Raw genomic sequence first — 122,276 nt, forward strand, 5'->3', positions numbered from 1 at the left:
GGACCAGCATCATTATGAGTTTGCCATGGGATTAATGTCGTTATGGGTTTGTCATGGGATCTACAGCATTATGGGTTTGCTATGGGGTTCAACGTCATTATGGGTTTGTCATGGGATCAGCATCATTATGAGTTTGCCATGGGATCAGTGTCATTATGAGTTTGTCATGGGATCTACAGCATTAGGGGTTTACCATGGGGTTCAACATTGTTATGAGTTTGCCATGGGGTTCAACATCCTTATGGGTTTTTCATGGGATCAGCATCATTATGGGTTCACCACAGGATCAGCATCGTTATGGGTTTGTCATGGGATCTACAGCACTATGGGTTTGCCATGGGGCTCAACATCATTATGGGTTTGCCATGGGATCAGCAACGTTATGGGTCTGCCATGGGGTTCAACATCATTATGGGTGTGCCATGGGGTTCAAACATCGTTATGGGTCTGCCATGGGGTCAGCATCATTACGGTTCGGCTTTGCCCACCAGCACAGCCATCGCTCCACCATCCCATCAGCACAGCAAGAGTTTTTTGCTCAGTGTAGTTTGCAAAAATAACCCCAAAACTCCCCCAGCTGCCCACCTCGCAGTTTCACACCATCATCATCCACCCTCCTGGTCACTAATTAGCTCCAAGCAAAGCCCAAAGCCAAGGAGAGACAGAGGTGGAATGCGAAGCCAGCGACATACAGAACCAGTTCCTCCAAACCAGCGTGGAGAACACAAATCTGGCTGTAATTAAGCTCATTATCCAGGAAAAAGAGCGAGACACGGAGCGGTTGCGTGGCTTGAAAGCCTTGTCAGAAACGGGAGGACGAGGGGGATAAGCCTTTGTGAGAGTTTAAGCTCGGACAGCCACCGGCCTTAAAGCTGGTTTCAAGGGAGATCAGAGCGACAGGGAAATAAAGACGGGAAGAAACCAGCCCGGAGGAAGCAAATTTAATAACATCTTATTCCACGGCCTTTTTGCTTAAGGCACAAGGCAAAAATAGCCCAAAAAGGCCAAACCAGTCAGAATCCACTGACCAATGCCTCTGAAAACCATTATAAACCAGTTAAAACAGCCGTGGGGCAGCAGATGTGTCCACCTGCTGTAGGCTTTGATGTGCATTAAGATCCCCAGAAAATACTCTTTTTTTGGGGGGGAAAAAGGAGAAAATTCCGCCTCCCCACACCAGCAGTCGGGGGAGAAAAAACATCCCCAAAAGTTGCAGATGGTGATTTTGTGCCATTTCCGAGATTGTCCATTGTCTGCAGAAGAGGAGATTATAGCCTGTCAGGCAACCTGAAAGCGAGCCAGGCGGGATGTTTGCAGCCTGAAACCCCTGCAAACGAGATTAAAATTAAAAAACAGTTACCAAAAAAACATTAAAAATGGTACTTTTTTCCCTCCCCAGCTGCAGAGAAGTAGGAGACACAGCCCCAAACCCTCTGCTGCCTCCCCCAGCCCCATGCTGGGCAATTAACACCAACCTTGATGAATTTTTTCTTCCTGTTGCATTAGCATCTTCATTTGCTCCTCCGGCTTTAATTGCAGAGGGCTGGACGGAGGCGAAGCCACGATGCTGAGCCCTGGGTTCAAGCTCCCATTAACCTCTGGCCTGAACATGGATTAATGGGAAGCAGAAGGAAATATCAGGGGGACAGCCCAGCCACGCTTTGACCCCAAATGCGAGCAGAGCATCGCCGTTAGCAAAGGACCTGGCTGCTCTTAAATGAGCTTTTTTTCCATTTTTGAGCAAAATTCGACCTTCTCATGGCTTCAAATCCCTCCTGAGGTGGTAAAATACCTGCCCTGCTGCATCCCAGCTCAGTCTGGGGACATCATCACCCCCGGTTCTCCATCATCTCCTGGGGATTGATTTTTGTCACGTCCCCACATGCTTTTAAATCCTCTTTCCCCAGACAAAATTCCCACCGCGCGGCACGACCCGGCGTCGCCGGCAGCATCACGCTTCGGGCTTCGGATCAAACCAGCTTTGTCGAGGCGGATGGGAAAGGACGTGTCCACTTGACAGATTGGGGTTTGTCAGAAAGCGGGGCGGGGGACACGGGGGGTGTTTTTTGGCTAACAACCTGAAAAATGTCATTTTTTGACAAGGACTTCAAAAAAAAAAGCTGTGACACAAAGAGCCGTTTAAGCTTTGCTTCTGCGAGAGGCTCCTGCGAGAGCACTTTTCCCCCTCACCGCTCGCAATCCTATTAGGACGGTTTTACATCCCTGAGCCAGGAATGAGGCCATAGAGACCCCCATATCCGCACCGGAGGGGGGTTATAACCCCCTTTTTTCCTTTGCAAGGCATCATGGTCCCTACCGGGAGCATCCCCGCAAACCCCCAAAGCTCTGCAGCCCTTTGCATCAGCACCACGATGCAGAAGCAAAAGCCACCAGTGAACCTGGGGGACATCTACGTCCCACCCAACAAGGAACGGCAACCAATTGACTCTTATTAATTGTCCAATAATCTCTGGGAGATCGCGGCTTTGATAAGCGCTCCGCTGCACAGCTGGGGTCAAACGCATTAGGAAAATTTAATTAGGCTAATAAATTATTGAGTTATTTTTTCGCTCCTTGCTGGGGTACCGGGAGCTCACCAAGCCTTGTTAGGCGGGGACCATCTGGGTCCTCAGCTTGGGTGGATTTGTGCACTCAAATACAGAATTTTGGGTGTTACAAGGTCAGCAAATAGGGAGTTATCACCAGCCCAGTTCTCCAGCCTTACTGGGCCCAGTTCCAACCAGCGCAACGACGCACATGGGGTTAAAGCACAGGAGCTGGTCCTGCATAGGATGCAACCAGCCCTGCTGCACATCAAACTTCTCTCTTTTCTTTTTCTTTCTTCCTTTCCTTCCATCCTAACCCCCCGCAATAGCCCAGCTCACCCAGACCCACGCTGAAGGCAAAGGGTTGGCTTTTCCCTCCCCATTTCCCAACAGGTCTGGAACAAACCTCCCCAAAAGCGGCAGCGACTTCTCCGCTCACCCAACTTCTCTTGGCACCCTTGGCTGGCAGAGCCCCCGGCACCAGGAATAGCAACGCGTGCGGAGGTCCAGCTCTTGCAAACAATGACGCCTGATTAAGGCAGCTGCTTCATATCCTACCCTGGGAAGGGGAGACTTTTCCCAGCAGCTCCATCTCCTTTTGAAACAAGACATGAAGCACCTCAGGTCCAGCTTTCCCACCTCCACAAGCCCACCAGCGTGGTGGATGGTGACAGAAAGGTGTTTTCATGGCGAGTGCATCCTCCGAAAGAGCAGCACAGCCCTTACGCTAAGCTCAGCATCCCTGTATTGCTGCTAAAACCAAGCCCAGGATGAGACCACATGAGCTGCAAACGCTTCGTCTATCGCGGATCCTCCAGCCCCCTCTTTGCACAGAAGGTACCGAAGCAACTCGTTCATAGAGACATCATGAATCAGCCTTTAATATAGCGTACGTTGCATTATTTTTAGCCGGGGAACGCTATTGTATCGCGCTTGTGCGCGGGAATCAGACCATGAAATTGGCTGGATGCAGACTCGTCGTGTTTGTCAGCGCGAGCGGGCAAACAAGCAGCTGAGCAGCGCCAGGGTGAAATGTTAAAAGCCTTTAAGTGCCATTTAATGGCACCTGATATTGGCAAGCTGGGCATTCCAAAAAGCCGCGTGGTTATTAAACGACATCCTCGGCGGCCCACCCCAGTCGAGTCAGGAGTGAGGGTTGCCCTAAAATTAACCTGCCAACCCAAATTCGGAGCCTGGCAGGGCGCCTATAGCGACTCCACATTATATAGTGGTTATAAGAAAGGCGAATTACAGCCAGCTACAAGTGCTCAGCCCTGAGCTCAGCAAACTGGGGTGTTGTAAGCAAGCATGGGTGGAGAAAACCTATTTTTTAGGATAATTTAAGCCTCTAGGGCTGGATCACCCCCGCAATGGGGTTGCAATTGCTTCAACACAATTAATAGTTGCTAGATCCCAATGAAGCTGCAAGAGGCATCCCCCAGCCAGGGACAATGCTAAAACAGGGTGAAATATCCCCAATGAGCATCTGAGATGGTCACAGAGGCTTCGGCATCTATATTTTTTGGCTAAAGAGGGAAGAAGTCGGGGTCCTTTCCCCCCACACCCTCCCCAGTTGCAGAAGAAGAGTCAGAAACTGCAAATCCTGCTCGGAGGGCGTGGAGCCAGGAGGAAAAACAAACCCATCCAAGATATCTGAAGAGGGCAATCACGGCTCTTCTCGCAGCCCAAATTGTTAGTTTAGCAAATTACTTTTGAACAGCCCGTGTTTTGACATCTCTCAAGTGTTTTGCTTCCCTTCCGCCCAACTCAAGGTGACTGTTCCCAGCCTCCAACACTCGGCCAAAAGCAAAACAAGAGCATCTGAGCTTGGTGTTCCTTTGCTTTGAGAAGCAGATCCCCCAAAATTATGGGAATGGGGATAATCCCATGACACCCCCCCATGTCCATCCCTCCCTTGGGGCCACTTATAGGGATGCAAAATCTACATTACCTGGAGCGGGAGGAGCAAACCATAGGTATGCAGGACAATAATTTATTTCTACCTCCACTCTCCACCCATTACTGCACTTAAATTCAAACCAGCTGAAGCCACAACAGCTGGGGAGGGGTTATTATGGGCGGTCAGGTGTCTCTAAAAAGAAATTAATGGTGGTAAAACCAGACCTGTCAGCTGAGGTTGTGCTGAAGATGCTTCTTCGATGCTTTATTTGTGGCAGGAGCCAACAGGGAGCAGAGGTCGTGTCTGTCCCGCTGCTCCAGCATCACTCACTTCATTAAGGTTCAAGTACAAGTGTTGCACTGCAAAGGCAATTAGCGGATTGTATTTATTTTGCCCACAGCAGAGGATGCTCTGCTACAGAGCACCTAGCTGAAAAAAGGGGAGATAAACCCCTAGAATTCAGTGTCCGGAGCACATATTTCTCCATTTGTGATGCATTTGCGGTGAATCCGTACGGCAGCTTTGCTAAGCCTGAACCCAAACTTGGTTCCAAGCTTCACAAGAGTTTATTTCCTCTGCTCTGCTGCTATATTTGATGTCTCTCACTTGCCAGCTCCCCAGGGACAGAGCCTAGAGCAAAGCTTGCGAATGAACATGAATTTCTGGAGGTTTTGGGTTTTTATATCATCACTCCCAGGATGGAGCCGGCTGCTCTCTGTGCCGGAGCCGCGTAGCTGGGCTTTGATACAAAAAGCTGCAGCCCGGCGGGTCGCTACATCCCCTGCCTGCTTTATAAACCAGAGACAACGATACCACGGGGGATATTTCGCATTGCAAATTCACCAGCAGTGGCTGCCGGCGCTGCCTGCGGCTGGCCTGGCGGTACCGGCAGCGGGAGGACGCGCTCACCTGCGCTTGGCTTCGCTTTAACCCCAACGGGTGACAAAAGGCAGCGAAAAGCGGCAAGAAGTGTCGAGCAAAAGTGTCATCCCCCCGCAAACGGGTTTTGTACAATCACAGAATCATTTTGGTTGGAAGAGACCCTTAAGATCGAGTCCAATCATAACCTAAACCTAGCACTAAATCGTGTCCCTAAGAGCTTCACCTATATGTATTTTATACACCTCCACCACAGCTTGTTCCACTAAAACATTATTCAAATTCTAAACATTACTAGATTTACATCTACATCCCATAAATCTCTTTTGGAGGTGTACTTACAAAAATAAGTTAATCAAAAGCAAGTAATCACCCTCACAGTTAATACTAACAAATCCTTGAAGAAAACCATACATCAGTAATGTTTCCTTTAGAAAGCAAGCCCGTTAACACAAATATATCAAAAAGGTTTTTATTCCCGGCATTTTAATTTTTATTTTACCTCATCAACAGCTGGCAACTAAAATGCTTTCATATCCAGCAGATCGCATTCAACTCTCCAATAAAATTAATAACTAATGGCTTCTTATGAAACAAAGCAAACATCAGAAAATTCACAGCAGAAAAATGCAAAAGGAGCTGGCTGTGCTGTTAAGAGGAAAATAAAAAGAAGTGAAAAGGTTTTACACTAAGGCCACTTTTAGCAAAACCCCTTCCCTTCAGCCCTGTGAAAGAGTCTGACCCCATTTTTGTTTACAGGCCCCTCTTAAGTGCGGAAAGGCCGCAACGAGGCCTCAGAAGAAATGCTCGCTTGCCCTGTGCTCTCTGGAGGATATTTCCAGAATAAAATCACTCACCAAGGAGAACATGAGGGTTTAGTCCTGGGAAGTCTCCTCAGAAAGTCCCTGATTTCTTGGGGGCTGTTGTTCACAGTCGCTGCCCCCACAACACCAACTCCAACACGGTTCAGTGCAGGCGCCATTTTACAGCCTGGTCGCATCTTCTGTGGCCGTTTCACGATCCAGAAGCTTCTCTGACCCTTGTCTGAGGACCCTGATTTATTGCCCAGGGGATCCCACCGCTCCTGCCCACCCTGGGCAAGGAAACCCCCCTTTAATGGGCTGGAGACACAACCAACCCCGGCTTGTTAAACAGCGTCCAACACGGGATTATCACCTGCTGTTCTTTTGGCTTTAATCCTTCCAAATTGCTGAGGAAAAAAACCCCACAACCCTCCCGTGGAGGAATTAAAAGGATACTAATATTGCCTGTTATCTGCAGGGGGTGTCCCCCCCCAGCTTGATTTTACTGAAGTTCTTTTATTCTTCATACAAACACATTTTTACAACCAGGGCCCGGCTCAGCGTTTGCCACACGTGCGAGGGAAAAATAAACCAGAAATGCAGCTGCATTTGGAAATATCCCTCTTTTTTAAATTACTTCTGTTGCTGCAGGGCAGCACATCCCTCTGCAACACAGCTGGGTTCAGCACCCACCTGCACCAGGCCCTGCACCTTGGCACCCATCCTGCTGCAAGCAATCCTTCCCTTTCCTTTAAAAAACTCTTTCCTTTAAAAAATCCTTTCCTTTTTTTTTTTAAAAAAAAAAGCTTTACGGGAGCATCTATATCTTTTTATTTGATATATTTTGCTCCCAGCACACTTAGAGCAAGAAAAGGCTGGAAAAAACAGCTCTGCATCCCATCTTTGTCTAAGCAGGCAGCAGTTGTTAACCCTCCGCTTTTGCACGGATTTGCACGTCCAAACCCGCCGGCTTCAGTCGCATTCAGATCAGCACAAAGGGATGAGCGAAGGACACCGGCTCCTTGAGTTGTGCAAGAGCAGATTTAGGGGGTGAAGTGATGCTCGTGGGCACCGTTTCCCCAAAAGGCCCCAGCATCCCAGCACCCAAATTCTCCACCAACAAGCCAGAGCGATTAATTCCTGACATTTTTCCAGCCCAGCTGACCTGGGAAAGCAGAATTTTCCCCAGGATTTAGGAGATACCCCTTGCAGCCCGTCCCAAATTGGATTTTTTCAGGCTGATAAGGAAGCTCGTAACCTTATTTAAAAGTCACTTTTGCTTGTAATGGAGGCACTTACCCCTCAGATACATCATTCGCCTCGAGTGGGTTTTATTACCGGTAATAACTCCCGGAAAGTCCTCAACAGATGGGAATTTTATTTGGTTAATCATTGCTGTTTGAGTTACGGCAGGAAAGGCAGCGCTGGGGTGAATGGCACTGGGGGCCAGGGCTGGGACCCCCAAACCAACCAGACAGGGGCATAAATTAGAGATTCAACAACTTTCCTGTCCGGTTTTTATGAAATTGAGGACGATGCAGAGGAGAGAAAATGCCATTTTTTCCTACCCAACAGAGCTCCCATTGCAGGGAAAATAAGAAAAAAGGGAATTTCTTTTTGTCTTTTTATTTATTTTTGTTTTCCCCCCGTTACGCTCGTCTCTCTGAACTCATCTGCCCAGGAATGACAATTACCAGCCTATTCATTTGCGTGTTATGGCCAGGGGATATATATCTATATATTTATATATGCACAGGGGGAGGTAGTGCTGCATAAGCCTTTCTCTTGCTGCTTTACATGTGTAACCACTCCTCAGATATGGTTTTTTTTGATAAAAAATCCAGCCGATTCCCATGTAAACCCGCGGGGAATACGTGCATGACGATGTCCTCACCACCGCTAGGGAATGAGCTATTAGAGAGTAGTGTGGGGAAAGGGACCTGGGGGTCCTGGGGACAGCAGGGTGACCATGAGCCAGCACTGGGCCCTTGTGGCCAGGAAGCCAATGGTACCTGGGGTGGGTTAGAAGGGGGTGGTCAGTAGGTCAGAGAGGTTCTCCTGCCCCTCTGCTCTGCCCTGGGGAGACCACACCTGGAATATTGTGTCCAGTTGTGGCCCCTCAGTTCCAGAAGGACAGGGAACTGCTGCAGAGAGTCCAGCGCAGCCACCAAGATGCTGAAGGGAGTGGAGCATCTCCCGTGTGAGGAAAGGCTGAGGGAGCTGGGGCTCTGGAGCTGGACAAGAGGAGACTGAGGGGGGACTCATTCCTGGGGATCAATATGGAAAGGGGCAGTGTCAGGAGGATGGAGCCAGGCTCTTCTGGGTGACAACCAGTGACAGGACAAGGGGCAATGGGTGCAAACTGGAACACAGGAGGTTCCACTTAAATATGAAAAGAAACTTGTTCCTGGTGAGGGTGGCAGAGCCTGGCCCAGGCTGCCCAGGGAGGCTGTGGAGTCTCCTTCTCTGCAGACATTCAAACCCGCCTGGACCCCTTCCTGTGGAACCTCAGCTGGGTGTTCCTGCTCCATGGGGGGATTGCACTGGATGAGCTTTCCAGGGCCCTTCAACCCCTGACATTCTGGGATTCTGTGTGCTGCAAAAAGCAGGTCAGAGCCTCTGCCAATGCAAAGCCAGGCCCAAGAGGGGCTTAAGGGCCAGATCCTGAAGAATTTGCACTAAATCGGGTGAATTTTTGAGGAATATATCCCAAATTGAGGCTTTTCATAAATATCTATATAATTATAGATGTGTATATATCAGCTCTGGGCTTCTTGCCCCAAGCAGGATGGGGGATGGACGGGATGAAAGTCCAACCCAAGATGAATTTATTGCTGTAATTAAGGTCTAATTAGTGCGAAGCGACTCTTGGAAATGAAGAGATGGGGTTGTACCCCCCAAAAAAGCACAGGGATAAGTGGGAGCCTTTTCTGCCCTGGAACCTGGAGGGAAAAAGCAAAAATTAAAAAAGAAATGTAACCAGAAAGGATTTGAATATCTCAATTCCTCCCATGCCCAGCAAGGGGGAAATACCCCCGGTCAGGGAGAAAATATTAAACCCAAAGGGCTTCACCACTGGCTGCAGCAAGAAGAACGTTGGCGGCCGGGTCTGGTTTCTCGGGTGGTTATTTCTAAGCAGAGCTCAGCAGCCACTTGTTGTGTCTGATGGAATAATTTCCACCCTTTGGCCACCGCGATTCCTCAGGACTTAATAACCAAACACCTTCCGAAGGACATTAACTTCAGCCCCTGGAAATATTATTCTCCTTCCCTGCTGCATATATATATATATTTACATATATATGTATAAATATAAAATATATAATGAATATATACATGTTATTTGAGTACAGAGCGAGGAGCATCACCAGGGATGCAGCACCCAATGCAACCCCCCAGCCCTCCCCATCCTCTCCAGCTCCTTCACCCCGCTTTCCCCACAGCAATTTAATTACTTTCCTCTTTTAATTGCTCCTTTCAAGGTAGGTTTCTCCTCCCAAACCTCAAGCGAGCCCATCTTCAGAGCGGTCCTGCATTTGCAGCTCAAAGCAATTTCTCCTTTGCTCCTTTTCCACCCCCAGGCTCCCACGCTGCTTGTTATGTTGATGATTATTATTCTCAATTTATTTGTATTTCTTTTTTTCTTCCTACTCGCGGCTTGCAAGGAGTCGGAAAAACCCAGGAGGGATCCAACCAGCTTGATGAAAGGTGATGGAGAGGGATGATGGGCAGAGAGGAAGGGAACTTTGCTTGTGCCCCCCAGGGAACAGACAGGAGGAAAAGCTGATTTCCCTTTGCCACTCTATGGCTGGAACACAAACATCTCCTTGAAACCTCTCGGATTTGTTTTCCACACCAAAATATTGGTGGAAAAAGAGAATTTCTCCTCCTGTGGCTGCAGACAGTTCAGACATCTCATAACCCACATTATAACCCACATATATTAATGGGATGAAGTTCAACAAGGCCAAGTGCCGGGTCCTGCCCTTTGGCCACAAGAACCCCCTGCAGCGCTCCAGGCTGGCACAGAGTGGCTGGAGAGCAGTCAGGCAGAAAGGGACCTGGGGGCGCTAATGGACAGGAAGCTCAACAGGAACCAACAGTGTGCCCAGGTGGCCAAGAAGGCAATGGTGTCCTGTCCTGTATCCAAACCAGCGTGGTCAGCAGGACAAGGGCAGTGATCCTGCCCCTGTGCTCTGCATTGGGGAGGCCACACCTGGAGTGTTGTGTTCAGTTCTGGGCCCTCAGCTCAGGAAAGAGATTGAAGTGCTGGAGCGGGTCCAGAGAAGAGCAACAAGACTGGGGAAGGGACTTGAACACAAGCCCTATGGGGAGAGGCTGAGGGAGCTGGGCTTGTTCAGTCTGGAGCAGAGGAGGCTTAGAGCTGAGCTCAGCACTCTCTAGAACGACCTGAAGGGCAGTTCTAGCCAGGGGGGATTGGGCTCTTCTCCCAGGCACTCAGCAATAGGACAAGGGGGCATGGGCTTCAACTCTGCCAGGGGAAATTGAGGCTGGAGATTCGAAAGCAATTCTGTGCAGAGAGAGTGGTCAGCATTGGAATGGCTGCCCAGGGAGGTGCTGGACTCACCGGCCCTGGAGGTGTTTAAACTGAGATTGGCCATGGCACTTAGTGCCGTGATCTGGTCAATGGACTGGAGTTGGACCAAGGCTTGGACTGGATGAGCTCTGAGGGCTTTTCCAACCCAGTCCATTCTGGGATTCCCCGCACAGGCACCATCTCCTTGAAGGACGCGGCTACTCTGGCCACGCTGCTTCTCTTTGCCAAGTGATGCTCAGTTGACTGAACAGGTTCTTTAAGACGAGGGAAAAAAGGTGCAGAGATCCCACGGATCACAGCCCCACAGCTCCATCCTCCCCGGCCCACGGTGACAGAGCAAACGTCCCTTCCCGTCCTCCCCGCCCCATTGCCACAGCAGCTGTGAGGATGCTCGGTGTGTGATGCATCCACCGGTGTGAGGTGCACGGGCCTGTTTCTCCTTAATCACATCTGAAACAAAATTAAAAACACCCCCCCACCACCATTTATAGCCCTTAAAAGCAGCAAAAATCTCTCTTTGAGTCCAAAACCCCCTCCATTTTAAGTCCAAAAACCCCTCTGCAAGCTCTCTGAAGCCCCAGGCCCCTCCCAGCCCCTCACAACAGCATCTTTCAGAGAATAAGTAAAAAAAACATAAAATAATCTTTCCTAAACCGGAGCGATGGGGTTTGATATACTCATTTCTCAGTCGTTAAAGGGAGATTTCTGCTTAATAGCAGTTGCTGGGAGTTTGCAAACAGCTCCTGCAATGAGCTCACCAGCTGCCCTGGGACGTCGGAGATCCCGGAGCTGGAGAAAGGGGTCGATATGGGGAATATCAAAAAGAAAATTGGGGAGATAATAAATAAAAATAGAATTGTAATAGTGATAAGCTTGGGAAGATGGAGCTTGGTGCAGGACACCCGTTGCTCGGATGAGGGGGAGCGAGCTCAAGCTTTGCAAAAAGCACCTTGTAAAAGGTACCAGCGTAGAAATATTTGCATTTGAGGTCTTCAGTTTAATTGTGAGGCTTAATTATTTTAAAATCTTTTAAATTCAATTGGTGGTCCATACATAGGAGAAGGCAGGGACCCTGCAGGGCTGTCCCCAGGTGGAGTGAGACCACGCTCGGGTTAATAAGCGGCTCATTAAGGTGGCAGCAACAAACCCCATTGGTTTTGCCAGTTCCCTTCTCCTTTGGGGAGCACAATCCTCACCAGGCAGCACCAGAAACATCCTCGTTAGCTGAAACACATTAATTTGGGGTGAGGAAAAAATAATCCAAGGCAGTGGAGCAGCCCTGTGAATGGGGGAACCATCTGCAGCAGCATCTCCTCCAGGTGGGACGTTGCATCCTCATTTGGGGGTATTTTAAATGAAATTGGAGTTCAGGTGGCTGCTGAGCCCATAGAGATGGTGTGTGGGGTGCCACAAATTAGTTTTATAATGTCCCATTGCTAAATAAAGTGCAAACTCCACGTTTATCATCACATGCAGCATCGCAATAAATATATAGATATATTTAATGATGTGGTTGCAATCGCATGGCATAGGAACACTCTGCCACGCCATGGGGTGATAGCTATCGAGAAGCAGCCGCTTTCCCACACGCCAACCCCAAAAGCAGCAAAATCTCAAAGGAAATAGGAAAAAACAGGTGGAAAAAGCCATGAGTTCCTCAACATCCTTCCCATGGGCATCACGGATGCTCACGGGGATGCTCATGGTCCTTGGGATGCTGCACAGCTGGTCCGAAAACTCCACAACCCCAGTGTTGTGCAGCTGAGACGGGGAGAAAACTTAATCAGCAAAGACTTTAAGGGCAAAGAAAGAAAAAACCCAGCAAAGTACATTTGATGGGTAATTAGGAAAATACTGGGCAAGCGGTGCAAGGCGGATAATCTCGGCTCCCCGGCAGCAGGGGCCGCGCCGTCCCATTTCAAGGTTGAGCGGCCGGGAATATCAATCTGATGATTGTAATGCTACAAATGAAAATCAAATTGAAGGCAGTTAGAGGATCGCATTATAAATTGATTTAGTCCTCGGACAAGTTTCCACCTCCCTGGCTCCGGGTTTCTCTTCGGGGATGGAGGAGCTTTGGGTACCAGGGATGCAGGGGATGGGCTGCATCCTTCTGGCCATTTTTCCATCCATCCCACACCATTTTTGGGTGGGAAAAAGAGCATTTTGGGGCTTCATATTGATTTTTGAGGATTCATATTAACCCCTTAGGATGCAGTTGCTGAATCAAGGGAGAGAAAAACATTGACACGAGCCAAACCCAGTTACAAAATACTGCAAGGAAACACGCTGATTCCTACAGGATTTATTTCCATGCTCCCAAAATTTATTTCCCTCTGGAAACCACGTGTACTCAGCTCCCAAAACCAGGGGATTTTGGTACCAAATATCCTCGATTCAAAGTCAAAAAAAGGGCTATTTCAGCAAAACCCCCATTTCAGCGCAGCCGGCACCCGCTGAGCGCTCCCAACCGCTATTCCTGCATCTCTGAGTTGCCCCAATATATACAGATTCCTTCTTTATACAGGTAATAATATACATCATATTTATATATATATATTTTATATATATATATTCACACGCAGACACACAGACGCCTTGGGTTGAAGAGCCAGCACCTCCAAAGCCCGCAGGGAGGTCACCGCTCTCACCGCTAAAAAATCCCCTCTCCCCATGCACAAAGTTGGTTTTGGGGGGAAAAAAAACACCCCATAATTCAGTTTTTTCCTCCTTAAAAGAAACCAAGGGTGATGTACCCAGGGCAGGACCACCCCCGGCAGCTTTCGGGTGGTTTTCTGAGGTAGGTGCCAGGTGGGTGGGGGGGTCCTGGGGTGCTATAGCATCAAGGGGAGCTGCCAGATGAGCAAAGTGCTGTCGGCATCTCCCCCCCGGCGCGGCGATTCGGGGCTGAAGTTACGGTACCCCCGACCCCCCGAAATGATGGCGACCGAGGAAATCTCCTTGCGGGGGGTGTCACGGGCGCAGGGTCGGCTCCGCACCCAGATATCAGGGTCATCGGCCATCTCGTAGATGGAACCGTCCTCCTCGGTGTGCGCCGGCGCGACGCCCGCGGGCGCTTCCCGCACCGACAGCAGCTGCCCAGGGAGGTGCGAGGTGGATCGGAGGCGATATTGTAATAAAATCCCTTTTTTCCTCATTTCTCGAGGCGGGGGGCCGTCCAGCTCGGGGGGTTTATCATCTTCGCCTTCCTCTTCCTCCTCTTGATCGCCTTTTAGCACGTCGGGCGCCAGGGTGCTCAATGCCACCGCCAAGAACTCCACGGGGCCACCGTGGCCGTTGAGGGACACCATCCCTTTTCCTGGCCAAAAGAAGAAGAGTTCTGTTAAAACCAAGCCCCAAAAGAAGGTTGAATCCACGTAGGGAGGGATTTTTGGGGTGCTCACCGGTGATTTTGGGGATGCCCTCCAAGCGGGGCACGGGCAGCAGCACGATGATGCCCTGGTCGGTGCCCACCCAAAGCGAGCCCTGGCAGATGAGGAGGCTGGTGACACGGACGTGTTTTTGACCTGTGACAAAAAGGAGAAGGACGAGGGATGATTTTGCACCAACATCTTCCCATAGAACCAATAACCAGCGGGTTTATCATGAAGAACACACTCCAAAGTCCCCGCAAAACCAAGCGGCGTCTTTACACGGAGGTCTCCACGCCAAGGAGAGCACTGCAAATATAACTAAATAAAAAAAGGAGGAGGGGAAAGAAAAATAAGAGGGAAAAAGTGAGACTTCTAATGGCAAATGAATATTTGATCGCCGGGACTTAGCGCTGCGTGGCGTCGGACTCGGCGAAGCAATATATCTGCAACTCCGGTTTCTCCGGGAGGGCTTTATTAATGACCTGTCGAGTTAAAAAGGATGAGGGAGCGCGAGTTCAAAAACGCATTAATACCCAACGCTCGCTCGCCCGGGAAGAAAAGGAAGTGATAAATATTTTAACATGCCCTTAAAAAAAGAGGGGAAAAAAAAAGAGCGACTTACATGAGTATCGCACTTATAACTAATTACGCAATTATGTCGCTCGGTAGCTGGAACAAGGCGGGAGACAACCTGGCGAGCACGGGGTGGGTGAGAGCAGGATGGGTGGACGTGGATGGGAAATGGTGCTGGATGGGGGAAAATGGGGTGCACAGGACAGTGGCCATGGGGTGCACACATGGGTGAGAGGATGGGGTGAAAGGATGTGTGCAAGGAGGTGAAAACGGGGTGCAAGGACGGGGTGCAAGGACGGGGTGCAAGGACGGGGTGCAAGGACGGGGTGCAAGGACGGGGTGCAAGGACGGGGTGCAAGGACGGGGTGCATGGGAATGAAGAGGTGGATGCACACAAGGATGCACAGAAGTGCGAAAAACGGGGCGCGTGGATGCATGGGTGCAAAGGTGGAGTGCGAGGATGCAGGCGCGTGTGCAAGCGCGGGGTGCAGAGGGGCAAGAAAAGGATACGTGGCTGCAAGCACACGTGCAGATATGGGGTGCGCAGATGCAAAGGTGGGATGCACGGATGCACACGCGGGTGCAGAGATGGTGCAAGGATGGATATGTGCAAAAGTGGGGTGAACAGATAAAGTGTAGGAGCAGAGGTGCAAAGATGGGGTGCATGGGTGCATCTCCCTGTGAGGACAGGCTGGGGTGCTCAGCCTGGAGAAGAGAAGCTCTGGGGAGATCTTATTGTGGTCTTTCTGTACTTAAAAGGCGCCGATGAGAAAGATGGGGACGGACTCTTCAGCAGGGGCTGTTGCAATAGGACAAGGGGTGATGGTTTTAAACTAAAGGAGGGAGATTCAGGATGGATATAATGAAATTGTTGGCCCTGAGGGTGGTGAGAGCCTGGCCCAGGTTGGGCAGAGAGGTGGTGGATGAACCATTCCTGGAGACATCCCAGGCCAGGCTGGACGGGGCTCTGAGCAACATGAGCTGGTGAAGATGTCCCTGCTCATGGGCTGGGTGACATTTGAAGGTCCTTTCAACCCAAACTATTCCATGATCTGATGATTCTGTGATGCACACACAGCTGTGGAGATGCCACCAGCTCCATCCCCACCATCAACAAGCAGAGACCCCAGATGTCCGAGCTCAAACCTTTACACAATAAATTCCTCACACAGTTTCTCTGCAAATCACAACCACAAACCCAAGCAACACATCCAGGGGGTGATGCCCCAACTCGCCCGTTCGTTGCAATGAAAAGCGAGGGAAAGCAGAACTCACCGGGCAGGACGAAGGTGGTCTTGGTGGCGATGTTGATCTCCTGCAGGTGCTCCAGCGTCTCGGTGTGGAAGAGGCGGATGGAGGACCCTGAGGAAAAGGCCATCCAGACGCCGCTGCCCGCCTTGACCATGTGCGTGATGCTGGCGCCCGCGTCCGGGTGGGCCTCGAAGGTTTGCTGCCAAAATTGGGGATTTCAAAAAGAAAAGAAGAAAGAAATCAAAGGGTCTATCCCTAAAATTGCTGCTCTCACCAGGAGCTGCAAAGCTGCACAGGGAGGGGATCAGAGTGACCAAAACCACATCCAAAGCCCAAGGTGGGACAAGACCTTCCTGCTTTGCTCCAACCCCTAAAACCAGCGATAAAAGGCTCAGCCCCCCCTGCAAGAGCCATTTGGGGATCAAAAATGGGCCCATCTGCTTCCAGTTTCCCCACTGGAACGTTTCCCCATCAGACACGGGATGCAAACTGCAGGAAAAAGACGCCTTTTTGCATCAGAAATTGCGCTTGCTGCAGTTTCCCCCAATAAAACCTCACATTAACACAGAAGGATTAAATCACTGAGGGAGAAACCTTCACGCAGTAGCGTCGCCTGCGTTTCTCCTATAGCTTTGTAACATTTTTTTTACCTTAAAATTTGCTTTGTGTATTAAAAGAAAGAGGAGTGGCTATTTACCCCCTTCCTGAAATGACCTGCAAAGCGCATCTCCCCAAAAAACTCACACAAAATTGGGGCAGATAGAGACTTTTAGGCAATTTCCCCCTTTTTCCCCACCCCATGTGGGGTTTATTCCCTGATGGTTCATTCCAGGCAGATCCCACTACACCAAATACCATTTACACCAATCCTCCTGTATCCCTGGATATTTTTTCCTCCTCCATCACTTTTCTTCTGCAAAAATTCCCACCCGGCCTCTGTCATAAATAAAAATCAGAGCCTGAAAACGAATCCAGTCCCCGATGCATTATTCATCTCCGGCATCGCCGTTAGGCTGGATTTACGACAGCTAATACATGCAAAGTAAGTTTGGGCACTAAATGTGAAAATTAAAGGTGGGAGAAAGGTTTTTTTTATTAAAAATAAAATAAAATAAGGGACTTGTCAACATTTTCTGTTTGGAGAGGGAGATGGTTCAGCATCCTCCCCCTATGAGGGAAGGGACCTGAAAGCGATGAAAAGCAGCAAAGCAGCAGCAATAAAGGTCTTTGCACAGGCAGGGCTGTGTGTTATGGGGTTCAAAGCACTGTGACCCCCCCAAAAACCCACGGTGGATGCGGCACGGGGGTCCCGGCGCTGCTCCCTACCTGTGCGCGGAGGCTGGTGGCATCGAGGACGGTGACCTGGTTGTCACAGCTGGCCCACAGTGTCTCGTCCAGCGTCAGGAGGACGCGCACGGGGCCGGTCCCCACGGCCAGGCGGGCGGGCTGCTCCCCCACATCCCACAGCCCCCCTGCAATGCAAGCAGGGGCAAGAAGATGCTCAGAAAGGGAAATGTTTTAAGGTAAAAAGCATTTTTTGAATGATGAATCACAGAATCCCAGAATGTGAGGGGTTGGAAGGGACCTGGAAAGCTCATGCAGTGCAATCCCCCCATGGAGCAGGAACACCCAGCTGAGGTTCCACAGGAAGGGGTCCAGGCGGGTTTGAATGTCTGCAGAGAAGGAGACTCCACAACCTCCCTGGGCAGCCTGGGCCAGGCTCCGACACCCTCACCAGGAACAAGTTTCTTCTCATATTTAAGTGGAACCTTTTGTGTTCCAGTTTGCACCCATTGCCCCTTGTCCTGTCACTGGTTGTCACCCAGAAGAGCCTGGCTCCATCCTCCTGACACTGCCCCTTTCCATATTGATCCCCAGGAATGAGTCCCCCCTCAGTCTCCTCTTGTCCAGCTCCAGAGCCCCAGCTCCCTCAGCCTTTCCTCACACGGGAGATGCTCCACTCCCTTCAGCATCTTGGTGGCTGCGCTGGGCTCTCTCCAGCAGTTCCCTGTCCTTCTGGAACTGAGGGGCCACAACTGGACACAATATTCCACCCTAAGTAACTGAGAACCCCTGGTGTCCCCACTGTCACCTCCGAGCATCTTAATGCCACAAGCGAAAGGATGCACGGAGCTCGCACCCCCTGTTCCAACCCCCCAAAACACTTTGCCCCCGCACAAGCAGCTTTTTAGCAGCACCACCTGCAACACTCGGGCATGTTCCTTGTCTCAAAAGCCAATAATTCACCCTTTTCTGTTTTACAATTTATTTGCTGTTAAATTGAAGCTCCAGAGCTGACCTAGTGTCTCTATGAACAGCATCCAGGCTGGATTTGGATAAATTCAGCACCAGCAGTGGCTGAGCAGCTTCAAGATATAATTGTTCTCCTTTTCTTATTCCAAATGCCAGTTTTGTTAAATAAAACCGCAAGATCCGAGGGCTAAAAGAGCCTTTTGGGCGCTGGGACCTCTGCTCCCATCAGCAGGAGTTTACAGCCCAGCCGCCTTGCAGCAAATCCTCATTTTCACCTAAAAATCGAGCTATTTCGGGAAGGCTTTTGCATTCCAAAAAGATGGGGATAAGATTAAAACCCTCACCTCGCAGCCCTGCCAGCAGCTCGTTATTTTCTCTGTGTATTTATGCAATCGAGATTAAATTAAAAACACTTCATTAATTGGATTGTACGGTTGCTATAGGGTGAGAAAGGGGATGCGCAGCACCCCAAAATTCAATTTAAATGGCTTTGCCGACTCTGGTGTGGCCTGAGTGCTGCTCGCTGCGGGGTTTCTCAGAGTAAATGAGAGGTTTTTGTCCAAAAATAGGCCAATACGGCACATTATTTGAGGCTCTTTCCTACCCTCTAGTGATGAAGCAAAGGTATTAACAGCCCAGGCGAGCAGTCAAGCTCCAGCCTTGGGTTGAGCCGAAACCGGGGAAAACCAACCCAAAAATGAAGCTAACAAAGGAGAAAGGTCTTGCATGAGTAGGGTTTTTGCTTTATAGCAGCAATAGGGTGATTATTTTTAAGCTAAAAGCCCCGAGTCCTTGTGCATTGAGGTATCGGACCCTTCCCTGGGTGCAACCACCCCCTGAACAAACCCTTTGCTATGTATCACCCCCTTTGCCAGGACCTTTTTCTACATATTTTCCCCCAAAACCTCTTGCATTCACCCTAGCAATGCAAAAGAACATTTTTAAAATAAGATAGCACTTTTTAAAATGCAAAATAGCGTTTTTAAACCCACCCTGGGCTACAAGAATGTTGTGGATTAGAAGGTACCTCAAAAGATCATCTAGTCCAAATAAAGTGAGAAACGGTGCTTTTATCACCATTTTGGCAGCCAGCACATCTCGCCGGCTCATAGAACTTCCAATCCCTATTTTTTTTATAGTGTCCCACCCAAAATCTTGTCCAAAAAGGCACAAGGGGATGTCCTTACCGTTATTCCTGGGGTAGGCGGCCACGGTCCCATCCTGCAACCCGGCGAACAGGAACTCTGGGCTGTGCTTCAAGCAGAGGACGGGTTGCATGCCCGGGCTTTTGCAGGTCAATAAACATTGCGTCCCTGTGTCCACGCTGCCGTAGACCGCGATGCTGGGGGGACAACATGATGGGGACAAGATGCAGGAGATGCTGGTGGTCCCCAAGGTCCCGGTACCCGAGGATGGATGGATGGATGGATGGGATGGATGGACGGATGGATAGAATGGATAGATGGAGAAGATAGACTCATCTGTTGTCCCACAAGCGCAAACAGATGGTGGGGACAACAGGGGACAACACGCAGGAGATGCTGGAGGTCCCCAAGGTGCCGGCACCCAAGGATGGATGGATGGATGGATGGAGAAGACATGGACTCACCTGCCGTCCCACAAGCCCAAGCAGATGGTGGGGACAACAGGGGACAACATGGTGGGACAAGATGCAGGAGATGATGGTGGTCCCCAAGGTGCCAGTACCCAAGGATGGATAGAGGGAGAAGACACAGACTCACCTGCTGTCCCACAGGCACAAGCAGATGGTGGGGACAACAGTGGGGACAAGATGCAGGAGATGCTGGTGGTCCCCAAGGTGCCAGCACCCGAGGATGGGTGGATGAATGGATGGATGGAGAAGACACAGACTCACCTGCTGTCCCACAAGCGCAAGCAGATAGTGAGGACAACAGGGGGGGACAAGATGCAGGAGATGCTGGTGGTCCCCAAGGTGCCGGTACCCAAGGATGGATGGATGGAGAAGACACAGACTCACCTGCCATCCCGCAAGCCCAAGCAGACGGTGGGATGTGGGGACGCGGCGGGTTGCTCGGTGGTGGGTCGGGGTTCCCGGGTGTCCCCATCGTCCCCCACCTCGGGGATGTACTCCATGCACAGCACCGGCGATGCCACCGGGAAGGATTTCACCGTCCGCGGCACGGCACGGTTCAGGGAGAAGATCTCCACCTGCCCCCCTGCGCCTTCCTGGCCGCCCCCAACCTGTGCAAAGCAGACAATGGGTGTTATCCCCAGCCAGGATGACCCAAACTTTGGGTTTTTAGCCCCGTTTTGGGGTTGTTTTGCTCACCCAGAGGTAGCCCTGTGGCAGCGAGGTGCTGACGGCGGAGAAGCCCAGCAGAGAGGATTGCACGGGGTTGTGCACCGCAGCGCCGAGCTGGGGGAGAAACCAGGGTACACGAGGGGTGCAGCACCCCCAAATTAACCCAACACACGCCGGGTATCAGCACACACCCCAAAAATCAAGATCCAGCCAAAGCCCAGCTTGTATTTTTAATTTTCCAGGCTGGATTGTGTGAATTTCTATCCTTGCAACCAGCTTGGTGACCCCACTGTGGGATTTCTGCCTTTTTCCCCAAAAAAAGATGGATGTAAAGGGGCAGGAGGTGCCAGGGGATGTTGGAGAAGAGGTTGGATGTGGTTCTTACCTGCAGATCAAGGGCTTTGGAGAAGGCGGGCATGTGGCAGGAGAGGATGGGGCACCAGAACGGAGCTTTGCTCTTCTTATCTTCATCGGGACAGAGCCAGCCCGGCTGGTTCTCCTCCCCTGCAGCCAGCGGAGAGGTCAGATTGGGCCAAACCACCCCCCAGCATCCTTCCCTTTCCCAGTGGGACCCCAAAATCAGTAATTTGGGGTGCAGGGTTTTCATCTCCAACCCCAAAGTATCATCTGCAGACTTGGGGAACATCTCACCCCCTTTCTCCAAATTATTGTGCGGTGCCCAGCCAAGCAAATGCCTGAAGTAGCAGCAAAAACAGCCCCAAACCCAAATAATATATATGTAAAAAGGGGGAAAAAAACACACCCTAATGTGTTTCTTCACATTAGGCTTTAATGTGTTTTCATTTCTAACTCGTGGATACAGGATTATCCCCCAGGCATCCCAGATTTAAAAGAAAAAAAACAAACCAAACAAATACATAAACTGTTAAAAACAAGAGAATCAAAAATAGTTGCAGCCCAGGGGGATCTGAGCACTCAAATAGGATTTCAAATGATTTGGTTTTTTCTTTCTTCCATTAAACTTTGTGTTGCTGTTGTTTCTGCAGCAGCTGGTGGATTTACACAGGGATGGGGTGGGGAAGCGGCAGGAGGGTCGGCTCCTCCTTCGCTTATTCATCCTGTTCTATAGAAAGCTGTTCAGCCCCGTCAGTGAGAGCAGCAAAAGGCAGAATTACCAGTTCCCAGTATTTTCCAGCATATAAACCCCAAAAGTGTCCTCCAGCCCCTTGCTCTGAATATTTTCCCCTGCTCTGTTTTGTCAGGCTGCTCAGAGCAATACGAGCCATAGAATAATAGAATATTTTGGGTGGAAGGGACCTTCCCAGCTCATCCAGCCCATGAGCAGGGACATCTTCACCAGCTCAGGTTGCTCAGAGCCCCGTCCAGCCTGGCCTGGGATGTCTCCAGGGATGGTTCATCCACCACCTCTCTGAACAAACCTCCTCCTAACTCCCGAATTTGGCTTTTCAAAGCCAGGGTGACGGTGAGCGACGCGCTACTCACGCAGTCCTATCTTGGCCAAGTGCAGGCGGTTGACCCAGGAGATCTTGCTCAAGGGGTTGGGGGTGATGAACACAACCATGACACTGATGGGGCGGCCGGACCTGCGTAGGGAGAGCATCACCAGGTTGATTTTCGGCCTCTCCCTCCTCCTCCCCAGGGAGGGAACAGCCCACCCGTGATTTATAAACTCACTTATCTGGCTTCCCAGGCAGCAGGAGACGGAGGCGGCACTTGTTGGCGGAGTGGATCTCCTCCTCCTTCACCTTCATCATCCTCTGCAAGGCCAAGCACCAGTCCTGGGCCACTGTCATGTTCAGGTTCTGGAGGAAAAACTCAAATTATGAAAGAACCTCCAAAACAAGCCTGATTCATCCCTGAATTTCACCCCTGGGGCTCAGGAGGATGAGGATGGTGGTCCCTGAGGAACCACATGGTTATTGCAAAGCCCCCAGGGTTGGTTGTACCCGAATCATGAGCTTGCCCATACAGAGGTACCTGGTAGGTGCCATGCAAGGTGCTGATGAGAAGGGTGATCTGCTCCACCACCGCCAGGTCCTTCTGCAGGTCCTGCAGCTCCTGGAAGAGCCGCGGTGGCCCCAGGTACACTTTATCTTGGGTGGAGAAATAAAGACATGAGGACCATGGAGAAATTCTCCATCCCTTTCCACTGCAACCAGCGCAAGGTTTGGGTGCTCACTGTGTGAAGCCTGCCCGGCCGGCGCGTGTTTCTTGGCCCCGGCGTTGTGGATGACGACGTTGTCCTTGTCATAGGCGCCGCTCTCCTGTCCCACCTCCACCACCTGGACCTGCGGGAGGGCCGTGCTCCACTTCACCACGTATTTGGGACCCAGGGGCACCAAGCTGCTGATTTCCAGCTGGCCTCTGCCGAGGGAGGACGCAAAACAAGTCTGTCAATGTATCAGCAAGTGTTGCGGTTTGCTCTGCGAGCTCTTGGAAAGCGCATTTTGCAACCCCACGCCATGCGCCACTGCACGCCTGCACCCCCAAACGTGGGGCACGCAACCACCGCAGACCATGCACAGCACCTACCCTGGGTTCACCGGCCTGCAAGAGGGGAAAAATCATTAATCAAGTGGTATTATAGGGAGCTGAAGGAGGGGTTTGCATCATCAACCTCCACTAAGCCCAGAGGTCCTGGACCCCACGCTGGCTCAGGGACCCAACAGCACCAGGGGATGGAGGTTTTACCAAAAGTGGGGTGCAAAGCAACCCCATATCAGTTGGGTTCCCTCTCCAAAACAAGCTGGGATGGTTTTAAAAGCCCTTGGGGTCTAACAAACCCCAGTGAGCCCAAAATCAAGGTGGGGAAGGGAGATGCTCGCTACGTCGCCACTTTGCAAAGTGATTTTTGGGGGTGTGGGGGCCACCAGCACGTACTTGAAGTTGATGTTGGCGCAGACCAGCATGTCGTTGAGGAGGAAAACCTTCCGCTCCTTGGACTTGATGAGCTGCCCGCGGTCTCCGTACACCGTCTCCGTCAGCGTCTCGCAGAGCAGGAGCTGCCGCTGCCCCGAACTCAGCAGCTGCGGAGGGGATGGAGAAGATGATGGGGCTCAGCCTGGGGGCTTTTCTGAGCCTCCTGCCCCAGAATTTGGGTTGCTTTTCCCTTATTATGCCCTTATTGTGAGGATTTTCCTCCAGCCAGGAGCACACACGGCCCTGAGCTCTGCAGAGACGGATGTGCGACACGCTCTGATGCAAAAGCCCTCTGCACCCTGTATGTCCAACCATGGAGACAGCAGAGCCCTAGGGGACCAACACGATCCTTTTTCAGTCCTTTTTTGGATCTCTCTTCATTCCCTGACCCTAAATACCGATCACAGGGCTGAGTTGGCGGGTGTCCCGCTGCGGTTTTTGTCCCCAGCCCAGGATGTGTTGCAAGAGCTTCATTTAAGATTTGGTTTTGTTTTACTTTCCACCAACAATTGCAAAATCAGGCGGGTGAGACAACATCTCATCCTCACTTTTCCCTGGAGGGGAATTTCCCTGTGCCAGCCTCCAGGTTTGCTTTTACTCAACATCCTTTCGGCGCAAACGGGGATCCCGAAACAAAGAGGAAGCTCGAGGCTGCAAAGCTCAACACCCCACGGCGAGGAGGAGGGTGTGAGGCTGAAGGACCCACCTTGTTGAGGCTGCTGCGGTCGCTGATGCTCTTGCAGAGTTGCTGGATTTCGGCAACTTGGTCGGCCAAACGCTTTTGCTCATTGAGCTTCTCCGCCAACGTCTCCAGCTCGGTGAGGGCCAGCTGGAGGGACAGGCGGTCCGCGTGGCCCTTGGGGGTGTTTTTCAGCATGTCCTGGGGTGGGGGACAAAAGACACCCCAAAAAAACCCACATGAGACCCGTTGGAGATGCTACAATTGGAAGCGCTTGCAGCACCTCCAAAATCAAAGCTTGGAGGGTGATCCTTGGGATGGTCCCAAGATGCCAACCCAAAAATGTGCCCCTTGCTAAAATGTTTGCCAAAGCACCCATGCTGCAAAAAATAGGGTGCAAAGGGAGGTGGGTGCAGGAAACCCCCGCCCATACCTGCAGGAGCAGGATGAATTGAGGGAACCTCTGGATGGGCTTCACCATCAGCCCGTAGAGTGTGACGCGGTCGGCACTGGCCATCTGCCTCTTCTACAGGGGGGAAAGAAAGGCAAAAAAGAGAAGTTTTCACCCATAACAGCGACTGGTGGCACCACGCGCTCGTGTTTGGGTGCCGCTGACCTTGAGGAAGTCGAGGAAGGCGGGTTTGGTGAGACAAGCCTTCTTGATGAGGGACATGGCGGTGGTGAAGTTGTTGACGTAGTCGCTGTAGACGTCCAGCACCATCGACTTGGAGAACTGGGGAGAGGGCAGGAGGAGAACCACGATGACACCCCAAAAAAAGGGGGTGGTTCAGCAAAGCGTGGGGGTGCTGCTGTGTTTTTGGAGCGATGCTGAGGATGCTGGTGGTACCCCAAGTCGGGGACGCATCGCTTTAATCCTCCACACCCCTCTCTGCGATCATTGAGAGGGATCCAGGGGGTGGTTTGAGGGGTTCCCCTGATTTTTCTCCTACCGAGGCCACGAAGAGGTCCCCGATCTTCTCTGCTGTATCCCACTCGGCCACGCGGGAGGCGAGGGCGATCTGGAACATGGAGTGGCACTGCAGGATCTCCTTCAGCCGAAAAAACACCACCTGGCACTTGCGAGCGCTCAGCACCTTTGGCTCCATCTCCAGCAGCGGGTTCCTGTAATCCTGCAGGAGATACTGGGGCATCAGCATCCCCTGCATCCCTGTGCACCCCCCCAAAAAAAAACCTTTAAAAAAGGGGGTTCCCCACCTGCAGGATGCGTTTTAGGGAGTCCACGTAGCTGCGCTCGCTCTGCACGATGGAGCCGAGGATGTGCCGCCGAACCACCTGTGATGAAACTGGGGTTCGGTTGTTGTCCCCCCCACCCAAAAAGTGAGGGTTTGGGGGGGGCGGGCGGTGAGGCAGGCACAGGGCGCTGCAGAAGTGCTGATGTGGCAGCATCACTTTCTGCTGACTCGCCTTTTCCCCGGTTGCTCAATCACGGGGACAAGGGGAAGCTGTGACTCCCCCGAAACCCCCAAAGTCACCAACACCCACCTGCTGTGGGCTCAGCCCCTCAGGCATGGGGCCCAGCTCCGGGGGTGGGTGCTTCATGTCGGAGACGGTGACCTCCAGGAACCCCGTGTCCTCCTCCTCCGAGTCCCCTGCAGGGAAAAAGAACTTAATAAAATGCCAAATAATAACAGTTTTAGAGGTTTTTTGGTCTAAAGGAAAGCCCACAGCCCCCCAGCTGCTTCACTGGGATGATGCAGGGGGTGGATTTGGGTCTGGAGCTGCAAGCTGAGATGAAGCCTCCCAGCATCGCATGTTTGTCCCCAAGCTCCAGCCACTGTCACCGGACACCAGCATGAGTCAGGCTGAGTGGGGACCGAGCCAGGTCCCCGTGGGGAGGGGACAAAAAGGGCCCCTGTCCCCAGAAACACTCTGGTTGGGGGAAAATCCCCCTGATCCTCACTCCAAGGGTGGGTGCAAGGGAAAAAGAGGGGAAAAGAGCAGCAAACAAAGCAGCACACAGAAGAAAAAGGGGAAGGCGAGAGGCAGCACCCGCCGGGCGGCACGGTGAGCCCTTACCCGAGGCCGAAGCAGCGGAGGAGGAGGATGGCGAGCGAGCCAAGGCGGCGGCATCACCATAGCCATACGGGGACGGCCACTTCTTCCACATGGCCGCAACGCCCCGTCACGGCCACCCCAGCCCCATCCCCGTCACCCTATAAATAGCGGGTACCGGGGAGGACCGGCCGGGCGGGAGGGGAGGGCGCTGGCAGCCGGGTGACCTTTTTCCTTCCCTAATTTTGGCCGGGAGGATTCGCCACCCTTGGCCGCCGCCTCCGTCATCTCCTCCTCCCCATCCCCACGCTGCACGGACGGGATGCTCTGCAGGACCATGGGATGAGATGCTCTCCAGCATCCCGCTCTCAAAACCCAAAAAGGGTTTAAGCCACCACCCCAACGAGGCTAAAACAGCACTGGGGACATGCAGCAAAGGCTGGGGACACACACGACGGATCCCCCGGGCAGCCCCGGCCGAGCCGTGATGCTGCCCGCCGGGATCCTACCTCCCCCGTGATGCTCCAGGGACACCCTCGAGCTGCGGCGGGCGAGCGGCTGCTTTTCCGCCTCCACCACCCTCCTCCTCCTCTGCTCCCCATCCCCTACATGATAGCAAGGGGATTAGGAAAACACCCCCAAAATAATAAACATTTTCGGGGCAGATGCTGCTCTGCGTCCAAGGAGGGCACCCATGGGTGCTGGAGCTGGGCTGCACCCTAAAGGACATGGGTGCTTGGAGTGAGCTGAACCAACCGAGCTTGCACGGGAATGCCAAGATGGGGAGAAAATAATAACAATAAAATTTAAAAAAAGCTTAAAATGCAGAAAATTAATCAGCAAAAGGAAATGTTGAAAGCCATAAGGATTCACAATGGAATTTAAAAAATACTCTCAAAAAGGCTTCTATTTGGCTCTCAAAAGGACGGTGGGGCCATTCCCCGCTTACCCGGGGTTTCTTTGCGGTGCAGGAACGTCACCTTCCTCATCACAGCGATCTTGGTCTTCTCCAACCCGTCCTTGGTGCCGCTTTTGGCTGCTTTCATCAGCTGAGTCATCTGGGCAGGGGGACGAGAGGGACCGGGATGCTCAGGACAGCACCAGGACCCCATTTCAGGTCTGGATGCAGCAGCGCCGTCCCCTTGGGGACATCCCTTCCAAAATTCATCCCCGGTTTCCCACCCGGCACAATGAGGAGGAGGAGGATGAAGGCGGCCGAGGAAGGAGGATGCTCCAGCATCTCTCCTGCCTCTGTGGGGACGCAGCAGCAGGCGCAGGCAAAGCAGGAACGTGCAGTGAAAGCGAAGAGGAGGGAGGGGACAGGGGCACCAGCGCGTCCGTCCCCTCCTCACAGACAAGGTTTTATGTGCCAGAAAGCAAAAAGCGGGGCGGTGTTGGGGTTTCACACCTCAAATCGCAGCGTTTTTAGCCCAAGATGACATCAGCATCGCTTTCCCAGCCTAAACCGACCATAAATGGCCAAACTGGACGGTCTGGGGCTGGGAAAGGCTTTGCGCTATGTTTCTACACCTCCCAAAAATCTCCTTCCCCACCTGATTTCCACCCCGTATCGGGGGGAAAAAACCTTCTCAGATCCATCTATCCTGCGGGTAACCTCGCTTCGTCCAAACGGCCTTAAAAAAGAAAACATACCCCAAAAAAACAAATGTTTTGAGCAGCTGGAGGATGGGGACACCAAGACAGATGGACATGAGAGGCAGCTTTGTGGTGCTTAACTCGTTTTTTGTTTCTTCTGGGGGATAAAATGGGATGAATTCAGGCTGGATAAACTCCGGGAGGGTTGTTTTGGGGGGACAAGGGACAGAGGAGGGACAGTACCTTCCAATCGTACTTCTGCTTCAGCTCCTGCATGTCTCTCCCCCCAACTCTTAAAGCCAGGATGTCCCTCTTAGTCCTGGCGTATCTCTCCTTTAGTCTATTCAGGTCTGGAGAAAGCTGAGCCCAAAGCAAACCAGGCGGGAAGAGAAGGCAGAGGAGGCAGAGAAGAGATCCAGGTAAGCAGCCAAAAAGATAAATAAAACAAAAAGGAGGAGAAATCATCCCAAAGCAGCACGGTACAGGCAGCATCTCCCCAAAACCTGATTTTGCTCAAGCAACGAAGGGGCCAAGCGTGAGGAAAAGCAGCAGCCGCGCTCCAGCGATGCCGAGATGCAAAAGGAAAGGAGGGGAAAAAAGGGGAAGGAAAAATAAACAAGAAATGAAACTCCCAAAGTTTCACGGTGGCTTTGCAGCGGGTTAACCCGGGATCTGCAGCATCTTCTGCTTCGGGAAGCTGGGCTTGAGGCTCTGGTGCCTTTAAACAAGCAAACACGGGGAGGGGGGGAAATAAAATAATGATAGATCAATGGAAGCGTTACCTTGGGCTGGAAGGACGCCCGGTGCTTGGCCGGCTCGGCCTCTGTCTTGTTCTCCTCGCCCGAATCCTCGCTGTAGCTCTCGAACTCGCTGGAGCTCCAGCCCAAATCCTCGCCAGCCCGCGGCCCCGCTCCGCGCTGCACCTCCTCATAGATCAGGCTGCGCCCCGGCCCCACGCCTGCAGAAAACGGCTCCTTTCCCATCCAAAACAGCAACTCCCCCTCGCCAGGGACCCAAACCCCAGCAGTTCACCCAGGGTCATCCCCACTCTGCATCCTCTTTAGGTTGTGCCTCAGTTTACCCAGCTGGGAAATGTGTTTGTGGGGAATTGGGAGCGGGGAAGGTCCGTCCCTACCATCAGCATCGAGGGGCTCACAGGGGACATCGTCATAGATCACGTCGTCCTCCACGGCCGGGAACTCGAAGCGCTCACCTTTGGGGGGACAAAAAACCCCCCAGGGACTCAGCTCAGCACCCAGGATGGAGAAATCCTTCTGCAGGTTGGTTCTTTTCAGCTTTTTAACCCACCTTGGTGGCTGTTTTTCCTCTTCCAGGTCTGGGTACCGATGTGGGGGTCACATCCAGTCTCCCCATTGCTCACCCCCACTGGCAGCCTGCAGGGAAGGGGGAATCAGGGAGCACCTGGGGTGCAAAACCCCCTAAAATGGGTGCAAACCCCCCTGAAATGGGTGCATAAAGGCCCCTCAACCCCATTACCCCCCTTCCTCTTACAGGGGTTCACAAGCACAGAATAAAGCTCGTGTCATGTCCCCCCCGCCCCATTCGCATGTTTGCTGCTTTATGGATTTTGAGGGGTACACAGATTTCAGGGTCACAACGCAAAAGAACCAAAAAGGGCTTTTTTAGCCTCAGACTGTGTGATGCTGGAGGGCAGGAGGATGCATTGACATTGGGGAACATGGGGAGGGGTCCCCATCCCTGGTGGGGGTCTTGCCCCACTCACTGTGCCCTGTGTGTGCTCCACAGGGTGGGACAAACCCTCTTTGCAACCAAATCTGCAGATTTTTCCCCAAAATCTGCAGCTGGGGCAAACACAGCCCCCCTCAAACACCCATCCCAAGGAGTTCCATCAACCAAGGGCTGGGGTTAACCAAAAGGGGTACCCAAAGCCCCCCCAGATTGCCAGGGTGTGCCCCCAAACCCTACAATCTCCTGCTTGTAATAGGAAGAATTTGGGGAAACTGAGGCACAACATGTCAAATGGGGTGGAAAGGGAACACACAAGCCCCAAAGTTGTGTTTTCCCCTTCAAGGCACCCAAACTCCCTCAAAATGCCCCCAAAACCCCACGTACCCTTCCTGGGTCTCCAGCACCAGCCCGTCTGCGGAGAGGAAAAGCAAAGAGAAGCTGCGTTGGCACCCAGCAGTGTCACCCAAAGGGGACACGGTGGGGACATCGGGGACACCCAGCCTGCCCTCTCACCACCGCTGGAGCTGGCAGGTCGTCGCCTGCGAGGGGGAGCCTGCAGGATGCCGTCCCCCCTTGGTTCTGCCGACGAATCTTCCTCCTCCTCTTCCTCCTCGCTGTCCTCGAAAGTGAAGGCTTCGCCGAGGTCTTCCTCCCCGTGGGGACTCGGGGTGGCCGGGGCGAGATGGTCACCTGTGAGCAGGAGCTCTTGTCACTTGGTGTCCCCTCACCGTGCTGTGGTACCCCAGGAGGGATGCAGGGGAACAATGGGGGGCAATGGGGCTTCAGGGGGTGAAGTGGCATGAAGCGGGCATGATGGGGGAGGAAAGGGGCTCAAGGGGTGAAGGGGGATGAAGCGGGCACGATGGGGGATGAAGGGGGTTCAGGGGGATGAAGTGGGCGTGATGGGGGATGCGGGGACACGACGGGGGCACAATGGGGGATGCCCAGGACAAGGGGGATGCAGGGGGCAAAGGGGAACGTGCAGGACAAGGGGGATGCAGGGGGTGAAGGGGGCACAATGGGGAACAAAGGCAGATGCACGGGAGATGGTGGGGACAGGGGGATGAAGGGGGAATGATGGCAATGCAGGGGATGATGGGGATGGTAGGGACAGAATTGAGCATCCCCCCCTAAAACCACACAAAGCAACAGCCCCTTCACGTTTTCATGACCCCGATGGGGACATGTAGGATGCCTCCAGGTGGTGCACCCCCTTTTCTGCCCAAGGTTGGGTGTCCAAAACCAAAAAACAACCCCAAAATGCAGCTCTGGTGGGTCGTCAGTACCTAGTGCGGGCTGGGGGGGCAGCTCAGACGAAGCCATGGCACGGGGGTCCCGGCTGCTTCGCCTCGGCCCTTCCCCGAGGCTTTCCTGGGGGAAAGAGGACGAGAAATGGGTTGAGAGGGGAGATCAGCCCCCAAATCCATCCCCGGATGAGGAGGCGATGCGAGGAGCCCCCCCAGGGGTGATGGATCCAGCTCCGGATGCTGCAAAACCTTACAAGGAACGAGAAACGCTGCCCCCGGGGCCAAGTTTGCACAGAAAATCCAGCCTGCACGCAAGAAATCCGCCCCGAGCACGGAAAATGTATCCCACGAACGGCAAATTTATCCCATGAAGAGCAAATCTATCCCAGGAATGGCAAATCCAGCCCCGAGCATCAAGCTGGAGGGTCCCGGAGGGTTGGGAAGCGCCGAGCATCCTCCTGGCGATCGATGGCTCATCCGCTCCGGTAACCGGAGCCGCCCGTCCCGACGCCCCGAAAGGTCATTGTGGGGAAGAGGAAGGACGGAACGGGGACCCCCCCCCACGTACAAGGGACAAAATGACACCCGAGGGGCTGCAAAGAGCAAAATGGGGCCCAACTCTACCAATTCGGTCCCACTGGAAGCGGCGATCGGTGCACGATGGATGACACCACCCCGCTCCAAAAACCTGTGACCCCCCCAGTGATCATTTGTCCCTCGTTTCCTCTGAAATCAGGATATAGGAATGCACAGACTCCGGATGATTCCCAAAATTAAGATCTATTTATTCCCCATGTACCAAAAGCCCTTTGAGCTGCAGCGTGGGTGCAATCGCCCCACGTGGCTTTGCAGCAAGACACGCAGCTCCAGAGCCATATATAAATACATATATATAAAAACACATATATATGGAGGTCTAGAGCACAGCAGGAGGGAGCTGAGATCACCAACCACCTCCCAAATTCGCCTTTACCCCTGGAAAAGGAGCTAAAATCCCCTTTGCAATCACAACATGTGCACAAGCTGATGCTGCAAAGCACTCGGCAACCCCAACCTCACTGCAAAACCCCCCAAAACATCAACCTAACCCCCATACAACCCTATTTGTATTAAAAAAACACGAATAAAACTCCTCGACCTGCATTATCACCACAAACATCCTCTTCCAACCACTTTGCAACAAACCCGTTGCCTCTGTAAATGCATTAATAGGGGTTTATTTGGGAGGAGGAGCCAGGGATGCTTATTTTTCCTGCTCAAACTCCTTTTTTGGCCCAAAATGAAGGTGGTTGGCAGCGAGGCCGCTCTCACATGTCCCTAATCTGCTTCCCATCAGCGTGGGAGCCAATTCTGGGCTCTCCCCCTTTCCCAGGGTTTGATCCCTATGGATGCGATGCCAAAAATCACCACAAACCAGGAGAAGTGCTGAGGACCACGAGGACCCATCTAACATCAATCATATTGCTGCAGCGATGCCGCGCACACACACACACACACAAAAGGCAAAGCAAAAAGAACACCTGGATAAATCAAATAAACCAATAACACCTGGGGAAAATACACCCAGCAAAGCGATGCCGGTGGTTTGATCCAGAAACCAGTTTGCCCACTGGTTTGCTTTGTTTTTCCAGTAACCCGGTGGCTCCTGCGTTCAAAGAGGACGATGCCGGGTCCCGATTCGATGCAGAGAAGGTCACGTCCCATTTTGAGAGTTGACATAAGCTCCTCCGGCCTGATTTGTCCCAGGGCTGGTTATTTTTTGGGCTGCAAGCACGAGGAGAATTACCAGCCCTCCTATAAACCCACCCTCACTTTTAATTGGGTTTTGCTAGATTAAAAAAAGTCATTTTGAATCATTTTTTGTGTGTAATAGTTCAATATTGGGGGTAGGTGCATCCCAACAAAACGTATCCCATGGGATGGGGGAAACCTGAGGGGAAGGAGATGCCCCCAGAGCAGATTTGGGTGGAAAAAATGGGATGTAGAATAATCCCAAAAACACATTGGAATGCAGAATAATCCAAGAAAAACACAGGGATGCAGAACAATCCAAGAGGGATGCTGGGATACAATATCATCGGAAATATAGATTTAAAGCTCCCAAAAAGCTGCTGGATCCTCCACCGTGAACCTCAGCTCAGCCCCAGCGCCGGGGAGGGGAACAAATAAATAAAGCTGGATCTAAATAAAGGCAGAGAAGCAGGGCCATCTGCTAAACCCGGCCCGACCCTTCGCCCAGCGAAGCTGGCAACTATTTGGCTTTATTTGGTTTATTTTTAGCTGCCGTCGCGGAGCGACAGGTCCCAGCTGGCAGGAACCGCTGCCAACCCTGGGGAGCAATAAAGCATCTTCCCCCCATCCAAAAACCATTTTCCCCCTTAAATATGGAGGTTTGCGAGCAAATAATAAGAAAAACTCCATCATATCCCAGCGGGGATGCAGAGGGGATTTACCGTCCTGCTCCTCCCCACATCCCCCCCACGTTAATCTCTTCTTATAAATAACCACACGTGCTATTTATAAGCAATGGGAGGGGTTATTTGAGATGTAAAGAATAGTTTACTCCCAAGAGTTTCCTCCGACTCCTCATTAATCCCTCCAGCCCACGGTGCCGCATCCCAACCACGGTGTCCAAAGGCTCATTTCACCACCTGGGTGATTTTTCCACCATCACTTCAGCCAAAATAATAGAATTAATCATGATTATTGGCAGAAAGAGCAGCACGGTCCCCAGAGCAAAGCAGGGGTGGTTTAACCCCAAATCCCAGCCCTTCTGGTGCGGTGCCTCAGGGGTCAGTGCTGGGGCCGGTATTATTCAATATATTCATCAATGATTTGGATGAGGGAATAGAGTGACTGTCAGCAAGTTTGCTGGTGACACCAAGCTGGGAAGAGTGGTGACACTGGAAGCTGTGCTGCCATCAGAGACCTGGACAGGTTGGAGAGTTGGGCAGGGAAAAATCTAATGAAATAGAACAAGGGCAAGTGTAGAGTCTTGAATCTGGGTAGGAACAACCCCAGGTTCCAGTGTAAGTTGGAGAATGAGCTATTAGAGAGCAGTGTAGGGGAAAGGGACCTGGGGGTCCTGGGGACAGCAGGGTGACCATGAGCCAGCACTGGGCCCTTGTGGCCAGGAAGCCAATGGTACCTGGGGTGGGTTAGAAGGGGGTGGTCAGTAGGTCAGAGAGGTTCTCCTGCCCCTCTGCTCTGCCCTGGGGAGACCACCCCTGGAATATTGTGTCCAGTTGTGGCCCCTCAGTTCCAGAAGGACAGGGAACTGCTGCAGAGAGTCCAGCGCAGCCACCAAGATGCTGAAGGGAGTGGAGCATCTCCCGTGTGAGGAAAGGCTGAGGGAGCTGGGGCTCTGGAGCTGGAGAAGAGGAGACTGAGGGGGGACTCATTCCTGGGGATCAATACGGAAAGGGGCAGTGTCAGGAGGATGGAGCCAGGCTCTTCTGGGTGACACCCAGTGACAGGACAAGGGGCAATGGGTGCAAACTGGAACACAGGAGGTTCCACTTAAAGATGAGAAGAAACTGGTGAGGGTGTCAGAGCCTGGCCCAGGCTGCCCAGGGAGGTTGTGGAGTCTCCTTCTCTGCAGACATTCAAACCCGCCTGGACCCCTTCCTGTGGAACCTCAGCTGGGTGTTCCTACCACCATTTTCCTCTTTATTTTCCTTTTCAATATCACCACTGAAGTGGGAAAAAATCCATCCCTTGTCCCACCCACAACGTGAGACGCACAAACCCAGGGAAAAAGGGGCAAAATATCAGTAAAAAAAATCAGAATTACAGCACGTAAATTAAAAAGAACCTGTTCCGCTGAGTTTTCTCATGAAGAGGTCCAAAAAGCACTGAAAAAGCCTTATTTACCACCAAAAAAATCTCCCCAATTTGACCCTTATCCCAATCTCCTCCTTTCAATGCTTCGTGAAGGAGTTGCAAAGTTCATCCGCTACAAAACTATTCCAGCAAGGAATTGGAAGGGAGAAGCATTTGAATCAGAAATAACAAGAAAAAAGGCCAAAAAATACAGGTTTTTTTTCCCCATTATTAGTGTTTCCAGCTTTAAATTTCCAGCAGTTCAAGTGCCCCATAAAACGTCGGGGTTTACCCCTCAAATGCATTTCTTCGCATTATTTTGGGGCAAAACCTGCTCTTTGCAACCTGGTATCTCACTAGAATACACTAAATACATTAAACAATTCTATATAAGTGGTGCAAACAGAGGGAAAACATTGCGGCGACTTCACCCCCTCGCAGAGTGCGACGCGACCTTGCACCCAATGCAACCACCGTCCAAAACATCACTAAAAGGAAGGAAAATTGCCATTATTTGCTGTCAAAACCACCCTGGAGGATGCTCTAAACCCCCCAAAATTGCCATTTTCTGCAGGTGCCGCAAACCGCGGTTGGGAAAACCCAGCAGGGATTCACGACCTTTACAGAATCTGCAAGAAAACAGGGTGAAAAAGCCCCGAAAAAGGGTGCGGAATAAGCTCGATGCACCCGTGCCCACCTCCTTCGCCATTGCTGCTTCTTTCTGCTTATCTATTTAAAAGCAACTCAAAATATATCATATAGATATATATATATAAAAATAACAAAAGCACGGCTTGCAGGCGGCAGCAGGGAGGCGAAGCGATAAGATCACCCTGCAATAAGATGCGATAACCTATATATATACATAATATATATCAATTTATATGGATTTATAAGGAGGGGAGACGTTATTTGCTGACCTGGGAAGGCCGCGGCTCCTCCGGCTTTGTATCCACATCGGCCGAGCAGGCCCCCGGCGGGGGCAAAACGTTGGAAATGACCCCAAAAAACCCCCAAAAGGACGGGGGGTTATCCCCCAATCACCCACAATGCGGTGCCCAAGGGAGGGGACACCCCCAAACCCACCCCGGCACCCCCAGAATTCGGGCTGCGAGGCTTCCGGCCCGGTGGGAGCCGCGGTCCAGCGGCCGCAGCGAGGGGGATGCCGGGATTTGGGGCATCATCTCCCCCCTCCTCCTCCTCTTCTTCTTCCCAAGCAGCTCTGATTTACACCCCAGCTCTTCCCAAGCCTCACCAATAACCTCCCAGCAGGATTTATCCCCCTCCTTGGCTTTTTAACCCTTTACACCCCAGCGCGGCCTGTTAACCCTCTCACTGCCGACAGCAAAAACAACCACCCCGGGATTTGCAGGAATTTCCTCTTTTCTTGGAAACCTTGGATTTCCGCCACAACATTTCACAGCTCCCAATGCCAAAACGCAGCTCTACGTCTCTATTTCGGGTTATTCCCCCACCCCACGTTGACTTCTCAAGCTCCAAACCCCCCCTCCGAAACACACTGTTACCGCAACAAAGCGCCCCACACATGCAGTTATTTAAATGCAATATCCTCGCTGCAAAACGCACCCATCTTACCTATTTCATGGGGTTTCAGGCTGTTTTCTTGCTGTTAAATAAGTTCCGTGCTGCTGTGGGGACGTTAGCGGCCGGCACTCCCGGCCCAGCCCTGCTGGATAACACCCCTTGCAAACAAACCAAACAGCGCTCAGGTTGATTCCGGCTTCAAACCAGCCGAACAAGCCCGGAAAAAATAGATATAATAATAAAATAAACTGCCAGTGCCCTTCGGGTGACTCGCAGGCAGCTGAAAATAATAGAAAATATATATTAGAAACACGGGTTTGCTTTTGGGTGGTGGAATTGGTGCTGGTGGAGGCGCCAGGAACGGGACATGAGCATCGTGGTGGGGAGGACTTTAACCTCATTATCGCAATATTTAGAAGGGATATAAAATATATATATATATATATATACCTTCTATAGCCAATTTGCAGAGGGGGAGAAGTGTATCCGAAAAAGCACCCGAGTTGCAATCACAGAATAAAGTCATTTTTTCCAGTATCTCAAATTGCACTTCATGAGTCAACCCTCTGTCCTCCACCCCAGAAACTTCTCACTGAGGACTTAAACCCATTTTTTGGGGGTTATTACACCCCAAAAGCAGCTCAGGGAGCGCAGAACACCCAGAGCACCCCCCCTTTCGCAGGGTGTTTGTGCTTTGGTTTGCACCCCCCAAGCAGAAATGCATTGGTGGGGTGCACAGAAAGGTTCCGGGGGGCTTTGCACCTGCAACCAGCTCTATATAGCACCGCCATACATCCTATGTATAGGAACTAACCCTCCCGGTGAGTCAGAGTGGGGTAATTACACACTGGCAAAGGGGGTGAGTTTGCACACACCCCGAATTACACGCACGCAAAACCCCTCCCTGGGCACCCAATAACAAACTAAACTTGCAAGGGCGCATCAACTCACCAAGGAGCATTAACCCCCCCGGCACCCATAGGGTGCCCCCCAGCCCCCCAAAACTCACCCCACGCTCAATGAAAATGGGAATAAAGAGAGATTTGCTCTCTGCAGCCGGCGCGTTGGCACCGCGGGCACTGACTCAGCCGGGGCCGTGCCAGCGTCAGCGGGGCCGGGCCAGCCCGGGGTGCTGGGAGCTGAAATAAACCTCCCAAAATAACCAAATAAATGCATTAGATATAAAATATCACCCTGCACATCCTGTCCTCTGCAAACCAAGGGGGGCTCCTCTTGGCTGGTTGCAGCCTAAACCCCACCTTGTGAGGTGCAAGGCTGCGCTTGTGCAAACACCTGTAAGGGTTAAGGATGCTTTTCCAGCTCTATGCACCCCCAAAAGATGGGGGCACACGGGGTGCAGGATGAGGGTCACCCACCCGAGGTCGCAGCGATTGAATCCCGCCTGCCAGAGGATTCTTTTGCATCAATAATCCAACTTATATCCCTCCAGGAAAGAACCCAGGGGGTATCTGAGCAAGCAAAGAGCTCGCACCCCTGCTCAGCCCTTACATCAGGCTGCTGATGGAGCCCAGCTGGTCCCATCCTGCACCACCCACACCTGCTTTGAAATGCAAAACCCACCCCAGCGAAAAATGCAAACCCCTCCCTGTGCAGATTTACACCTTCCCCATCAAGTTTTACAATATGAACGAAACAGGAACTCAATAAACCTGTTTTTATGGGCGTCAGCGGGGACTTTTTCAAGGAACTTCGAATATCCATTCAAGCGCACCCGTATACGATGCCGGACAGATCAATGCATGGGGAGGGAGGGTGTTAATTTAAATATCGTCATCCCACGTGTAAATATGTCTCTATATTTATAGAGGTGTGTGCAATGGGGTGATGGAGCCGGAGCGGGGATGCCCTCTGCTGGGGAAGCCTTTGGGACACCTCCTCCAAAACGCACCCCAACCTTCTCAGAGCCTTTTGTAGGACAAATCTTGCAGAAAAGCACCAAACGCTGCTGTTTGTGGCATCGCAGCATCACTATGAACCCCAAATACATGGGTGCAAGGGAGCCAGAGGGCGGCTGCGCTGGTTTCTCTCACTGATCTCCCAACCAAAAACCCATGAGAGAGGCACAAATTTGCGTGCAAGGTGTGTGGGTGCAAATTGCAAAGCACACATTCATATTTTTGAGCTTGTTTGGAGATGCACAAGCCTGCAGCAAGCCTGCAAAGCGTGTAGATGCAAGCATGCAAGCTTGCAAGGCATACACTCATATTTTTGTAGCTTATCTACTGCTTCCTCTGCATCTCCCAGCCATGCAATTCCCATTGAATTCCCCTCTTCCTTGCGCTAAACACTTGGGGAAAATTCAACGTACGCTTCACCCAGAGAACAAATCACATCAGCGACTCGCTTATAAAACTCTGCTTGCAAAAGGAGCGCGCAAAGCCGCTTGCATTATCGCAGCGAATCTCTCGGCGGGTGCACCAGCGCTTTTCTTGCTCCTTCGCCGCGGGCAGAACATGCAAATCCCCCCCTGCACCCATTCCCACGCTGCACCCAAAACCACCCGCGATGAGGTGATTTTTGCAGAGGGTCCTGTTGCAAAACAACCCCCAAATTTTGGGGGGTTGTAGCCCAGTATCCCCAGAGATACCCCAAATCTCATCGGCCGGGGATGCAAAACCCTTTGGGGATGGGGGAAGGCAAAGCAAACCCAGGTCACCCCAGGTGAGTTGCTCCCCATCCCAGACACCCTTGGGAATTAGCAGGTTAAACCAGTTTTTTCCCCTTATCCCAGGAAAAACCAGTTTAACCCCCAGCCTGACGCAACCACCAAAACCAAAATCACCTCCAAATCTTCCCGTCCAACCCAAGTTTCGGGGGAAAAAAAGCAACAACAAATAAACCCATTTTTAGGGATAAGCAGCCGCGTTCAGCGCCCGCAGCGTTTTCATTACACGGTGGAAAACCCCTCAATAAACCAAGTCCAACCCCTCCTCTCCTGGAAACGGCGCTTGAATCTTCCATTTGCCACAGAATTAGGCCAAAAAAGAGCCAAATTGTAAGGGAAAGCAGGTAAATAGGAGGGGAATTTGGGCTGCGCGCCGAAACCCAGCCCGGCAACAAAGGGAATCGGCGCCGCTGAATTCTTCCTCGGCAAAAGGCTTTTAAAACCTCAGCATTGCAATGGGGTGGTTTTATTTTGGGTGCTGATTTGAGGCCTTTTTTCCCAGGGCGGCGCATCCTTTGATCGCCCTAATCCCGCCCGAGCTTTGGCCGGACCGGAGGTCGCTGCACCGAGATGCTTCGCGGATGATGCAGTAAGTAAGATATTAATGTTTTAATCCCCTTTAAGCCGTGGTCGAGGTGATTTTTCTTAAATAACAGCAGCGCTTTGGTATTTGGTGGCGTTTTTTGCTAACGCACCACATGGGCCCAGGGCCCCAGGTTGAAAAAGCATCACGAATTGCAGCTGTGTTGCTTCTTGCAAATGCAGCGCATGCTGCAAATGGATCGCAAAGGGCGATTTTATGGCAAATTGCAACTGCACCGCTTGTTGCGAAGGGATCGCAAATTGCAACTGGATCATTAATTGCAAATGCATCTCATAGTGCAACTGCATCTTGTATTGCAAGTGGATCGCAAATTGCAACTGTATCACTTATTGCAAATGGATCGCAAATTGCAACGGTATCACATTGCAAATGGTTTGCAAATTGCAACTGTATCACTTATTGCAAATGCATCACTTATTGCAACCGTATCACTTATTGCAACTGTATTACTTATTGCAACTGTATTACTTATAGCAACTGTATCACTTATTGCAACTGTATTACTTATAGCAACTGTATCACTTATTGCAAATGCATCACATATTGCAAATGGATCGCAAATTGCACCCCATAGCACTTATTGCAAATGGATCGCATGTTGGAGATGGATCACAAACTGCGATTTTATCACAAATTGCAAATGCATCGCTTATTGCAAGTGGATTGCAAATTGCAACTCTATCACTTATTGCAAATGGATCGCATATTGCAACTGCATCACATATTGCAAGTGCATCACATATTGCAAATGCATCACTTATTGCAAGTGGATCACAAATTGCAAATGCATCACATATTGCAAATGCATCACATATTGCAAGTGCATCACTTATTGCAACTGCATCACTTATTGCAAGTGGATCACAAATTGCACCGTATACAGCAAACGGATTGCATGTTGCATTTTTTCACACATTGCAAATGCACCACAAATTGGATGCCAAATTGCAAATGCATCCTGTATTGCAAATGCATCCCATATTGCAAATGCATCCCGTATTGCAAATGCATCCCGTATTGCAAATGCATCCCATATTGCAAATGCATCCCATATTGCGAATGCATCCCGTATTGCGAATGCATCCCGTATTGCGAATGCGTCCCGTATTGCAAATACATCCCGTATTGCGAATGCGTCCCGTATTGCGAATGCATCCCGTATTGCAAATACATCCCGTATTGCGAATGCGTCCCGTATTGCAAATGCGTCCCGTATTGCAAATGCATCCCATATTGCAAATGCGTCCCATATTGCAAATGCATCCCATATTGCAAATGCATCCCGTATTGCGAATGCGTCCCATATTGCAAATGCGCGGCGAATTGCAGTTGTATCACAAATTGCAACCTTATCGCATCCCGCTGTGTCTGCGCGAGAGGGCGCAGGGACGGCAAACGCTGCTCATTAGAGCTGGGGTGAATTCAGTTTTCCCCTCTTGTAAAATCTCTTTGCGATAAAGGGAATTTTCCCCTGGTTAAAAATAAGATCTGCAATAAGGAGAGCGGGCAAATCTTCCCTCCTGAAATAAAATAAAATAGAACAAAATAATAAAATAAAAATAAAACATTTGGGGGGATGAATGCATCTTTCCCCTGCAATAAAACTTGCTTTGCAAGAACTCTTTGCTCCCACAAGTCTTGCTTTCCCATAAGGGGCAGGAGCGCACTTTCCCTTTGCAAACAACACACGATAAAGGGAATATATGCACTTATTTCTCGTGGGAAATACTATTTTACAAGAAAACGAATATGTGCATTTATTTCTTAGGGGGGGGAAAGCAAAAGAGCTTTGCAATGAGGCCGTGTGTGTCATTTTTTGCAAGGGAAATAATTTGCAATGAGCGGAGCGAGTGCGATTTTCCTCCTGTTCAATTCTGCCTCGCAATAGGTGCAGTTTCCTTTGCAAAAAATAGAAAATAAAATGAAATGAAATAAAATAAAATAAAAATAAAATAAAATAAAATCCCTTTGCATCTTTGTCACTGCAGAAGGGGAATCCCTTAGATATATATATATGTATTTATTATTTCCTCTGGGCCTCCCCAAGTCTTCCAGCCCTAAAGATGGAGCTGTGCGTACCCAGCCGGACTCCGCAGGCTCTTCCTCTCCAAACCAAGATGTTCTTTTCCCCCTTTCCTGCCCATCCATGTGTTTCTGTTTTGTACCGCAGCGGCCGCTCGGGCCGCCCGTATTTACATGTGAAGTGCATCTGGTGGGTGGGCGCTCAGGGAGGAAAGAGGAAAGCACGAAAAAAATTACCTCCTTTCTCTTTTTTCCGCAACAGGAAACACCACCAAAAATATTGCAAAGGCCCCGAGTTGGTGGTTTCTTGATGCTGCAGCCCGCGCCCTAAAATCAGGTTTGTAATGGGGGGGGGGGAAGGGGTTGGGGGGGGAGGGAGGAGGGGAAAACGGGGAGGGGGTAAAAAGCGAAAAAAAAAAGGGAAAATAATAATAATAATAAAAAAAAGGCAGGCGGATCCACGTGGTTTAATGGGGCCAGACAGAGATCCCATTGTTCACCGGCTGTAATGAAGGGGGTTACAAATTAAATGAAAATGGGGGGGAAGAGGGAGAGGGATGGAGTGGGGGGCGGCCCCGGCCGAGCTGGGGGTGGGGGTTGTTTTGCACACCCACCCCCCCTCCCCCCAAATAGCATCCCCCCCAAGTTAAAGAAGAGCGCCGCCCCCCCCTCCCCCCCCAACCAAATAGCGAATTAAAAAGGCCGGAGGAGCGCAAAAGGGCCCCCCCAGAGCAGGTGTGGGGTGCGGGGGTTGGGTGACGGGGAGGGGGTCCGGGAGGGGGGGTGTCCCGGGCACAGCTCCCGCCACTTGCCTGGCGGAGGGGGGGGGGCGGGTTTTTTGTCTCCGGGCCGTTTTCGTGCCGCTTGGTGAATTCCCCTCCCGCACCCCCTTTGTACCTTCCCGTTTGCACCCCACCCCCCGCAAATCGCCCCTTTGCACCCCCCTCTTTGCAGCCGCCCCCCCTGCACATTGCCCTTTACACCCCCCCTTTTTCAATCTTTCAACCCCCCCTTTGCACCCTCTTGCCCCCCTCCCCTTAAACTTTTTCCAAGTGCGCTTGGGGGAGCCGGGGGGTGGTCGCCCCTTTGCAACCCCCCTTTTGCACCCCCCGTTTGCAAATCGCCCCTTTACACACACACACCCCCCCCCGTACAACCCTCCCGCTTTTCAGCTCCTCCTGCAAATCGCCCCTTTGCAAACCGCCCTTGGAGCCCCCATTTTTGCAACCCCCACCAAGTGCAACCCCCCCTTCCAAATTTACAGATCGCCCCGTTTGCAACCCCCCCTCTTCTAAATTAGCAAAATCTTCCCCTTTGCAATCCCCCCCTTGCCAACCCTCCCTTGCACCCCCCTTTGCAAATCGCCCCCTTGCAAATCCCCAAGTGCAACCCCCCCTTTCCAAATTTGCAGATCGCCCCCTTTACACCCCACTTTTCCAGTCCCCCTTTTCCAACCCCCCCCATTTGCAAATCGCCCCTTTGCAACCCCCACAAGTGCAACCCCCCCTTTCCAGATTTGCAAATCATCCCTTTGCAACCCCCCCTTTGCAAATCGCCCCTTTGCAACCCCCTTTTTGCAACCCCTCCCTGTACAAAACCCCTTTCCAAATCTGCAAATCGTCCCTTTGCACCCCCCCAAGTGCAACCCCCCATTTCCAAATTGGCAAATCGCCCCCCCTTGGCACCCCCCTTTTCCATCCCCTTTGCAAATCGCCCCTTTGCACCCCCCCCCCCCCCCCAAGCGCAACTCCCCCTTTTTCCAACTCTGCAAATCGCCCCTTTTACAACCCCCCCTTTCCAAATTTGCACATCGCCCCTTTGCGCACCCCCCCCCCCCTTCCCAAATTTGCAGATCGCCCCCCTTGCACCCCCTTTTCCTCCCCCTTAAACTTTCCCCAAGTGCACTCGGCGGGGGGTCAGCCCCCCCGGCCTTTGTGTCCCCCGGGGCGGAGGAGGAGGAGGCGGCGGCGGCGGCGGCGGCGGCGGGGGGGCGGGCGGGCCGGGTGACGGCGGTTCCGTGTGCCCAGGCGCCGCCATGCCCCGGAGGAAAGCGGCGGGGCCGCCCTGGGAGACGGGCCCGGGCAACGGGGCGGCGGCGGCGGCGGGGAGGAGGCGGCCCGGCCCGGCGGGAGGAGGCGGGAGGCGGCGGCCGCGCTCGGAGCGCAGCGGCGGCAGCAGCGGAGGGAGCAGCGAGGATGAGGCGCCCCGGGAGCGGCGGCCGCGGGACGGCAGCCCCGGAGGAGGAGGAGGGAGGCGGCCCGGTAGGCCCGGAGGGGCCGGTGCTGGAGGAGGAGGAGGAGGAGGCGGCGCGGCCAGGGGACAGAGCGTGGTGATCTGCGAGCCCGAGCACAGCAAGGAGCGCATCGTGAGAGAGGGGGCGACGGGAGGGGGGGCGGCCCCTCTTGGGCCCCCGTTACACCCCTAATGTATCCCCCATTGCACCCCGTAATGCACCCCCCTTTGCATCCCCTAATCCATCCGCCTTGCACCCACTTTGCACCCCATAATGCACCCCCTTGTATCCCCTCTGCACCCCCTATTGCACGCTTTAATGCAGCCTCTTGCACCCCCCTTTGCACCCTCTAATGCACCCACTTTACACCCCATAATCCACCCCCTTGTATCCCCTCTACACCCCCCATTGCACCCTGTAATGCAGCTCCTTTGCACCCTGCTTTGCACCCCCTAATGCATGTCCCTTGAACCCTCTAATGCACCTACTTTGCACCCCATAATGCACCCTCCATTGCACCCTGTAATACAGGCCTTTGCACCCCCTAATGCATCCCCCTTGCACCCTCTAATGCACCTACTTTACATCCCATAATGCACCCCTCATTGCACCCTGTAACACAGCCTCTTATACCCCCGTTGCACCTTGTAATGCACCCCTAATGTATCCCCCCTTGCACCCCATAATGCAGCCCCTTGCACCCCCTAATGCATGTCCCTTGCACTCTCTAATGCACCCACTTTGCGCCCCATAATGCACCCCCATTGCACCCTGTAACACAGCCCCTTGCACCTTGTAATGCACCCCCCTCGTATCCCCTAATGCACCCCTTATTACACCCCTAATCCGCCCCCTCCTGCACCCCCATCACACCCCCCTTGTATCCCCTCTGCACCCTCCCATTGCACCCTGTAATGCACCCCCATTGCACCTCTAATGCAGCCCCTTGCGCCCCCAGTGAACCACTCGTGCAACCCCTAATGCATCCCACATACACCCCATAATGTACCCCCATTGCACCCCCTAATCCCCCCTTGTATTACCTTTATACCCCCATTGCACCCCATAATGCACCCCTAATGTATCCCCCATTGCACCCCCTAATGCAGCCCCTTGCACCCCCTTAATGCATGTCCCTCATGTCCCCCACATCCCCAGTGTCCTCCATGTGCCACCGATGTCCCTTATGTCCCTCACATCACTGGTGTCCCCCAAATCCCCCATGTCTCCTGTGTCACCCACGTCCTTCATGTCCCCCATAACCTTTGTGTCCCCTTTGTCCTTCAAATCCCCCATGTCCCCAGTGTCCCCCCATGTACCTCAAATCCCCCATGTTCCATGTCACTCGTGTCCCCCATAACCTTCATGTCCCCCATGTCCTTCATGTCCCCCGTGTCCCCCTTAATCTTCATGCCACCCGTTTCCCCCATGTTCCCCATAAGCTTCATGTCCCCTGTGTCCTTCAAATCCCCCATGTCACCCATAATCCTAATGTCCCCCCATGTCCCCAGTGTCACCCATGTCCCTCATGTCCCCCACATCCCCAGTATCCCCATGCACCCCAGCTCCCCAATGTCCCCCATGTCCCTGACGTTCCCAGTATCCCCGATGTCCCCCAGCTCCTGGATGTCCCCAGTGTCCCCATGTCTCCCACCTCCCCAATGTCCCCAGTGTCCCCGATGTCCCTCACGGTTCCGTCTCCTTGCAGAAGCTGGAAGGCGCCAAGTGCCGGGGGCAGCTCCTCATTTTCGGGGCCACCAACTGGGACCTGATCGGCCGCAAAGAAGTGCCTAAGCAGCAAGGTGAGCCGACACAACCATACTGTCATTATTTTCATCTTACTTTTTATGCATTTACATTTCTTTTTAATTTAATTACTATTTCTGAGGAGTTTTTAAACCAGCTGCATGGGATGCGCTGGGTCTCCTGCAAGGCGAAATAGAGGTGCTGCTTATTTTTGATGCCTTTATAGTGAATTAATTTTTTCTGCTTACCTTTACAGCATTTATATTATTATTCTTATTAGTTAACCCTATTATTCTTATTAATTAACCTATTTACAGGGCTTTTATTTTACAATTGCGTAGCATAACCCAGGCCAGAGCTTGGGACGCGCTGGGTCTCTGCAAAGCAAATTAAAGGCATTGCTGATTTTTTAATGCCTTGATATTTAATTATCTTTTTCTGCTTATTCCCACCACATTGATATTTAAGTATTATTTTTATTAATTAATAGTTTCAAAGGGTTTTTTTTACTGTTACATAGGGTAATCTGGGCCAGAACTTGGGGTGCGCCAAATCTCCTGCAAAGCAAAATGAATGCGCTGCTTGTTTTTTAATGCGTTTCTATTTCATTCCTTTTTCTGCTCACTTTTTATGGATTTATATTTAATTATCTTTTAAATTAATTAATGTTGGGAGGAGTTACAGTTGCATCTCATAACCTGGAGCAGAACTAGGGGTGCGCTGGGTCTCCTGCAAAGCAAAGTAAATGCACTGCCTGCTTTTTATGCCTTTATGTTCAATTCAATAATTTTTACCGGCTTTTTTTGCATTTATATTTCGTTAAGTTTTCTGGTTCATTTTTATGCATCTATATTAAATCTAATTAATTAATTTTGGGAGAAGTTCGTCACATCTCCTAACCTGGACCAGAACTCAGAGCGCACCGCACCTCCCGCAAAACAAAACAAGTGCATTGCTTTTTGTGCCTTTATATTATATCAATGTTTTTCTCCTGCTTTTTTCTTTTGCATTTATATTTCATTCCTTTTTCTGTTTATTTTTGTGCATTTATATTCCATTACCTTCCCTGCCTTTTTATTGCACTTACCTTTCATTATTCCCCCACCTTTCTTTTTTGCGTTTACATTTTGCTACCTTTTCCACCTTTTTATTGCATTTATCTTTCACTATTCCCCCCCGCCCCTTTTCATTTACATTTAAAATGACTTTTTAAAATTAATTAATCTTTATTTATCCTTTGTTTTCTTGTCTCCAGTTGCATATCGGAACCTGGGCCAGAACCTGTGGGGGCCGCACAGGTATGGCTGCCTCTCGGGGATCCAGGTGCGCAGCGTCGTTTCGGGCCCCTGCGCCGCTCACAGCCTCCTCATCACCGCCGAGGGCAAACTCTGGAGCTGGGGTGAGCCACCCCCAAAATAAAACCACCCCCCAAAAAAACACAGCGCGGGGTGGAAGGTTTTCCTGCAAAGAAAAGCGCTAAACTGAGGAAGCGCGGCCCGAACGATGGGGTGGGCAGTGGAATGGCTGAAGGGAAGAAGGCAGAGGGTTGTGGTCAGTGGGGCAGAGTCCAGTTGAGGGCTGTATCTACTGGTCGGTACTGGGACCGATATTCAATATATTCATCAATGATTTGGATGAGGGAATAGAGTGACTGTCAGCCAGTTTGCTGGTGACACCAAGCTGGGAGGAGCTGCTGACACTGGAAGCTGTGCTGCCATCAGAGACCTGGACAGGCTGGAGAGTTGGGCAGGGAGAAATGTAATGAAATGTAACAAGGGAAAGTGTAGAGTGTTACATCGAGGCCAAAAAACCCCAAAATTGGTTCCCCTAGGGCCACCATGTTGAGCCCTGAGGTGATTTTGGCGCCATTTGGAGCCCTGAGGTGATTTTGGTGCCGCCATTTTGAGGCAGCTTGGGGGTCACTCCCTTGTTCTCCTGCCCCTCTGCTCTGCCCTGGGGAGACCACACCTGGAATATTGTGTCCAGTTGTGGCCCCTCAGTTCCAGAAGGACAGGGAACTGCTGGAGAGAGTCCAGTGCAGCCACCAAGATGCTGAAGGGAGTGGAGCATCTCCCGTGTGAGGAAAGGCTGAGGGAGCTGGGGCTCTGGAGCTGGACAAGAGGAGACTGAGGGGGGACTCATTCCTGGGGATCAATATGGAAAGGGGCAGTGTCAGGAGGATGGAGCCAGGCTCTTCTGGGTGACAACCAGTGACAGGACAAGGGGCAATGGGTGCAAACTGGAACACAGGAGGTTCCACTGAAAGAGGAGAAGCAACTTGTTGGGGGTGAGGGTGTCAGAGCCTGGCCCAGGCTGCCCAGGGAGGTTGTGGAGTCTCCTTCTCTGCAGACATTCAAACCCGCCTGGACCCCTTCCTGTGGAACCTCAGCTGGGTGTTCCTGCTCCATGGGGGATTGCACTGGATGAGCTTTACAGGGCCCTTCAACCCCTGACACTCTGGGATTATAACTGTGATTTTTGACCAGGTCGCAATGAGAAGGGGCAGCTGGGCCACGGGGACACGAAGCGGGTGGAGGCGCCGAAGCTCATCGAGGTGCTGGGGGGCGAAGCCATCGTGCTGGCCGCTTGTGGCCGCAACCACACGCTGGCGCTGACAGGTGATAAAAAACCCCTCGTGTTTTAAACCAATTGCCTAAAATCAGCCCGGTTTGCCCCAAAACACCACTGTTTGTTGGGTTTTTATTTTCTGCAGAGAGCGGTTCGGTGTTTGCCTTCGGGGAGAACAAAATGGGGCAGCTGGGGCTGGGGAACCAGACGGACGCCGTGCCCAGCCCCACGCAGGTAGCGCCGCCTTTGCCCTGCTTCCCTTTATTATTTTGGGTGAAAAAACCACAGATTTGGTGTTTTCACTTTGAAAAAAAACCCCTTAGCAGAGCCCAAACCCCTCGAGGATGCCGGAGCGTCCCTCTTAGGGATGTTGTTTCCATGCAAAGAAGAATTTAAAATAAACCCCCAGGTTTGAAGATTTCAGGGTTGCCCTTGGAAGTTTAAGTTTCTACTTGTTTTTTATTGGTTGCTTTTCTTTATTAATCCTTTTTTTCGCTATTTTTCCCCCGCAGATCATGTACAACGGGCAGCCCATCACCAAACTGGCGTGCGGGGCGGAATTCAGCATGATCATGGATTGCAAAGGAAACCTCTACTCCTTCGGGTGCCCCGAGTACGGGCAGCTGGGTACGGTGCCATTTTGGGGTGATTCACTGCAATTTTGAGCTCTCACAGGGCTGGGGGAGAAGTTTCCCTGCCTCAGTTTCCCCATCTGGGCAAGCGCCGCGTCCCTCCCTTCACCTCCAGCAGAAATAGTGGGGGTGTGAGCTGTAAATAAAAAGGTTTGCAAGCGGAAAGGGGATTTTTAGCTTGGAAATAACGGGGTGCTGGGGGGGACACCCCGTTTTCATCCCGCAGGCCATAATTCCGACGGGAAATTCATCGCCCGGGCGCAGCGGATCGAGTACGACTGCGAGCTGGTGCCGCGGCGCGTGGCCATCTTCATCGAGAAGACCAAAGATGGGCAGATCCTGCCCGTCCCCAACGTGGTGGTGCGGGACGTGGCGTGCGGGGCCAACCACACGGTACGGGGGAGCGCGTGCATTTCACCCTAAAGATTCGCATTCGTTGGTAAAGATTTGGGCTTGCATTTGAGGGTGTTTGCAGGAGCACTTAAGGATAAAAATTTGCAGGGTGCGTATAAGGATAAATGTGTGCAGCATGCATTTAGGGATTGAAATTTGCAGTGCGCATCTGACAATATTTGCAGGGTAAAGTTTTGCAGCATACATATAAAGACAGATATTTGCAGCCTGCATATAAGGATAAATACATGCAGCGTGTATTTAAGGCTCAAGATTTGCAGTGTGCATATAAGGTAAATACATGCAGGAATCATTTATGGATAGAGATTTGCAGCCTGCATTTTAAGAACTGAAATTTGCAGTGTGTGTATAAAGAGAAATGTTTACAGGGTGCATTTAAAGTCTTGCAAAATGCATATAAGGATGAATACTTGCTGCGCACATTTAAGAATAGAGATTTGCAGCATATATATAATGATTAATATTTGCTGTATGCATTTAAGGGTAAAGTTTTGCAGTGTGCATACAAGGATAAATACTTGCTGCATGCATTTAAGGATTGAAATTTGCAGTGTGTTTAAGGATTGAAATTTGCAGCATGCATATAAGGACAGAGATTGTACCACACATCTAAGCATAAATACTTGCCACATGTATTTAAGGATCAAGATTTGCAGCATGCATTTCAGGTTCAATACTTGCAGCGTGTGTTTAAGGATAAATACGTGCAGACTGCATGTAAGGCTAGAGATTTGCAGTGTGCTTTTAAAGATAAATTCTTGCAGAATGCATATAGGGATAGAGATTTGCAGGATGCATCTAAGGATAAATATTTGCAGGATGCATCTAAGAATAAAGACTTGCAAGATGCATTTAAGAATATAGACTTGCAGGATGCATTTAAGAATAAAGACTTGCAAGATGCCTTTAAGGATAAATGTTTGCAGGGTGCATTTAAGGCTGAAGATGTGCAAGATGCATGTAAGGATAAAGACTTGCAAGATGCCTTTAAGGGTAAATATTTGCAGGGTGCATTTAAGGCTGAAGATGTGCAGCGCACGGTTAACATTTGCAACACTTACCGCAGTTGATGCGATTTGCGGCGTCTGCTGCGGCTCTCCCTGCACCGAGCTGCTTGGGTCTCAGCTGCTGATGGCCGGGGGGGGCGTTCTTCTGTCCCCAGCTGGTTCTGGACTCGCAGAAACGCGTTTTCTCCTGGGGCTTTGGGGGCTACGGGCGGCTGGGCCACGCCGAGCAGAAGGACGAGATGGTGCCGCGGCTGGTGAAGCTCTTCGACTTCCCGGGGCGCGGGGCGACGCAGATCTACGCCGGCTACACCTGCTCCTTCGCCGTCAGCGAGACAGGTCGGGATTTGGGTGATTTTTAAAGCAAATCCATCGTGAATTCGGGAGGTTTTGAGGGTGCCGCAGCTTGAGCGGCGATGTGGGGCTTTGCAGGCGGCTTGTTTTTCTGGGGCGCCACCAACACCTCCCGGGAGTCCACCATGTACCCCAAAGCCGTGCAGGACCTCTGTGGCTGGAAAATCCGCAGCCTGGCCTGTGGGTAAGTCCTAGATCCCCCTTAAAACCCCAGTTTCTTAGATTTCGGGGCGGGGGCACAGGGTCACCCGGCCTTGCACCCCACTGCAGGAAGAGCAGCATCATCGTGGCGGCGGATGAGAGCACCATCAGCTGGGGTCCATCTCCCACCTTTGGGGAACTGGTAAGAAACATTTACTGGGCGCCCCTCAACACCCCAAAACCCCCCCCAACCGCTAGTGGGAGGGACCGACTGCTTCCCAACCCCCCCCACTGATTTTTGCCTCCCTGGGGTGCACTCGGCAGGGTTACGGGGACCACAAGCCCAAATCTTCGACGGCAGCACAAGAGGTGAAGACCCTGGACGGGATCTACACGGAGCAGGTGAGGGGGCAACCCACCCAAGGGTGCTGAAGGGAGGGTGTGTGGGGTCCCCCCTTAAATAAATGTGGTAGCTGGGGCCATACCCAACTCATCACACCCATGGGGTGCTGGAGGGAAGGAGTACAGGCCCCCCTTTTAAATAAATACGGTAGCTGGGAGTATACACAACTCGTTACACCCATGGGGTGCTCAAGAGAAGGTGTGTGGGGCCCCCCTTTAAATAAATATGGTGGCTGAGACCGTATACAATTCATTACACCCATAGGGTGCTCAAGAGAAGGCGTGTGGGGACCCCCCCCTTAAATAATGGTGGCTGAGACCGTACACAACTCATTACACCCATGGGGTGCTGGATGGAGGGCACATGGGCCCCCCCTTAAGATAAATATGGTAGCTGAGACCATACACAATTCATCACACCCATGGGGTGCTGGAGGGAAGGAGTACGGGCCCCCCCTTAAATAAATGTGGTGGCTGAGACCGTACACAACTCATCACAACCCTGGGGTGCTCAAGGGAGGGCACATGGCCCCCCGTTGATTATAAATAGTAGCTGAGACTGTGCATAACTTATCATACCCATGGGGTGCTGAAGGGAGGGTGCGTGGGCTCCCCTTAAATAAATAAATACGGTAGCTGAGACCGTACACAACTCATCACACCCATGGATGCTCCAAGTGGCCAAAAGCAGGCAGGAAAAGCCCAAGTGGGGATGAGGTGCAGGGTCCCCGTGCCTCGGTTTCCCTGTGCCTTGCTTTCCCCTGTCCCTCCGTTCCCCCCGTGCCTCAGTTTCCCTGTGCCCGCAGGTGGCCATGGGCTATGCCCACTCCCTGGTGATCGCCCGGGACGAGAGCGATGCCGAGAAGGAGAAGCTGCGCAAGCTGCCCGAGTACAACCCCCGCACCCTCTGAGGGGCGCCCCCCCGGCCCCCAAACCCGCTTTTCCAGCCGCGGTTTAACCCCCTGTTCTCCTAAAGCCTTCACGGGGGGGTTATTTCCCACCCCCCTGGGGCTTTTTGAGTCCCTGACGGTAACAGGATTTTGTTTTCTTGGGGGGGGGGTGTATTTTTTAAACTATTTTTATATTATTTTTATTTTTCCCCACATCACTTTTTTATTATTCCCCCTTTCCCAGCCACAAACACCCCCCACCAGCCACAGGGCAAAACTGGGGACTTGAAAAGCTACAAAAAGCCTCTTTTTTCCCCCCAATATTCCATTTTTTTCACATTTTTCCCGAACACCCTCCTCTTTGAGCTCTCTTAATTTTGGGGACCCCCCCCCAAAAAATCCCTTTTTCCAGAGGGATTCCGGATTAAACCATTTTTCCTCATCCCCCCCAGGGGGATGCAGCATTTTTGGGGTTCCCCTCCCCGCTGTCACAGCCCTCGCCCACCCCAGGGAGATCTCAGGTATGAAGAGGGGAACCCTAAAGCTTCTCATTAAAATGATTTTACCTTATCTTTTTAATTATTATTAATTATTTCCGCCTGGGATTCCCTCCTACGCCGCTGTGCACTGTGCTGGAGAAACGAGGTGCCTTTTCGAGCGGAGCCCGGCTCTGCCTCCACGCAACCTAAGGGTGATTTTTCCTTTCCATTCTTCTTTTCTTTTTGAAATTCCAAGTTTGAATTTCAATTAAATCTCTCTTTTTTTTTTTTTTTAAGCCCTTTCAAGTTTGAATTTCAATTCAATCTGGGTTTTTAAGCCCTTTCCGGCCTCCCCGGCGGGTGGCGCTGGGTGCTCGGGGGCGTTCGCGCCCGCTCGGGGGGGGTTTTGCAGTACAAAAAAAGGTTGGTTTGGGTTTTTATTTCTCGTTTGTTTTTGGGGCTTGGGGGGGTTATTTTCAGCTATTTTTGGGGGTGTGTTAGAGATCAAATATCCAGGGCAGGGAGAGCAGCTGGGTGGAAAAGTCCAAATATTCCGCTTTTTTAGCAATATTAAGTATTTTGGGGGTTGTGGCACAAGCGGATGCTGCAGCCTCAATAAAACACGGGGTGGAGAAATCACCAAAACCCCATTTTTACCCCCCAAAAAAGCATCATTTTGCTTCATCCTACCTGCCAGCAAAACCTTTTTAGCCTGATTAACCTTCAGGAAGAAATCCCGAACCGCGAGGATTTGGGAACGACTCGTCCTGTAGCCGAGAGGGTCCTGGGTTAGTGCTGTAATTGTCTTCATGGTTCTTTTTATATTTCTTGGAGTAAAATGTTTAAATAAACGATGTCATTGTGTACACCCCGCGCTCCGCTCGCCTCGTCGCTCCCTATCTGCTTAAAATTATTGACATTTAATTTCATCCCTCCCTATTATTTTTAATTACTTTTAAAATTGATGTTAAATTCATTCCACCAAACTGATCCCTCCCTGTTGCGTGGGGCTTTTTAATTTTTTAATTGAAATTGTATTAATTTAAGCAAAGGCACATTCAGCATCCTCAAACCCAAACCCACAGCCATTAGAGGGCACCGTCCTGCAGCCAACAGCATCTTCCATCCCCAAATATTCCCCCCCACCCCAAATATTTCCCCTTAATATTCCACAGGCAGGGTGCAAAAACAGGGCAGTGCGTACATTGCTCTGCATTTTAATGCACGCACGTGGATTTTTGTGCATGCACATGCACGTTTTTGCGCTGGTTTGCAAAATATGCAGCATTTTATGCGTGCACGTGTGTGTTTTGTGCACACGTGTGGGATTGTGCGTGCACATGTATTATTTGCATGTGCACATGTATTATTTGCATGTGCACATGTATTATTTGCATGTGCACGCAGGATTTTGTGCAGCCATGTGTGGTTTATGTTCCAGCACCCGTATTTAGGAACACACAGACTTGTTTTTCTGCACATGTGGTGGGTTTAACACGCATGTGTATTTTATTGCATGCATTTCTGTGCACATGTATTGTCATGCATACATGTAGTTTTGTGCACGCGTGTGTTTTTGTGCACACGTGTATTTTACTGCATGCACATGGATATCTCTGCACACACACCCCTTTGCGTGCATTTGCTTTTGGGCACGCACGTGTATTTTTGCACCTGCATCACTACAGCAAGACCGAGAACTCTATAACCCCCCTCAGCACCTTTTTCCACCCTCTTTACCCATTTTAATCCTAATTTCAGAGCAACACCCAGGTACCACAGCACCACAAAGTATCACCCAGTGTGAAAAACACCTTTTCACAGGAGGAAACTGCAGCCCTGATTTTTATTTGAAACGCGACAGGCGCCGCCAAAGGCACTTGCAGGGATGGGGAGAGGGATTTGGGGAGGAGGAGGAGGATCCTCAGGGCACCATGTGCCACCATTTGAAGGCGAAGGGTTTCCGGCGGGCGTTGGTGCCGCAGTGAACCTCGCCGGAGAGGAGGTGGTAGGAGAAATAATCGTCGATGAAGGTGCAGGTGAGTCCCAGGGGCTCCAGCAGCTCCCGCACTCGCTGCTCCAGGCAGCACTGCCCACCCACCTCCGGGCCGAAGGGTTTGGGGATGCCCAGGTGTTTGCCCAGCACCAGCATGTTCACCTGCAGCAGCAGGATTTGGTGTAAAAAAGGAGGATTTCAGATCAAACAGGTGCCCCGGGGTGCAGGGAGGGAGAGCGGGTACCATGTCAGGGAAGAAGGCGTCGGCGCCGGTGGCCGCGTCGCCGCGGAAGAGCTGGGGGATGTCGAGGATGTCGGGTTCGGCCAAGCCCAGCGCACGCTTCAGGATGTCCCTGTTCCAGCTGATGCAGCTCTGGGGGGACAAGGGGGTCAGCAGGGAGGGATGGACGGACAGAGGGATGGACAGAACAGGGGGCGGATAGACGGGCGTGGATGGAGGAACAAAGGGATGTGGGGACAGAGGGGTGGATGGACAGAGCGACAAAGGGGTGGATGGAGGGACAGAAGGATGGACAGAAGGAGGAGTGGAGGGATAGAAAGAGGGATGGGTGGACAGATGGACAGAAGAATGCAGGGATGGGTGGAGGGATGGATGGATGGATGGATGGATGGATGGATGGATGGATGGACAAACGGATGGGCAGGAGGATAGATGGACAGATGGAGGGAGGGTGGATGGACAGAGGGACAAAGGGGCAGGTGGATGGATGGAGGAACAGAGGGAGGGACAGAAGGATGGACAGAAAAGAACGGAGGGATGGAAAGATGGGTGGGCAGATGGAGGGACAGAGAGAGGGTTGAATGGACAAAGGGGTGCATGGATGGGTGGAGAGAGGAAGGTACGGATGGAGAGAGGGAGGTGTGGATGGATGGGTGGATAGACAGAGGGACGCCGGGGGCTGGAAAGGAGCCCCCTGCTCCCCTTTCCTCACCTGGACATAATTATTGAATTTCCGGAGGGCTTCGTTAGCCAGAATCTCGCTTATCGTTGGCTTGGGCACCCCCGCCAGCCCTGCAGCACAACAAACCGGGCGGGAGTTCCTCCCCCAGTGCATTAGGGACGCATTTCCCAGCTCTGAGCCAGGAGCTCCCTCATTTCGGGGATCCCCCAGCGACCTCCACCTCAACCCAGGAAATCAAATCCACGCGGCTTTTTAATTAATTCTGCTCATTTCTTGCTGCCGGCAGCACTTCCAGCCATTAGCTGGGTTTCGGGGTGTCACACATTCACCCATCCTCTGGTGGGTGAATGCAGGAAAAGGGGAAAATAAACCCATTGAGCCCCATTTTCCATCTTACCCTTGAACATCACGGCCTCGCCGAACCCCTCCTCTTGCTTCTCCTTGAGGAGCTGGTAGCAGGCGCTGGGGCTGGCCAGGAGCAGCCGAAAACCCTGTGAAGGGAGAAAAAGTTGAGTTTGAGGGGGGTATAAAGGGTGCAGCCCCTTTTTTCCCCCCTCCCCAGGATTCGTTACCTTCCGATCGGGCGCAGGGACGAAACTGAGGAACTCGTCAACGTGGCCGACGCGGAGCCAGTCGGAAAACAGCTCCACAGGCGCCTGCACGCGTTGGGCAACCAGAAAATCCCGAACCGCTTTCGCCATCCGCCGGCCGCCGAATCTGGGAGGAGCACAGGAAGGGGCTGCAATTTTGGGTGCCCGAGGTGATGCTTTGCATGCAACCAACCTCAAACGGTGCATAAATATCCTTTTTTTTGGGTTTGGTTTCCAATGTTTCGTGCATCTCACCTGGGGAAGCTGCTGCCAATGAGGATGCGGCCCAAGGGGTACTCCTTGCCTTGCACCATCACGGGGGGGCTCACCTCCAAATTCCCAAAGGAATCGAGGCTGGAAGCACCTTCCGGTGCTTGCCGGGCCACGTAGCCAAAATCAGGGCCCTGGATGGGGAAAAAAATGTGACAATAGTTAAAAAAAGGCAATAATGCTTAAAAAAAAATAGGTATCAGCACCCAAAATGCAGCACTCCTGAATCATCCTCTATTTTTGATGGGTTTGCAAAGCTTTAGGCCTTGCTGGGGAAGGGAGGAGGAAGAGGTCGGGTACCAGGATCCTCTTGACAGGAAAATCCTTCAGCCCGCGGTCACGGGGCGAGTCGAAGACGACGGGGAAGGTCTTGTGGGGGGCTTGCACGTAGCCAAATTCAACCTCATCCTGGAGAAGGGATGGAGAAGATTTGGAGGAGCCCCTCCAGGAGCTGTGGCAGTGAGGATGGGGCTGAGCATCATCCTGCACCCACCTGGATCCAGCGGTCCTGGCGATTCTCCGGCAGTGGGCAGACGGTGAGCGGGCACTTGGCTTTCTCGGCCAGGGCACCCACAGCCGCCACAAAATCCTCGTTATTGTCCACGCTGGAAAAAGAAAAACAGAATATGAGGGGTTGATCCAGCACCAGGAAAGGATGCTGCCGCCCCCCCTGCACCTACCTGCAGACAAAAACCTCCAGCGGTGCTGCCGTGTTGGGCGTCATGATCCACGGAGCCACACGGAAAACCACCGTGTCGGTGAAAACCGGCGTCTCCAGCAAACCCTGTGATGGGTTTGGGGTGATAGTTGGTGATATTTGACTCTTTTACCCCCCATTCTGTGTCGCCCTGACCCCCCCACGGCCGGTACCTTCTCGGGGCTCTCCAACAGCGTGACGTGAAAAGACACCAGCCCTGAAAAGTCGAGGTCGGGGAAGGCGAGTCCCTCCACGTAGAAGATGCTCTCCTCCTGGTGCCGGCTGGGTTTGACGGCATAGACGAGTTTCGACCCCCCCAGCACATGTCTGTACTCCTCCAGTGCAACGCTGTCTGTGGGTGCAACCCCCCCTTTAACCAACCGACCCCTTTTCTGCAGCGTTCCAGCTTAATTTTTTTCCTAAACCTTGCGAAAAGGGCATCTTTGATCCCAGAGAGCAAAATCACCTGGTGCATCAGATAAAACCTCCTGGGTGGGATGGAGGTGGGGTGTTGCAGAAGTGGTACGCGCTTTGCTTGAACCCTGATAATTTGGGGTGTCTGTCCCCCCCCCAAGCCCCAGCATCAGGCACTCACTGCCGCCATAGAAAACTCCGACTTTATCAGCGTCACCGAAGTCCACGTGGAGGACGAGGCGGTGGCCGGTGAAGATGGTGCGGGGACCTCGGGTGCGCAGAACCATCTGCGACATGTCCTTCAGGTCTGGGGGGGGGGGCAAAATGAGGTAAAAAAGGAAAATTTTGGGGGAAACTATAAGAAAATAGGGGTTTCTTGTATGGGATGCACCGGTACCATCGTAGGAGCGGATAGCGGTGTCGTGGTTATCCAGCATCTCGGCTTTGGGATCGTCACGGTCGCAGTTCACCAGCAGAATGGCCCCATGTCCGTCAGGACCCCACGTCCACGTCGCCTTGGGGGGGTCAAACAGGGTTGGGGGTGTCAGTTGTCACATGCCCCACATCCCACGGTGATCCCGGGGGCCTCGCACCCCCCTTTTTATACCTTATCCAGCAGCGTCTTGCTCACCGCGCCACTACGGGTGGTGTCGGCGTCCAACGAGATCTCTGCGGGGACAAGGATGCTTGGGGGGGGGACATCACTGCCACCACCACAGTTTTGGGGTGTCCCCCCACTACTTACCCACGCAGGTGAGGTACAACATGGCTCTGCCCACAGGCACCCCGCCAGCCTCTCCATAATATGAAATCCTGACCTGAAACGACAAGTGGGTGCTCGTCACTGCACCAAGGGGGGACCGGACCCTAACGGGGACCCCAACACCCACCTTTTCATCCCCCACGTCCTTGCTGAGGGTGTCCATGGCCAGCAGCACCTCGGCGCCGGCAGCCAGGGGCCAGCGGGATACGCTGGAGGGCAACTTGACACTCTGTGTGTCATGCACCACGTAGATTTTCACGCCCGGCGTGCCTTGCACGTTGAAGGTGACGGCATCTTTGGGTGCGGATCTAAGCGGGGGGAAAACACGGTGAGAGGGTTTTTGCGGGGGGGGAATTGCTGGAGTAATATAGTGTGGAGTTGCAGAGGATGCAGAGCCTGCCGTGGGCAAGAAACTTGCAATATGCAGGAAATCCTGCAATGTGCAACCGCAACAAGTCACGCAAAATGCAAATATTCCTGCAAAATGCAATTGCAAAACGTTCTGCAAGGTGCAATTGCAGTGAGCTCTGCAATGTGTAATTAATTCCGCAAAATGCACTTGCAAAAAGCTGTGCGATGTGCAATTAATCCTGCAAAATGAATTGCAAAGTCCTGCAAAATGCAGTTAATCCTGCAAGTACTGCACTGTGCAATTGCAACAAGTCCTGCAATATGCAATTGCAACAAGTCCTACCAAACGCAATTAATCCTGCAAAATGTAATTGCACCCAGTCCTTCAACATGCAACGCAACCTGCAAAATGCGACAAATCCTGCAGTATTCAGTTGCAACCGGTTCTTCAGAATGCACCGAATCCTGCAATGTGCAGCTGCAATAAACCCTGCAACATGCAACGAATCCTGCAAACGGCAATCGCAACGAGTCCTGCAAAACGTGATCACAACAAATCCTCTAAGAGGCAATTGCAATAAATCCTGCGAAAGGCGATTACGACAAATCCTGGCAGAGGCAACAAATCCTGCAAAAGGCAACGGCGACAAATCCCACAATATTAATTGCAGCGAAGCCCGTGATACGCGCCACACTTTGCAATATTCGGTTGCATCAAATGCTGCAAAATGCAACACGTGCTGCAATGTGAAACCGCAACAAATCCTGCAATATTAGTGCTGATAAACCTTGCCACGTGCACTAGAGCTTGTGATATTAAATAATAGTGAACCCTGCAAAATACAACTAGTCCTGCAACGTGCAATTGGAAAAAAAACACCCTGCAAAACCCAACAAACCCTACAAAATGCAATTGCAACAAACCCTGCAACGTGCAAAATTCAATTGCAGAGAACCCTGCAAAATGCACTTGTACTTTGCATCCTGCAAAACACAGCAAACTCTACAAAATGCAATTGCAACAAACCCTGCAATATTAATGGCGATAAACCCTGCAATATGCACTAAATCTGGCGATATTAAATCACAGTGAACCCCGCAAAATTCAATTGCAACAAATCTTGCAAAACTCCAGAGCTGTTTTGGGGGGTTATTTTGCTACTGGGCAGCCCAAATATTCGCATTTTGATCCAAAGGAGCAAGTGCTGAGCGGGTACATCCCATGCAAAGCAAAGCAGAGCTGCGACCAGGCAGGCTGTGGCTTGCATAGCTCTTATTTGGTGCAAAATAAAGAAACCCCAGGCGATGGGCCAAGAATCACAAATCCCAACCCACCAGGAGGAAAACTCGGATCCGTCCCCACGGGGAGAGGGAAAATCCCACCCTGGGGCCTGCAGGAGAGGATGCAGGGATGCTGCAGTGAGTTTGGATGCTTTAAGGAATAGAAAAACTCCCCTAAGCTGCTGCTTGAGCTGAGCTTTAAGGAAGCGAAAAGCAAAAACCTGCTGGCAAAAAGCACTTGAGCTTGGGCTGGGGCCAGAGAAGCAGCTGAAACACCCGGTGGTGCCGCCCTGGCCGGTGGTTTCGCTCCCCGTATTCCCCCAAAACAGGGAAATTATTTATATATTGTGCAACAACACAGCAGCCCCCAGGCCGGGGTGTGTAACTCAGCCTGGGGCATCGCTTAAACCTCCTTGGGGGGGATTTTTGCACCCCAAAAAATGCAAAATCCACCTTGGAGGAGTCGCTGTGTTGCGATTTGGAGCATTCCCTCCATCCCAGACTCAGCGTTCCCTAGAGAAACCACTGAAGCAGCAGCATCACCCCCACCTTGAGCTATTTTAAGGGGATAAAAGTTTTTAAAAAGCAGATTATTTATATTATTTAATTTTTTACATGTTTTTGAGGCCACTTACCCGCAGACATCCAGGGAGAGCTCGGTGCCCAGCACGCAGACGGTGCTGGTGGGACGCTGCGTGGACAGCTGGACGCGGCGCTGCTGGGCCATGCCGGCGGCCCCCGGAGCACCCTTGGGTGCTGCGCTGGGTGGCAGGAGGGGATTTATAAAGCCTGGCTGCTGGGAGGGGATTAAGCAAAGCCTGGTTTAATCCCACCTCTAGGCTTTTGGCCCCCGGGCTGGGCGTGCGTGATGCCCGGTCGTGCTTCCCGGTGATGGAGCATGAATCAGCGCCAGGGGAAAAGAACCCCAAGACACCCACGAGGGGGGCTTTAATTATTTTTAAGCAGCTCGGGGGCGGGTTTTTTTGCCCTCTAAGCACAAAGAGGCGCTGATGTGACCAGTCACCCTTAAACCCACGCTGTAAAATATTCAGTGTGACACCAGAGCCAAGCTGGGGCCGTGCCAGCGCTCGGCTCAGAGGGGTTTAATTTCTCCTCCTAAAGGGTTTTATTTGCCCAGCTGGGAAAAAAAAAAAAAAGGCTTTAATTCTTATTTTGAAGGTGCAAGCTTGGTGCTTGTCCCATCCTCTGTGTGCTTGTCCTATCAGGGGGTGGGCATGTCACCTGCGGTGGGAACAGCAGAGCCTGCCACGGCTTTAATCGCCTTTGTTTTAATTAAATCCTCATCTCGGCGTGGGAGAGCCCTTTGCCGATGCAGCTGTCCCCCCACCAACTCCCTCCGGGGTCACACGCCGCTGGAATTTAATATCGCCGCTCGGGGCTGGGGGAAACTCAGCAGAGCCGTAACTGTGGGGAAAACGGGGGGGTTGAGGTTAGAAATCAGCTTTTTGGTAAAAAAGAGGGGTGCCAAGAGGGATGTGTGACCCTTTTGGGGGGTATCTCCCTTGTTTTCCAGCACTGCTTGCAAACGCGGCATCACGGTTACACTTCTACACCTCAAAAAGTGCTGCTAGCAAAGCAAATTGCCGCCCAAAAGAAATGGTTTTAGCCCCTGAATACTTGCAGAGGGCTGAGCGGTGCCAGGCACAAGGAACTGGTTTCGGTTCCTGGTGCCAGTTCCTGCTGGGTGAGGGACGGGCAGCGGTGCCAGGTCGGTCTGGGGACACGCCACACTTTGTTTGCAGTGACAAGAAAGAAAGAGAAAAGGAAAAAGGAAATTTGCTCACTGAGGAAGGTATAAAATGATCTGGGGCTCTGCCTCGTCACCGTGCCAGGGTGGAGGGCTGGTCTACCCCCAGAAGTTATTTTTTTTGGGCTGATAAAGGGAATTGGGGGGGGATTATTGGCTACAAACCTGGCATAAGGGACAATAAGAAGGTTTAGCAGTGGGATGGGGCCTCAAACCAGCTGACTCGCACATCCCACACTCCCAAAGCCGCTCTGTGTCCATCCTCCACCCACCACGATTGGCCCCATCCCATTCCTATAACAACCCCACAAGCAAAAAAAATGTTTAAAACATCATTTTCAACCCAGTAGCGGAGGAAGAAAGGACGGGAGAGGGGGAAGAGCTGCGTCCTCAGTGTTAATGCAGCTTTATTGGCAAACCCCTCTATTTTGATGCATCTTCTGATGCACCAAATGCACCTTCATCCTCCCGTTGCGGGACCTGAGCCCGTCCCTGGGTGTTTCAGGGCACCACGTGCCACCATTTGAAGGTGAAGGGTTTACGCCGGACGTTGGTGCCGCAGTGGACGTCACCGGAGAGGAGGTGGTAGGAGAAAAAATCATTGATGAAGGTGCAGGTGAGTCCCAGGGGCTCCAGCAGCTCCCGCACTCGCTGCTCCAGGCAGCACTGCCCACCCACCTTCGGGCCAAAGGGTTTGGGGATGCCCAGGTGTTTGCCCAGCACCAGCATGTTCACCTGCAGCCAGACCAAAAAAAAAACAGTGTTTTCCACCCAAAAGGTGTATTTGCAGCAGGTGTGGATGGAAAAAGATGGGTATGGGGGGTCTCACCATATTCGGGAAGAAGGCGTCCGCGTGGGTGCCCTTGAGGATGAAGAGCTGGGGGATGTCGATGATGTCCTGCTCGCTCAGGCCCAGCTCCTGCTTCAGGAGGTCGCGGTTCCAGTCAATGCAGCGCTGTGGAGATGGGGGACCTGGAATTGCCACCCCTGACCACCCAAATCCCACGCACAGACCCCTGTGTGCATGTAGCATCCTGCCTGGATCCTCAGCTGCTCCGTTGCATCCCATTCCACACCTCTGAGTAACCTCCTGAACGCATCCCCAACCCCAGCAACCTCTTTTCTTTAGTTTGACACCTCCACAGTCACCTCCCAGCAGGACAACAGGCTGGGGTGACCCAGCACCCAAGGGTGCCTGGCTCCTTCATGGGTGCTTTTCCCAAGGAACGAGCGACAGGATGAGAGGAAACGGCCTCAAGTTGCACCAGGGGAGGCTGAGGTTGCATCTGGGGAACAATTTCTTCCCCAAAGGGCTGTGGGGCATTGGAACAGGCTGCCCAGGGCAGTGCTGGAGTCACCATCCCTGGAGGGTTGGACAGACGGACATGAGATTCTCAGGACATGGGGCAGTGCCAGGGGTGGGTTACGGTTGGACTCCATGATCTTGAGGGGCTTTTCCAGCCAAAATGATTCTCTGATTCTTGCCCACCTGCTTTCACACTGCACAGTGTAACTCAAGCCACAGTTTCTTGCTCTTCCCTGGGGTCCCTAGAATTGTTCCTCACACCCAGAAACCACCCATCAGTGACGTGCAAGCGAGGAGAGTGAATCCACCCAAACTCACAGCCGCAAAGACCCACCTGCACGTGCCGGTTGTCATTTTTCAACGATGCATCTGCCAGGATCTCGTCAATGCTTCTCCTCTTGATGCCCTTCAGCCCTGTGTGGGGACAGCAGCAGTAAGGGACGCCGCTAAGGGACACCGGCAGTCCCTGTCATGCCGCAGGGATCACAGAAATCCCAGAAATCCCAGAATGTCAGGGACTGGAAGAGACCTGGAAAGCTCATCCAGTCCAATCCCCCCGTTGGAGCAGGAACACCCAGATGAGGTTACAAATGGTGATGCCCTTACCAACGAGCTGCGTGGCTTCACCATGGCCCTGCCACTGCACCTCCTTGAAGAGCTTGTAGCAGGCGTTGGGGCTGGCCAAGAGGAGACGGAAACCCTGAGGAGAGAGCCCAGGAGTCACACTTTGCTGCTGGTGGGATATTTTATCCTCATGTCCTTCTAAGAGACACCACGCTGACCTCAAACCCAGCCCAGATGCAGGGGATGCCACCAAACAAAACCACCCCAGAAGAAAGTGCATCACCCAGCCACACTGGGGAGGATGAACAACTGAAAAATGGCTTGCTTTATTTTTTCTTTGCGTTTGCAGAAGATGCCCCGTGCAGGAGCAGAGACGACTCCAGGGAGCGGTACCTTCCTGTCATAAGCAGGGACGAAGGTGAGGAATTCATCCACGTGGCCCACGGTCAGCCACTCCGAGTAAACCTCCACCGGCGCCTGCACTTTCTGGGCGTAAAGAAAAGCCCTGACGGCCTTGGACATGCGCCGGCCGGCGGCCCTGGGGAGCAGAGGGAGGAGAAAGCGGGTGGCCATCGCATCCCCCCCAAAGATTGACCCCCATCCTTCCCCCAAACATCGTGCCAAGGAGAGAAAATGCAGCTGCACATCCTGGTTTTATGGGAAACGCTGGGAAGAGGAGGGAAATAGTCTGAGCAACATATATCTATAGTATATATATTAATATATCTAGACATTCTGGTTTAATATATCTATTAATTTTTATATCTACATCCTACTTTAATATCCCTTTTCTGTATGATTCTATATTCTATTTTAATATCCATTTTCTATATTATTGTATCTATGTTATACTTCAATATCTCATTTCTGTGTTATTAAATGTATGTTACACCCCAGTATCTCCTTTCTATATTATGTATGTTATACCTCAATATACCTTTCTGTATTATTATCTCAACATTCTACTTTGATATCCCTTTCTGTATTATTATATCTACGTTATACTTCAATATCTCTTTTCTGTATTATTACATGTATGTTATACCTCAATATATCCTTTCTATGTTGTTATATTTAAGTCATACTTCAGTATCTCTTTTCTATATTATTATATCTACATTCTACTTTAATACTCTTCTCTATATTATTATATCTGCATTCTACTTTAATATCTCTTCTCTATATTATTACATCTGCATTCTACTTTAATATCTCTTCTCTATGTTATTATATCTGCATTCTACTTTAATATCTCTTCTCTATATTATTATATCTGGAGTATATATTAATACATACCTATACTACATGTTAATATACACATAGGCCATACATATCTACAGGCAATTGTGCATCACACCCCCAGTTCTGCTTAGACACCGTTGGGTTTAATTTCCCCCATCCTTGTGAATCTTCAATCACGCGCTTTGTGCGAGGGCGAAGTTTTCTTAGACAGACAGCAGCAGGCTGGGAAAACATTAATTAAACTCCTGCTAATAAGGGATAATTATGGTCCCGGTGAGGCTGGGAAAATGCCGTTTACCTGCTGCCGTAACTGAAGCAAACGCTCTGGCTTACAGCAGGGCTGGGGGCGGAGAATCCCGTTTGTTATCCCGGATCAAACCCCATTGGGATTCGCCTCCGTTGTTATTTTTTTCCAGGAAAAGAACCTCCTTTGTGGAGGATTTTGCAGGGCGCTGTTGTTCCCGTGGGGCTGCCTAGCACTGCCTGCTCAGAGCAAAACAATTTCCAGTTCTTCAGGACTTTACCCTTTCCTGGATTGCCTTACTTTTACTTTTAATGAGGGGGTGGGTGGAAATAATAGCTTGGATGCTTACAGTGTTGTAGGATGGGAGCAAAAGCATCAGTGGTTTGGGAGGGAGTAAAACTCAGGCCGGTAGCAGGATTTTGTAAGGGACGAAGGAATAACAATGCACGTTAAATCTGGGACTTGATGGCAACCGACCCCAAATTCCCATTTTGATGGGAACCAGCCCTAAATTTCTCCTCCCTTTCTTCCACAGGGATTTTTGCTGCTTCCCCACATCCCAGAGGGAGAGCTCGAGCCCCGCAGCATCTCACCAAGGCAGGGGGCTGCCGATCAGGATCCGGCCCAGGGGATACTCCTTCCCTCGCACCGTCACCGGCGGGCTGACATCCAGGTTGCCGAAGGAATCGAGGCTGGTGACTTCTCTCCCAGGGGACTCACGGGTCACGTAGCCGAAATCGGGGCCCTGGAAAAGAGGGGAGTGGTGATGGGGACCCTCCAAGTGGGGAATTTTGGGGGGGATAAGGGGGAGTTGGCAACATGACAACACACCAGGATCTTTTTAAAAGCAAAATCCTTCAAGCCTCGGTTCCTGGGTGAGTCGAAGACGACAGGGAAGGCCTTGTGCGGCGCTTCCACATAGCCGAACTCCAGCTCGTCCTGTTGTGGGAAGAAGAAGAAGAGGAGGAAGATGAGGACGGCTCCTGGCGGGGTGAGAGCCACCTTGGTGAGGGTGGGAACGTAAATGGGGAAAACTGGCAAAGCCTTAAAAAGCCCCAAGGGGCCCCTTTTGCAATAGGGTCCCTCTTGCAGTGTGGACCCTTTTGCAACATCCTATAGCATCCCCCTTGCAATGGGGACCCTTTTGCAATGTCCTATAGGGTCACTCTTGCAGTGGGGACCCTTTTGCAATGTTCTATGGACATGACTGTCTCGTAAAATGCCATGAGGTCCCTCTTGGAATGGGGCCCCTCTCGCAATGACCTGTTGAGTCCCTGGACAACATTCCTGCCTGTGCTTGTTGCCACCACCAGCAGCATTTCCCTACAATTTAGTTCACCTCTCACTCCCCCAAGCACCTCACCTGGTCCCTCCCAGGGGTGCCAGTGATGGCGGGTGACACCCCACATGCCCCAAGAGCCTGTGAGGGACCAGGAGAGCCGTGTATGATCTGACAAACATCGACTGCTGACCTGGATCCAGCGGTCACTGCGGGTTTCCACCTCTGAGCAGATGGTCAGTTTGCAGTTGGCTTTCTTCAGCAGGGCCCGGAGTCCTTCCAGAAAGGCTTCGTTGGAGTCAGAACCCTGCTGGATGCTGCAGGGAGAGCAAGGAGTGAACACTTAAGGGAGGGAACGCAAAAAGCCCCCCCAACCCAACTGCGCAGCCCATTCCTCCTTCCTAAATGCACTGGGGTAATAGTTCTGTGTGAGGTGAGACCCTGGAGAGAGTTCTCCAGCCTTTCTCCTTGGGGTTGCAGCAGCACCAGTGGGCTCTCTACTCAAATATTGCCTCCTATATTAGCATGCATAACACCTGGCTCACCCTACATAGCAAGGAAGGGTCAAAAACTCCCCCCTGGGGAGTCCTTTCAAAGCAGGAGAGCGATGGGCTGACATCCCTCCTACCTGCAGACAAAAACCTCCAGAGGCTGCTGCGTGTTGGGTGTCATTATCCATGGTGCCACACGGAAAACCACCGTATCTGTGAAAATCGGGGTGCCCGGTGCATTCTGCAAGGGGGAAATACACCAGGGAGTGGTGGTTGAAAACTCCAGTTTGGGGGATTTTGCAGGGGATGGGGCACATACCTGATGGGGAACCTCCAGCAAGCTGGCGCTGAAAGAAACCAACCCGGAGAAGCCCACATCGGGGAAAGCCAACCCTTCAACGTAGAAGATGTTTTCTCCACTACCGACATGGTCCAGCACGTAGGAGAGCTTGTCCGGCCCCAACACGGGTTTGTAGTGGGGGTGTGAGTCAGTCCCTGGAGAAAAACCAAAAAATACTCAAGCCCAGATGGGGTGACCAACCTGTCCATGGGGCTGGAAGGAGGCACCGGCAAGGAAGTTTGCGGACAAGCGGGTGTGCCGCCTCGTCTCTGGGGAACACACTTGATCTTCTTCCTACAAAGAGGACTCTATACCCTCAGGTCCAACCCTTTTAAGGTGCGTGGCTCAAGTTGAGCAACTAATGATACGCTTGCGTTCCCTGACCTGATTTTTCGGCGGGGAGCTGCTGGAGATCCAGCTGCCAGGGCGTTCAAAGGCAAAAGGCGCTGCCCGACGAGATGAGCTGCTTCGGCGGTCGGGTCAGAGCCCGCGCCAAAAAGGTGCCGGAAGCCACGTCGGCGTTATCCACCCCCGTGGGAATGTCAAAATTTCAGCAATCCCGCTGAGAAAAGCCTATTTAAAATCCTTTTTCACTTGATTTTTCCTAGATAACCTCATCTTTTACAACAGCAGAAGAACTTTGGGGATAAATGAGTGTTTCCAGCAATCACAGGTGCTCAGATAGTGATACAAAATTAAGCATTTGCCCACAGAAAGGAGAAATACTCACGGAGAGCGTGGAAAACCCGCACTTTATCTGCGTCTGTCTCGGAGACGTGCAGAACCACCTGGTACTCGGCAAAGATAGCATTGGGACCTTGAGTCCGCAGCAGCATGAGTGACATGTCCTGAAGGTCTATGGCGGGGGGAAAGGTGGAGAGAGGAGACAAGGAGAGAAGTGATGGAGGTGTTGCAAGTGGGAAAACACCCTGGCGAGACCTTCTGGTTCTCCTCACGCCGCAGATGACACCCTACCTGCAGTGGTCCGTATGTCCACCTGCCCGCTGTCCGTCCCCACCGCGCCAGGGCTGTCCCGGTCACAGTTGACCAGCAGCACAGCGCCTTGTCCATCTGGACCCCACGTCCACTTGGCCTGGAAGAGAAGCACCCAAAGGGAATGTGAGCAAGATCTTCCCCATCTCAGTCTCCTCCTGGCTCGTGGAAAACCCCAGCGCCACGGGCACGCTTGGAGGACAACCCACAACATGCAGTCGAAGCTGGTGAAGAGACAGGAGCGATGCTTTCAAGCCACTAAATTTCCTAATCTCAGCTTCTCACAGGGCCAACAAAGACTATTTCAAACAGATCTTATCTTCTAACAAGCCAGAGAGTATCTGCCGGGCCTCATTTGGACAGCACTACGCTGTTTTTAGAAATACATCTCATCGTGATGCACAATTTGTGCCGCCGATTGGGTTGCAGCTAATTACCAGGGTGTAAGTACTTGGGCATATGCAGATTTGTTGCCAAAGGGGTAAATCTCTTGCTGTTTGCCAAACTTGCAGCTGACTCATTCAGTGGCATGTTCCAAGTCCAAAAAGTTTAAAAAAAAAAAAGGAAAAGAAAATAAAGCAGAGTGTTTTATCCTGTGCGATCCTTGGGGCTGGGCTGGAGAAGTGGATTCTGGCACAGAATTTTAAAAAATAAAGTATTTTCCTCCTCAATTAATAGGTTGAGAATTTGTCATGTTATTTTCCCTAATTCAGACACCAGAGACACCATCCGAGTCCTTCTCCTTCCTGGAGGTTTTGGGGGAAGACATTTCAAACGGGTCAACCCCACACTGACGGTCTGTCCGCCGCCTACAGCAAAGCTTCTCGTTACCTTGTCCTTCCCTCTGCTCTTCACTCTGCCGTTACGGTTCAAGTCCACGTCCAGGGACACGTCTGAAAGATCAAGAGAGAAGGAAGCCACTGGCTCTCGGCGGCATTTTGGGCTCATCATTAGCACCAGCTGCAAGTCACCCAACACCAGCTCCACCTTTGTGCCCCAAATCAACTCCAGACTCAATGTCTCCAACAAAACACTGAGAGAAAAGCCAACCTGGTGGCTTTTTCATGGTTTTCCCTCTTCATTCTCCACCTATCTGTTCCTGTCTTGGGTCACTTCATGGTATATTTTGTGTTTTCAGCAATTTCAAGCTTTTTTTGTGAAGCCATGAAAGTGTTTCTACCATGGGTGAGTGGACACCTAAATAATTACTAGGGTTGATGCAATGTTTGAGAAGGATTTTCCTTTAAACAGCTCTTCTTGGCTCAAATCTCTGCCTCTGCTGCAACAGAGGTTTTACCAGCAACCTCATCTAAACTCTACTTAAATCTGTATTAAGGTCATCTTAATACACCTCTGAATGGGTGGAAAACACAGACACTGAAGTGGAGTTTGTCCTTCTCCTTCATGCAGAGAAGCTGAAAACAAAGCCCTAAATGTAAGGAAATGAAGTGAATTTGTACAGTGAAAGCCCTGCAGATGGTGGTGGCTCCAGTAGAGCCCATGGTTGCAGGATGTGGGAAACCATCAGCCTCGTTAGGTGCAATTTTGGGAGGCATCTGCATGACTTAAGGACACAGGTGTGACTGCCATGTGAAAGCTTTAGAAAAATCACAAGTTTAGGGTAATTAATCCGTCCTCGTAGAAGGCTCTGCATCCAGACTGGTTGTCTAGACTCCCTTTGTAGTCAGCAGAAGAAAATAGGTATTTCAAGGGAATGATTCATCTCATCCTAAACTTCTAAAATAGGTCAGACAACTACACTTTGGTTCCTATTTTTCTGCACCAGCTGCAACAGAGGTTGAGGAGGGGGATGCTGGCCAAAGTTGGGTGAGTTGGTCTCTTTGGATCCTCTTCTGCCAATGCAATGGTCTTGGCAAGCAGAGGAGGATGCTTGGCGTGTACGTTGGGTGGGGACACAGCCCAGCCTTTGTCTTTTTTGCACCATATAAGGCAGGATAATAACGTTTTAATTATTTCCCTCTTGCTTGTCAGCATCAGTCAACACCCAAACCTTCATTGCACGTCACAGATGGGCAGCCCGCGCCCCCCACTTAACTCCCAACTAGAACCCAACTAGATCTTGGCAGCAGGAAGGGTTGGCCACGTTTGAAGGCGCGCTGTTGTAACACCTACCTACGCAGGTGAGGTACAACCAAGCCACCGAAAGCTCATTGTCTTCCTGGCCATAGTACGAAATCTTCACCTGCAAAGACATCACTGGATCGTGACCCAAGTCCCATGTCCCATCGTGCTGAGTAGGTTTTTCTACTAATTGGGGTTGACCAATCAACACTACACGACAAGTTCTTGGAGGGTTCATCCAAGCCATTCTCCATTAATCACAGTTCAGTGGAAGCGCTTCCGCCTGCTTCAGCGCAAAAACAGACAGAGAAAAAGCCAAGGTTGGAGGATTTTTTCTGCCTGGCACAGAGTTTCTGACACCAGGTTTTGCAACCACTGCTATCTTGTATTTAAGGCACAAAATGTCATGTTCTCCTTCTTGGTTTCATTTTTCATACACGGTAATTACACAATTCCTTTTAAGTCTGAGTTTCCTCCGTGGAAATGAACCCGATGTCACCACTACCTTGAAATACTTGAGCTTGCCCACAACCCTCCCTTCTTTCCTGGAAAATTCAATTTATTTTTCCTGTTCCAGTACATAAAAAAATAATTAACCTTATTGTCATTGACGGCTGTGCTGGTGACACCGACGGTCACTGCAACCTCTATATCAGGATCCAGGGGCCACCTGGAGTTCATCATGGGTTTTGTCGTGGGGTTGTGGATGATGTGGACGGTCACCGCAGAGGTGGCATAGACATCGAAGGATACGGCAGCTTTGGGGGTACATCTGAAACAGAGCACAGTGCTGGGTTAGAAATCAAGTTGTCCCTCCTGTTCTCCTCTCTGTGGAGCCAAATACATAAACCTGGAATTAAAATCCAGTCGTAACTGGGTGGAAAGGACTCAGAAACCATCCTCAGGTGATGAAACACGTCGTCTGAATTTTATATGTATCTCTGTGGTGGCGTTGAGCAAGCTGAGCTCCCACTGGTGCTTCCGCACATCTGTCTGCGGTTAAGCCCAGATTGCGAACGGCTGAAGTTTGGGCATCCAACCTCTCTCCACAACAGCAAGAAAACCTCCAAACCTGCAGCATCCCAGGACAAAACCCCAACAAAGAGCCAGGACAATTTTTGATATCAGCCACCTGGGAAGATGGTTATCACAGGATTATACGCTGACCCGAGAGGTGCCCGAACTGGGGCAGAACCTGAATCCGAGCACGGACAACCCGCACCCCATCTCATGACGTCCTTCACCTTTGAAGTGTTGCCTACCTGCTCATTACAGCCCCGGCACCTCCATCCTAGGAGCACGAGTGCTCCGACCTGTCTGCTGTCGGGAGCTGGTGACCCTGACTGTACGCAAAAAGGGTCAGAGTGGTACATTTTAACAACAAGAAAAAATAATGAAACAGAACACCCCAGAAAAGATTTATCCCCAGTGTTGCTCTTGGCACTGCATCCCTGGTGCTTGCAGCAGCTTGTAATGAGAGATTAAAGCATCATCTTGCTTGTCACCCCTTGTATGTAACATCGCGCCAACACCGTAAATCCACCTGTGTGCTGTTGCACGCTGTGACTTCTCGCATTTGGGTCGGTTTGCCCTGATTTTACAGCCCTTGCACCTCAGCGTCGCCACTGGATTCCCACTGTGCTCCATTTTCTGCCCCAAACCAAATCAAACCACAAAGCTTGACACATCCACCATGGAGATCCCCCCAGCCAATGCTCTCCAGGAACAAAATAATTTTCATTTTAAATGGGACTGAGCTTACTTTGAGTCCAAATTCAGGAAAAAAATTGCAAAAAATAGGTTTTATAGGTTCCCATTTGGCCGAAGGGAAGGTTAATACTTTTTTAGTTCAATCTGAAGCCCTTTGTGGGGACAACAGCACATCCTGGCCAGGCTCCAACACACAATCCCAATAATTGCCCCGGATGCGATCCTGACCGGCTTGTCCTGTAGTCTCTATCATTATAAATATAATTTATTAAATAATGACAACGTGTAACAGCCAGGTAAATACAGCCTCGTATCTGGCCAGTAAAGCAACCTCTGTATTTAATGCTGGAAAAAAAATCTCAATTTGTGAAATCACCCGTGCAAACCTGCTGGCGGATTTTTTCTGCCTGAGCCACACATTTTATTCTTTACCCCGTTTTGGCTCTGGCCAAGTTGCTCATCTTGAATTGCTCTTGCCTAATATTTTTACAGCCAGAAATAGATCCCGCTTAGCTGGGGTGTGCATGGGCTTTGCCTGCGAATCGTTACGGCTCGACTACGCTTCGACGCCTCGTGTTTTGCCAGAACCGACGTCCCTCCTTTGGGCGCAGCTGCCCTAAAACAGACTCAATGGGAGATGTCGTAGAATAGAACTATAGAATCATAGAGATAAAATTACAGAATCATAGAATCATTTTGGTTGGAAGGGACCCTTAAGGTTGAGTCCAACTATAACCTACATCTAGCACTAAACCACATCCCTAAAAGCCTCATCTATGTCAAAGTATCTTGCCAAATCCTTGGATGAACTCACAATGTGGGCTCAAAATGAGCTCTGATTTCCCCTCTAGCACCCATTCCTCCTCCAAACAAAGAGCAAAACCACCACTGGGTTCCCCCAAAACCCATCAGCCTGATAGAAAACCATGGAGATACCCAATCCCAAGCCTTACCGGCGTGTATCGAGGAAGACCTCGGTACCCAACACGCAGACGGTGTAGCTGGCATGGCTGGTGGACATCTGCACAACATGACGTTGAGGCATGATGATATACCGAGGACGGCGGCCGCATGCGAAGGAAGCTGCTGCTTGGCTCGGTAGGTAAACCAGCAGGACTGGATTAAAAGGCAGGAGAATTTAACTCCTCCTTCCCCTCGATGACGGGGTTTAGGCAGGGGACCCTGTCGTCTCCACCTCCACCACCCAACAAGCTGCCTCCCCACTTATGGGGAGATGGAGGCGATAAGGCAGGCCCCGGGGGGTGACAGGCAGCCCCGGGGAGGGGACAAAAAGCAGGACGGGGTGGGTGACATCCAGCCCTGCCCTAGGATGTTCAGCAGTGAGCTCTTTCAGGGCCTCTCACTTTTTTATTCCCTTCTAGTTCCATATAAGAACTCCAAAGCTTAATGCATTAAACATTTAAACTCCTCCTGTTGTGCAACGTGTTATTACAATACATGGTATCATTAAAATAAAGTATTTTCTTTAAAACAACCCAAATTTTCCAGCTAGCCTCTCCGTGGGCTGACTCACGGCCTCGGCTACCCCATTAGGGCAATGCCCGAATAAAGCCGAACAAAAAGGAAATGTTTGTTCAGGTCAGTCCTTCCCATCATAACAACTCCTGAGGAGCACGACAGGTAGAAACGAGTGCAGGGAAAACTGGTTATTTAGCAGGCAGGGAAGGGGAAAAAAATAAACAAACAACAAAACAACATGATGCTTTCAGTGGAAATTAAAAGTTCTCCGTGTTTCGCTTGGACCTCGAGTTTCGGGAGAATTGGGCACGAGGCGAAGCTCCCACGGGAAGCATCCCCACGGCTGGAAGATGCCGTCTGCCAGAGACAGCATCGCTCTGCGGGCCATCCCGGAGGCTTCGCCTGCCTGCAAAGGGGGAAACTGCGTGAAATTAATCCCACCGAAGCCAGTAAGGAGGTTTCCACTGCACTCTGGGATGGAGGCAGCAGCTGAGATGGAAGAAAACAGCAACACGGGGATGGAAAACGCGCCGACAGTTGCGTTGCTGCGAGTTTCACCCTCGTAGCGAGGGGAACAGGGCAACGCAGTCCCTGTTCTCACCAGGCGTTAGTGATGCAATGGGCAAGAGGGGGCTGGAGCCAGGAGAAAAAGAGGTTTGCCAGGGGCAGGTCCCCTTGTGAGCCAAAAAGGTGAAAGGAAATTCAGCAGAGCTAGAAGGACCAGTCCCCATCGCCGCAGCGAGTCGCACGTCCTCAGCCGGAGGAGCAGCGACCCGCGTGCACGTTCCCCTGCGAGATCAAACCAGCTGCTTTAAACATCTCCCAGCCAGTCTACATTAAAGGGTTCCTTCCGACTTTAATTGCAGCAGAGAGAAGGAAAAAAAAAAAAAAAACAAACAAAACAGCACTATGTCTCGTATGAGAGCGCAGCTTTAATCAGATCATGGGAGCCTGCCGAGGCAGCCAGGATGCTCAAGCGGGGAACGCTAGCGGCATTTCCAGGCTCTCGCCCTGCTTGAGATTTTGAATAAAACCCCGTTTCCCCAACCCAACGTGAGTCAAACAGCTGATGTTCATAGATTTGTGAGTTTTGTTGGTTCTTGAGGGGGGCACAAGCCTTCACATACACCCAAAAGCCTTCAGGCTGGCGCAAATCACAGCCAGCACGGTGGGCAAGGAGCTCGCTGCATCCTCTGAGGAAGACTCCGGCCACAGCAGCATCTCTATGGAAGAGAGCTGGATTTCCCACTCGTGCCTGCTGGTCACACTGGTTTGGACTGGGCACGGTGCTGATTTTAGCATCGCATCCTGCTTGGCTGGTTTGAGCCCTGTGCTGGACAGGGGAACACACCTTAATCCCCACGGGGTCAGGCTGGTACGCTCTGTAATCTGGAGGGAGGAGGAAGATGGTGGTTTTAGGCTCCCAGCGAGGACGACGGTTTCAGCAGAAGGTTGGACATCATGTGTTTCTCCAAATCCACCCAGGATCACACCCAGTCAGAAAGGATGGAGACACGGTGCCAAAACCTCACCTTCATTTTGAGTTTGGAGGACTTTTAAGTTTAGTCACGGCTCATTTTGAGCTGCCATGGTCACTGCGGACGCTCACTCAAGCCCAAAACACTTCATCTTCATTGGGTGGTACCTACGCTCATCTCTTCTTCCTCCTCCACCTCCTATTAGAACGACAATTTTAAGTCATCTGGCCCATTCAGAGCTGAGTGTTTCTTCCTAATAACACCTTGTCCTGAGAAGCTGCTATTCAGATCTCTGGTACACAACAGATGGGATCCCACCTCTCCATCACATCAAGCTTGGTCAGCCTTGTTTTTTGGGGCTCATTTCATCTTTTTCCCCAATTTCATCTTGTTTCTAGCAATGACAGAAGAAGATCTGACCCCTCCGCGCTCCCTCAGGAACCCCTCTAATAGCCCAGACTCCCTCGGGGTGTTTTTTCTTGCCCATCCTACTCTGCCACTCCATTAAGGAAAGTCTGATAATCTCCCTAAGCTGATAATTACACTTTATTTATTAGTCTGCATGCATAATTGCAGGCAGGAACTTTTAAGAGCCATGTCAGCCTAATTACTCGCAGCAGGGCAAGGCATCAAACCAGTTATCGAGTCCCGCTCGGGTTTGCAGGAAGGTTTATTTGCTTTAGGCGTGTGGTTGTAACAACGGCGCAGGAGCATCCCAGGCATGGTCAAAGTCCCCTCCCAAGGACCTGCCTTCCCCATTCCACTCGGAAGCCAAAGAAAAAGGGCAGGAAGCAGATTTGGACCAATAAAATATACTTTTAAAACCAGTAAAACCCAAGAGAGCTCGGTTACCATCCTGGTAAAACATCCACAGGTGGGACTTGTCAGAGCTGGCTTTGCAACCACCTTCTCCTGGGTGAGAAAGCACCAAAAAAATCCCCCTCCATCCTTTCTTCTCCCCAAAATCAAGGTGTTTGCCTGCTGGGAAACTTCAGACCTGGCAATCCCAGAGCAAAACACCCCATAAAACTGCTTTTTCCCTTGGGGAAAGCAGCCCTGTGCTTGCCCTGCCCATGTTCTTCCCCGGCTTTGCATTAAAATTCATTGTCCTATAAATATCTCCCTTGCTGGGGTGTGCTGGATGCCCCCACCGGGGAGAGCAATAAAGCCAGTGGTGGGCTCAGCTTTGTCCGAGCTCCTTCATTCTTCACCAGTGGGTTGGTTTCACCTCCTCGAAGCCGCCTGTCTCTTTCAAAATAAAGGCAGCGCAGGCAGGGACGGGCAGCGTCTCACGGCCCCATTGGGACAGGCACCTGTTTGCACCTTCTCAATACAAAAGGTCGGCTTGAAAAGACTCAGTGGGGGGAATATTTTCCTCCTACTCTTTGCAAGAAGGCATGTGCCTGATGGAAAGTTGCAGCAACCTCCCCGCTCCCAAAATCCCTCACCAAGCACCCACGGAGCTTCAAACTCCCTCGCACCCACCGGCTCGGCGCTTCTTAAGAGACGCTGGGCGATGCGCACGTGGAAATCCTCAGGAATCAGCTGGCCGGGGTTGTTTGTGAGCTCCAGCGCTGGGACGTGTTCCCAGGTCCTCGAAATTAGGGCAGGCAGAGATCCATGAGCGGCGGGGAAGTTCATGCAGAGCAGCTCCTAATCTGGCAGATCTGATTTAAAAAAAAGAGCAGAGAACTCCTCTGACCTGATTGACTACAGCCACAAAACCACCAGCCTCCAGACATCTACGTGTGCCTGTAAATATATATATAATCTATATACATCCTGCAATGGTTTACCATGTCTGATCTCCCACCTGATAGCACAGAGTCAGCAGCAAGAACAGCACTTTTACCTCCTGAAAAAAATAAATCAAGTTTTGCAGGATAACCTAAGGTTTATTTAGCAACTGTTCAGGGGGTGTCACACACGCTTTTGTCACCCCTCATGCCCTGGGGACAAGTAGGTCCTTGCACTTGTCCCCAGCACTGAATGCAGGTACAGAGAGGATGTCTTGGATGCCTCTTGAGTGCAATTGTCCCTCTTCTTTCTCCCCAAATGGAGGTGGATGCTTTGCCAAAGCCTCCCCAAGAAGGATTTAATATTTCCCCCCACTGCAGCTCTACAAAGACACCCCAGATTTACACAGAACCTGTTCGTAAAGAACCTCCAAGACTTGCAAAGTCTCTGGGAAGCCAAAGACCCCAGAAAGCTTGCAAAGAAGTCCAAGAAGCTTTAAAAGTCCCCCCAAAGGCTTGTAAAGACCCCAAGAAGTTTTCAAAGACCCTCCAGAGTTCACAAAGACCAAACTCAGTTTCCAAAGACCCTGGGAAGTTGCAAAGACCTCGTCCTCCTTCCACACTGATGCCTTGAAGGCAGGGACTGTCGCAGTGGAAATTTGCTCTGCCAGCCCCTTCCCCACGCAATCCAGTTGCCCTTCTCCATTTTTTCCCCCAAAACAGGGCATTTTCTTCTCTTTTTCATTTTGTTGCAAGCTCCCAGGGAGCCAGGGCCACTCAAATAAACCTCAGATCACCCCAAAATCTGCAGAGAAACCAAAGCTCCAAGCCCATATTTGCAAGCAGGCAACACTCGCTCCTAAGGGTCCACAAGTTTCCATCTTCCTGGCAAGTGCCTTGGGATTTAACCCAAACCATCACCATCACATGGAATACAAATACATTTTAAAATAGATATCTAAAAGAAACCCTGTGATCAGTTAGAAATCCTGCTGGGGATTTTAAAAAAATCACAAGTGATGCAGTGACCTTGAGGTTTTTCTGTAAGATGGGAGGGATTTGGGGTTGGGTTTGCTGGGTTTCTTTTTGAAGAAAAGGAGGATTTAAAGAGCGTGTGTTTTCCTCCCTGATAACTGCAATACTAAATCCTTGGATGGAGGAACAGGGAAGTGAAAATGGTTAAAGAGAAGCTGTTTTTTGCTCGTTTTCCTCCAAACTGATGGGTTTACACCTCTATTTCCCCAGCCCGCAGGTCCCAGAAGGGTGTAGAAGATGAGGCCACCCCAGTCCCTGGTTCCGATTTGGGGTAAAAAGAGACCAGATAAGTCTCACGCAGTGCTTAAAATCATAGCCTGCTTGTGCAAACAACGCAATTTCTGTTTCTTTTCTTCTTTTTAAATTATTTCTCTTTCTAGTTCCTCTTTCAACAGCATTTCCTACTACTGGCGGTTTAAATAGCCAGGGGTTAAACAGATAAATCACGACGCTTCTCAAAAATAACATTTTCCAGCTGTCAGCAGCTCAGCTCCTGGGTCAGGGCGTTATTTAACTCAGGATGTTCTACAAAGACACAAGCCGAGAGCAAAGTGGTTTATATTTTCTTACATTTCTCAGAGAGAACATCTACGGGCTTCAATAAAATCTCTCCATTATCACAAAATCTCATTTTTGCGTTGCAGAAGAGCAGCAAAACCGCCCTTTTTTTGGTGTGTGTTTCGAAGTCCTCACTCACATTTGCTCAGGTCATGGAGGAAAAAAGTAACACCAAAAAGCACAAAAAACCACAAACACAACAGGATCGACTTCAGATGGGAAACTGGATTTGAGTTATTTCCTATGCCCCAGCCACAAAGGGAAGAGAGCACTAAAAAAGAAGAGCCCAAAAGGGATTTAAATAGGGAACAGCAACCTGAATGTTTTCTGCTCCTCACTAATTGCTTGTGGCTCCCAAAATCTAGGGCACAAGTTTGGGTTTTAGAAGATGAATATTTAGCTTGATGTTAATGAATACGCAAACGCCTGCGTGGGTGGCAATTGTTCCCAATGTGCTCTGCTGCAGGGTGGCAAGCGACAGGTTTGCCATGCAAAACCACCTCCAATTTCCCCTCATTGGCAACTCACTGCTGAGTTTCCCTCTGAAAAAAAGGGGAAAACAAAAAAAGGAGCGCCCTGCTTTATCCTAAGGGCTGGGAAATGTGTTTTTATTTCCCGAGTGTAGCCAGAGCTTTTCCATAGAGAGTAGATAAGAGCGGAGGCCCCACAGATGGAAATGCCAGCTGGAAAATGCGAAGTGGCACAAAATCGCCTCTGCGTTTGGGTGCTTGTCCCAGTTTGGGGTGCGGGAGATGCTGGAGGCACTGGGGGATGCTGGGGACAGCTGGGGGAGCTCCTTGCGTAGGGCTGGGAGCCGGCCGGGCTCAGGGCCAGCTGCCCTCCCTCTCCATCCCTTCCCTCCCCTCCGAGATCACTTTCATGGGGCTTTAGAGGGTCCAATCCAGCCGCCTCCTCCCTTTGCACCAGGGTGGGGGCTGCGGAGTCGTCATCCCAAACTCCGCGTGCTTCCAAGGTTGAGGGATTTGCTGCGGGGCCAGGCGAGGAGGAGGAGGGAGGTGTGGCAGGGAGGAAGGAGAAGCGGTTGAGTGCTGTTGGGGGGCTTGGTGGCACCCGAAGCGGGTAGGGAAGGGCACGTGTGCCCATCGTCGGGGCATCTGGGTTGCGGAGATGCCGGGGGAGCGCACGCTGCGGCTGCAGCATGGGAACCGCATCGAGGCCCTGTGCGTGCTGGGCACCCACATCGCCGCCGACGTCTACGGGTGAGTGGGACACCCCAACACTCCCCTTCCCGCATTGCTGAGATTCCACTTTTCTCCCCACCTTTACCCCCTTTTTTATCCTTCTGCAAATCCCCCTCTCCTCATTTTCCTTATTCTCACCCAAAACTCACAGCCCTGATGCTGTGATTTAATGTAATTCATGAGCAAAATCCTCCCCGGTCTTTGCAAACCTGCAAAAATCCCAGGTAAGCTTTGAGCATCCACATTTGTGCTATGGTATTAATATTTACCCCAGGTCTGTGACAGCGATGGGCTTGATCCATTTGCGGTCAATGGATCCAGCATCATCTCGGAAAGGTGCTGGAAAGCAGAGGGATGAGCAGGAGCCACAGGGATGGACTGAAAATGTCGAGATGCAGCTGGGAGAGGGGAGAAAAACAAGATCTAGTGAGCAAAAAGTGTCCCGGGACAGGACACAAGCCCCACAATACCAGCCCTGCTCCCCTAAAACAAACCTGACGCTGCATTTCAAGATAATTATTCCCCCTCAAAGGAAAAAGTTTAAAAGCTCATTTCACAGTCAATCCTGGTCTTTGCCACTTCTGCAAATCTCGCCCTCAATATTCAAGCCAAACGGCACAGTTACAACTCATCTGGCATCAATCTGGGTCAAATCTTCTCCCGATGGGATTCCCAAAAGCAAGAAACAAGGAAACCAAACCAGTTTTTCTATGCATAATTAAATATAATTTAACCGTTTAAGAAATGCCAGGGCAGCAACTAATGAGCGCTCAGATTTCCTCTCCCCCCCTCTAACGCTGCTGCAGGTTTGGCGGGACCGCTGGCATCCAGAAATTTGATAAATGATGCTGTAACGGTGATACGGTGTGAACGCTCGGGTGTCAGGAGCATGTATGGTCTGAGGGAGCCTGCACTGCAGGAGCTGAACGCAGCCCAAAAATAAAAACCCTGGAAAGACAGGGAAATTAGGGACAAGGAACCAGGCGAGAGGAAGGGGATGCGCAGAGCAGTTAGAAAATAACAAGGGCACATCAAACTGGGAGCGGTGCAGCACCAGCTGCTTCAGAGTTGGGTAAAAACACCTCAAAAATTAGAGTTTCTCACGGTAAAGTCTCTCAGTTGGGTTATGACGAGCTGCTAAATACCAGGTTTGCCTCGGTTGGAAAATAGACATGGATTTCTTCATTGAAATGCAAATGCAAGTTCGGTTCCAGCGGCACTGAATGCTTTGGCTGTGATTGTTATGGATCATAATCCACACCGATGGCTGCAGAATAGACTCTGTTTGCTAAAATAGCACGTGCTTGTCTACACAATAAAAAAATCCAGACAATTCAAGCATTCACAGGCAGGGAGGAAATACAAAAACATGGCAGTAGTGAGCAAGGGGACACCAGCCCCAGTCTTAACTGTGTTTTGCACAGCGAAATTAATTGCAGCAAGAACCAGGGGATTTTTTGGTGCAAACATATAAAAATTAAGTGTTTTTGGCAGGGCGGCCCCGGCCGGGGCGGTTTCCTTCAGCGTGAAGCACACAGAGGGGGTGAGCGTGGAGGTGACGTGCCAGGGCCAAGCGGAGGACGGATTGGCCACCGGCAGCGGGACACGGTGGCCACTGGATGAGGGGACAGTACTGAGGTTCAGCATGAGCCAGGCCAGCACTGAGGTCAATGATAACAAGGTAAGAAGTGGGGTGCTGGGATGGGAAATCCCTTTGGAGAGAGAAAAATCCATCCCCAAGCAAGGATTTGGGGGTTTACAGGTAACCGTCAGCTTTTATGCAGAGGGAGGGCAGCACATCAACCAAGCCGGGGTCTTCCTCACCGGCATCGGTGAGTAAGGTCTCTGCAATGCAAAAAATCCATTTTCAGCCCTCAGTCCCTTGGAGGAGGATGCTGGGATGGGGGGGGAAGAGATAGACCCAAATTTGCTGGGCCTGGGGGGGCTTTTGCACCCACCCAAGCTCGCTATACCTTGGGATGACGCTGGAATCGGCCCATCCAGGAATCTCTCTGGATGCTGACGGGGATCGGGACGGCATGGTGGAAAAAAACAACCCCAACAAGGTAATTCGGCCTCTTCTGCTGCATGGAAAGTCCACGGGCTTGCAAAAGCCTGAGCTTGCTAAGGCCCAGGAGGTGTTTTAGGCAAGCTGGACCTGGGGCCCGGAGGGACACGGGGCCATCCTGCTCGTCAGCTGCGACAAGGAGAGTCCCTTCACTCTGGCATCCGACTGCGAGGACGAAAGAGTATTCAGCAAAGAAGGTAACAGCTTCAAACAAAAAATCATAGGAAGCAAAAAACACTGCATTATTGCCCTTCTTTAACCTTTTTGGAGATGCAATTTCACTCGGGAAGCAGCTCCCATGAGCTGCTCTCCACCGAGCTGCTGAGTAAGCTCCCAACATGGGAATTTTTCTTTTATTAATGCCATGCAAAACAAATCGCAGTCAAGCAAGGGCATGAAGCACGGCCAGAAAAATAGCAGAGGTGCCACCAGCAGCCGAGCTTGGCCCAGGAATGCTTTGTGCGGGTGAAAGGAGCTCGCGGCGACGCCAGCCAGGAATTCCCGTCCATTCCTGGAAAACTAAAACCACGCGGAGCCGATGCCCATCGACTCCTCGAGGCCAGGGACCGGCTGGGTCAGGGCTGTTGGGGAAAATTAAAATTAATAAAAAGCATTTGTTTCAAAGCCTAAGCTTTAGTAGCAGGGCCGCAGGTTGTTTTTCCAGCTTGCAGAGGCCGGTAGCGAGGGAAGAGCCAATTTTTTTGTGTGGGAGACGCAAACCCCAGGATGGAACACGGGCAGAGCTGCACCGTGCAATCATCCATCACGCTAGTATCATTTTTTTTCTTGCAACCCCAGATTTGCTGGATATGTCTCGGATGATCTTGAGGACTGAAGGGCCACAGCGCCTGCCCCGGGGGTACGAAATCATCCTCTATGTTCCCGTTTCTGATGCCGACAAAGTTGGGGTCTATTATGTGCAGAGTAAGTCCTTCCTCATCTCCTCCTCTGCCTATTCCTCCTCATTTGTGGTGCTTTTAAGATCCCTGCGAGCTCTTTTCTTTCCATCTCTGACCTCTTTACGCTCTGCAAATGGCATTTTGAAGCAAACCATGCCCTCAGCATCCCTCCTCCAATTTTTTCCAGCATTGAATATTCTCTCTTCTCAATCAGTTGGAAAACTTTGGAGATTAACAAGCACAGGGTCACAAAGCCATTTACCCAAGGTCAACCAGAAAAGAAATAGCAAATAAATAAAGTCCACTTGTCCTGACATCCAGACGCTTTATCCAGAGTGGCAACACACTCTACAAAACATTTTCTTTCCTTATTCCTTGTGGGCACAGTGATTTATTCCCTGGGATCAAAAAAAACCTCATGCAGCCCAGAGATGTGCCATGAAGTCGCTTGGTCTTGTCCCTCCATACAGTGGCAGTGGGGTTGGTGGCATTGTCACTCCACAGCAGGTCAGAGGGGGCTGCAAGGGCAGAAACCCCCATGGAAATATCTCCCCAGTAGCTGCTCCTTCCAAGGAAAGGCTGAGACATTTTTTTCCCCTCACCCTTCTTGTGCTTAATTATAAAATCGCAAGCCCCATAATTCCTATTTTAAGGTTCTGCCAGATGAAGTCTCATCCACCCACAGAGGCGGACAATCCCAGCGCAGAGGGACCACAATACCTCCTCACACACAAGAAAACAGGTTGGAAAAAACCCAAAACGTTGGAAATCACCCATTTTCCCCTTTCTCTTCTTGCAGATCCTTTCTTCGGGCAGCGCTACGTCCAAGTGCTGGGCCGGAGGAAGCTGTACCATGCCGTGCAGTACACTGGCGGGGCCGCCGAGCTCGACTTCTTCGTCGAAGGGCTTCGTTTTCCCGATGAAACCTTCCCCGGGCTGGTCTCCATCCACGTCAGCCTCCTGGAGACACTGGCTGAGGTTTTGGGGTTCAGGGGAAGGGGTGCAGATGGGAGGCTGCAACAGCCCGAAGGGCATGGGGATTGAATGGAGAGTGGTCCCCATTAATTTACCCCCAAAATGACCTCAAGAATAAGGTATTTGGGAGGAAATAGTGGCGACCAGGGTGTGGAAAGTCCCTGATTTCTACTTGTCTCCCCCAGGGTATCCCCCACACCCCAGTCTTCACTGACACGGTAACGTTCAGAGTAGCACCGTGGATCATGACCCCCAACACTTTGGCACCAGTGAACGTCTTTGTCTGCAGGTAAAGTCCCCAACCAAATCAGCATCGGCCCCACGGTCTCCCTGGGGGTCATCGTGACAGGCTGGGGAGGTGACAGGCAGAGGGAACGCTGATTTTCCAGCAGCCCTTCAACCCCTTCACTCATGCCACCCCCTTTCCCAGCATGAAGGAAAACTACCTCTTCATGAAGGAGATCAAAAACCTGGTGAACAAGGCCGGCTGCGAGCTGAAGGTTTGCTCTGGCTACATCAACCGCGGTGACCGCTGGATGCAGGTAGGTGGACACCAGAGGGAAAAAACCAAAACCTTTTCTTTCCCTGATGTGCCCCCTGTGGGTTTTCCTCCCTTTTTTTTTAGGATGAGATTGAGTTTGGCTACACTCACGCCCCCCATAAAAGCTTCCCGGTGGTGCTGGACTCCCCTCGAGACGGAGGGATGGAGCAACTCCCCATCAAGGACCTGCTGGTAAGAGCAGGACGGTTGCTTGTAGTGCCCAAGGAGCAGCTTGAAGGTTTTTATGCCATCTAACCTTTGCTAAAAATCTCACTTGCACTTGGCTCCTTGGAGGCCCTGTAATGAATTAGCTGAAAAATCAGAGTTAGCGGCACTGCATGGAGATTCTAGTCCATCCACAACCTCCTCACCTTCTAAAAACAAGAATCAGAACCTAATCCACCGCCCGACCACCCGGAAAACCCTTTATTCACAAAGTTCTGGATGAGATGGGCAAGGAGGACCTCAGGGAACAAAGGATTCCTGCCACGCTTCAGGACAGGAATGGATTTCTCCACCCTGAATATCCAAGAATTGGCTGCTTTTCCCCTCCCTCCTCCGCATCCGTGACTACACAGCAGCTCCCGAACAGGAAAGGAAAGCGTGAGAGGGTCAGTTTACTTCCTTGGAAGAGAAACAAGACACAATCAGCTGCCAAAAAACATCTCTGTGGGGCTTCTTCACTGAGGCAAAGGGCCAGTCACAGGCAGGGCACGCAAAGAAAGCAGGAATGCTGGCCAGGGCATTTTGGGAGAGTCCAGCACCAAAAAACATGGAAAAAAAAAGATGATTTGGATGATCCCTTTGAGATATCACCATCCAGAAAGGGTGGGACATCCCCAAGGAGCCACCAAAGCCACCCCGTACACCCAGCCAGGCTCTGGGAACAGCCTCAGCCCTGGCATTCTCCCCATAATTAATGGGAGAAGAGGACAGCTTGTCTTTTTGTTATTGTTGCACATCACTTTGGGGAAGGTTAAGTGCTTTCAGAAGTGTTGAAATACATCGTTTCTCATGCCTGAAACGAGAACGCACAGTCCCAGATTCATCAAGCAGGACGAATTCCTCTTTAGGAATTGCTCCGCTTCATATTTAGCGAAGCAATTTCAGCCTGTGGAGCCGCTAACATGCCATACTCCAATTTCTGCTTTGAAGCCTCCCCTAATCCCCGCTCCTATCTTTCCAATCTCGTTTTCCAGCTCGGAATATTGAGCCAAACACAACACGGACAGGCCTTCCTCTTGTTCCGGACAAGCCCTAAACCCTTAGGACCCCACGCCAGGGAAAAAGGAGACGGGAGGCAATTAAGCCCGTCAGAAATCAATCTGGAACTGATAGGCCTTGGATGCAACACCCAAACCTGGGGTGAACCAGTGCCTTGACAGTTGAAACTGTATCAGCTCTGCCATTTATTAAACTGAAATAAGCCAAGACCAGCCATTTAATGCTCAGTTGCTCCCATAGCACCCAGGGGAAGGATCTGATCCTCTAGATATGCACCCCAAAAATTTACAGGGAGCCTTGGTGAAAGGCTGCAGCAGCTCCCAGCTCCTCCAAACACCCTCAATTTAAAAGAAAAAAGAAAGAAAGCAACTTCTAGATCATAACCACTCAACCTCAGGTCTCCCCATGCCTTCTTACCAACATATATATATATATTTATATATATTTATATATATTACCCCTAAGGAAACCCAACACTAATTAGCGATTGGGATTCAACGCAAATCCAACCGATCCCCGAGCTCGTCCCCAGGAGATGCCCTGAGTTCCGAGTCCACATAAACCAGAGCTTGGGGACGGGCTCAAGGCAGGATTTTTGTCCCACCGCTGCCATTTTTGCCCTGTTTTTAACGCCGCTATCACTCCCCTTGAGCATTTGACCCTGGCACATCACAACGGAGCGTTAATTACCCCTGTGCGCACAACGCCTTAAATCCCATATAAATTAAGTGCTGAAAATCAGGGTTTAAATGGGATTTAAACAAAGTGCAGCCCTTGGGGTGGTTCTTATGGCTGGGGTGGATTTACCCTCAGGAGCTGAACTTCATCGAGCTCAACAAGAACCATCCAGACACTCGGCTTCAGGGCTACCCAAGCACCTCGTTAGCTTAATGCCAACACTTAAACACTGGCTATGAGATAGCAGAGAAGATCTCAACCCAGCTCAACGCCCAAGCTCTGCTCCCAGTGTTTACCATTTATTTCTGAGCCAAAATAACCTAGAAACAACCTTTATCCTCTTGCCTTCCCTTGAGCCTCTCCTTATCCACCAAAACACTTCATTCTTGTTATCTTTTACCCACTGGAGCAGGTCTGAGCTCAAGAGGAGGGATAGAACCAGAGATATGGAGGCAGAGGGGGCTCATGCAAAGCCCACAGTGATTTCTCTTACCCCAGGGCCCCGATTTTGGGTACATGAGGCGAGAGCCGCTCTTTGAAGCCATCACCAGCCTTGACTCCTTCGGATACCTGGAGGTCAGCCCACCTGTGACTGTGGCAGGGAAGGAGTATCCCCTGGGGAGGATCCTCATCGGCAGCAGCTTCCCCACGTAAGAGAGGGGAAATCCACAGGTTCGGGAGCAAAGGAATCACAATTGCCCCTAAATATAACAAAAAAATAAACACATTAAGGGCCTTAATTAGCTATTCCCTGATGCGCTGCATATCTGGCACCTTACAGAGTGTGTGCACCCAACCTCTGCCTTCATATTCCCACCCCCCCAACTATTTATATGTCCATATTGCTGCATAAATCTTCATTGCCCTTGTTCTCTCACCCGCAGATCCGCAGGGAGGAGGATGACCAGGGCAGTGCGGGATTTTCTTTACGCCCAGCAAGTCCAGGCTCCCATAGAGCTCTACTCCGACTGGTTGGCCGTGGCTCACGTCAATGAATTTGTCACTTTTGTACCCACCTCTGACGCAAAGGTAGCCCCGAAACCTCCACACTGCTCCATAGTTTCTCCTCTCTGACACTAATCCCATTGGCACCTCTAGAGAAAACCCCAAAGCTCTTTTCCTTGACAGTCCCAGCCCTGCTTGACAGTCCCTGCTTGAATTCTCCCTCCTATCCCCAAAATGAGGGCTCTGAATGGAAAAAATAGATCTTTCTGCTGAATAATCAACACAGATAAAAGAAAAAAGATACTTGCAGAGGTAATCCAGGAAATTTAAATCTCAATATTCACACACACTGACCAAGGCTCCTAGCAGCTCAGCATCTCCAGATGTTTGCAAAAGCCCTTTCCTGGTTTTTAGTGCTTCTGAGAAAGGACTTTTCCCTCTGGGAAAACCACACCTTGACCAAAAGATTTCAAAAAAAGTAGTATTTACATTAAAAATCCCCCACAAGTCCTCCCTGGGCTTTATAGACCTCACCTGGGCAGGATTAGACCCAGCTGCAGCCAAGCCCAGGCAGCAGTTTAACCCCTTGAGGGTTGTTAGACTGGGATTTACCAACAGCACAGATCACCAATAGCTCATTTAGATACATCTTCTCAGTGCTGCATTTAAAAAAATTAATAAATAACCACAAAGATGCCTAATTTTAGGAGTTTAAGCTCAGGTTTGTAGACTCATAGAATGACGGGACCTTAAGGATCACCTAGTCCAACCCCCCAAAAATTAATTCCTTGTAAAAATAAGCCCCTCAAGGCTTTGGACGAGGCACTTTTGGTGACTGCTGTTCCTCTTCTGTCCCCGCAGCGGTTTCGGATGCTGATGGCCAGCCCCGCTGCCTGCTACAAGCTCTTTCGGGAGAAGCAGAAGGAGCGTCAGGGCGAAGCCACCATGTTCAAAGGCAAGGGGACAGCGGGTGGCTTCGGGTCCAGCTTTGATGCTGGCGAGGGCGGCAGCGCCTGATCGACGTGCGGGTGTCCACGGGCTGGGGGAGGGACGTTGGGGACATTTTCCCACCCGGTTTGTCCTTCGCACCTGGTCTGGTCACCGTTCCCGGCCTCCTCAAGCCCTATTTTGAGAAAGCGAGTGGGACGGGAGGGATCAAGAACCTCTGCACAAAGGGAATGCGCAAAGGACAACTCAAATTAGCAGCGTTTTGTCTCTCTTGCCCTTCGCTCCCTCGCTGGTTTGGGTCAAGGGAAGAGTTTTGTCCCTCCAGGGTGACCCCCAGAACATGCCTGCCCCAAAACAAGGGCTGGAGGTGGTACCTCTGCTTTTATGGAGCTGAGGGGAGAAATTTAGGAGCTAATGACCCCCATGGGCAAGAGGGTGGATGGCAGGACCTTTCCAACACTTTTCCCAACAGGCAGAGCTTTGTCTTCCACTCAATTTCCTAATAAACCAAGAACTGAGATTCCCAGCTGCCTGAACTCCAAGCTCAGGGAATCAGAATTTATTGTATTTTTATTCTTTTTCCCATTTCTGTGGCCTATTTTAAGCCGGGCTCCTACCAGCACCGCTTCATTTGGAGGGCGTTTTGCATTTGCAGGGTACTCGGGGACAGACACAAAACGCGTCACCATTAACAAGGTCCTTTCCAACGACATCCTGGCGCAGCAGAACCAGTATGTCCAGGTAATAACCAACATTTCTGGCAATAATGGATACATTTCTTGCAATAACTGATACATTTCTTGCAATAATTGATATATTTCTTGCAATAATCACCCGGGGCTGTGCAAACCCTTAAAGGAGGTGACACATTTTGGCTCTTCTGTGTGAAATGGTTTTGGGGACTGTGCCCACTGGTGTCCCCAAATCTCGACCTGCTTTTCCTGATCTCCTCCAGCGCTGCATCGACTGGAACAGGGACATCCTGAAGAAAGAGCTGGGGCTGACGGAGGAGGACATCATCGACCTGCCCGCCCTCTTCAAGCTCGACAAGCAGGGCAAAGCTGTGCCCTACTTCCCCAACATGGTGAGCAGTGTTCGCATTCCTTGGATCCTCCCCAAAAAACAGGTTATTCAGCTAGAATGAGTGCCCCGAGTTGTCCCAAAAAGCAGAGTCTTTACAGCTGCCCAAAAAAAGAAAATATCTCCAGATATACCCAGGTCAATCACAGCTTTGTAGCTTCATGTTGCTTGTGGTTGGGTTAAACTATATAGTTTTGAGGTGAAAATCACTCAAAGCGGTGAAATTTCAAGGTGTGAGGCACATTTTAGGGATTAAAAGGGGGACAACGCTGCTGGATTTGGAGGTCAGCGGGAGGGCGGGCTGCCAAAAGTAGCGTCCGTGCCCCCATTTTGGGGCGATGCCGATGGGTGAAGGCGTCCAGCGGCTTCTCTTCACCTTCCCCAGTCCCAACACCACTGGGTTCCCCTCTGCAGGTCACCATGATGGTCCTGGCCAAGGACCTGGGCATCCCTAAACCCTTTGGCCCTGTGACGGGGGGTGAATGTTGTCTGGAGCGACGGGTCCGTTCCCTCCTGGAGCCACTGGGCCTGCGCTGCCGCTTCCTCGAGGACGTGTCTTCCTACCACGGCAGCCTGGGGGAGGTTCGCTGCGGCACCAGCGTCCAGCGCCGGCCCTTCACCTTCCAATGGTGGCGCATGATGCCATAGCGGGGCCCATTCCCCCCTCCGCCTTCGTCCCTGGCGGCTTTTCCGGCGTGTGTTGCTTGTGATTCAGTTAATAAATCAATTTGCTGTGAAGAACCACAGAATCCCAGAGTGTCAGGGGCTGGAAGGGCCCTGGAAAGCTCATCCAGTGCAATCCCCCCATGGAGCAGGAACACCCAGCTGAGGTTCCACAGGAAGGGGTCCAGGCGGGTTTGAATGTCTGCAGAGAAGGAGACTCCACAACCTCCCTGGGCAGCCTGGGCCAGGCTCTGCCACCCTCACCAGGAACAAGTTTCTCCTCATATTTAAGCCGAACCTGCTGTGTTCCAGTTTGCACCCATTGCCCCTTGTCCTGTCACTGGTTGTCACCCAGAAGAGCCTGGCTCCATCCTCCTGACACTGCCCCTTTCCATATTGATCCCCAGGAATGAGTCCCCCCTCAGTCTCCTCTTCTCCAGCTCCAGAGCCCCAGCTCCCTCAGCCTTTCCTCACACGGGAGATGCTCCACTCCCTTCAGCATCTTGGTGGCTGCGCTGGACTCTCTCCAGCAGTTCCCTGTCCTTCTGGAGCTGAGGGGCCACAACTGGACACAATATTCCAGGGGTGGTCTCCCCAGGGCAGAGCAGAGGGGCAGGAGAACCTCTCTGACCTACTGACCACCCCCTTCTAACCCACCCCAGGTACCATTGGCTTCCTGGCCACAAGGGCCCAGTGCTGGCTCATGCTCACCCTGCCGTCCCCAGGACCCCCAGGTCCCTTTACCCTACGCTGCCCTCTAATAGGTCATTCCCCAACCTATACTTGTACCTGGGGTTGTTCCTACCCAGATACAACATCTAAAGATGAAGAAATTTAAATAATAAGGGGCAATAATGGCGAAAGAAAGCGAGGGAAGCCCTCAGGGAGGGGATGCCATTTTCCCCCTCAGCACCCACCATTTTGCCCTTCCTGGGGTTGTGACAGGTGGAAAGGTCTGGGTGGCTTCTCTCTGGGAAGAATTCGGCTGGGAATTAAAGGGGGGATGCACTGATTCCCTTCTTTCCTCAAAAAGTTGGGATCGGGCGTCTTGACCCCGCCATCCCGCCTTTTGCCACATGGCGCCGCACTCAACATGGCGCCGCACCCAATATGGCCGCCAGAAAAATCCCCGCCCCTTTGTCCCGGGTACACCCGCGCTCTATGGCGGCCCTTGGCCGTTCCTTCCCCTTCCAGGGGTGGAAGTGCGCAACACCAAGATGGCGGCGGCCGTGGTGGCAGTCTCCTTGAGGAGCCGCGTCCCCGCACAGCTCCTGCGGGCCGGGCCGCGGCCGGTGAGGGACTGGAGCCGCCCTGCCCCGGGCAGCCGGGCTGGGGAGGCGGGGTTGGGAGGAGCTGGGGGGCTTGAAGGGGTGCAGGGAGGGTTGGGAGGGAGCTGAGGGGAAGGAGAGGAGCAGAAGGGGCTGGAAGGAAGCTGGGGGGATGGAGGGAGTGAGGGAAGGGTTGGGGGGGTCTGGAGAGATCTGGAAGGGCAGGAGGGGGTGTAGAGGGGAGCTGGGGTACAGGAGGGGGGTGCAGGAAGAGTTGGGAGGGAGCTGGGGGGGTGTAGAGGGGTCTGGAAGGGAGCTGGGGGGCTGGAGGGAGCGAAGGAAGATTTGGGGGGAGCTGGGAGGGCGGGGAGGTGCAGTGTGGGCTGGGGGGGTCTAAAGGGGCTGTAGGAAGGATTGGGATGGCCCTGGGGGGCAGGAGGGTGTGCATAGGGGGCTAGAGGGGGACTAGAGGGAGTGAAGGAAGGGTTGGGGGACAGGAGGGGGTGCAGAGAGATTTGGGAGGGAGCTGGGGGGAGGGAGGGGATGCAGAGGGGTCTGGAGGTGAGTTGGGGGGCTGGAGGGGGTGAGGGAAGAGTTGGAGGGAGCTGGGAGGGCAGGAGGGAGTGCAGAGGGATTTTGGAAGGAGCTGGGGTAGGGGGTGCAGAGAGGGTGTGCACAGAGCTGGGGGGCTGGAAAGGATGCAGAGGGAGCTGGGGGGGTGTAGGGGGTGCAGAGCAGGATGGGGGGTTCTGGAGGGCATGCAGGAAGGATTGGGAAGGAGCTGGGGTTCAGGAGGGGGTGCTGAGGGGTGGGAGGGGTAACTGAAGGATTTGGGAGAGAGCCGGAGGGTGTCAGTGAAGGGTTGGGAGGGGGTACAGGATGGGAAGAGGGTTCAGAGCAGATAGGAGAAAGGGCGTAGGTCTTGGAGGGGTGAGAGGATGTGGGGGGCAAAAAGGAGTGGGACCGGGTCTGGAGAGGGTTTATGGGAGGTCATGTTTGACAAGGAATTGTAGAGGATGTAGGTGTTCTAGAAACAAGTTGGAAAAGATGTGAGACCAGGAAGAACAAAGATATGGGAAAATGTGGGGAGAGGGGAGTAGGGGTGGGTGGCCCGAAGAGGGAAGAAGCTCCTGAGAGGGCACTGGGAGTGAGAGGTTGTTGCCCTGGTGTGGGGTAGAGACATGGGTGGGAGTTTCAGAGGTAGTTGTGGGGCAGGGAGAGTGTTCAGGGCTGTGGAGGAGTGAAAGGAGTGTCTGCAGGAGCACCTGGGGCTGCCCGTTAGTTTCGTATTATCTGCTCTTGATCACGGAGCAGGAAGGAGCCCCAGGACACAGCTGCTTGCCTGGGCCCAGCTGCCTTGGGAGGATTTGCCAAAAACCATACGAGTGCCCGAACATGAAGCAGCGACGGGTCCTGCAGCTCTCGCCCCAAACCACACATCCTTATGTCATTTTGTTGCTCAATTAAATCCACCCCAAGGGACCTCAGGGCTGTTCTTTTGCTGTTGTTTGACTTCAGATGTGCCGGGGAGCACAGACGGCAGCCGCAGCCGCGCCTCGGATCAAGAAGTTTGCTATCTACCGATGGGATCCCGACAAGCCTGGGGACAAGCCCCGCATGCAGACATACGAAGTGGATCTGAATAAGTGAGTGTGGCCCAGCGGGGAGAGGTTTTGCTGCCGGGCAGGTGCTCCAGGGCTGCGTGTGCACAAGTTATCTGCAAAGTGATAATGGAAGGTGTTTGAGAAGCACTTGAGTGACAACGAAGGGTGGCAGCAGCCTCGTTAAGCATCAGGGATTGTTAAAACCTTGTTAAGAATGGCTGGGGAGGTGGTGCCTCAGCTGTGTTAGAGCTGCTTGTCCTCAGCATGGGTAAGATCAGTGTTATCTCTTGATGAATCTTGACTGTGATCATATGGGATGAGTTTTCCTCTCCATCAGCTGTCAGTATTAAGTGTGGCAAATAAAACTGTTCCCCGAATGCCACTGTCCCAATAGCTGTTGCTTCATTTTGCAGCTTCTCTGAGATTTTACCCATGTCCCTGAGTTCTGTTGAAAACTTAATTGTGTTTGTGGCTTTAATAAGCTTTATTTATACATTAAATCTTGGGGTATGTTCCAAAAGGAAACTGTTCTACCTATAGCGTGCAGTCCCAGACCTGGCAGACAAGGTGGAAGCTTTACCAACTCTTCTTTTAGCTTTCTTAACACTTAGTTACTTTTAATTTCTGTGTTTTGTTAAGCCTGCAGTAACCACCTGCACACTTTGAGGTAACAGAAAGCAGAAAGCCACCAGAAGCAGCAAGCAGAAGTAGGCTATTACCAAGCAGCTGAATGAGGACAAGAATATGACTCCACTAGCACATGAGACAGTATCATTCAGATGTGTAGTGTCCAGTAGGTTCTCCTCAATGTCTTCTGAAACTTTACTAGCTGTATGATTTTGTAGCATGTGTAATCAGTAAACGCTGAATTTAGAGTACAAGGAAAATATGGCACCATTGGCGCTGCTTATGGGATTTTACCCAAGGATGCAGCAGAAATGAGCAATCATTCAGCATCCTGCTTGGCCTGCCTCTAATTTATCGTGGCTCACATCTCACACCTGCCAACAGAGCAGAGTTCATATGTTATTGTCCCAAACCTGTCACTTTCTGGACTGCTTTTGAATCTTCCTCCTAGACTTACATTTAGAAAGTTCACTGCTATCCAATTAGAACCTTATCAAAGATGCACATGCAGGCTGGATTCATGCTTATCGAGAATGGGTCATAAATCCAGAAAGTGCACGTCACAAAGTACCACTCCCATAATGAATAACTCACATGGAAAACAGTGTCAAAAAAGCTCTTGCCAAGAAAGCTCTTCTCCCTAGTTCTGCAAATGGGTGCAGACTTCTTGTGGCGCAGAAACCTCTGTGTGGACACATGCACCTTGATTTCCCCGTGCTCTTGCCAGAGGAATTCACCACAAGCCCTTTCTGAAAGCTTCAGCTACAAAACCACGCAGCTCTGCTCGAGAAGCACATTGTCTGACTTGCCCGAGTTAATAATCTCTGGGTGTTGCCTCATCTGTATATAACATTACCTAAATTGTCCGAGATTGTTTGGGTTTGTGTGCAGCGCTGCGTCTTGTGACTAAAGATAGACAGGCTTGTCAAAACCGGATTCGGAAGGAGAGAACTGGTAGGAAGGGACTTGGTTTTTACTTGTGTTGTTTGAACCCTCTCCAGCTGAGCCAGATCTTCTGGGCATCAAGAAATGGAAGGGCTTCTCCTCTGGGTGTCCTGAGGCGAATGGGTTGTGCTGCTGATCAAGATATCTGTCCTATTGCCTGAAATTGGCAAAAAAGGTCTATTTTAAATTGCAGTTGCTCAAAATCCTTTTAGGTGCTGCTCAGTTGAGGTGCCAGAGGTCCAGCATTGAGGCTGGGGGATGAATTATTGGGGTTCACTGACTTCTTTTTTTCCTGTTACAGATGTGGGCCTATGGTGCTGGATGCTCTGATCAAGATAAAAAACGAGGTGGACTCCACTCTGACCTTCCGCAGATCATGTCGGGAAGGTAAGAAGGATTTTCTTCCGCTGTCCTAAACTGAAGATTGTCCTTGAAGACTCCTGGTTGCTGATGGCGTACGTGTAACCACTGGAAAACAACCCTCTCCTCCTCCAGCCTGGGAAATAATGAATCATATAGTAAAGTTAAAGCTCATATTCCTGGGGCGGAATCGCAGAACGCTGAGCTGTGAGCAATAAAGCTTAAACAGCCCCGGTAGTTCCTGTTTCTGGCCTAATCTCGTTTGTCTTGCTGCCCTCCAGTGACGGCCAGTGGAGGGAAATCCAGCGAGAGAGGTGACAGCAGCAAAATTGAGGGGGCAGGCGTGAGGAAGTGAATTGTAGGAGCTGCCTTATCTACTGCTGCTGTTGGAATTGGAAAGGGTGTAGCTGGAAAAGGACTTGGGACTTCCAGGAATAGCTTCAGGAATCTTTATTTTGGCCCTTTGATTAAACTCAGCGATTGAACAAAAGGCCATCTGGTGGTTTTACGCTGCAGAGCTACCGGCGGCTTCTCATCTGGGTACAAATCAGCATTTCTGGCTGCATTGGAGGTGACTTTGCTATTTAAAAAAAAAAAATCCTAATTCCTGGATAATGTTGGGATGCTGTACTTAAAATGGTAGTAGTGGAAATGCAGGAAGGGAGGACGCCTAATGAAACGGCTTTGGATTTAATGGGGTGAGTTTGCAAGTATGAGAAATTCAGGCGCAGCTGGTGCCTGAAGATGTTTGGACTTGGACCTACATGAAAAGCCACTTCAACGCAGCCGTTTCCTGCAGAATCTGCATAGCAGGCGGAGGAATTTCATGCAGTGTTTGATATTTGGACAACCAGCTCTGCTCCTGAGCAGCTGGAATTAATTGCCCTGAATAATTTTCATTAAGAACCTGGAGATGGATTTTTTTGAGCTGAGCTGGCTCAATCTTGTCCCATTTTCTACCATGCAATAGAAATGATTGCTGGTTCCCGTTGCACACTCGTGGGCCTGTGTCTGCAGTCCCAGTTCCCTCTCCAGTTGACTGGAAAATACTGGTAACCGTTTCTGGAGTGGGAGGAACAACCTTGTTTGGGCGCCAGCTTTTATCTGGCAACAATGGGGTGGCCGAGCAGCTCGTGCCTGTGAGGAGCGGTGGCATTTCTGTCTCTCATATCAACTGATATGTGTCAAATCCTCCCAAATGAGAGTTTTGCCCTTTCAACATTTGTCTTCTTTCTAATGGGTTGTTTTCGGCGTCACTCTGAATTGGATACCCGAGCTCCGGAGCCGTATCTGTGACAGCTCTGGGCTGGTTTTTCCTGTAAACCTTGGCCTTTCCTTGGCTACATCTGATCCTTCTGTAACTGGGAGATCGTTAGCGGTGTCATTTAATCCATTTGTTAAGCTATTTTTATGCTGTTTGTTCTGGTTTACTGTCTGTCCTCTCGCCTTCGGGACGTAATTAACGCAGTTTATGGCACCGCTCTACTCCGCTGCAGAAAGCACAGCAAGAAGCCTCTATCTCAGGGACTTTGTTTTATGTTCCTGACCTTCAGGGAAGCTCTGACCGTAACTGTGGGGCCGATGAGGCCTGCGCCTGCTTCCCATTTTAAAATCTCAGAGGTAGCTGTTTGGCATCAACACAAACTTGTGCCTCAAACCTCTGAGCAAAGCTGAGCGTTTCCCCCACTAATATAAAACTAATGAATGATGCGAAAGTGATGAAGCGGCCAAGCTGCTTGTTTTCTGTTGTGGAAGGAAGTTCAATGCCGAGAATGTGTTTAAGCTTTAATGAAAGTGACTCTTCTGTTTGTTCTTTATTTAAATTAAGCGTTTGGCCCAGTGACAACTTGAGGCATTTTTCTTGTCACGTACAGAGTTTCTTGACGAAAACTTGCGGGCATGTTTGGGGCCAAGAGGATCTTCCTCCGGTAGGATAAAAGGGTAAATATTGAATGTTTTATTCTTCTTTTCCCACTCAGGCATCTGCGGCTCTTGTGCTATGAACATCGCGGGTGGCAACACGCTGGCCTGTATCAAAAGAATTGACCCCGATCTCAACAAAATCACTAAAATCTACCCTCTCCCGCACATGTATGTGGTGAAGGACCTTGTTCCCGTGAGTATCTGTCAGCTTGTGACCGGGGTGACACCGTTCCCGGCAGCAGGGGGTTCAGATGGGGTTTGTAGAGGGAAACACTGGGAGGTACCAACAAAATCAGGTCTCCCAGTTCACATTTGATTCATGTGGGTGGGTCTGAGCTTCACTAAATCTGTCCTTGTTTGGAGGAATGCGACAGGTTAAAGTACAAAATGCCACCCATTCAATCTCGCGCATCAGTTCGTGTTACTAAAGGTGACCTCTTTGCCTTTCGACTCCTAGGACTTGAGTAACTTCTACGCACAATACAAATCCATCGAGCCTTACCTGAAGAAGAAGGATGAGTCAAAACAGGGCAAGGAGCAGTATCTGCAGTCCATCGAAGACCGTCAGAAACTGGTTACTGCTTCTTTTCTTCTGTTGAAATCCCTTCCAGATAAGACTGGGGTTAAGCATTAGCGTGCAGTAGCTTTGAGTTGCTTTGATGACAAAGCCGTCTGGTGCAAAACCCGGCGTGGGTGGCATCTGCTGCCTGAAATGCGGCATCACAGCATGCCTGCGTTGCTTGGGGAAATGTTTGCTAATGAAACGCAGTCATGGTTGTGATGGGGACTCTGATTTTCCACTGTCTGCGCTGCAAAACCACGTGTGTTTGTACAAACGTTGCGAAGGCTCCGGGTTTGTAATAACCCCAGGGAGATAAGGCGCTGCAGTTGATGCTGGGCACGTAGGATGTCGGGCGCAGCGCTGCCTGTCTCGTCTAGCTGCACCGTGCCAAGCGACACTGTCCTCTTGCTGGGTTTTAGCCTCAAAAACTACTGGTAAAAGCTAAACCCCACGTTAGCGCAAGTTTTAGGATCTTGGAAAGTTTTCCATCGTGTTCACACAGAGTGACTGGTGCTGCCAATATCTGAACTGCAGGATTTGTACGGTCTGGAAGCATCTCAATCCAAGGGCAAGGGTTAGTTCTGCACCACTTCATGACCTTGTCCAATCTATACGTAAGAACTAAAGGGGACTCTCCCTACACGTGCTTTTCATAAAGCAGCATCTTTGCAATTGCTTTCTCATTTAGGTAGGAATAAACCAAGTTAAAAGCGGCTGCAAGAGCTGCCGGAATCTTTCTCACCACCAGTAAATTTGCTTTTTATCTCATTTCTGACGTTTCTCTTGCTTTGAGAATGGTTTGCATGCAGGAGAAACTTGGATACAGCGTCAGCTGAAAAACACCCACTTTTTTCTGAAAAATCATCAATTATTTGAAATGTTATAATTAGGAATAAATTTAAAGCAAGGAGCTAACTCAAATAGCTTTGACAGGTCTTTCCAAAAGTGGACTGGAGTGGCCCCTCCAATGCAGTAGACATCCTACAAGCTCCTAGAAGTACTTTGGCGTCGTGTATCTTTCTAAACTAAATTTAATGAGTTACCTGCACAAAAAAGCAACTTGCAGAGATGTAGTTTAAGCCAGACTGGACTCCCTCTCTTAGCCTGGAGGGTTGATTGAACTGGGAGATCTGGGGGGATTTAACAGTTGTCCATGTAGGTCTAAAGTTCTTCAGCACCCAAAATAAAAAGGCCTTGATTTCTGTAAAAATGGCTAAAGACTCACACCATCCCTGTTCTGTAAGTGCCTGGAGATCCGCTGAAAGCACACGATAACTATGAGCTCTTTGAAGCTGTTGGGCAAGTTTTGCTCTTCTTTAACACAATTTTGAGCTGTTAATTGGTTGCATGTCTGTGCTTTTCCTCAGCTGCTTACTGGAAAGAAGAAATGCAGGAAGATCAAGCAATTTTCACTTCTTTTTTTTTCCACTTTATTCTTTTTCCCCCCAGTTCATTGCACAGGTTGGGCAGGGAGGATCTCATGCAGCTTGTTTCAGAGGAACTGCTTCAGCGTAAGGTTTTTGAAATCGCTAGCGGGACAGGCGGTGAGGGAAGCACGTGCTCTCGTAAATCCCCTCTTTGAAAAACAGGCTTTGTCATGAGTTTCTGCAGCGTCTTGACTGTGCTGTCCCACCAGGACGGACTCTACGAGTGCATCCTGTGCGCCTGCTGCAGCACCAGCTGCCCCAGTTACTGGTGGAACGGGGACAAGTACCTGGGTCCTGCCGTGCTCATGCAGGTGAGGCCATATCACCCTCATCACCGCAGGGGCTCCTGGTGAAATCACTACAAATGTTTGCGAGTGCGACAGAACGATGTAGGACCCAAAATTCCTGAGTTAGGTGTTGCTTTTGGAACCTCCCACCTTGACGAAGCATTGTGGGGTGTCCCCTGTCCTTGACTTTCAGGCCTATCGCTGGATGATCGACTCCCGAGACGACTACACAGAGGAGCGCCTGGCGCAGCTGCAAGACCCGTTTTCTCTCTACCGTTGTCACACGATCATGAATTGCACGCGTACTTGCCCGAAGGTACATGTGTGTGTGTGTGTCCCCTGCACGTGTTTCCAAGCACCGTGTTTGAAACCGGTAGGAAAACACCCACTTTGGTGTTTGTTTTGCTGCCGCTTGCCTTGGCTCGTTCAACCCCTTGACCCCCAGCGAGTTGCCAACAGTTGTGCTCATGGTATGAGAGGACGTGGTCATGTTCTTATTTTGCGTCACAGGAACATTTCTTCCTTGTGAGCAAGGCTGTGACTTCGAGAACCCGTTGCCAAGGTTTGGGAGCGTGACTGTAGGGCGCTGGCCGGGGAATTTTGTCCTGCATAGTCTGATCAGCGACGTGATTAACACACTTAACCCCCACACAGCACAACCTTAAACTGCAAGGGTAGCAGCTGTCCCTGCTGTCTTGTGCAATTTGTATCATGGAGAAGACTCCGGCAAGTTTTTAGTGCCTTTGGGGGATGTGTTTTGTGCTGACATCCTGTTGTCAGGGCATTTCCCAGCTCATCTCTTTATTTCTTTCGAGAACCGAGCAAGTTCTCCCAAATCAGAACATGCCTTTTCCTCATTGCCGTGACCTCATGCCTGTTGTTGGGCAGATTATCAAGTTTTGCGTCCCTGCCAGCTGTGCTGTTTTCTTGCCAGCTTTCCTTGTGCCTGGCGGTGGGGCGATTACTCTTGAGCTGCGAAATAGCACAGAGGCAAATGCTTGAGATGTGGGGACGATGAGATGCTGGAGATCTGAGTCTCCAGGCTTTGGTCAGGACCTCTGCACGCTGATTTCTTTTGTGTGTGTTATTTTTTTAAAGTGATTCACTGGCTACTGATAATTCCCCCTTTGTGTGGGGAGCCAGCTCATCATCTGATGTCGCCCGTAGTTCAGCTAAAGGTGAAGGTTCAGCTTGAAGATCTGGCTGGGAAATAAATAGCACGTTGATGCAGATTTCTGGTTAATAACACATTTCCACTCGTGTGCTCTAATCCCGGCTGTTGTCTCGATCAACCCTCAAAGTCTGTGCCCAGCTAATTCCTGTTGTTTCTCCATCCCGTGGCTGGAATCATGGGCACTCGTGATCTCCCCTCTCTCATTTTGAGGTTGAACACACTTGGTTTGGTAGCAGTGCTGCTTTTGCAACATGACATTTGTCTATATTGTAGAAAAAACCCTTCTTTGGAAAGCTTGTGTGAAGAGCATTTTAATCTTAGGAGTTCTTGCTCCCTTCCCTGGTGTCCTCCCATGCAGCTTTTTTATTGCAGACAAGGCAAATAAACACATCTCGTGTGCTATGTTTTACAAGGTGGTTTCCTACCTCCAGAAATCATCTTGTAACACCATAAAAGTCTTGAATTCTGCCCTGTTTGAGCTTTATTAAAAGTTCCTATCGCTCCGTCCCTCGCTCTTCTCTTTGATCCTCGTGTTGTTGATTAAAACCCCTCCTTCCAAGGCAAATTAGTGGGTTTTTCCCCTTCTTCAAGCAGTGGGAAAGCGCTGCTGGTGCAGCCTCTGGGTAGAGGAGCTAAGCACGGGGTGCTGAGCACTCTGCCAGCTACTTTTTGTACAAATAGCAGCGTATTTATGAGTTTAGTGACTTAAATGAAGGCGAAGGATGCTCCAAAATGCTCATTTCCAAAGGAATTAACTGAAACTTTTCCTTCTTTTTAGGGTTTGAACCCTGGCAAAGCAATTGCTGAGATCAAGAAGATGATGGCGACGTACAAACAGAAGGCGGCCGCCGCGTAACGCTGTTCGACTGGAAGAATCACACACAAACGTGCTTTACCAAAAGTAATTTATACTTGATTTAGCGAGAGAAGGTTCCAGCAGGGGGTTTGGTGTTGTTCCCATAGGTTTGCATGTACAATAAATAACTGTAAAAACCAAGAGTTGTTATTGTCTTAAGCCATTTTTTGAGCATCGGCTCTGCTGTGGGATGAGGATTTGAAAGCGTCCCCGGAGACAAAAAAGAGCATTTCTGTAAAGACTTTGATCCTGTGTCTTTAAATCAAATGCACATGTGGGAAGAGACCTGCAAGTAATAAACCCCGTGGCAATTAGCAAGAAAACAATGGAATTGGCTGGGAAATGGGAGTTTTGGGGGAATTTCGCCCTACTTTGAAATCCTCTGGGCCTGGAGTGAGGACCTGCATCTTTATTCCAAGTCCTAGAGCAGGTTTCTTAGGGTTGAATCTTTGCTCTGGTACAAAAGATTTTTAGCTCCAGGTTTTTTAAACTTGTGATGTTCATGGTAAATTGTGCCTTGCAGCAACATAGGGAGGTGGAGAGGAAAGAAGCACTTTCTGTTTAGCTGTTTAATAGATTTTTAATGTGTTTTATTTATCTAGATATAGTAAGAACTTCTGGAAGTGTCACGATGCTGTTTCTGACACCTGACGCGGTAACCAAGCCGCTACCACTGGGCAGCAAATGAAAACTGAGGTGGTACCAAAGTTGTGTACGGCTCTGGAAAGCCTTACCCAAAAAATGCTGCTGGTTTGTTGGTCGGTTAGGGTTATTTTCCATACATTTATCTATCCTATGGTCAGGGAGCTTTGTGGGTGTCTGGAGAAGCCCAACTGATGTCGCCGTCTTAATTTTCATTTGCAGAAATGTGTGTATTTTAATTGCTGGAGCTGATGTCTTCATTCCCAGGAGCTGATGCGACGCCAACTTCTGTAGGTCAGAGATTTTTTATATTGAAAATATGTTGGGCTGCTCTTCCATGTCACCAAATTGTCCCTGTTTTCTTTGTTTGACAGCGGTGACACGTTGTCACTCCCAAAATAATGAGGTTTCGATACCCTCTGCTTTGAAATAGCATCTCCCTGCTTCAACCTAAGGGCTGCCCATCAACACCTTGAATAAAAAGGGCTCTATGGGTTTTATTTGAACACAAACTGTTGTTTCACCTCATTTCGTTTTTAAAACCAGCCACGGTTGCCAAGAAGAGGATGGGATGGAAACCCAGCGCAGAGGAACCAAAATGGTTTTCGATGGTTGAGGTTTTTCTGTCCTGAATAACAAAATCTGCGTCGTTTTTGGATTCGGGAGAAGCACAAGCTCTTGCTTCGAATGGAAATATTGGGTTTTATCTCCCTTTCTGTGTAAGAAACCAAAAGTCCCTTGTGCAAGGGTTGGTTTTGGGGGGCAGGAGCAGCTCTTGTTGCAGGCGCTGCCTAATTCTGGTGGCATTTTTTTGGTAATTAAGAGCCCCAAAAGCCAAGTTTGGGCGGGAGGGGGCTGCTCTAGGGTGTTAATGGGGCTGCACGCGGTTATTGGCTTCAATAACCCCCCTGCTTTTTGGGGCAGAGCTCAGTGCATTTCCTTCCAATAAAAGGGGGTGAAAAGCTCCTTTTTGAGGTCAGAGCCCCATTTATTTCCTTGCAAAATTTGGGGGTGCAAAGCCTCATTTTTTGAGGCAGAGCCCAGTGCGTTTCCTTGCAAGATACAGGGGTGCAAAGCGTTTTTTTAGGGCAGAGCCCCATCCATTTCTTTACAAGATGTGGGGGTGCAAACCCCCTTTTTGGAGGCAGAGCCCAGTGTATTTCCTTGCAAGAAAATGGGGTGCAAAGCCACTTTTTTTGGGTGGAGCCAAGTGCATTTCCCTGCAATATTTAGGGCTGCAAAGGCCTTTTTTGGGGGCAGAGCCCAATGCATTTTCCTGCAATATTTAGGGGTGCAAAGCCCCTTTTTGGGGGAGCAGAGCCTGGTGCATTTCCTTGCAAGATGTGGGGCTGCAAAACCCCTTTTTGGGGGCAGAACCCAGTTTATTTCCTTGCAAGAAAATGGGGTACAAAGCCTCTTTTTTTGGAGCAGAGCTTGTTGCATTTCCTTGCAAGGAAATGGGATGCAAAGCTTGTGGGGGGTGCATTTCCTTGCAAGATATGGTGGTACAAAGCCCCTTTTGGGGACAGTCCATTGCATTTCCTTGTAAGATATGGGGGTGCAAAGCTTTTTGGGGGGAAGCAGAGCCTGGTGCATTTCCTTGCAAGATGTGGGGCTGCAAAACCCCTTTTTGGGGGCAGAATCCAGTTTATTTCCTTGCAAGAAAATGGGGTGAAAGCCACTTTTTTTGGAGCAGAGCTCATTGCATTTCCTTGCAAGGAAATGGGGTGCAAAGCTTGGGGTGAGGGGGGGCCAGAGCCCAGTGCATTTCCTTGCAAGATATGGGGGTGCAAAGCCTTTTTGGGGGGCAGAGCCTGGTGCCTTTCCTTGCAAGGAAATGGGGTGCAAAGCCTCTTTTTGGGACAGTCCATTGCATTTCCTTGCAAGATATGGGGATACAAAGTTTTTGGGGGTGGGGGGGGCAGAGCCTGGTGCGTTTCCTTGTGAGCTGTGGGGCTGCAAAACCCCTTTTAGGGGGCAGAGCCCAGTTTATTTCCTTGCAAGAAAACGGGGTGCAACGCCCCTTTTTGGGGCAGAGCTTCATGCATTTCCTTGCAAGATATGGGGGGGGGGCAAACCCCTTTTTTGGGGCAGGACCCGGGTACGTTCCCCTTCCACGGGGGGGGTTGCAAAGCCCCGAGTGGGGGGTGGGAGCAGCACCTATGGAGATTTTTGCTAATTGTTTTAATTGTGGGGGGGTTTTTTTTTGGGGGGGGATGTGCAGGACTCCAAGTCCCAGCAGCCCCCGCGCTCCGCCCTTCCGCCGCGCGCCGTGGAGCTGCGGTGCGCGCGGGGCGCCGGCCCACGCGTGTCCCCAGCATGAGCTCAGGTCAGCGGGACACACACGGGGGGAAGGGGACACACACACATATATGGGGATGGGGGGGGTTGGGCGGTGGTCGGTGTGCAGGGTCCCCCGCTTTGCAGCTCCGTGCGCGGCCCACGGGGGTCGCATCGTGCGTGGCCCCGCGGGTGCGTTTTGCGGTCCCCCCCACCCCGGGGGTTGCGCTCACCCCCCGCTCGGCCCCTGCTTGTGCAACGGCTTGTGCTGGAAGGTGGGGGGGTTGGGAGCTTCACTTTATTCTTGCTTTCTTTTATCTTTGCTTCATTTTCTTCTGTCTCATTTTATTTGGCTTCATTTTGCTTTGGTCTATTTTCGCGTTTATTTCGCTTTGCTTTATTTTGCCTCATTTTGCTTTGCTTTATTTTAGTTTGCTTTGTTTTGCTTTATTCTGCCTCTTTTTGCTTTGCTTTGCTTTGCTTTATTTTATTTTCCTTTATTTTCCTTTGCTTTATTTTATTTTCCTTTGCTTTATTTTGCCTCCTTTTGCTTTATTTTGCCTCTTCTTGCTTTGCTTTATTTTAATTCACTTCTTTTCCCTTTGCCTCATTTTACTTCGCCTCTCTTTGCTTGGCTTCATTTTAATTCACTTCTTTTCGCTTTGCTTCATTTTAATTTGCTCCTTTTTCATTTTATTTTATTTTATTTTATTTTATTTTATTTTATTTTATTTTATTTTATTTTATTTTATTTTTTATTCTTCTTTATTTTCTTTCGCTTCACGTTGCTTTGCTTCCCCCCGCAGCGAGGTTTCCAAAATCAGGAGCCATTGATGCTGCCAAGCGGGTGCTGCCCCCTCTCCACTGTCACAGATTTGGGGGGGCACAGCACAGCGATGTCCCCCTGGGATGCATCAGGGCTGGAAAACGCTTTTGCTGTCACGCGATGTTGCAGAACCGCTTTACCTTTCTGGCCCCTCGCGCCGTTGGGGACGTCACACGATGTCACCCACCCAGCCCCGAACCGGCCCGCCCTACAGCCGAAAAACCCTTTACAGGGTTGAGGGTGATGGGGCAAAAAGCATCCAGGGGTTCAGAAACGTGCGATATGGTGCCAAAACATCACCCGAGGTGCCCTGCACCCCTCGTCCCGGCGGCTGACGGAAGCAGCTCGGCCTGCGCAACCTTTGCCTGTTTCCTTTCAAATTTGCCCCGATCGGCGCGGGAGGAAGGAAAGGGAGGAGGGTGATGGTGCGGTATCTGGTCCTTATGGGGCCACCGTGGTCCTTGTGCTGCCACTGTGGTCCCCACCACCCTGCTGGCCCCCTTGGGGTCCCCGCCACCCATTTCTTGCTCCAAACCTGCACTGCAGCAGCACTTGGGGGTTAAACCTCCCTCTTTTTTGCTGAGGGGTAGCCAGGCTTAACGCTGGGATGCTGGCTCAAGAGGCAGGAGGTGCTTTAATCCTGGCCTAACGCAGCAAAACGGGGATGATGGGCTATGAGGAGCGAGGCGCCTCTCTCCTTAATAAGTTAGGAGCTCTTTATTTAACAAGAATTCAGAGAAAATATGGATTTTGGATATAAACGGGGTTGTTTTGCCCAAGCGCGGGTGCTCCCGAAGCCGCCGGGCGCTGTCCCCGGCTCAGCGGGTGGTTTGAGCGCACGCCGAGGTCTTGCAAAACCCGAGTGCAGGAGGGGTCAGGGCAGCGCTGGTCTGGACGGATTCGGCCGCCGCTGTCGTCAGCACGTGGCGAAGGAAACGCCGGTTGTGCCACCGGCTTCCTCCTCGCAGACAAACCCTCCCTGCCGACCTGAACCGAAACCAGTTAGAGGTGGACGGGGCTACTGGGAGGACACTTTGCCTGGGAGGGCTTTATTTTATTACTTTATTTTCTCGCCCGTCTCAAGGATTTGATGCATGAGAGCGATTCCACTCAGTCCCCATCTGCTGTGTCCCCATCGCGTCTCAGGCTCGTCTCATCCTTTTGTTTCTTCCAACCTCGGGGCGTTTTTCCGGATGGGCAGGATGGGAGCTGGTAGAACACGTTTGCTCCGTCCCGTGGCAGGCAAGGCAACGCGTTTCTGGTGTGGATGAGCTTACGCTGGCTCGGTGGAAAGGGCAGGAGAATTGAGGCCGTCTCATCCCAAGCCCTCGCAGGGTCTGACGGCTGTGATTGTCTCCCATCCCAAACTCCACAAGGGGTTAAATCTTGTTCTATGTCACCAAACGCCATTTTCCTTCCCTCATCCTTCCTTTTGCCACATCCTGATTTTCAGTGGCCTCGTCCCCAGTGGACTGGATTGACATTGTCAACCCCATCCCATCAAGCAGACAGCACCAGACCTTCCTTGCTGGTTGGAGCAGTGACCTCGCTGGGTGGATCTTGTGGGCAACATCCAGCCCGCACGTGTGGCAGGAGCAGAGGAAACGGCCTCAAGTTGCACCAGGGGAGGTTGAGGTTGGATCTGGGAACAATTTCTTCCCCAAAGGGCTGTGGGGCATTGGAACAGGCTGCCCAGGGCAGTGCTGGAGTCACCATCCCTGGAGGGTTGGACAGACGGACATGAGGTTCTCAGGACATGGGGCAGCGCCAGGGGTGGGGAACAGCTGGCTTTGATGATCTTACAGTTTCTTCCAGCCATAATGATTTGATGATTCTGTTCTATGATTTTAAACCTCCTGGGAGCCCTGCAGCTGCGAGGAGCCAGCGCTGGCACTTCCATCAGTGCTTTGGCCGTGCAAACCCAGTGTCAGTGTCCCCTCTCCCCTTTACAAGCTGGGCCGGGGCATCACTGACCCCCCGTCAAATTTACAACAGCTCCAGGCTGTTATCCCCCCATTTATCAGCAGCAAGTGATGCAAATCTCTTCCCAGAGCTCTCCGAAACAAGTTTGGGGCAAAACCCCTCAGCTTTGGGAGCCGGAGCAGGGACAGCCGCTTGTCCCCACACCGTGTTTGCCAACGAGGTGTGGCCTTTGCGTCGCGATTCAAAACCGGTATCGCAGCTCCACAGGGCTCTGCCCTCCCCCCCGGCCGGTGCCGGATGCGTCCCGGACACGGCTGAGGATGGCGTTACCTGCCCCGGCCCAAGTGGGGTAAAGCGCGGTGAGTCGAGGCCGGAGCTCCTTATCTCTTGCAGTGGGAATGGGAACGGGGGGTCAGAAAGCCCCCGGGGATGGGGACATGGTTGTGTGAGAGCCGCAGCTCCATGGACGGAGCCGCTTGCGCCCGCGCGCCGCTCCGAAAACTTTGCTGCTTATGGGGAAAGGTCAAGAAAATCGTAATAATTGAGTTGTTGTGTTTGGGTGGTGAGGTGGGCTGTGCTTCTTGCCGCCCAACCTGGCTTAGCGAGGCGCGGGAAGCAAACTGGGGTTGGTTTGGGGGGTGTTGCAGTAATTTTCCCCCCTCCTGCGAACCCTGGGTGCTGGGGAAAAGCCTTAGTGCCCGGCACCCCATCTCCCTCCCCTTTGTTCTGCCTCCTCTGCTGCTCCCGGCCTCGTTTCACCTGGAATCGAGGTTTTCCCGGGGTTTGGTGCCGGCAGCGGGGCGATCGATGTCTCCCCACCTTGCAGCTGTTTATTTTGCCTCCTAGGGGGGCTTTTGTTTGAATAAACCATCCCTTGAGCTCATCCCCCCCATCCACTTCCCCAACGCAAAACTTAGACCTTGGAGCAGCGCTGGCTGTTTTTGGGGGGGAGATTGAGACCCAGCCCTGGTGATCATCAGAATGATGATGGTTTTAATTAATTGCTGTTGTTATGAGCTTGTGGGGGGGCTTTTCTAGCAGAGGACAGGCCCCTGGGCTTTCGCCCAGCCTGTAAATTGTCTGAGCGCCCTGGAAACCTGAACCGGGAAATTATCTCACGTTTCAAGGGTGGGAATTACTGAATACCTCCTGGTTTGTGTTTGTGCCACGTGTTCTCTCCCCGCTGCTGCTTTGAGCTGCTGGAGCTGGGACTCCCTGGGGTGTAATTCAGAGCAGATTGAGGGTATAAGTGTGTTTAACTTCATGGGGTGGAGGGTGATGGTTAAAATCCCACTGGGTATCATAGAATAATTTTGGTTGGAAAAGCCCCTCAAGACCACTCAGTCCAACCGTTCTGCACCCATGGCACTGCCCCATGTCCTGAGAACCTCATCTATGTGTATTTTCAGCCCCTCCAGGGCTGGTGACTCCAGCACTGCCCTGGGCAGCCTGTTCCAATGCCCCACAGCCCTTTGGGGAAGAAATTGTTCCCCAGATCCAATTTAAACCTCACTGGCAATCCCTATTTTCCAGGTTGGGCATTTAAGCGCAGCAGCAACCAGCAGGAATCGGAGGTGCTGAGCCGTGCTGGGCATCATTAAAAACCAGTCAAAAGCAAATTTTGTGGCCACGTCCTCCGTGCAGAGGGAAACACGAGGAGCAAACAAGCGTGCAAAGTGGCCGGGAGAGCTCTCCTTGTGCTCGCCCTGGCACTGCCCCAGCCCCGCTCCCTTTTCCCAGCTGCCAAACCGCTGCGTTCCGTGCCAGCTTTTCTCCCCAAGCTCCTTTGGCGCTGTTGGTGTGACCGTCACGTGCCGCGGGAGGGTGACCGGGCAGCGCCGGGTGTCCCCGTGCCCGCAGCGTCCCCCTGCACAGCACCAGCGGGGCTGGGTGACAGAGGGGACACCCAGGGATGTCACCAGCACAGCTGGGAACCCGTCACTGCAGCATCTCCTAAATAACCCTTTCGAATCAGCTCCCCTGATAATTTCCTCGCTGTTCTTTCACCCTGCAGACAGCAGCAGGCTGCTGGGCCGGCGGCGGCCGGGCTACGGGACGGTGCAGCCGGACGCTGAGAAATCCCGCATGGTAGGTCCCGGGGCTTCGCCGCGGGGAGGGAGGCACAAAAATTGCGTGTTATCTGCAAAAACAGTGGTTTTCCAGCCCCAGAATGACTTGGTTGCTGTCTGCTTGGTGTGAAGTCACGTTAGGAGGCTTGGGGCTTTTATTGATTTAGATGCTCGATAGTTTTAATGTTGGGTTATTTTGTGGATAAGCGGGTTTTCTGTCTGCCAGGAGGTGACGGGCTACCAGACCAAGCGGTGGCGGGTGGCCCTGTGCCACGCGGGCTCCGTGCTCACCGCCGGGCTGCTCCTCGTCCTCTTCCACTGGAAACCCAGCCTGGAGGTGCAGGCGAAATGCAAACCCTGCGCCCTCGGCCAGGCCGACTGGGTCATCATCAGGGTGAGTCCCCAGGCGGGGTGCGGACTCTGCCACCGGTGTCCCGGGGGGGCCTTGGGCATGTCCCTTGATGTCCCTTGTCACCCTCCCCACCCTGTGTTTGACATCTCCTCGCATCAAGTGATGTGCTACCCCAGAGCCAAGTTATTCCAGGAATAATTATTGTATAATAACGTAATGTAATTTAATAAAATATAATGCAATATAATGTAGTATAATGTAATATAACATAGTATAATATAGTGTCATATAATGTCATATAACATGATGTAGTATAATGTAATATAACGTGATATAACATGATATGATGTAACATAGTATGACACCACATAATGTGGTATAATACAACATAATGTAATATAATGTGATATAACATGATATGACGTAACATAATATAACGTCACATAATGTGATGTAATATATGATAGAACATCACATAATGTGATATAACGTAAAATAATGTAATATAACGTAATATAATGTGATATAACATGATATGATGTACTATAATGTCACCTAATGTGATGTAACATGACGTAATATAATGTAACATAACATGAGGTAACATGATATAATGTAACGTAATATAATGGGATACAACATAATGTAATGTAACATCATACACTATAACAGGATAAAATGTAACATAATGGGATGTTACATAATGTGATATAGCATGATCTAATATAATGTAACAATCACATAAGGTGATATAATGTAATATAACATAACAACATGATATAATGCGATATAATATAGTATAACATAATATAATCTGATAATAATATAATATTTTTCCTGGAATAATCCCATGCTTTCCCCTTCCGTAGCAGCCAGCCTGCCTTTGCATTTCTGTTGATCATCCCTGAAACCCACCAGTCACCTGGGACGGGTGACTGGGGACTCCCTGTGACACTGTCCCCATGTGAAGGAATAGGGGGGACACCCGGGGACCCCCATTTCCCTCTGCTCAGCCCCGTGCTGTGTTGCAGGACCGATTCGGACAGTGCTTTACCACCCGTGTGTGCGCAGAGCCGCTGGGCGAGGGCAGGTGAGATGCCAGCAGGGGCTCCCTGAGATTTTGGCTACAAGGAAGGGGGTGTTTGCAGCGAGGGAGGAGGGATTAACGCTTGGTTTGGCATCCCGAGCAGCCTGGAGCATCACCCCGGGGCCAGGCTGGAGGACCGCAGGAGCAGCATCGCCATCGGCGTGTCGGAGGAGGAGGAGAGCAGGGACACCGTCCGGCTGCAGGAGAGGGAGGAGGTAACGTCTGGAGAACAGGAGCTGAGGGGAGACCTTCTGATCTCTGAACTGCCTGAAAGGGGCTTGGAGCCAGGGGGGTCGGGCTCTGCTCCCCAGGAACAAGCGCCAGGAGTAGAGGAAACGGCCTCAAGTTGCGCCAGGGGAGGTTGAGGTTGGATCTGGGAACAATTTCTTCCCCAAAGGGCTGTGGGGCATTGGAACAGGCTGCCCAGGGCAGTGCTGGAGTCACCATCCCTGGAGGGCTGGACAGACGGACATGAGGTTCTCAGGACATGGGTTGGGTTATGGTTGGACTCAAGGATCCTGAGGTCTTTTCCAACCAAAACAATTCTCTAATTCCCACCTCCCATGGCATGGGCTGCTCTCGTGTCCCTCCCACCTTACTGTTTCCATCCTGCCCTGCTCAGAAGAACATCTTGCGGTATTACCTCTTTGAGGGCATGCGCTACGTCTGGATGGAGCAGCGGCAGGCGTTCTGCAAAGTCAGGTATTTCTCCATCCCCTCTGCCCCAGCAATCCTCGCTGCATGTCTCTGCTCCTCTCCTTGACCCCTCAGCCCCCCCAGGAATAATCCTGACATGGCTGGAAGCCACAGAACCGCGCTGGAGCTTTTCTCCACGGTGTGAAACCTTTGGAGCCCATCCCCGGGGTGTTGGGTTGGGAAGCAGCGCTGCCTCTCGCCCTGAGTTGTTGATGTTCCCCATCTTTGTGGGTGAAGTATTTTGGCAGAAGCCCCATGCTGGATGGTCCCACCGTGCTGTGCCACTCACAGCTCTCCAAACTGTGCCCCTTTTGTCCCGGCTCCTTGGCAGATGCCAAGGAACAAGATGCTCTCCCTTACTCAAAGGGGTTTTTTTGTTGTTGCCAAGGACTTGGCCGTGGGTTTTGTTCCGCCAGGCCAGGCTCCTGCTGACTTTGACTCTGTTTCTCTGTTTTTTCTTTCCCCTTGGACTTGCCAGTGTCTTGGATGAAGGTTGGACCTGCGCAGATCTCCACCTCTCCCAGGCTGGGCTTGACCAGCAAGACCACAATACCAGGTAGAATCAAATCATCGAATGGCTTGTGTTGAAGGGACCTTCAAAGCTCATCCAGTGCCACCCCTGCCATGACAGGGACATCTTCACCAGCTCAGGTTGCTCAGAGCCCCGTCCAGCCTGGCCTGGGATGTCTCCAGGGATGGTTCATCCACCACCTCTCTGGCCAACCTGGGCCAGGCTCTCACCACCCTCAGGGCCAACAATTTCTTCCTCATGTCCAACGTGAATCTCCCTCCTTTCGTTGAAACCATCACCCCTTGTCCTATCTCAACCGGCCCACATGGGGTCTCCCAGCTCCCTGGGACACCCAAGCAGTGCAGATAAGGCTTTTCCAGGGGCTGATGAATTCTGTAATCTGTTTTTATTTTTGCACCCAGACCTCAAAACATAAGACAGCCGGATCAGCTGCATTTCCCTGGCTTGGCTTCTCCACATCACCAGGCTCCCGTGGAGTTCTGGACAGTGTGAGGGCCCCTCGGGATGGAAATGCAGCTTTTCCCCAGCACCCATTTGCTTCCCCCTTTGCTTTTCTCTCCCATTTGCAGAACGAAGATCTACGGACCCAACCTCATCGAGGTGCCGGTCAAGTCCTACGCCAGGCTCTTGGTGGAGGAGGTGTGTGTGCATTGATGGGCCCGGCTGTGAAAACACTGAGTTGTCCCAGGGCAGACCCTGCCCCATCTCCATGTTCCTCACTTTGTGGGCTTTTCCTCTGTGATGGGGAGGAGAGGACTTCAGGACTATTTTTGGGCTGTGGAGGGGACCTATCCCGCCTCTTAGCTCAGACACAGGCATCCCCAGAGGTGGCTGAGCATCCTCAGCAGTCCTGCCCATAGAACAAAGCTGGGGGGAATGGAGGGTTTGGAAGAAATCAGCTCATTTATTCCCAGGGCAGGGCCACTTTCCCCTCTGCATGAACAGTTGTCCCTCAAGGAGCCCGGAGGTCTCACAATGGGCTGGAGGAAGCTCTGACCCCTCAAAATCTACTCTTTCTCCTTGTTCTCTTCCAGGTTCTCAACCCCTTCTACATCTTCCAAGTGTTCAGCATCGTGCTGTGGGTCTGCGACGCCTATTACTACTACGCCGCCTGCATCTTCCTCATCTCCACCATCTCCTTAGGGCTGTCCCTCTACGAGACGAGGAAGGTGGGTGGTGGGTTTGGGACAAGCAGCTCTTGGAAAACAACCCGTTTTCTGATGCTGTTTGACCTCCGTGCTGCTGCTGAGCCCCCTCTGAGCCCAGCTGGGTGAACACAACCCATATTCCAATGCTGGGACAGGTTTTCTCCTCCTTCATCTGTGGTCCTGAGCTTTCGAAACCTGTTTTATGAAGCTTTGCTGCATGTTTTGAGCTGCCCAGGAGTGGCTGGTAACTGCTCCCTCCCTTGCAGCAAAGTGCCACCCTGCAAAACATGGCCAAGATGTCGGTTGGTGTCCGGGTCCGTCGTCCCGAAGGAGGTGAGTGCAATGTCCATGAGGAGCGAGGGCTCACGAAGCCATTTGGGGTGGTGCTGCGATGACACCTGCAATGCTACAGGCTCAGGGGAGAGTGGCTGGAAAAGGACCTGGGGGTGTTGGTGACAGCAGCTGAACATGAGCCAGCCGGTGCCCAGGTGGCCAAGAGGCCACCAGCATCCTGACTGGTACCAGCACTGGTGTGGCCAGCAGGCCCATGACAGTGACCATACCTGTGCTGGGCACAGTGAGGCCAAACCGCAAATCCAGGGGGCAGTTTTGGGCCCCTCAGCTCAGGGCTCAAAATGGCGGCACAAGAATCACCTCAGGGCTCAAAATGGCGGCCAGAGGGGTGGCGGGATCACCTCACACCAAGAAAGGCCTTGAGGTGCTGGAGTGAGTGGAGAGAAGGGAACGGAGCTGGTGAGGGGCTGGAGCACAAGTGTGATGGGAGCGGCTGAGGGACCTGGGGGGTTCAGCTGGAGAACAGGAGCTGAGGGGAGACCTTCTGATCTCTGAACTGCCTGAAAGGAGCTTGGAGCCAGGGGGGTCGGGCTCTGCTCCCCAGGAACAAGCGCCAGGAGCAGAGGAAACGGCCTCAAGTTGCGCCAGGGGAGGTTGAGGTTGGATCTGGGAACAATTTCTTCCCCAGAGGGCTGTGGGGCATTGGAACAGGCTGCCCAGGGCAGTGCTGGAGTCACCATCCCTGGAGGGCTGGACAGACGGACATGAGGTTCTCAGGACATGGGGCAGTGCCGGGGGTGGGGAACGGTTTGACTCGGTCATTTTGAGGGTTTTTCCAACCAAAATGACTCCATGACATGCTGGAGCACGGCTGTGTTTTGTCCAGAGGAGACGGTCACCTCCACAGAACTGGTGCCAGGCGACTGCATCAGCCTCCCCACGGACGGGACGCTGGTCCCGTGCGACGCGGCGCTGCTGACGGGCGAGTGCATGGTCAATGAGAGCATGCTGACGGGTGAGAGCCCCGGGACGGGGGATTTTTTGGGAGCAGCTTCTTCCCATCAGGCTGGGCGGATCCTGACCGCCCCAGGGTGATAAACCCCGCTCCGTGCTGTTCCGCGCCGCAGGGGAGAGCGTGCCGGTGATGAAAACCCCTCTCCCGGCGGGCAGCGGCGTCTATTCCCCCGAGGAGCACCGGCGGCACACCTTGTTCTGCGGGACGCAGGTCATCCAAGCCAAGTCCTACGTGGGCAGAGACGTGCTGGCCGTGGTGACCCGCACAGGTGAGGGATTGAGAAAAAACACCAAAATAGGTGTGTAGATGAGGTTCTCGGGGACATGGGTTAGTGCCAGGGTTGGGGCAATGGTTGGGCTCAATGGTCTTGAGGGGCTTTTCCAACCAAAATGATTCTAGGATTATATGAAGAGCCAGGATTAAGCCATGTATTTAGAGCAATGATTACATATTTACCTCCTGCCTGCCTTCCCCAGGGTTCTGCACCGCCAAAGGGGATCTCATCAGCTCCATCCTCTACCCCAAACCCGTGAGCTTCAAGTTCTACAAGGATGCTGTGAAGTTTGTCCTGTTCCTCGCCGTCCTGGGTACGTCTGAGGGTGGAGGCATGGCCAGGAGCAGCCAAACTCCTCTTTAGATGGTTGAACCCACCCTTCATCATCTGCTTTGCGTTGTAACCAAGGCTGTTCTCCTCCTGCACAGCTTTTGGCGGCACGCTGTACAGCATCCTCATCTTGGTGAAAAACCAGGTAGGGTTGTTGGAGCTGGTCAATCCTCAAATCATTGAATAGTTTGGGTTGAAGGGACCTTCCCAGCTTACCCAGTCCATGAGCAGGGACATCTTCAGCAGCTCAGGTTGCTCAGAGCCCCGTCCAGCCTGGCCTGGGATGTCTCCAGGGATGGTTCATCCACCACCTCTCTGGCCAACCTGGGCCAGGCTCTCACCACCCTCAGGGACAACAAATTGAATCCTTGAGTGTAGGGTGGAGATGGGTGAGGGCTGTCAGGATGCCCAACCTTCTTCTTCCTCACCCACCAGGTCCCCGTTGGGCAAATCATCATCCGCGCCCTCGACCTCATCACCGTCATCGTGCCCCCAGCTCTCCCGGCTGCGATGACCGTGGGCACCATCTATGCCCAGAACAGGCTGAAGAAACAAGGAATCTTCTGCATCAGCCCTCCCCGAATCAACCTCTGTGGGAAGATCCGCCTGGTTTGCTTTGACAAGGTGAGTCTTGGGCACAATGGGACCACAGTTTCCATCTCGGGGGGGCTCGTCTGACCCATTGTCCCCTCCCCACAGACGGGAACCCTGACGGAGGAAGGTCTGGATGTCTGGGGGGTGGTCCCGCTGGAGAACAGTCACTTCATGCCCATTGTCCACGAGCCCCGCTGCCTGCCCGCCGGTCCCTTGCTCTACTCACTTGCCGCCTGTCACACCGTCACGCTGCTGCGGGCACAGCCTGTTGGGGACCCTGTGGACCTCAAGATGGTGGAGTCCACCGGCTGGGTAAGACAAACAGTGAGCAAAGCTGTGGGTCTGTAAAGAAGGAGGTATTGGATCTCTGGAACAATTTCTTGCCGGAAAGGGTTGTTGGGCATTGGAACAGGCTGCCCAGGGCAGTGGTGGAGTCACCATCCCTGGAGGGTTGAACAGACAGAGATGAGGTTCTCAGGGACATGGGGCAGGGACAGGGCTGGGGAACGGTTGGACTCAATGAGCTTGAGGGGCTTTTCCAACCGAAGCCATTCTATGATTCCATGATCTTGCTCTGCCAGGAGAAGGGGGTGTTTCAAACCACCTGTGCGGTGGATGGGGCTTGGTTCTTGCCAGGCAGGGCTATTTCATCTCAGCATCTGCCTTGGTTCCAGCGCCTGGAGATGATGGAGGAGGAGGAAGTTGACCTGCCTGCCTACCAGCAGTTTGGGACAAAGGTCCTGGCTGTGATGAAACCTCCGCCCGAGGAAGAACAGCCGCGAGACAGGGTGGGTCCTGCGGACCAGACCAGCTCAGGTTCCCCTAGTGACTCAGTTTGTACCCCTAGAGGGTTGTTGTGTCCTCCATGGCCCCTGGAGAGCTTGTACCACCTGGGAAAAGGTCCTGCCTGGCCCTGACACCCTTCCCTCTCCTCCGCAGAAGCACCGGTCATCCCTGGGCATCCTCCGGCGTTTCCCCTTCTCCTCCTCCTTGCAGAGGATGAGTGTCCTGGTGAAGCTGCCTGGAGAAGCTTCAGCCCACGTCTACACCAAGGGCGCACCGGAGACGGTGGCCAGTCTGTGCAGGAAGGAAACTGGTACGTACTGGGGGACAGTGGTTCATTTTCACCACCCAGCTGTGAATATAGGATTATAGATTGGTTTGGGTTGGAGGGACCTTCCCAGCTCATCCAGTCCACGAGCAGGGACATCTTCACCAGCTCAGGTTGCTCAGAGCCCCGTCCAGCCTGGCCTGGGATGTCTCCAGGGATGGTTCATCCACCACCTCTCTGGCCAGCCCGGGCCAGGCTCTCACCACCCTCAGGGACAACAATTCCTTCCTCATGTCCGGCCTGTGTCTCTTCTCCCAAAACAATTCTGTGATTCCATGACCATCCAAAGTCCTTCAGCAGCTCCGGCCCTGGCTCCCCTCGCTGGGTTTAGCCCGCTGGGTTCATGCAGGACCTGCTCTGACTTTGCTTTTCTCCTCGTGGCCGCAGTGCCCGTGGATTTCTCCCAGATGCTGCGACACTACACCACCGATGGTTTCCGAGTCTTGGCTCTGGCTTGCAAGCCCCTGAGCACGGTGTCAACCTTCGAGGAGGCCCTGCAGCTCCAGAGGTTGGTGCCAACAGCTTGTTTTTTCACCGTTTAGATGTTCACTCTGAGCATTTCACAGGGTGCTTTTGTCCTAGCAGCCTGCCCTGTCATAGTCTGCAAGGAATTAAACCCTACCCCGTACCAAAGCAATTGCTGGCTGCCCCCTAGATGGATTTTTAGCTGTTTATGCCAATTTTTCTGCTCTGCCTTGTGTTGAAGAGATTGACCAGCTCCTTGTGTCCCACCAGGGACTCTGCGGAGAGCAGCCTGACCTTCCTGGGCTTCCTCGTCATGAAAAACGTCCTCAAGCCAGAGTCTGCACCCGTGATTCACCTCCTGAGGAGCGCCAACATCCGCCCCGTCATGGTGACAGGTGACCCTGCAGAGGGGGCCGGGGACACCCGGCTTGGGGAGGAGATGGGACACGGATGATCCTTGATGCTGTGCAAGGGATGAAGGGTTTTTCCCCCGGAAATCATGGCCTGAAGCAGCTGGGATGCTTGAAGAGGACTCCTGGACTGGTGCAGGCCACTTTTTTGTGGGTGCAGCGTGAACCTGCAGACCCAGAGTGGGTGGCTTAAATAGCAAAACTGCTCCCTGTCTCACTGCAATCACATAAATGTTGACTTTTCCTGAGCACCCCGAGTTGCACAACTAATGGGGGGGATGTAGGAGTCACCTTTGGGTCTTTTGCACCAAACCAAGTGGCGCTGCCAAGGTTTGGAGCTGTTGCTTTTCTTTGGGGAGATTCAGGCTGGATGTGAGGAAGAAATTGTTGGCCCTGAGGGTGGTGAGAGCCTGGCCCAGGTTGGCCAGAGAGGTGGTGGATGAACCATCCCTGGAGACATCCCAGGCCAGGCTGGACGGGGCTCTGAGCAACCTGAGCTGGTGAAGATGTCCCTGCTCATGGCAGGGGTGGCACTGGAGGAGCTTTGAAGGCCCCTTCAACCCCAACTATTAATATTCTATGATTTGGTGTAGGACAGCAATGAAATTTTGGAGCTCTCCCGCAAAAAATGGGGAAGCAAAAGGACCCCCAAAGCAAACCGGGAAGGGGGATGCCGTGGGTTTGATCTCACAGCCATGCGAGACCCTGGCAAACATCGTTCCGCTGGTGGTTTCTCAGCCCCCACCGCCTCTGTCTGCCAGGGGACAACATGCTGACGGCCGTGAACGTGGCCAGGAGCTGCCGCATGGTGGAAGCCAAAGAGGGGGTGATCTTCGTCAGCGCCTCCCCCCCCGGCCACGACAAACCCGCCGCTCTGAAATTCGTCCTCGCCGAGCATTCCCAGGGCGAGGAGCAGCTGGAGGTGAGTCCCAGGGCAACAGTTTGGGGGATTTTGTAAAGCCAAAGCTGCTGGTCACCTTGCAGGACTCTACAAATAACAATGCTGGGAAAAGAGAGGCGATTATGGGTGTGATCCTGCCCCTTGTTAAATGGGAGAAAGTAACTTGCTCCTGTTTCTCCCTGGGAACACATCAGGCTCCAAACACCCTCGTGGGATGCAGCCAGGTCCTGCTCCAGGTTTGATACGAAGGGCTCGCTCATACAAGCTTTTTATCCAAAATACCACTATTAAATGCCTGAAATTGAGGTTTACGGGAAGCTGCTTTACCATGTGGGTTGAGGATGCTGGCGCAGAGCGTCGCCCAGGGGCTCAGCAGGGATTTGAGCGCGACTCAGAGAAAAAGAACCAGAAAAAGGGAACTTGTTTTCCTTGGCAGGGTTTGCAGCGGCGGGACGGCTGCTGCCTGCAGCCCCAGCCCTGCCACTTCGCGCTGAACGGCAAATCCTTCGCTGTGGTTTGCGAGCATTTCCCTGACCTGCTGCCAAAGGTGAGTCCGATGGCGGGGAATCCTCCGGCAAGATGGGGACTTTGTATCAGTGCCTGTTGGATTAGGACAAGGGGTGACGGTTTTAAACTAAAGGAGGGAGATTCAGGCTGGACATGAGGAAGGAATTGTTGGCCCTGAGGGTGGTGAGAGCCTGGCCCAGGTTGGCCAGAGAGGTGGTGGATGAACCATCCCTGGAGACATCCCAGGCCAGGCTGGACGGGGCTCTGAGCAACCTGAGCTGGTGAAGATGTCCCTGCTCATGGGCTGGGTGACCTTTGAAGGTCCCTTCAACCCAAAGTATTCTATGAAGGTTGACCTCACTGGGGTTTCACGGTGCAGCCTTGCAACTCCAAAGCAAAATGCCCCAAGGGTTTGGTTTTGTTTATCTCACTGGTGGATGGTGCCCTGTGCTCTGCTAAGCTGGGAAAGCTCAGAATCACCTGGCTCCTCCTGGGCTGTGGGATGTTGCGATACAATCACGGAGCCTTTGCCCTCTTTGCAGATCCTCATCCGAGCCACCATCTTCGCCCGCATGTCGCCCGACCAGAAGACTCAGCTGGTCTGCAGCCTGCAAGAGCTCAAGTAAGGACCCCCAGCCCCAAGTGTTGGGGGACAAAGGGGGTTTTTCATACAATCACAGAATCATTTTGCTTGGAAAAGGCCCTCAGTATCATTGATTCCAACCATTAACCCAACCTTGACACTAACTCATGTCCCTGAGAACCAGAAGTGGATTTTTCCTGAATATGGGGGTGCAACCGCAAAGCCCCAGGTTTTTCCCTGTCCTGTCATGACTTCTTGGCTCCTTTCTCACTGCAGCTACTGTGTGGGGATGTGCGGGGATGGCGCCAACGACTGTGGGGCTCTGAAAGCCGCTGACGTGGGCATCTCCCTGTCCGAGGCGGAGGCGTCGGTGGCTTCGCCGTTCACCTCCCGGGTGGCCAACATTGAGTGCATCCCCACCATCATCCGGTGAGCTGCCGGGGGATAAAGCCCAGGATGGGGGTCTGTTGAGTGCTGCTGTGTCCCTGCTTTGGGACAATTCATGGAAAAAGGGTGCTGTGGGTGGTGGGTGAGGCTGTTTTTCTCCGCAGGGAGGGCAGGTGCTCGCTGGTCACCTCCTTTGGCGTCTTTAAGTACATGGCGCTGTACAGCTTAGTGCAGTTTGTGTCCGTCCTGCTGCTCTACACAGTGAGTCCTGTGGTTTCCCAAATGCCTGCAGTGCCTTTGGGTCACCTTGTCACCGCTGGGTGACCTTCCCAACCCTCTTGTGGCTGCGAGCGGGTGGCTTCTCCTTCCCAGATCAACACCAACCTGAGCGACTTCCAATTCCTCTTCTTTGACCTGATCATCACCACCACCGTGGCGGTGCTGATGGGTCGGACGGGTCCTGCCCAGGACCTGGGAGTGGAGCGTCCCCAAGGAGCCTTGATCAGCGTGCTGGTGCTGGGCAGCCTGCTCCTCCAGACCACCCTGCTCATCACCGTGCAAGTGCTCAGCTACTTCGTCACAGTCTCGCAGAGCTGGTGAGGGACCCAGCTTCACGTGGCTTTGGTGATGGGAAACCCACAACAGGGGGTTGCAGTGAAGCCTGGGTGCTTGTCTTAGAATCATTTTGATTGGAAAAGACCCTTGAGGTCATCGAGTCCAACTGTTCCACACCCCTGGCACTGCCCCATGTCCTGAGAACCTCATGTCCGTCTGTCCAACCCTCCAGGGCTGGTGACTCCAGCACTGCCCTGGGCAGCCTGTTCCAATGCCCCACAGCCCTTTGGGGAAAAAATTGGTCCCAGATCCAACCTCAACCTCCCCTGGTGCAACTTGAGGCTGTTTTCTCTCATCCTATTTCTTAATACTTGGGAGAAGAGACCAACCCCCCACTTTCTACAACCTTCCTTCAGATAGTTGTAAAGAGAAGGTCCATGAACAATCTGCTCATGGAGAAGACGGGGTCATTGTTTAAACCCTCTCCTTGCCTCTCCCTTCATCTGACCATCCCCAACCTTGTCCCCCAACCTGGTTCAGGTTTGTCCCACTGAACAGCACGGTGACGGCTCCCCAAAACCTGCCCAACTACGAGAACACGGTCCTCTTCTGCATCACGGGCTTCCAGTACCTCATCCTGGCCGTGGCCATGTCCAAGGGGTACCCATTCCGGGAGCCGCTCTACACCAACGGTGAGGATGATGCCGGCGACGTGGACAAAAGGAGACATCAAACCTTCCTCCTCCTCCTCAACCCTCCTCCTTCTCACCCTCAGTGCTCTTCCTGGTGGTCCTCATCCTCCTTTTTGGCCTCATGGTGTGGTTGACCCTCTACCCTCTGGGCTTCCCCAAAACGCTGCTGAAGCTGCAGAGCATCGACGACTTGAATTTCAAGCTGCTGCTGCTGGGAATCGCCGTCCTCAACTTCTTCGCCGCCTTCGTGCTGGAGGTAGGACACCCCAGGGTGGGCACTGGGGACGTGAGGGACACGTGTTGGTCCTTTTGGGTCTGTCCCAGCAATTCTTTTCCAGGAGCTGTGGGCACTGAGGGAGCAGAGCTCACCTTGACATTGGCTCTGCCCTCTCCTCGAGGTCCACAACCTCCCCAAAATCCATTCCCCCGCCCTGTTTTTCCTTCAGACTGCCCTGGACCACGGTTTGCTCAGCTGCCTCCGCAAGCTGCGCCGAAAAAAGGCGTCCAAGAAGCTTTTCAAGAGGCTGGAGAAGGAGCTGAGCCAGCAGCACCCATCCTGGCCGCCGCTGAACGAACCGCTTTTCGCCACCCCCAAGATGTCCATCGCCGTTAGATAGCCCGTGTCGGGCTTCCCCCGCCTGCCAGCCCTCGGATGCCGTCGTTTATTTATTTATCCCCGTAAATCGAGGGATGCGGTGGGCAGGACCCCACGGGGAGACCGTCGGCGTCGAGGCTGTGAAGCCGCACGTGCCGGTCCCGTGGCTGGAGAGGAGGAGATGCTGGAGGAGCAAACTGGGGGGAGAAGGTCCAGAAGAAGAGGAGAAATGGTCCAGAAAAGAGGAGAAATGGTCCAGCTCAGCTCTTCCTCCTCTCCTGCGCCAGCCTTGGACCCATCTCCCCACGCTGGGAACTGGTACCATTTCATAAGGGTACACACATTTTTCCTTTCCATCTCCTGGCTGGTCAAAACCACCATGAAGAGGCTCCTTGATCTTCTCATTAAGCGGGTGCTCGATCTTGTCATGGTGAGAGCATCCACCCAGCCTCACGTTTCTGCTCACTGTGAAAAATAACCCCCCCACGGCTGCCCTAGATGTGTAGGAACGGTTTACAACCCCCCCATCCCCACCTTGCCAAGGATGCTGCTCAATCCCCATGGCCCAGGGACCAGCCTCTCCGCTTGTGATGCCCCTGCTGAGCATGGGACCTTTGTAGCATTAAAAAAAACCCCAAAAACGCAAAAACACCACCCCAAATCTCTTTATTTTTTAACTCTACTCCAGTGTCAATGCAGCTGGGAAGATGACGTACAGCTTTTCGGTTTCCATATGGTGCTGTCGTGAGCGTTGTCTAATAAATTAACATTATTTTCTTGAGGGTTTTGCTTGTGCGTGGATGGAGCTTGGGGCAGGACGACGTGCGAGTATCAAACAGAGAAGATGAGCGAGCGCAGGAGGTTTTAGGCTCATTTCATTCGCCCATCTGGCCTGGAAGATGCTTTTCCTCGATGCTCGAAAGCAGAGAGTGAACCCAGGGGGTGGCACCGCTGGGATTTCACCAGCCCAAATGAGTTAAATAACCCCAGAGCTGGAATTTCCTAGAAAATAATCATCATAATCACTGGAAAAACCCAGGTCATACTCGCCAAGACTGCAAAAACCTCGCTCCTTCGACGGAGGAAAAGCCGGTGGATGGAGATGCTGCATCCTGAAAGGGGAGGACGCACAGGGAGGGGGGGATGCTCTGTCTGCATCGTCTTCCGAGGGGTTCGGGGGTGGTTTTCAGCTTCCTTTAAGCCTGGTTCTTGGCTCAAAAGCTGGTTTTTGCAGGGACTGGCCTGCATGGAAAGTCTCAACCCCTCGGAGCGCCGGCGGCGCCTCTCTGCCCTCCGGGAGCTGGGGATTAGCTCAGGAAATGAGGCACAAGCAGAGGTAAGAGGTTTCCTGCAGTCCCAGCCAAGGCTGCAGTTATTAAACCAGAGGTTTCCTGCCCTTCAAAAAGAAGAAAAAACATCAAAAATCAACACACAACCCTTGGAGATTTTTGCCTGCACTTGGTGATTTTAAAAGGAAAAGCGGTTGGGGTGTGAGGGACCCATTTGCCTCTTGATTTTTGCCCCCGAACTGGGGTGTTTTGCTTGAATGGTTGGTTTGCAAAGCCCATTTAATCATTAACAGGCGGCTTCTGCCCTTAATTAAAGGTCAACAAGGCTGGGGACAAGGACGGTGCTGGGTGTAGAAGCTTTAAGGGAGCAGCTATTAAATGTATTTAGAGTCGCTGTGGTGGTTTTATCCATCCTCCAGGCTGGAAGAACAGGTTTGATATGAGATGGGAGCAGCTTAAACCCCCACCCTGCTCCTTCTGGGCTGAAAAACTGGGGTTTTTCCTTATTTTTAGAGCAATTAGACCCCATCCCGGCTGCAGAAATGCTCCTGTTTCAGTAGAAATGGTTGTGGGGTTGGTGCAGGGGGTGTGATGGGGGCAAATCTCACCATTGCTCATCCTCATCTCCAAAGAGCTTCTCCCTCCACCCCAACGCTCCTGCACTCTCTGTTGCTCCATTACTGTCTATAAACACACCTAAAATGTGAATGCTTTTATCTCTCAGCTCCAGACTCGCTGTTCCCACCAGGCTGGGGGATTTTTGG

At 51.6% G+C, this 122,276-nt stretch overlaps 7 protein-coding genes and 2 long non-coding RNA genes across 14 annotated transcripts; 4 read left to right on the plus strand and 5 right to left on the minus strand.

The window, feature by feature from the left end:
* Window positions 1-1,140: 1,140 nt before the first annotated feature.
* On the minus strand, window positions 1,141-6,357 carry LOC139825512 (uncharacterized). The gene is made up of 3 exons (XR_011735593.1): window positions 6,183-6,357; window positions 1,476-1,603; window positions 1,141-1,327 (listed from the first exon to the last, which is right to left on the minus strand). It is a non-coding gene; the product is annotated as an uncharacterized lncRNA (long non-coding RNA).
* Window positions 6,358-12,976: 6,619 nt separating this feature from the next.
* ARHGEF10L (Rho guanine nucleotide exchange factor 10 like) lies at window positions 12,977-36,314 on the minus strand. 5 transcript variants are annotated; one of them, XM_071798470.1, is made up of 29 exons: window positions 35,986-36,314; window positions 30,607-30,691; window positions 29,834-30,010; window positions 29,705-29,732; window positions 28,919-29,004; window positions 28,746-28,823; window positions 28,393-28,568; window positions 27,854-27,970; window positions 26,964-27,072; window positions 25,505-25,611; window positions 25,217-25,294; window positions 24,952-25,131; window positions 24,618-24,734; window positions 24,435-24,527; window positions 24,029-24,202; window positions 23,284-23,429; window positions 22,936-22,950; window positions 22,583-22,767; window positions 22,381-22,496; window positions 22,078-22,205; window positions 21,886-21,986; window positions 20,807-20,925; window positions 20,449-20,535; window positions 20,137-20,360; window positions 19,325-19,479; window positions 17,211-17,356; window positions 15,909-16,083; window positions 14,091-14,213; window positions 12,977-14,005 (listed from the first exon to the last, which is right to left on the minus strand). In XM_071798470.1, exons 2-29 carry the CDS (start codon window positions 30,641-30,643, stop codon window positions 13,521-13,523), a joined length of 3,762 nt encoding a protein of 1,253 aa, XP_071654571.1. In that variant the 5' UTR covers window positions 30,644-30,691; window positions 35,986-36,314; the 3' UTR covers window positions 12,977-13,520. The 5 variants fall into 5 exon arrangements, with proteins under 5 accessions (XP_071654571.1, XP_065710964.2, XP_065710967.2 ...); XM_065854892.2 differs by lacking the exon at window positions 35,986-36,314 and adding an exon at window positions 35,310-35,620; XM_065854895.2 differs by lacking the exons at window positions 27,854-27,970; window positions 35,986-36,314 and adding an exon at window positions 35,310-35,620.
* Window positions 36,315-41,334: 5,020 nt separating this feature from the next.
* On the plus strand, window positions 41,335-52,977 carry RCC2 (regulator of chromosome condensation 2). The gene is made up of 13 exons (XM_065854898.2): window positions 41,335-41,583; window positions 43,274-43,611; window positions 45,188-45,281; window positions 46,481-46,624; window positions 47,712-47,843; window positions 47,939-48,027; window positions 48,306-48,420; window positions 48,652-48,818; window positions 50,002-50,182; window positions 50,276-50,381; window positions 50,468-50,540; window positions 50,663-50,740; window positions 51,547-52,977. Exons 2-13 carry the CDS (start codon window positions 43,282-43,284, stop codon window positions 51,649-51,651), a joined length of 1,614 nt encoding a protein of 537 aa, XP_065710970.2. The 5' UTR covers window positions 41,335-41,583; window positions 43,274-43,281; the 3' UTR covers window positions 51,652-52,977.
* Window positions 52,978-53,924: 947 nt separating this feature from the next.
* Window positions 53,925-60,367, minus strand: LOC136111246 (protein-arginine deiminase type-3-like). Its single transcript, XM_065855260.2, has 16 exons — window positions 60,030-60,367; window positions 57,890-58,070; window positions 57,745-57,817; window positions 57,607-57,668; window positions 57,397-57,514; window positions 57,181-57,306; window positions 56,759-56,937; window positions 56,569-56,672; window positions 56,382-56,493; window positions 56,189-56,296; window positions 55,874-56,022; window positions 55,601-55,745; window positions 55,426-55,519; window positions 55,059-55,138; window positions 54,350-54,478; window positions 53,925-54,267 (listed from the first exon to the last, which is right to left on the minus strand). The coding sequence occupies exons 1-16, from the start codon at window positions 60,119-60,121 to the stop codon at window positions 54,034-54,036; spliced, it is 1,986 nt and encodes a 661-aa protein (XP_065711332.2). The 5' UTR covers window positions 60,122-60,367; the 3' UTR covers window positions 53,925-54,033.
* A 1,190-nt stretch (window positions 60,368-61,557) lies between these two features.
* On the minus strand, window positions 61,558-72,458 carry LOC136111247 (protein-arginine deiminase type-1-like). The gene is made up of 16 exons (XM_065855261.2): window positions 72,367-72,458; window positions 70,301-70,475; window positions 69,755-69,824; window positions 68,453-68,514; window positions 67,604-67,721; window positions 67,359-67,484; window positions 66,608-66,783; window positions 66,426-66,529; window positions 65,991-66,114; window positions 65,350-65,457; window positions 65,112-65,263; window positions 63,426-63,570; window positions 63,075-63,168; window positions 62,803-62,882; window positions 61,992-62,117; window positions 61,558-61,897 (listed from the first exon to the last, which is right to left on the minus strand). Exons 1-16 carry the CDS (start codon window positions 72,456-72,458, stop codon window positions 61,664-61,666), a joined length of 1,986 nt encoding a protein of 661 aa, XP_065711333.2. The 3' UTR covers window positions 61,558-61,663.
* A 1,394-nt stretch (window positions 72,459-73,852) lies between these two features.
* On the minus strand, window positions 73,853-89,989 carry LOC136111249 (uncharacterized). Its single transcript, XR_010652722.2, has 5 exons — window positions 89,840-89,989; window positions 85,780-85,987; window positions 79,171-79,299; window positions 75,856-76,037; window positions 73,853-74,568 (listed from the first exon to the last, which is right to left on the minus strand). It is a non-coding gene; the product is annotated as an uncharacterized lncRNA (long non-coding RNA).
* LOC136111248 (protein-arginine deiminase type-2-like) lies at window positions 78,719-88,968 on the plus strand. The gene is made up of 16 exons (XM_065855262.2): window positions 78,719-78,919; window positions 80,396-80,582; window positions 80,664-80,733; window positions 80,906-80,967; window positions 81,049-81,166; window positions 81,768-81,893; window positions 82,668-82,846; window positions 83,029-83,132; window positions 83,274-83,385; window positions 83,469-83,576; window positions 85,785-85,936; window positions 86,171-86,315; window positions 87,093-87,186; window positions 87,835-87,920; window positions 88,135-88,263; window positions 88,674-88,968. Exons 1-16 carry the CDS (start codon window positions 78,828-78,830, stop codon window positions 88,905-88,907), a joined length of 1,998 nt encoding a protein of 665 aa, XP_065711334.2. The 5' UTR covers window positions 78,719-78,827; the 3' UTR covers window positions 88,908-88,968.
* An 86-nt stretch (window positions 89,990-90,075) lies between the features above and the next one.
* On the plus strand, window positions 90,076-100,096 carry SDHB (succinate dehydrogenase complex iron sulfur subunit B). The gene is made up of 8 exons (XM_065855303.2): window positions 90,076-90,214; window positions 91,709-91,836; window positions 93,668-93,753; window positions 95,706-95,842; window positions 96,107-96,223; window positions 97,848-97,949; window positions 98,119-98,241; window positions 99,878-100,096. Exons 1-8 carry the CDS (start codon window positions 90,140-90,142, stop codon window positions 99,953-99,955), a joined length of 846 nt encoding a protein of 281 aa, XP_065711375.1. The 5' UTR covers window positions 90,076-90,139; the 3' UTR covers window positions 99,956-100,096.
* A 2,755-nt stretch (window positions 100,097-102,851) lies between these two features.
* Window positions 102,852-121,004, plus strand: ATP13A2 (ATPase cation transporting 13A2). 2 transcript variants are annotated; one of them, XM_065855252.2, is made up of 29 exons: window positions 102,852-102,926; window positions 107,641-107,714; window positions 107,922-108,089; window positions 109,079-109,137; window positions 109,238-109,349; window positions 109,757-109,836; window positions 110,309-110,386; window positions 110,932-111,001; window positions 111,397-111,531; window positions 111,777-111,843; window positions 112,691-112,819; window positions 112,932-113,087; window positions 113,296-113,406; window positions 113,522-113,568; window positions 113,859-114,047; window positions 114,123-114,329; window positions 114,692-114,805; window positions 114,957-115,113; window positions 115,516-115,636; window positions 115,864-115,988; window positions 116,765-116,925; window positions 117,341-117,451; window positions 117,954-118,033; window positions 118,271-118,423; window positions 118,546-118,642; window positions 118,754-118,977; window positions 119,477-119,628; window positions 119,712-119,884; window positions 120,075-121,004. In XM_065855252.2, the coding sequence occupies exons 1-29, from the start codon at window positions 102,917-102,919 to the stop codon at window positions 120,243-120,245; spliced, it is 3,531 nt and encodes a 1,176-aa protein (XP_065711324.2). In that variant the 5' UTR covers window positions 102,852-102,916; the 3' UTR covers window positions 120,246-121,004. The 2 variants fall into 2 exon arrangements, with proteins under 2 accessions (XP_065711324.2, XP_065711325.2); XM_065855253.2 differs by having other exon boundaries at window positions 109,760-109,836.
* The last annotated feature ends 1,272 nt before the right edge of the window (window positions 121,005-122,276 follow it).

This window comes from Patagioenas fasciata, chromosome 23 (genome assembly GCF_037038585.1).
Source record: "Patagioenas fasciata isolate bPatFas1 chromosome 23, bPatFas1.hap1, whole genome shotgun sequence".
NCBI lineage: Eukaryota > Metazoa > Chordata > Aves > Columbiformes > Columbidae > Patagioenas > Patagioenas fasciata.

Bases quoted from the DNA above. Each gene is read 5' to 3' on its own strand.
- LOC136111247 (XM_065855261.2), bottom strand. From the start codon at position 72,458: ATGCCTCAACGTCATGTTGTGCAGATGTCCACCAGCCATGCCAGCTAC. The intron at 67,485-67,603 runs GTAGGGTGTCAT...CCCCCGCCATAG, and splicing joins GGACATACGGACCACTGCAG to ACCTTCAGGACATGTCACTC. The intron at 62,118-62,802 runs GTGGGTCTTTGC...CCATCTCCACAG, and splicing joins ATGACAACCGGCACGTGCAG to CGCTGCATTGACTGGAACCG.
- LOC136111246 (XM_065855260.2), bottom strand. From the start codon at position 60,121: ATGGCCCAGCAGCGCCGCGTCCAGCTGTCCACGCAGCGTCCCACCAGC. The intron at 55,139-55,425 runs GTAAGATGGAAA...GTTGTGCTGCAG, and splicing joins CGAGGCCGTGATGTTCAAGG to GGCTGGCGGGGGTGCCCAAG. The intron at 54,268-54,349 runs GTACCCGCTCTC...CTGCTGCTGCAG, and splicing joins ACGCCTTCTTCCCTGACATG to GTGAACATGCTGGTGCTGGG.
- ARHGEF10L (XM_071798470.1), bottom strand. From the start codon at position 30,643: ATGGCTTCGTCTGAGCTGCCCCCCCAGCCCGCACTAG. The intron at 28,569-28,745 runs GTAGGGACGGAC...CGTTTTCTGCAG, and splicing joins TGAGCCCCTCGATGCTGATG to GCGTGGGGCCGGGGCGCAGC. The intron at 27,073-27,853 runs GTACTGTCCCTC...CCCCCTGCCCAG, and splicing joins AGCAGAAGTACGATTGGAAG to ATGACTCAGCTGATGAAAGC.
- LOC136111248 (XM_065855262.2), top strand. From the start codon at position 78,828: ATGCCGGGGGAGCGCACGCTGCGGCTGCAGCATGGGAACCGCATCGAG. The intron at 78,920-80,395 runs GTGAGTGGGACA...TGTTTTTGGCAG, and splicing joins ATCGCCGCCGACGTCTACGG to GGCGGCCCCGGCCGGGGCGG. The intron at 83,577-85,784 runs GTAAGAGCAGGA...CTCTTACCCCAG, and splicing joins TCCCCATCAAGGACCTGCTG to GGCCCCGATTTTGGGTACAT.
- RCC2 (XM_065854898.2), top strand. From the start codon at position 43,282: ATGCCCCGGAGGAAAGCGGCGGGGCCGCCCTGGGAGACGGGCCCGGGC. The intron at 48,819-50,001 runs GTACGGGGGAGC...TTCTGTCCCCAG, and splicing joins CGTGCGGGGCCAACCACACG to CTGGTTCTGGACTCGCAGAA. The intron at 50,183-50,275 runs GTCGGGATTTGG...GGGGCTTTGCAG, and splicing joins CTTCGCCGTCAGCGAGACAG to GCGGCTTGTTTTTCTGGGGC.
- SDHB (XM_065855303.2), top strand. From the start codon at position 90,140: ATGGCGGCGGCCGTGGTGGCAGTCTCCTTGAGGAGCCGCGTCCCCGCA. The intron at 96,224-97,847 runs GTTACTGCTTCT...CTGTCCCACCAG, and splicing joins TCGAAGACCGTCAGAAACTG to GACGGACTCTACGAGTGCAT. The intron at 97,950-98,118 runs GTGAGGCCATAT...CTTGACTTTCAG, and splicing joins GTCCTGCCGTGCTCATGCAG to GCCTATCGCTGGATGATCGA.
- ATP13A2 (XM_065855252.2), top strand. The intron at 114,806-114,956 runs GTGGGTCCTGCG...TCTCCTCCGCAG, and splicing joins AAGAACAGCCGCGAGACAGG to AAGCACCGGTCATCCCTGGG. The intron at 119,885-120,074 runs GTAGGACACCCC...TTTTTCCTTCAG, and splicing joins TCGCCGCCTTCGTGCTGGAG to ACTGCCCTGGACCACGGTTT.